Here is a 142,973-nt window from a genome sequence, read left to right as displayed (position 1 = left end):
GAAATTTGGCAGGTTCATTACTTACAGCTTCCTTACAAAAGTTGGGCAGGTTTTATATCGAAATTCTACGCGTAATGGTCATAACTGGAAGCTGTTTTTCTCCATTTACTGTAATGGAGATGAGCTTGAACGCCGTGGGGGCGGAGTTTCGTGTGACATCATCACGACTCCCACGTAATCACGCAGTACATAGAAAACCAGGAAGAGACCCAAAAAGCGCTGAAGAAAACATGCATTATATAATTGAGAAGGCAGCGAAACAATAAGAAGCGAGCGAGTGACATATACAACCATATTCATGAGTTCTGCTACTTGAAACAAAGCACGATGTAAACCTACACTTTAAATTAAGTTCATAGACAGGCTGCCGCTGGCGTTTGTAATTTAGTGCCTGCCCATATAAGGCCGTCCGTCAGTGCAATCCAATAGCAAACTCCCACTAAATAGTCACGGGTGAAGGACTGTGTTTATGGAGAGGAAGATGAGATGGTCAGGGTGGTGTTTGACACAAACTCAGCGAAACTGCGAGAGAAAGTTTTAAGTGCCAGGACTAAGGTAACATTAAATACAGCCATGGACATAGCACGAGATGGCACCAGCACAGCTGGGAACCTTCGATGCATGTACACCGAGCTGCTCACGTGAACTGGCGCAGTGCACAGATAAAAGCAACAGTTCCAAAGAGCTGAACAAAACCGAATTACACAATTGAAAAGGCAGCAAAAAATATGAAGCGTCTGATAAGCATATTCATAAATCCAGCTACTGCGGAAACAAAGCACACGGTGGAAAAAGTCAATGTCCCCTAAAGGAAGACAGTGTAAAAAAAACGTGCATGCAGTGTGTCAGGTCTCAGATAAAGAAGAAGACGAGCTGTTTATTGATGCAGTAAGAAACGAATCGATGAAAGAAACCTGTCATCTTTACAGCGATTGACAAACACGGAATGTAACTTGAACACAACACATCCTACAAATACGAGCCTGATTGAAAGAAATAATGATAATCAAATCCTTGATGACAGCAACACTCAGTAACACTCACAAAACAAATACTGTATATTGACAGTCATGTTACGTTATTTTTAAAATGTTCCCTTTTCTTTTCTAGCTTTTTAACACACTACTTCTCGCTGCGATACGCTGGTATATATATATATGTATATATATATATCCCGATCTACATACTCGAATAATGGATACTTTATTCGCCATCAATGATTGTTTTGGTAAAGCCATACTCAGTGTATTCATTAGATGAGCGGTAAAAAAGTAAGAGCGAGGGAGGATGCAGGCTGTAGTGCGCGTCAACTCTATCTGAATTGCGCGATCACATTTCAAAAAATATATCTTTTCAAGTTCTATTTAGTCCATATTTGTCAAACTCAAGGGTCACGGGCCACATCCGGCCCGGCGTGTAATTATATCCGGCCCGCGAGATCATTTTATATACTGTATTATTGTTATTAATGGCCGGGTATATGAAGCGCTGGTAACACAATAAACTACAGATCCCATAATGCAGCGCTTCAGCTGCCTTGCCGAACACTTACGCGTTAATCAAGTCTAGCTTATGATGCTGCAAGTTATTGCGAAGCTAGCTCACACGATGCTGAGAGAAAAGTTGATTCTGAAAATAGAGCCTTTAAAAACCGATGGGAGGCTGAGTATATGTTTACTGAACCCGTGTGTCTCATTTGTGGAGCTAATGTGGCTGTAATTACAGAATTTAATCTAAGACGGCACTATGAGACAAAACATCAGGGTAACCTGAATGCAATGCAGAAGATACAGAAAGCAGAATAATTAAATAAGAATCTGACACTTCAGCGGACGTTTTACCGTGCACAATCACAAAGTGATTTCAAGTGAAGCTGCTTTTATGGGAGACACAAATGCACCAGTGCAACTTGCCCCACTTTCCCTGTTGCCAAGTAATGTTAAACCAAGTCGTCACTACGGTGTTCCCAAATACGCACTTTGCTGATAAACTGAGCGCACTGAGTTTGCACGGCGCTTTGGTGACTTTGAAGAACAAAAAAAGTCCGTCTACATGCGGCTCGAACCTTGTGCATGTTTGGTAGCACATATCTGTGTGAGAAGCTCTTCTCAGTGATAAAGACTAACAAAACAGCACACAGGAGTCGCCTCACTGATGAGCACCTGCAATCCATCCTGAGAATCTCCACAACACAGAACCTCACACCAAACAGAAACGAACTTGTTGCCAAAAAAGATGCCAGGCGTCCAGCTCTAAAATGACATATGAGCAAAGACAACTGAATGATTTGATTTGTTATTGCTGAAAGGAACACATTTTATTTATATTTCCAGGTTTTGTTATGCAGCATGTTCATATTTGAATTTGTATAATTTTGACAGGATATATTTTTATGGAGAGCAAAATCTTTTGGGATATTTAAAATCTAAGTTTATTTTTATATAAAATTACATAAGAGTAAAGAAATTTGAATGTTTGTTCTTTTAATGTTTACTTTATTTCTAACTTGTATAATTTAGACAGGATATATTTTTATGGAGAGCAAAATATTATAAGTTGTTTAAGGTTTGAGTTGATTTATTCAGGAATAATATTCCTGTCTGTTTTACCATTCCTACCAAAGATATTTCTGTCGACTAAATAAAAATTCCTTCTATTTAAAATTTAAATAGAACTTGAACAAATACGATAGTTCATAATATCCACGCAGACTTGCACGTAAGAGCGGAGTTATCCATTTTAACAAGCAGCGTATTGCACTGATCTGAAATAGCTGTGTGTGTATATATGTAGATATGTATGTATATGTATATATATGTATGTATATATGTGTGTGTGTATATATGTGTATATGTATAGATATGTATATATATATGTTTATGTGTGTGTGTAAATATATATATATATATATATATATATATGACAACAACACTCATCACTCACAACAGTGACAAAACAATTACATTGACAATCATGTTACGTTATTTTCAAAATGTTTCCTTTTCTTTTTCATTGCTTCCTTAACACACTACTTCTCCGCTGCGAAGCGCGGGTATTTTGCTAGTTATTCATAAAGCTTCAATTGGTGATCTGTCTTTCTGCGTTAACCGCATATTTTTTCATACGTCTCAAACCAAGGGGATGCAAGGGTAAAATGAATCGGGAAGCGCTGACATATGTGTATGTGTGTGTATATATATGTACTAGCAAAATACCCGTTCGTACCCTGTGACCTGGAGGTTCGTCATAGGACGAGCGACGGACTTCTGGGTTGAAGAAAAGGACTATTTACCCTGACCCGGAAGGAATAAGGACTTGTGGACTGTAGGGCAGAAACACCTCCGGGTCAGGGAGTATAAAAGGACTATGGGAACTCCCAGACAATGAGCTGAGCTGGGAGGCAGGGTGGCTAAGCATCTGGGAGTTTGGAGGATTGGTTTATTGTTTATTGGTTTAATGAGTATTGTGGAGGAGAGTGTGTTTTGTACACTGTGGCATAAAAATAAAGTCAACTTGAGGACTTTTACCTGGTGTCTGGAGTCGTGGACAGGGGTTCAAGGGAGCGAGAGCGCCCCCTATCGTTCACAATATATATACACATATCAACATATATATACACATACATATACACACATACACACACACACATATACATATACACATACATACATACACATAAATATACAGTACATATATATATACACACACACATACACATATATATATATATATTGTGGTCCCCGGCCGGGGCTGGAGCCCAGCCGGGACGCCCAGGAGGAGGAGAGGAGGGCTTGTGCCTCCTCCAGACCGCGAGGGGGCGTCCGTCTTGGTTGTGTAGGGGACCACGGGTACAGGGCTTGGAAGCCCAGCCCTGTAGGGACCCGTGGACACCGCCGGGCGGCGCCCCGATGCCGGTTTACCCTGTGTGGTCTTTGGCCGGGGATGGAGCCCGGCCGGGGCGCCTTGGAAGACCGGAGGAGGGCGTGTACCTCCTCCAGACTGAGTGGGGGCGTCCGTCCTGGTTAGGCAGGGGGCCTCGGGTACAGGGCTTGGAAGCCCAGCCCTGTAGGGACCCGTGGCCACCGCCAGGCGGCGCCCCGGTGCCTAATTATCCCGGGAGCCCGGCACTTCCGCCACACCAGGAAGTGCCGGGGGAAGACTTTGGTGGCGCCGGAGAGCCGCCAGGAAAGCAGCCGACACTTCCGCCACGCTGGGGCGTGGCTAAAGAGAAGAGGCCGGAAACACCTGGGGCTCATCAGGGCATTATTTAAGGGGCCGCCTCCCTCCAGTCATTTGGTGGAAGTCGGGAGGAAGCAGACGGAGCTGGAGAGAGGACAGGAGGCGGCCAGAGGAAAGGCACAGTGACTCTGGGCCCTGGACTTTTGGGGGATTCAGTGCCAGCAGCACTGGGGTTGTGTGAGTGCACGTGACTTTTGTACATAATAATAATTGTAAATAAACAGTGTGTTGGGCAAAATATGTCGTCCGTCTGTCTGTGCTGGGGCCAGCGTTCACAGTGGCGTAGTCGGCAGGATACTCCGCCTGGTTCAAGGCGGGGACCTGCAGTAAAACAACAAATTTCTGTGAACGGCCCGGCGCAGCAGCGGACCCCACACACTGGCTGCGGGAGCGGCCCGTGCACAACCCAGCGGGAGCGTTTCGCCCCAGAAACCGCCACCGGACAGCGGAATGGCTTTCCCCGGGTGCGGAGGAGGACCCGACATCGCCGGAGAGCAGCGGGCTCCGAAAGTCGCGCTGTCGGGACGGACAGCCGGGCCGGCGTCGCTACGCAAAAGGCCACACCGAGGCGGGGGCCTCGGCATGACGGGATCCGGGAGGTGAGTGCCCTGCCCTGCGATAATCGGCCCTCCGGGGTCGGTTGTGCTTTATTTTCCACAGGCAGGGACGAACCGGGTCCGCGTCCGTGGCAGGAGCGCGCCGGGCCGCGGGCTGTCGGCAGCGCGGCGAAGAGGTACGTCTCCGCACTCGGAGCAGGGGAGGCAAGATGGCCGCGGGCCGGAGGTCCCGCCCACTGACAGGCACGGGATTGGCCGGTGTGTCTTGCGTGCCGCCGATGATTGGATAGAGGCGGGCCCAAGGAATGCCAGTCTCGTGTCAGAGAAGAACCCGATTGGGCCAGAGGGAGTGGCCCAGAGGAGGCAGGCGTCGCGTGGAGCCGATCAGCAGGTAAGCTCACCGACGTCTGTCTCTCTCTATCCACCAGCGGCTCGGCGTCTCTCGGAGGAGTCCCTTCGGCCCGTCGAGTCGTCGTTTGAGGAGTTGCTGCGTGTTCTCGTCGCTCAGTGTGAGCAGCTGATGGAGAAGGCGGTCGCGTCGGGAGTGACACCGCGTGAGACGGAGGAACGGCGCAGCGCTGGAACCGGAGGCAGGCAGAACACGGCGGGAGTGGTGAGTGTTGCCGTTCCCGTAAAGCAAGTGGGGGGTTGCGAACATGGCGTGACTGTTTACAGGACGACCGGCTCCGAGTAGGCAACTTCCCAACAGCGGATGCGGCGGTGCAGACAGCTAGCGAGGCTGGGAGATCGAACACGCAAGGGCTGGTAGGATCGGGGCTGCTGAGTGCCCTGGGTCCTAGCGCCCTGCGCTTCAAGCCTGCAGCTGTCTCCTGTCGCTCTGCCTGGACGCAGACGGGGCTGGATTTGAGCTTTTGCTGTGCTCAGACCCAGACCGTCAGCGCGTCCAAGAAGAAGAAGGAGGAATCGAAGGGTGAATGCGATTCCTCCGATAGGAGAGGACGCGGCGCTGGGTGCGCGCGTCCGGAGAAGGGCCGTCCTCTGGATGGACAGAGGAGATTCCCTGGGCGGCTGGGCGAGCTGCCTGCAAGAGCGGTGCCACGGCCGAAGAGCGGATGGGCATGGAACCGGGCGGCGGAGGCCTTCAGCAGGCAAGTTGGGGACTGTCGGAGGGGGCAGGAGCACGGTCGGTACGGAGACCGACGAGGCGCTCGGCGTGAGTGTCCTGGCTGTGCTTCTGGCCCTCTGTTTCCTTTTCCTACAGGCCCGAAGCCCCGACGAGCGCTGAGGCCGACGTCGACAGGGACCTGCCCTCCTGGAACGGGCCGCTCTGCGGGAGAGCTCCACGCCGGGAGGCCTATGGTGACCCAGCTGGGGGGGACAGCGGGGGCGAGAGCGGTGCAGACCACTGGGGCGCGTTTGCGCCGGCGGGGGTGCCGAAGACAGATGTCCCAGGGTGCCGTGTTGGACCCTGGGGACATAGTAGGACCCTCGCTGGGGACGTGCTGCCCTTTCGGGTTGTGCGTTGGACCCACGTGTCCTCGCTAGCGGTAGGGCACTGTGGTCCCCGGCCGGGACGCCCAGGAGGAGGAGAGGAGGGCTTGTGCCTCCTCCAGACCGCGAGGGGGCGTCCATCTTGGTTGTGTAGGGGACCACGGGTACAGGGCTTGGAAGCCCAGCCCTGTAGGGACCCGTGGACACCGCCGGGCGGCCCGATGCCGGTTTACCCTGTGTGGTCTTTGGCGGGGATGGAGCCCGGCGGGGCGCTGGAAGACCGGAGGAGGCGTGTGCCTCCTCCAGACTGAGTGGGGGCGTCCGTCCTGGTTAGGCAGGGGGCCTCGGGTACAGGGCTTGGAAGCCCAGCCCTGTAGGGACCCGTGGCCACCGCCAGGCGGCGCCCCGGTGCCTAATTATCCGGGAGCCCGCACTTCTGCCACACCAGGAAGTGCGGGGAAGACTTTGGTGGCGCCGGAGAGCCGCCAGGAAAGCAGCCGACACTTCCGCCACGCTGGGGCGTGGCTAAAGAGAAGAGGCGGAAACACCTGGGGCTCATCAGGGGCATTATTTAGGGCGCCTCCCGCCAGTCATTTGGTGGAAGTCGGGAGGAAGCAGACGGAGCTGGAGAGAGGACAGGAGGCGGCCAGAGGAAAGGCACAGTGACTCTGGGCCCTGGACTTTTGGGGTGTTCAGTGCCAGCGGCACTGGGGTTGTGTGAGTGCACGTGACTTTTGTACATAATAATAATTGTAAATAAACAGTGTGTTGGGCAAAATATGTCGTCCGTCTGTCTGTGCTGGGGCCAGCGTTCATATATATATATATATATATATATATATATATATATATATATATATATATATATATATATATATATATATATACATACAGACATACATACAGACACATATATATATTTATATATATATATATATTGTGAACTTGAACCCGGACACAGGCAGATGGACAACATAGTTCCACCACACACTCTTTATTTACAATACTGTTTACAAAACTGCTCACGTGCACCTCCAATGCCTCTCGCACTGTTCCCCCAACTGTCCAGGCCACACAAGTCTAATGCCTCTCTCTTGGCTGCCTCCCGTCCTCTCTCCAGCTCTGTCCTCTTCCACCCGACATTCACCCATGACTGGAGGGAGGCGGCCCCTTATATGGGAACCCGGATGATTGATATTTATATTTATATTTATATATATATATATATATATATATATATATATATATATATATATATATATATATATATATATCTATACTAATAAAAGGCAAAGCCCTCACTCACTCACTCACTCACTCACTCACTCACTCACTCACTCACTCACTGACTCATCACTAATTCTTCAACTTCCCGTGTGGGTGGAAGGCTGAAATTTGGCAGGTTCATTCCTTACAGCTTCCTTACAAAAGCTGGGCAGGTTTTATATCGAAATTCTACGCGTAATGGTCATAACTGGAAGCAGTTTTTTTCCATTTACTGTAATGGAGATGAGCTTCAACGCCGTGGGGGAGTTTCGTGTGACATCATCACGCCTCCCACGTAATCACGCAGTACATAGAAAACCAGGAAGACCTCAAAAAGCGCTGAAGAAAACATGCATTATATAATTGAGAAGGCAGCGAAACAATAAGAAGCGAGCGAGTGACATATACAACCATATTCATGAGTTCTGCTACTTCGGAAACAAAGCACGATGTAAACCTACACTTTAAATTAAGTTCATAGACAGGCTGCCGCTGGCGTTTGTAATTTAGTGCCTGCCCATATAAGGCCGTCCGTCAGCGGCAATCCAATAGCAAACTGCCACAGGTAAATATTCACGGGTGAAGGACTGTGCTTATGGAGAGGAAGATGAGATGGTCAGGGTGGTGTTTGGTACAAACTCAGCGAAACTGCGAGAGAAAGTTTTAAGTGCCAGGACTAAGGTAACATTAAATACAGCCATGGACATAGCACGAGATGGCACCAGCACAGCTGGGAACCTTCGATGCATGTATACCGAGTGGCTCACGTGAACTGAACGAGTGCACAGATAAAAGCAACAGTTCCAAAGAGCTGAACAAAACCGAATTACACAATTGAAAAGGCAGCAAAAATATGAAGCGTCTGATAAGCATATTCATAAATCCAGCTACTGTGGAAACAAAGCACACGGTGGAAAAAGTCAATGTCCCGCTAAAGGAAGACAGTGTAAAAAACCCGTGCATGCAGTGTGTCAGGTCTCAGATAAAGAAGAAGACGAGCTGTTTATTGATGCAGTAAGAAACGAATCGATGAATGAAACCTGTCATCTTTACAACGATTGACAAACACGGAATGTAACTTGAACACAACACATCCTACAAATACGAACCTGATTGAAAGAAATAATGATAATCAAATCCGTGATGACAGCAACACTCAGTAACACTCACAAAACAAATACTGTATATTGACAGTCATGTTACGTTATTTTTAAAATGTTCCCTTTTCTTTTTCTACCTTTTTAACACACTACTTCTCCGCTGCGACGCGGGTATATATATATATGTATATATATATATATATCCCGATATACATACTCGAATAATGGATACTTTATTCGCCATCAATGATTGTTTTGGTAAAGCCATACTCAGTGTATTCATTAGATGAACGGTAAAAAGTAAGAGCGAGGGGAGGATGACTCATTGAGGCATGCAGGCTGTAGTGCGTCAACTCTATCTGAATTGCGCGATCACATTTGAAAAAATATATCTTTTCAAGTTCTATTTCCATATGTGTCAAACTCAAGGGCCGCGGGCCACATCCGGCCCGGCGTGTAATTATATCCGGCCCACTAGATCATTTTATATACTGTATTATTGTTATTAATGGCCCGGTATATGAAGCGCTGGTAACACAATAAACTACAGATCCCATAATGCAGCGCTTCAGCTGCCTTGCCAACACTTACCGCGTTAATCAAGTCTACCTTATGATGCTGCAAGTTATTGCGAAGCTAGAGTTATTGCTCACTGAGTTTGCACGGCGCTTTGGTGACTTTGAAGAACAAAAAAAGTCCGTCTACATGCGGCTCGAACCTTGTGCATGTTTGGTAGCACATATCTGTGTGAGAAGCTCTTCTCAGTGATAAAGACTAACAAAACAGCACTCAGGAGTCACCTCACTGATGAGCACCTGCAATCCATCCTGAGAATCTCCACAACACAGAACCTCACAGCAAACAGAAACGAACCTGTGGCCAAAAAAAGATGCCAGGCGTCCAGCTCTAAAATGACATATGAGCAAAGACAACTGAATGATTTGATTTGTTATTGCACGTAAGAGCGGAGTCAACCGTTTTAACAAACAGCGTATTGCACTGATACTGAAATAGCTGTGTGTGTATATATGTAGATATGTATGTATATGTATATATATGTTTATATATGTGTGTGTGTATGTATGTATATATATATGTATTTGTGTGTATGTATGTATGTGTGTGTATATATGTAGATATATATATGTATGTATATATGTGTATATGTATAGATATGTATATATATATATGTTTATGTGTGTGTGTAAATATATATATATATATATATATATATATATATATATATATATATATGACAACAACACTCATCACTCACAACAGTGACAAAACAAGTACATTGACAATCAGGTTACGTTATTTTCAAAATGTTTCCTTTTCTTTTCATTGCTTCTTTAACACACTACTTCTCTCTGAAAGCCTTGTATATTTTGCTAGTATATATATATATACACACACACACATATAAACATATATATATATACATATATATACATATATATATACACATATATATACATATATATATATACATATATATATATACATATATATATATACATATATATATATACATATATATATATACATATATATATATACATATATATATATATATATATATATATATATATATATACACTGTGGTCCCCGGCCGGGCTCGCCCAGGAGGACCAGAGGAGGGCTTGTGCCTCCTCCAGACCGCGAGGGGGCGTCCATCCTGGTTATGTTGGGGGCCACGGGTAGAGACCTTGGAAGCCCAACCCTGTAGGGCCCAGGTGCCTGAGGAACGCTGGAGCCCAGCACTTCCACCACACCAGGAAGTGCTGGGGGGAAGACGACTGGGGACACCCGGACGGCTTCCGGGTGCGCAGCAGGCACTTCTGTCACACTGGGGTGTGGCTAGGACTGATTGCCGGGAAGCAGCTGGAGCCCATCCAGGTTCCTATAAAAGGGGCCGCCTCCCTCCAGTCATTGGCGGAAGTCGGGTGGAAGAGGACGGAGCTGGAGTGAGGACTGGAGGCGGCCAGGAGCAGGAGAGGCACAGGACTGTGTGGCCTGGACATTGGGGGAATCGGTGCTGGAGGCAGTGGGGATTGTGAGTGCACTAATTGTACATATTGTAAAAATAAACGTGTGTTGGGTGGAACTATGTTGTCCGTCTGTGTGTGTCCGGGTCAGAGTCCACAACACATACACATATACTGTATATAGATACATATACATATATATATATATATACATATATACATATATATATATATATACATATATATATATATACATATATATATATATATATATATACATATATATATATATATATATATACATATATATATATATATATATATATATATATATATATATATATATATATATATATATATATATACATAGCAAAATACCTGCGCTTCGCAGCAGCTAAGTACTGCCTTAAAATTTGTATTAAGAAGAAAATTAAACCTTTTTAAACTGAGGGAAAATATACCAATAATTATTTAAGGATCTCTTTGTATACCACATTGTGAGTTCGCCTCCGTTGTAATATGACAAAGCTGTGCGCCGAGCTTACTCTTGAGCATGTAACGTACAGTTGGCCATGTGAACAGTAATCTTGTTTCAAATCTCACAGCTTGGATTGCTGCTTTTATAATCGGTTTGAGTTTCATGGTTTGTTTCAATTACGACGGTATTTGTAGGACTTGTGTTGAAGTGACATTCAGCATCTGTCAAGCGTTGTAAGTATACAACCGGTTTCATCGATAACTTTACATCCAGCTTTTGAGAGTTTAAACATTCATAAACATCAAAGTGTCCACTACTGAAATCGTCACCTGTCAATCTAAGATGTTTAATAGGCATTGGCGGTTGTCAAAAGGTGTAAAATATTTGGCCATTTCGGTACACTTGAATGTGACAACCGAACAGTTCACTGGCAGCCATCAACTCACATGCAGATGCATAGGTGAAGGGCTTAAGCATTTCACTCTTCTACTGCTCCTGTGTAGAATAATTATCTCCTGTAACGTCATCAGCCCACACCTTGAACCTGTCCCAGTCATTCAATACATAAGACACAATGTTCCTCCAGATATCAAGAGTGAGCCTGATATGGCCGTGCAATATGTAACAAAGAGAATGGAAAAGGTAGGTGCCATCTCCGGGCATGGAAACCACTCGGTAAGTGATAGTTCTTTGATCGATGGTGAATACCTCGATAGACATGTTAATGGGGTAAGGGTGGAATGATAAAGGAAATGGGTACCTGAACAATGTAAAGTAAGTATAAAATACCTACACAATAACTATAATCGTAATAAACGAACAATAAAACAGCGGAGAAGCCGTGGATTAAATAAAAAGGCTGAAGTTATCAGCAGGGAGACGTGGATCCCGTGGCGAAGCAAGGAAGGGAATAAAGAGACCGGAGCGACGGATGGATTTATATAGGCAGGCATCCAACAACATGGGAGGCGTTGGGTTTGGGGACCCAACGCCACCTGACACAGTGACCGAGCTGCAGGCTATGGACGTATATATGTACGTAAGTAGGGTTCAGTTAGCATTGGGAACTTGCGTATCTAATTTCTTAAAGATGGGCCCATAAGTAACAAAGACCGTTGAAAAGTTCAATATGGCGGCCGACAGTGGCATCATACCACCGAAATAAGTACCAAATTTCAGCCTTCTACCTACACAGGAAGTTGGAGAATTAGTGATGTTGGAAAGTTCAATATGGTGGCTAAAAGTGGCATCATACCACCGAAATAAGTACATACATTGGTTTTGGTTAGCGCAGGGAAGCCGCCTACCAAATTTCGTGAAGATGGGGCCATAAATAAGAAAGTTCAACATGGAGGACGTTGTTGACCGTTATGACCGTTATGCATAGAATTTCGAAATGAAACCTGCTTAACTTTTGTAAGTAAGCTGTAAGGAATGAGCCTGCCAAATTTCAGCCTTCTACCTACACGGGAAGTTGGAGAATTAGTGATGAGTGAGTGAGTGAGTGAGTGAGTGAGTGAGAAAGTGAGTCAGTGAGGGCTTTGCCTTTTATTAGTATAGATTATTGTATATAACTTATCCCCACCTTCCCTCCTATATCTATAACCTCAGGCAATTAGATGTAGTAAAAAAATAAGCAAGAGTTAAGTTACACATAAAATAATGTATTATTGATAATATTCATAAATAATAACAAAATGCAAAGTACATTTGAATATTGGCAACCATACAACCTGATTAAACGGTGATATGTAGCTCAGGTGGCACACAGACGTGTAGTTACTTAAAATGTCTCTAGTTAAGGCATCACTGGTGCTCAGCTTTCGGCCAACTTGTCTGTTCAATATGGCTGCCGAGCTGTGCTCTCCATTGTATTGTCTTCTTCATCAGATGTTAGTAACAGAGATGCTTCTTCATGATATGTTGGTTAGCAAGCAAGAGAGACAGAGTGAGATAAAGCAAGCAAATTTATGGGTTTTCTGTCCAACCCCTACAGCCAATAGGACACCATGGTACTTAAAGGCCTCTGACACAAGCCAATTCCAAACAGCCATACCTCAGACCAATGGGGGAAATAGAGCATCTTAACACCTTCCCCCAAACCATATGTTAAAGTACACCTTAGCCTACTTGCAGGGGTAGAAAGACTTTAGCAAAGAAACACTCGCCAAACTGGTTTAAGACACATCCCCCAAATCCTGTCATAAAATTACAAAGAGACTTAGTCATAAAGGGTGGGGCAAACATGAATGCCTCTCACCAAAGTAACACTAAATTACATTGCTTTGCCTAAATTATAAATAAAGACATACAAAACATTTATCAAGTTATATGCAAAATCTTACATCACAACAATTCTATACTGATATTATTGATCTAGAATACTTATGAAGTTGCTTTTAACTTTCTACACTTTGTCTTTACGTCCAGAGTGATCGAAGTAATAAGGCAAATATTTCGAGCAGTGAGGAAGTGCCATATGATCAGAATTGAGAGGTTTGCTGGCTGAGGACGAAGAGCTCTGTCCAATAATGAATACTGTGTTAAACGAACACATTTGATATAGGTGGAGTGATGGCACTGAGGCTAGGGATCTGCACTGGCAATCAGAAGGTTGCCGATTTGAATCCTGTAAATGCCAATAGGGACTCTGCTCTGTTGGGCCCTTGAGCAAGGCCCTTAACGTGCAATCGCTGAGCGCTTTGAGTAGTGATAAAAGCACTATATAAATGCAAAGAATTATTATTATTAATCAGTGGTTGTTAAATAACCTATATCCAATGATGCTGAGCCTTTGCATGTTTGAATATATTCTTGTAATAATTAGGTCAAGTAATAATTAGGTCTGAGATATATATCTAAGACATTTTATGTTGTTCGAGCCTATGATAAGCAAGTCTCTTGGAGTACTTGGGAATGACACTCCTCCCCAAAGAAAATAAGAGAAGGGTAATTTGGCGGATATACCACAATAACTAACCTAGTTGTTAAAACATGAATGTATTTCATGTCTTGCATAGGTTACAGCATATAAAGTTGGGAAATTAATTTGGTCTAAACTCATGTGTGGTGATATTTTTCAGCTAGTGTCTTCTATACTGTATATCTTGCTGCATTATGATCTACATTCCGAGGACAACCAAAGATCCTGAGAGAAATCCTTCAAAGACAAAGAAAATTGTAGGCAATCATTAACTGAAAACAAGAAAAATGGAACATATATTATAAGTAAAAATGTAAGGTCACAGTTCAAGAGGCAAATTATGTAAAATTCTTTTGCCCAAGAGCAAATATGGGATGACCCATTTACCTATTTTAATTATGGCTTTCACCTGAAACAATACAGTAAAATATAACAGTGCAAATAAAACAATGTTATTATTTGTCTCATTTTTCTACCAACCAATAATTTTATACCAACAATTGATTTTTAATTAAAAATAAGTTGGATTGTCATTTTCTTGTATTATCTAGTAGGGTTATCCAATTTTGAAGAAAAAAGGTCCTGATGGCAGTAATTTCAGCTGTTATATGATTTTGAAGGGCCACATCCAGCTTATTTATAGCTAGGTGGCAATTGCATCAGTAAAGACAGTTCACAGTCCAGGTAGCCACTAGGGAATTGGTGCAGCTTCCCAGTCATTAGGAAAGAGTTCTCTTTGTGCCACTTTGCTTACGTAATGGGGTGGTTGCCACTGTGAAAAGTCAGAATGAACACGTACATGTGAAAAAAGGTAGGCCAAATAGCACATACCACACCACCATTTGGGTAACTAAGGGTATACATACTTGCAGAAATACAATATAAGTTCTATTTAAAGCCCATGGAGAAGGAGACAAGGTAATCATCACACCATTTACATACCATGCAAGTTTGTACATAGTCATATTTTTATTAACATTATTAAATACCTCATTCAGGTCACCGGTGTAATTTATGGGCAAGTTCAATGGAAAGAACAGCAGTGAATGGTGGTTGTTAAAGTTATGGTAAATACATAGAGTCCCAACGTCAGTTGTAGCAAGCAGGAAGGAAAGGGCACCTCTGGTGGACAATGGTTTAACAACTACAGAGATGTTTTTTTTTCTGTGACACCTGGGGAATATAGGCATAGTATTCTACAAAGTTAGTATAGATTAGGTTGTATTTCTCCTGGAAAAAGAAAACTGCAGACAATTTAGTTAATTTAGACTTAGGTGGTTGCACAGAAGATGGGTGGTCACATTCTGAATGCTTTGAATTACCATGCAATGGTCAACTGAATGTGGAAAAGATATACAAACCCAAAAAGATACATTAGTAGTAGCTGCTGCCCAATAATGTTAATCGGGCAGTCAATCAGGTCTTTATTATCCAATCAGAGCTGGTCATCAGTGTGAAAGTGTGCGTCCATGCTGTTTAAACGTCAAGTTTGAGCAAAGTGTTGGTCATCAGAAGCACATGGAATTGACCTTTCCAACAATAGCTACAGAGGATATAAGAATAGCTTTAAGAAGGTTAGCAACTAGGGATCCACACTTTGTGGGGGTTCCTGTAGAAGTAAGAAACTTACAAGCTTGCCATACCACATAAACGTCATGCACAATCCCAAATGCATATCTCAAATTAGTGTAAATGGTCAAAAACTGACTTTAAGCCAACATACAAGCACAAGTTATTGCCATCTGTTTGCTGCCTGGGTTCAAATGGATGAGGGCAAAGATCCCCTCTCAGTACATTCAAATTGAGAACAAACTGTATATCCTGAAGCTAAAAGTCTGTCCGGCAACCAATGAGTGGAGACATCAAATTAGAAAATAAAACCAGGGTTTTGTAGAGCAGTATATTTAAGATCTGGTTGAAGAGTTGAATATGATACCAAAAGATCATAATTATGAGGATCTTTCTCCTCAGCAGCAGGTAACAACATAGTTGGAATTAACAGAGTGCAACTTTCAATATGTACTGTATATTCGGTGTGTTGAGTAAAAGCAATTCACACTTAGTTAGCTGGGACATGATGAAATGTTGCAGACTACTTTTTCCAAAGCACTACAAAGAGTACTTAATTATTGCATTACACTGTATTACACAGTAAGTATAGTCATAGATAAAACAAAGACAGTGTGACATCCAGATTGTAATTCAGCTTCAAAATTTGTAGATATTTTGAGTAAAGTACAATCATTGAAAACAATTTAGATTGGCTAACATCAAATTATAATATGACTTTCAGAGAGGCTTTGGATACAGTTGCTTCCCTTCAAAATAAAAAGTGCATAGAAACTCACCCTGGTTAAATATGAGGACTCGAATACTTAAATTAGAGTGTTGAAAATATGAGTATAGGTGGACAGTCACCTAGCTGCAGGTCTTTTGAGTTGCATGGACAGTGTTAAAAATATAAAAAGTTCTCTTTAAAGCCCACTCAGACTTCTTCTTTTAGCTGCTCCCATTAGGGGTCGACACATCAGATTATCTTTTTCCTTATTTTCCTGTCAACTGTATCTTCCTCCGCTACACCCACCACATGCATGTCCTCCCACATCACATCCATAAATCTCCTCTTAGGCCTTCCTCTTTTCCTCTTATCTGGCAGCTCCGTTCTTAACATCCTTCTCGCAATATACCCAGTATCTCTCCTCTGCACATGCCCAAACCAATGCAATCTTGCCTCTCTGATATTGTCTCACAACTGTCCATCCTGAGCTGACCCTCTAATGTACTAATTTCCAATTCTGTCCATTCTTGTCACACTCAATTAAAACTTTAACATCTTTAACTCTGTCAGCTTCGGCTCTGTCTCCTGATTTTTGGTCAGTGACACAGTCTCTAACCCATATGGCATAGCTGGTTTCACTACTGTCTTGTAGACCTTCTCTTTCACTCTTGCAAGTACCCATCTGTCACAAATCACTCCTAACACTCTTCTCCACCCACTTCACCCTGCCTGTGTTCTCTTTTCCACCTCTCTTCCACACTCCCTGTTACTCTGTACTGTTGATCACAAGTATTTACTACTACTCCCGGCATCCTCACCATTCCTGTGACCTCCCTCTAATTCACACACATGTATTCTGTCTTGTTCCTACTGAACTTCATTCCTCTCCTCTCTAGAGCATATCTTCACCTCTCCAGAGTCCCCTTGACCTCCTCCCTACTCCTGCTACAGATTACAATGTCATCCGCAAACATCATAGCCGATGTGGACTCCTGTCAAATTTTATCTGTGAACCTGTCTATCAGCATTGCAAATATGAAAGGGCTCAGAGCTGATTCCTGATGTAGTCCCACCTCTACCTGGAATGCATCCATCACTCCTGCCACAGACCTCACCACTGTGAAACGCCCCCTGTATATATCCTGGACCACTCTTACATACTTCTCTGTCATTCCCGATTTCCTCATACAATACCATAACTCCTCTCTAGGTACTCTGTCATAAGCTACTCTTTCCCAAATCTTAATGCTGTGGCTCATCAGTTTTATCCCTCTGTAGTAACTACAGCTCTGCACACCCCCCTTATTCTTAAAAATCAGTTCAAGTACACTTCATCTCAACATCTTAGGCATCCTCTAACTATCTAAGATTGCACTAAACAATTGGATAAAGAAGTCCACTTCCATCTCTCCTAAACATCCCCATGCTTCCACAGGTATCTCATCTGGACCAATCACCTTCCCATTCTTCATCCTTTTCATAGCTGTCCTTACTTCCTCTTTGCTAATCCAATTCACTTCCTGATTCACTATCTCCACATCATCCAACCTTCTCTCTCTCTAATTCTTTTCATTCATACACCTCTCAAAGTACTCTTTCCATCTGCTCAACACACTTTCCTTGTTTGTGAGTACGTTTCCATCTTTACCTTTTACAACCCTAACCTGCTGCACTTCTTTCCCAGCTCTGTCCCTCTGTCTAGCCAATCGATGCAGGTCTTTTTCTCCCTCCTTAGTGTCCAGCCTGTTATAAAGCTCATCATACGCATTTTCTTTAGTCTTTGCCACCTTTCTCTTCACCTTGTGCCTTATCTCCTTGTACTCCTGTCTACTTTCTGAATCTCTCTGATTATCCCACTTCTTCTTTGCCAACCTCTTACACTATATACTCTGCTGTACTTCCCCATTCTACCACCAGGTTTCTTTGACCTACTTGCTTTGTCCAGATGTCACCCCCACCCAGCTATCTGGTAACTCTTAACTGCCACCCAGTGCTTGTCTTACCTCCTCCCTGAATTCAAACTTACAGTCTTCCTTTTTCAGCTTCCACCATTTGATAAAGCCCATTCAGACTTTGGGCAGCACGGTGGCACAGTGATAGCGCTGCTGCCTCGCTGTAAGGAGACCCGGGTTCGCTTCCCAGGTCCTCCCTGCGTAGAGTTTGCATGTTCTCCCCGTGTCTGCATGGGTTTCCTCCGGGTGCTCTGGTTTCCTCCCACAGTCCAAAGACATGCAGGTTAGGTGCATTGGTGAGCCTAAATTGTCCTTAGTGTGTGGGTGTGTGTGTCTTGTGGTGGGCTGGCACCCTGCCCGAGATTTATTCCTGCCCTGTGCTGGCTGGAACTGGCTCCAGCAGACCCCCATGACCCTTTAGTTAGGATATAGCGGGTTGAAAAATGACTGACTGGCTGACATTCAGACTTCTATTCTAAAATAATAGATACCAATAATAATAATCCTCATATACTGTTTAGAACAGTGGCTAATTTAACAAATGGGAATTCAGAACTACAGTGCAAAATGGTGGGAGGGCAGAGGTAGCGGGAAGAACATGAAAATGCCATCTTCAACATGTTAATCCTGATAAAACTGATTACTGCGCGACAACAAGCAATGGGAGTACATGTATTGCTATCACAAGAAGAGGAAGATGAAGAAGAACTCGCAAATAACGAAGCAATCATTACCTATTCAGACGATGAATAGATGGTAAGTACTGTACTTTATTGTATCTTATCCAGTCTCATGTCGTAATGTATACGTATATGCGTGAGTTTGGAGCTTATGTTCCACAGGGGACCTGTCGGGCTGATGAGCGCTTTCGTGCAAAATTTGGACTGGTGCAGGCCAGTGCTGGTGGCATCATTGGCAAGAAAGTTGACGTCTACCGTACCTGTTTTTCATGCTTACGGTAGTACCGTACTGTATACTGCTTTAATTAGACCGTACTGCTGTACTGATAATTTAATTAAATCCTGAAATGTTCATCCAGTGTTGTTGCCTACATTTTGTGACCGTAAATACGGTACCATACCGTATTTTACTGCCAAATGAACCCCGTTTACCCATCACCATTCCGTCTGCAAGGCGAATAATAGCTGGTCTCCAACAACCGCTGGTCTCTTTTAAACGCCGGGCCGTCCGAATAATTTTTTGAATAAACGCCGGGGCTACTATTGGAAGTATACGGTATTAACTTTAATTTCTAAAATGAAACTTTCTGCTTGTTTCCTGGATCAAATGCCAACAAAAGTGGTAAAAAGCACAGTGGAAGTTCTGGCAGCATTCATTGTTAGCATTATAAATAGCTCATTATTGAATAATGAGTTCCAAAATCACCAAGTTATCAAACCATTACTTAAAAAATCAGACCTAGAACCACTTGCACTGTACATAATAATTACAGACCCATTTCAAATGTATCCTATCACTCTAAAATACTTGAAAATGCAGTTGCCAATCAGCTTCACTTTCACCTTACACATCACAATTTTTTTGAGAAATTACAGTCTGGCTTCTGCACTGGTCACAGTAAAGAAACTGCACTAACACATTTTGTAAATGGCATTATAAGGCCCTCTGATGAAGAAAATTGCATTGTAATTATGTTGTTTGATTTAAATGCAAAGTTTGACATCACTGACCATTCTATTTTACTACACAGGCTGGAAAATGACATTGGGTTCAAGGACACTGTCTTTGGATGGTTTACTGTAGTTCTTATTTATCATACTGATTCCAGTACTTACCGAAATGTTCTGACAGTACTCCATCATTTAACACAGACTGAGAAATGGACTGAGAAAAGGGCTCAGTATGAGGACCTTTACATGCTTCCATTGGAACATATCATTAGAAAACATAATGTTAATTTTCACTTACTGGAACATATCATTAGAAAACATAATATTAATTTTCACTTGTATGCAGATGACACCAAGTTATAGATTTCTTTTGGATAGAATCTAAATTTATTTTTACTTACTATAACAATTTGAGCTTATATTAAGATCTCAAGATGCTGGCCTGCTTATGATTCTAAGGATTACTAAAATAACAGTGGGAGGTTGAGCTTTTAGTTACAGGACCCCAAAGCTATGGAATGATCTGCCTGCTTATATAAGAGGTGTCCCTTCCATTTCAGCTTTTAAATCCAGGCTGAAGACTCTCTACTTCAGTTTAGCATACTCTGAGTAGAGCTGCTCATTAGCTGTGCATACTGCATCTCTGTTGATAGTCATTAGTACTAGTATAAGAAATTCAATATTTATAAACTGTTAAAACCCTCCCCTATTCTGTTTCACTATCCTTATGTGGTACTTGGTGACACTGCTCTACTGCCAAGTTGTTTGCCTGCAAGTGAAAAGTCATCTAAGATTAAGGATTACTGGAATTATCGAATAGAAGGGTCCTTACATCAGATTGGCTAGCCCAGCACTGACTCAGCTATAACATTGCCAATAGGGGGGAGGTGGGTTATTGACTGAGGTTTCCGGGACTCAGATTGAGTCTGTCTTGTCTGCCTCCTTTTTTGCAATCTGACGGTGATTCTACAATTAACTGATGGACAGATATTGTTGTTTTTCATTTAGGTTAATTAGTTTCTACTTTGTTTTTGATGTATTTCAACAAATCTGCATCCTTATATGTGATAGTTCAGTATTTAGTGAGTGATATAATCTGTTCTTGCATTTTGCCTTGTGAATTGTCATGGTGAAAGCAAAGCAGTTGCTACTATTGTATTGTATTTCACCGATGGCAAGGATAGATTGGTCATCTAGCTCTGTGAAGAGGATTATTTGTGTTCTTCTTTTTGAATTGCATTTTAACCATTTTTTGAAACCCATTGCATGCCCAACGTACCTGGAAGAGATTTTCTCTCTGAATTGTCTCTCCCAAGATTTCTTCCCTGTTTATCCCTACAAGAGATTTTTTGTGCGTTTTTTTTCTTATCAAGGCTGGAGGACTTTTAAAGCCCACTGAGACATTCCTTGTGCAATTTAGGGCTATAAAAGAAATAAACTGCTGTTGTTGTTGTTTGCTTCAGAACAGTTTCGGTACCGGTACTGAAGTCTGAAATCTGGTATCACTACTAAAGTCAAAATTTTAGTATCAAACCAACAATAAAATGTACAGGTATAACCTATTTTATAGATATGTGAGATGATTCATTGTTTTCCTAAAGTAACTAAATTAAACTTCACTTCAGTTTTTTTCCATGTCTACTTTTTTTACTTTTCTTGAGTAGTTTCCATATAAAATACATTTACTTATGTAAATTTTGTTAACATAATAATACTTGTAATTCAGCATATTTTTTTTTTTACTACTTTTACTACCTATGCTAATACACAGACAGAATGTATTAATCAAGATCTGAAAAACATTACCATGCTTTACATTTTGTTTCAATTGGAAAACTGTTCTGCAAATTGTAGAATTTGGTCAAAATGTAATGAGCTTCATTATTAAACAGTGTGGACTAAGCCCCGGACACAGACAGGCAGACATGTTGTAAACCACCACCACACATTTATTTACACTAATATTTACAAAGTCAAAAATAGTGCACACAACCTACTTCCCCCAAAGTCCAGGCCTTTCTCACACTGCCTTTTCTCCTTCAGACCGCCTCCACTCTCTTCTCCACGCTCTAGTCCTCTCCTCACCCGACTCCAGCCTTAAATGAAGGGAGGCGGCCCCTTTTATAGTTACCCGGATGTGCTCCAGGTGTTGCCCGGCAATCTTCCACCGAGATGATCCAGTGTGGCGGAAGTGCTGGCTGCATACCCAGAAGCACTCCGGGTGTCCCTGCTCTTCTTCCCCCCAGCAGTTCCGGGTGTGGTGGAAGTGCTGAGGTCCAGGGTCTCCAAGGCACTGGGGCACCCCCTGGCGGTGACCACGGGCCCCCATAGGAACCAGGGTGGTCGCCCCCACGTGGTCTGAGGTGGGCGTACGCCCTCTTCTGGTCCTCCAAGGCATCCCGGCCAGGTCGCACCCCCAGGCATCTGCCACAATATATATATACACGTGAAAATGGCACCAATATATCTGATTAACTTCATCAATTTTAATTTCCATTTTAATAATAAAAAGCAATAAATAATGTGATATTCTCAACAACAAAGTTATTAAAAAGTTAAAATCAGATTAATTTAAAGTAATGTTTTTGCAGCAGTGAGCGTCTTTCTAAACTATAGAGAAAAATAAAAATCACATTTTAATTAATTTCTCAATCAGACTGAGAGGTAACTAACTATCTGATTAAATGAAAAGTTAAAATAACAGTAAGATTGATGTTAAATGACATAATTATTTATAACAACATCATACCACAGGATGGTATGATGACACAATGGTTAAAACTGCTGCTTAATGGATTCAATGTCTGGAGTTAAATTCCTGCTATTCATTGTTTGTGCTGGTCAATGTTCTTTCAATGTCTGTACGGATTTTCTCCAGTCATTCTGATTTTCTTTTAACTTATTTTCTTGAAACCTCAGTTATGGCAACCAAATTATTTATAACCCTATGATATGTTTTTACAATTTTTATTTTCAGAAACTCATCACAGTTTAGATTTTCAGGCTGTCAGAGGACCCATGAGGATTATTAGTGGGCCCCACATTCCCAGGACAACCTGTTTTTTTGCATCTTGGTTGTGTGCATAATTAGTAGGTGGGAAGGTCTAGTGATCTGCTCAGGGTTGTTTCCTGCTTTGGGCCCAGTGCTTCTAGAATAGGCTTTGCCTCTCTATGATCATGTAGTGGTTAAGTGGTTTTGAGAGTGTTATGTTACTTTCACAAATCATAATATTTTGCTTATGTATATGTGCTGTATATTATTATATAGGTAAAATATTTTATATATTTATAAAGTACTTCTGTTACTCTTCTAAGAGACCATAGCTAAATTCTGCGTATTTTGCCTTTAACTATAAAGTACTGTATTTTCAGGCATTAATACATAAAACTCTAAGGGCAGGAAAGAAAAAAAAGAAAATACTTGAAAGAACTCTTTATGAAAGAAAACACGATCAGATAAAAGATTTAAAGTGCTTTAATATGAAGGCTGTGTTTTTAATTTGCCAACATTTTGAAGATAAAAGCAGAAACAAAACAAGTGTTTACATTTTCTGAATAATCAAATACTTAACAGAGGTAGAGGAATTTTGTAAACCATCTTTATCGAAATGAAAGAAAGGTCATTTCCTCTAACAGGCACAATGGCTAAATAATTAGCTTATGATTAAAGCAGATTTTCATTAAATATACAAAACACAAAATGTTACATTCAGCCTCATATTTAAATTATGTATTTAGTGAGATAAACTGCCTTTTTCTATCACCAAAAAGGTCTGTGTCTTATTATTGATGTAGTCATTTAAAAGAGGAAAATGTAACATCATAAAAATAAGCAGCATGTGGATGTTTTTATTGTGTTCTTTTTTGTGTGTTTTTTTTGTTTTGTTTAAACACCTTGTTCCCAGATGTTCATTATGCCTACAAAAAAATAATATATTCCTTCTCAGCAGGATCACAAAGAATAGCATGTCTAAGGAAAAAAAGTCATAAATAGCATGGAAAAAGTGATGTAGTTATACTATTTTGTGTGGAAAAAAAAATCACAATAAAAATAAGTCAGGAAAAATGAAATGACATTATCAGAAAATACCAAAATAGACAAATACTGTTTAATATTTTTCTTTAATAGTATTAATTTCACAGTGTTTTGATGTATTACTTGATAGAAATTAAAGAACAGAACCATAAAAAATGTTATGTATGACACAAAAAATTTGTTTCCAAATAAATGTTTTATTTTTCTTATGCTACTTTATATGATGTTGCAATGTCTTGATTAAGAGATTCTGGCATTGCATTTAAAGGGTTTAATAAAACAGCCAGATGGCCAAGAATTTATTTTGGAATTAAGTAAAGAGCATTTTCATTCCCAGCTGCCTTATGATGGGATTAAATTATATGGCATGAAAACAATAAGCAAGAGATGCCTAATGAAGAAGACACCTTATAACCCTGAAACATTTCTTCCTGATAGCCTGCCTATAAATGTACTATGATGGAGCTTGCATATACAGATCTTTGCCTATAAGTGTGTGTATCTGCTTTGAAGAAATTACAACATTTTGGTCAAAGGAAGCCATACGTTTATCTGTTTTCTGAGCCTACTTTTTCTATTAATAAGTACTTCAACTAATTTGCACATTTTCACATGGTGCAATCAATGCTGGTGCTAGGTTATTTTGCACCCTAGGCCAAGCTTATTAGTGCGCCAACCTTCTGTTCAGTAGCTAACCGGCCCCCCTAAACCTCCCTTCATGACCTACACCCTAAGCGAATGCCTAATTCGCCTTAATGTTGGAGCAGACCCTATGTCTAATAAACATTCGGAGAATGTCTGAACTGTGAAGCTGCAGTGGTAAATGCTTTGCCAATTTTACACCACCAAATAAGCCAAATAAATAAAAGTCATATTTACACAAATTTTACCATTGTACCTATTATTACTGAAATAATTCATTAGCTGCAAGCAGAATTTACTTGTTTGCTTGCTGAATCACTTTAACTGTTATTGAAAAATTCTGCTTAAAGTTTTAAGTCAAATTTTTCAGACTTCGTTTTCTTACTTAGCAAGGAAGGTATCTTGACATCTGGCAGGCAAAGAAACAAACATAATAAAGTTCTGCTGCCATCTACTGGGTCCAGAATTAAGATGCACTCTATTTATTTTGTGGCCAGAAAAATGAAATTCAGCTATGTATTCAATATATATTACAGTACATCTAAAACTCCTATAACATCTACAGTAACAAGCAGTCAATAGAATATGGTAATGATACTATAACTAACTTTAAATTAATTAAATTTGGTATTATTATTCAGAAAGTGGAAAACCCTGAAGATGCCTTTAATGAATGTAATGAGTAATGTGATCATTTTCTAATATTTGTAACTTCATAAAATATACAATACAATTTATTTTTGTATGGCTGTGATATCCCGTGTAGTGGAAAAGTGGCCCCAGACTACACTCTGGGCATCTGATAGTTTATGAACCGACAAAAATTGAAGGGTGAATGGTGCAAGTTTATTTACAAGAAAAAATAAAACAAAAATTAAAAATATGGTGCATTTCCAAAAACAGTGCACTCCTACAAAAACTACACACACACTCCAACAATGAAGGTAGTCTTCCTTTATCTCTGGCTCAAGAACTCCTTCAACAGGAACAAAATGCACAAGAACAAAAAAACAAAAAAAGTGTGTGTATATACAAAAAGAAAAATCAATTGCACCAATCCCAAAATCAAAAACTATCCCAACACCAAATAAGTATATATACCTCCACCTAAAATTATGACTAGGAGATATATAACTACCAGTATATGTACAAAAGAATACATACAAAGATGTCAAAATCAGAACTGCTCCTCCAATTGCTCAGCAGTGCTTAATCCAGGGGTCTCCAACTCCAGTCCGAGAGAGCTACTGTGGCTGCAAGTTTCCATTCTAACTCTTTTCTCACTTAGTGACCAGTTTTTGCTGCTAATGAACTATTTCCCTTTATTTTAATTGACTTTTCTTGAGACTCTGACCGCTAAATTGATTCTTTTTTCCTTAAACAGCACCTAAACATAAATTTGAGCCAACAGATGACCAACTAAGTTGGGGCCTCAAACTCCAACCAACTTCACTTCATTAATTTTCTTAATTTGAAGCCAATTCTCGTTGCTAATTAAACCAGTTATTTAATTCCAAGGCACTCATTCTGCCAAGGCAGACATTTCCAAAACTGTTGATTTTCTTTTTTATGAGTGCTGTCAAAATGTTTTGTAAACCTGAGCAGATCAACATTACTGAGGCCTTCACCATTCTTTATTTTCAGTTATTGTGTGATGGACACAGGTTCTTGTCTATGTGTTAGTAAATATTGTGACTTAATTATTGTTTGGTTGCTAATTAAGGAAAAGAGAAATAATTAAAGGGGCCTGAGTCTTAAGCTGTACATCAATTAAAATGAAGGCAAATAGTTCATTAGCAGCAAAATCTAATTAAGAAAAGGGTTGGAATGAAAACCTGCAGCCACGGAAGGTCTCCTGGGGCCTCATGTAAAAACAGTGCGTATGCACAAAAATGTTGCATACTCCCGTTTCCAGGCTCAAATCTCGATGTATGAAACCTAAACTTGGCGTAAAGCCACGCACATTTTCACGGTAGCTCAAACCCTGATGTATGCAAGTTCTCTGCTCGGTTTTGCAAACTGGCCGAACCCAGCTTCAAAGCAGTTGTTTTGTTCCTGTGTGGTTTCCCTTTCTGTTTTAGATCCACATCCCTGACGCAGCTTTATCATATACACTGAAATGAACTGCATATTTTTAGCTTAAGGCATCTGATTGAAATTAACCTGCAACAATATAATAGTCCACGGAATGGTCAAACTATTCCAAATACCATAGGTGCATTAGCATTGTTACTCAAACTACACCTTCTTCTTCTTCTTCTTCTTCCAGCTGCTCCCATTAGGGGTTGCCACAGCGGATCATCTTTTTCAATATTACTCTCACTGCACCACTCGGGGTATTAATATCACTGCATCTGAGTGTGGAATCACAGCTCTACAGCAGTTGATCGGAAAGAGAATTATCGGTATACAGCATCAAGCACACGCTGCCTCAGCCATGCTGCCTATTTGAACTGCTCTCATACGGCAAACGCTTCAGAGCCTTTCCTGTACTTACCTCGCTGTTCAGAAACAGTTTCATCCCAAGAGCTCTAAATGCAGTCAATCAGTCCATGAAGTGCTCCTTATAGAACTGTTTGTACTTATAAGTACAATTACCTCACTGTAAACTTGCGATACAGTTATAATATTACACAACCTGAACCACTTTAGCACGTATTTACATATGATGATGATATCATTTTTAATATGGTTATTATTATATACAGATAAAACGTTAACTTCATTTAAATAATATATATTGTTAGTAATTAAACATGTGAGGGCATGGTGTTGCAGCGCTAGCAAGGAGCTGGCGCTCCATTCACAAATTGTTCCTGCCTCGCGCTGTATTCTTGTTGGGGCTGGCGCAATGGAAGGATAGATGGATAGAATACAATAGAGGACGGAGCTGGAGGGAGGACTAGAGGCGGCCAGGAGAAAGGCACAGAGACTGAGAGGCCTGGACATTGAGTGAATCGGTGCTGGAGGCACTGGGGTTTGAGAGTGCACTGAACTGTAAATATTTGCAAAAATAAACGTGTGTTGGGTGAACATAAGATGTCCGTCTGTGTGTGTCCGGGCCAGCGTCCACAGTACGAACATTTCCGCTTTTGTCCGTACGCCATGTTTTACTGTGAATACTACGCACGCCGTTAAGCATGAGGCCCCAGGACTGGAGTTGGAGACCACCTGGCTTAATCCAACCTCACCTTAGGTCCACTGACGACTGCTGTTGACCGGCAACTCCTTAAATATAACCAGCAAGATTGTCCAGCCAATCTGCCACCCCGTCTACCCCAAGCACCTATCTAGGTAGACGCTAGCACATTCACACAATGCCCCGAGCAACTTTGTATTTAAAATTGAACCCCTGCAGGTCGCGTGCATGTAAGCTCCCATGGACGGTCAATGGCTATCCTGAGCTCAAGCACACCAGTTGAAGACTCACCTGTAAGTAAATAAATTAATTTATTCACAATACGGCTTCCCCATCTCTGACTCAACCCTGTTTACATAAGCAAATTCCGACTTTTTTTTCAGGCGTTCTGCACCTTTAACCACCTGCGCTGGGCAGGCTGTAAGGACACCGGCATATAAAACTGAAAACGTTCGGAGGAACCTAAACTGGCCATTGTACTGGCTCCATGTGTGTTCAGACTAGCCACGCCTCACAGCGGTCACCCACTAGATGGCCCTGTGTTCCCATGGAGGCACCTTCAACACACAAACAGTAATCACACTTCCTTTACGCTGCCATACTTTTAACCCTATAAATAACGGTGCTCGGTTTAAGGCTTCTTTAACTTACATTTGGTAATATCGTGGGGTTGCGCATTACCACAGTGGTCCAAAATCACACAAGGAGTGTCTTTAACAGGCCATGTCTTTTGCAAGCTCCCCAGCCTTGACTCTCTAAGAAGACAAAAAGAAGTCTTGAAAATGCTTTGTGTGCTCAGTGAAGGATGCTATTTAACATAAAGACAAAGTGACACATTTGGTTGCACAGAATGTTTTTCAAGAAAACCAGCAGATATGATTATAATACAGTAATGACCTTCCCTTTTGGTGATTAAATTTCTATATTAATTGAAATTATTGCAGTCACTTTTAACCCCATTTACAATATGAAAAAATAGGTATAATATAGCAATAGGCTACATAAAAACTGAAATTTGTTTCTGCCAACTATACTAATATATATGACTCTAAAGATAGAACTCTTCACTAATGAATGAGACGGACAGGTAGATATTCCATTCAAACTCAATCCCATGCAAATTGCTTTTTATGTTTTTGCCTGGCACTGATTTTTCCAGAACCTCTTTTTTTAACAATATTTTAGTAAAATAGGGCATGTGTTTTGCATGTTATGAATATACTGTACTGCTAGATCACTGACACGTGGATTTACACAGCACCAGTAAGATGAGATTTTTTTTTTTTCTCAGGGACATTTTTGATATTGCTTGTTTTGGTACATTGTTAGCCACCATATAGAGCTGTTCTATCATAAATTTTTAATCTTCTTTTTCCTTGAAATCATAAGAGTAAATACGTTTGTCAGCCATCAGTACAAAACACATGGGGTTAATAACATATAAAAATTCACTTTTGGGTTGAGTATTCCTTTAAGAGTAGAGGTGGCCTGTGCTCCAGAAGTTTTTCGGGTCATTTATACATGTGGTTTTAGGGGTCTATTTGTAAACGGACAGGAATTATAATGAACAGAGGAAGGAAAGAAGAAACAAAGGGTGAAAGACAAGAAGGCTCTCTTGCTCAATTTGAAGGACTGTCACGAAGTTGTGTGTTTTTTGATCATAGGATTTTGCTTGTACTGATATGTCCAGGCAATGTTTTTCATGAGCTGCTAGAAAGGATTTTAGTGTTGCTGTGATAAAAGCCTGGACTGGAAACTGTTTTTTTTTTCTTTTCAAATCAGGTACATGAGACACATTTAGATTAAGAAAGGATTTGTCACATTGACTGATGTTTAAAAGTTGCCAATATTACAAATTGGTCTTTATTTATTTCTTTCTTTATTTATTTCTTTATTTTTGACTGGTAAGTCTTGAACAGACAGTATTCCACATTCAGTATCTGCTCAACTCATCAATTTATTGGCTGGCCTGGATTTATTTATCACATAGTTTGATAACTTTTCTCCATACTTTTCTTTGTATGCAATGTGTGGTATCTATTTTATAGTATATTTTGTGTGATTTTTGTGTAAATTTGTGGAGCTAAGTAACTTTTGAGTTTTCTTCATCTATACTGTATTGAGAGAAGTGTTTTAACTTAGTTCTTTTGGTTATCAACTTGTGTAAAGCATTGTGTGTTTTGCATTGTGCCAAGGTTTCTATTTCTAATGTATCTAGTTCATATTTCTGTTGCTACTATATCAATCAATCTCAGTCTTTGCCTGGTTTGCCGATCAGGTTCCATCTTATGTGCTTATTAAGTGCTGCCCCATCACTTTGTTTTGCCAATTGCTTCCATAATCACAGCTATGCTCTTTACTTAAGATTTTTTCAGCCCTGTCATGAAGTGTCAGTCCTCATGTGCAGCCGCCCTCATGTGAAGACTTACTTGTTTTAAGACCACGGGTCTGCTAACAGGAATCAACCAAGGACACTGATTAAGGCTGTGGATACTCTAATTCAACCAGGTTCACTGTTTCTTTACTTTGTTGCTTCTGAACATGTTTTTTAGTACATTCCTATGATTAAACACTAGACATCTCTTTTGTCCCATTAACAGGAGAGGGTGAAAAGTAGAAAATCTTTGACAAGTCACTTCTTCATAGACTCCCTTCTCCATTGACCTGTGGAACTGTCAGTCTGCAGTGAATAAAGCAGGAATCATTCCAGAATTTGTCACCTGTCACACGTGCACATGGGGGACAGTTTACAGGCTCAAATGGTGTTATTCGTCAGCCAGACTGGGTGTTGGCACTCTCACCTGATCCTCTCTCCTCTTGTTCCTCTGCAGTTCTGCCTAATGCCCAGCTTCTCAATGTCATCACCACCAGTCCATCCACAGTTGACATCTCTTTCAACAAACCCTCAAGACATCATTTTTGGTACCCATAATCCACCTTCCTGCAACAGCAGTTCCTGTTCCGGCCTCCCTGAACCTACTTCTTCCTTCTCTCCACCTTATTTTTAGAGCTGACTCAACCCTTTTAGTCAGTTCAGTTATGAACTCTGCTTATACAAAACATGTTTCTTTTTCTTTGCTGATTTTTCAGTATGTGGGGTGGCCATCCCCAACCCTTTTTTCTGTCTGCTCCCTAATTTTTTACCACAAATCAAAGCGGACTTCAGCATGTGGCACTGAGTGAGACATAGATCCATCCAGGAAATACAGCAACAACAACAGCTCTTTCCTCCAGTTTCCACTTATCTCATACATGTCATTCCTTTAGAATGAGGTGGAGGGACATATATACTAGTCTCCAGGAACTGGGAGATTTACACCACAGGGTACTTTATTCAACTATACTACTTTTGAATATGATGCAATCACTGTCTCCTAACCTATTAACATTAACATTGTTGATTTTTATCACCTTCTGAGTCAAATAACTTATTTGACAAGCTGGACATACTGCTCTTCTCCATTCCAGATGATGTCAGTCCAGTTCTAATCATGGCTCTGAACATCCACCTGGGCAGTGCTTGTTCTACAGGCTTCCTTTCTCTTCTTTCCTCTTTCAGTTTGACACAGCTCCAAATCCCACCACCTCTGTCATTTTGCCATGATACTGTCTGTCCTTTCTCTTCTAGGCCTGTGCACAGAAGACCCTCTTTCAAATGGCTTTCTTAAGTGCTACACAGTTTATGGTTAAAACGTACGACAGCTGAAAATAAAACTGGATGAAGGCTCTGGCTCACCTCAAGAGGTATTGATCTTTTCTGTCCTTCTTTTCTTCTATGACCAATGATAAAGTAAATTTCTTTCAAACAGGATTTGAAACCTTTCTCAAATATATCTTCTTTCACACCTATCCACAGCTCACCACTGCCTCCATTCTCATCCTATTTATTGTTGATGCCATTTGCCAGGAAAATTTGAGTGTCATCAGCAGTCAATCACTCCCTCTGGCCAGTGTGACCACCACAGACATTTCTCTAGTTTCCATATTACCTGTTCATTTAATCCCATCCCATCACTAGTCCTCCATGCAATTTCTCCATCATTCATTTCCACACACAAGCAAAATCACTTTTTTCCTACATTGCTGAAACAGGCCCTTATATCTCAGCAAGAAGGTAGGTAATTAGACTGGTCTCTCCTCTCCTTTCTATCCAAAACACTGGAATGTCTCATCTCTAACCAAATCTCTTACTTTCTTCTACAGAACAGACATTTTGATCCTAATCAGTCAGGCTTCAAGTAGGGTCATTCAATCATGATGGAAAATGGCTCTATTTACTGTTGTCAGCATGTTACAGCAGGCTAGAGCTACCAACATTTCATCTGTGCTCATCCTGCTAGATCTTTCCTCTGCATTCAACATGTTCAGCCCCCAGATACTTTTTGGCACCTTCTCCTACCACGTGTTCTGGCATGGAGAGATGGCAAGAGTGCACCAAGCAAGCAGTGGTTGCCACAAGGATCAGTGCTGAACCCTTTCTTCTTCCCTCTATACACCTCCTCATTAGGCCATATCAATTTTTGAAAGTACTAAAGTTCTACTGTCTAACACACTACTTGGTTGTGTATTGCATGTGTCTATGGTTCTCAATTTAAAGAAAAACTTTCTAAAGCTTATGTGAAATTTACTCCTAACAAATTTTCAGTTGTGTCCTGGGGTTCTTGACAAACTCATTTTAAAATAACACTCTCAATCCACGTACAAATTCCTTGTGTAACTTTAAACTCTTCAATAATGTTTTCTAATTGTTTTGCTTAAATGGGAAAGGCTCAGATATTTTACTCTCTCCTCAAAATTCATCCCCTGTAGCCTTGGAATCAGCATTTCTGTAGCCTGGAGACAAAAACTGTACACAGCACTCCAGTGGACTCATGTATAAACAGTGCGTACGCACAAAAATGTTGAGCACTCCTGTTTCCACGCTCAAATCACGATGTATAAAACATAAACTTGGCATAAAGCCATGCATATTTTTACACTAGCTTAAACCCTGGCGTATACAAGTTCTCCGCTCGGTTTTGCAAACTGGCAGCACCCAGCGTCAAAGCAGTGCTTTTGTTCCAGTGTGGTTGCCCTTTCTTTTTTAGGTCCACATCCCTGACGCAGCTTTATCATATACACTGAAATTAAGAGAAAGCCCATTTAAGAAGCACGTAGTAATTCACACACATAGAGCACATAGAAGAACACATACAAAACAAAGCATTTAACGTCCTATTTTAGTTATGATGGGATTTGAGAAACTAATAAAATAAACGATTTTAAGATGAAGTTTATGATGTTCTACTTTAATGGCAAAATAAACTATGTGATTAAAGTGGAAATTTCGAGGCTAAAGATGACATTTCGAGCTTTTTTCCCACTGTGTGCCTATTTTTTTTTTTCTTTTTTCTGTACCCTAATAAGCTTTCACATGACACTTAGATGGGGGGGTTATGACTCACCTTTTCATGGCGACTTTAATATCTGACAACTTTTTTATTTTGGGCACTGTGTGACTTTGTGAACTTGAGGTTTAGAGTTTCTCTGACACTATGTCACTCAATCAGCTTCCTTTTGTTTTTAATACCACTGTTTAAACCAACAAATAGTAAGTTTTTCCTTGCCTCCACTTGGTATTCTCTGAAATTCTTCTATTTTCCTCCGTGCTTTTGCCATTGTCTTTTCACAGAACGCTGAGCTTAAGGGCTATTTATATTGATTTCAATATTCAAAGAGGTGTAATTCTGGGAGGAATTGGGGCGTGGCAGCAGGCGTGTTATATAGTGTACCAATTTTACTCCAGACAGTTACAAAGGTTTGAGGCAGCAAACCTGTATATTAAGATCCTGGCCACAAAAAGATTTTGAAAAGTAAGTTGTTTACAAGACAGAGTTCAAAACAGAACTGATCAAGTGGAGGTAAGATGGCAGTTTTAAGGGCTAGAAGAGAAAATTATGTCATCCACACTGGAACCGGATGTGACATCATCAGTGCTGCCAGAACCAGAAGTGGTGTCATCCATGGCACCGGAACCTGGTGGGAGTTTTCCAGAAATGGTCTGCAAGAGACTGAGAGAGACAGTCAGCACACTCTGCCACTCCCTGGTCTGACATAGTTACTTAAGCCCTTTAGCTGCCTTCTAATCACATGTGTGTGACAAGGCACCCCCTCAGCCCAGACACGTCGGGTCGGGCGTCCTGCACCGAGAGGTTGTGAGAACGAGAAAGAGCATCGGCGTTGGAATGGAGGGAGCCCTTACGATGAATAAGCAAATACTTATACGGTTGAAGATCAAGAAACTACCTTATGACCCGAGGATTCGACTCATTGTGTAGGGCCCTCCACTGTAAGGGCGCATGATCCGTCACAAGAGTGAATTCCTCACCCAAGAGATAGGACCTCAACTGTGTAATCGGCCATTTAATTGCAAGTGCCTCTTGTTCCACCGCTGCATACCTGGTCTCCCGATCCAGCAGTTTCTGACTCAGGTACATAACGGAGTGTTCAACACCATCGATGTTTTGGCTTGGCACAGCACCCAGGCCTGTGTCTGAAGCGTCGGTCTAGAAAATGAAAGGAAGAGAAAAATTAGGAGCTTTCAATACTGATGCTGACGTAAGGGCCTGTTTTAAGTCACTAAATGCAGCCTCCATCATATCATTCCACACCACATTATTAGGGACCCTCTTCCTTGTTAAATTAGTCAAAGGCGCGGCTCTCTACGAAAACCGAGGTACAAACCAGCGGTAATACCCGGCTTGCACTTGTTGCTTGGTTCACGAACGGGGCCAATGTACTATGGCTTCTATCTTTGAACACTGTGGTTTTACAGTACCCTGACCCACCAGGTAGCCCAAATATTTAGCTTCTTTCAATCCAAAGAAACATTTCTTTGATTTAATCTGAAGCCCAGTTTTTCCTAGTGTTAGAAGCACTGCAGTGACCTGCTGTACGTGTTCCTTCCATGTGCTGGAGTAGATGATGATGTAATCCAAGTAGGGAGCACTGTACGCATTATGGGGCCGGAGCACTCTATCTACCAGATGCTGGAAAGTTGAAGGTGCCCCGTGTAGCCCGAATGGAAGGACACAATACTGCCAGTGTCTACTAGGGGTACTAAAGATGGCCTTGATCTTTGCGGAGTCTGTTAAAGGAATCTGCCAATACCCCTTCATCATGTCAAGTGTGGACAAGAATTTTCTTTGCTTTGGGAAGATTGATAAGGGTGTTCTCGAACGACAACCCCAGGTTTGGTCACAATATCATACATAATCAGAGAGGTCTGTCCAGGTTTCTCACTCACAACCTCTGGGACGGAGAGGATAGCTGTTTCCAGCTCCCGTCTCTGTCTGGAATTTAGCTCAGGTCCGAAATTAAGGGTGGCAGATTGAGCAAAGAATGAGCGTGACTAAGTGGAGATTGGATCCGGATCCCTTTCTTTCCAAGGCTTCAGCAAGTTCACATGATAAATCCGCTCGCTCGGTCAACGATTGGGCTGTTTCACCAAATAATCGAGTCCTTTTCTCTCCTTAATTTCGTAAGGTTCTTGCCAGTGGGCAAGTAATTTGGAATGAGAGGTTGGAACCAAGACCATGACCCGATCCACCAGTTGGAATTCTCAGAGGGTGGTGCCACGGTCATTATAGTGCGCTTCCTCCATGTGACTTTTTAAGATCGGTCAAATTTTTCCGAATCTATCGTGCAATTGTGCATTATATTCTAATATATTGGTAGAGGGAAGAGCCTCTCCTTCCCATCCTTCTTTTAAAATATCCAATATTCCCCTGGGTTGTCATCCATATAGTAATTCAAACGGTGAGAATCCCATAGTGGCTTGGGGGACTTCCCGATATGCAAAGAGAATGAGGGGGAGGAGCTGATCCCAGTTTCTCCTGTCCCTGCTGACCACCTTGCGAAACATTTGTCTGAGAGTCTGAACAAACCTCTTAACGAGACCGTCGATTTGAGGATGATACATCACATTCTTCAAGTGCTTTATTTAAAGTAATTTGGCAGTCTCCCTGGACATCTCCGAGGTGAAAGGTGTCCCCTGATCCATAAGAACTTCGTTAGTGATGCCGACACGTGCGAAGACCCCGACCAATTCCGTGCAATTGCCTTAGATGTGGTTGAGCACAAAAGAACATCATCAGGATACCGAGTAGCATAATCCACAAGGACTAATATGTACTTATGTCCTCGAGCTGAGGGCTCCAGGGGTTCTACAATATCGACCCCAATACGTTCAAAAGGACATCAACCAAGGGAAGGGGAACGAGAGGAGCACGGTCCCTCCTAGGAATTTGCCGTAATTGACACTCTGGACAAGAGACACAAAAACTGAGAACTTCCTCATTAATTCCCGGCCAGTAAAACCAGAGCTTAATTCGCTCTAGCGTTTTCTCAGTGCCCAAATGGCCTCCCAGGAGATGAGCGTGTGCTAACTCACAGACCTGTCGCCGGTAGGTTTGTGGGATTAGCAACAGTTTTCTCATCCCTCCCTCATGTTCCGCTATTCGATATAATAGATTGTTTTCAATCACAAAGTGAGGACCCTGTGGCATGGGGTTGATGAGTGCGTTGGCAATTGACAAGCACAACTGCATTTTTTGCAAATTTTAGGGAGTCATCATTCCACTGCTCCCGTTTGAAAGAAGCCGGCGTTTCTCCAAATTGAAACTGTATTTCAGAGAGAGGGTCTGGTCTGATTTCAAGGGGCGGAGAATCATCCCGGTTCGTTGAGGTGCGGGTTGATGATTTTTCCACCTGCGATGGCCCAGGAATCTCCCCTCCCCCTTCCTGGGTTTCCGTATCTCTCTCTGCCGGCTGATTACTATCTATAGATCTATAACTATAACTAGGCCTAAGCTTTGTTCAGTAGTAGTAAAAAGCATACCATCTTTATTTTCAGACCAGTCCTGACCCAAAATCACTGGAAAAGGTGGAGAAGGGAGGACCGCCACAGGGATTTTTCTCAGCGATCCTCCCTGACTGATGAAACATAGGGCGGTTTTATATTTTTGGACTTTGTATATACATTTATACATTTATCTGTGCATACATTTAATACTGGTCTTTACCTTTATCCACTGTCGCGGTAATACATATCAGCAATCAACAATGGAGATGCTGCTGCCTGAATCAAAAAGCGCCTTGACTTTAATTCCATTACTGACTACAATTCCCGTATGAGATAGCGTCAGGGGGTTGGTAAGTGCACATAAACCGTGCCTCCCCCTCCACCTGCATTCCACCTCATCCCCGGGCAGGTTGCGTGTCGGGCGGCCTGGAAACTTCAAAACAGGATTCGGAGCACATGAAAGGGACTGGTTTTGTGGGGCATAATCCCCACGGAGTCCACTAGGGGACCGTTCTGAGGCTGGCTTTGTTTATTCCAGGAGCCCGATGAGTTTGTGCATGTTGCGGAAGTCTCCCCAGACCAGTTGGGCGAGGTTAGTGGGGAGGTTCTTTAGTAGTAAGAAGAAGGCCACCTGCGGCATGATTTGAAACGTGCTGAGTTCAAACGGCCTTAGCCATTGTGCCACCTGCTCCCACAGAGCCTCCACCTGTTCTTGGGGTGTCTTTTTGGTGTTAAATTCCCAAGTTATTAGGTTTCTCACCTGCTGGTCTGGGGAAAGCCGATATTTCTCTGGGGTCTGAACCTCAATGGGCAGCTCAGCTCTCTCCTCCAAGAGAACATAATGAGCCCCCTTCATTTCCTCCCCAGGAACCACCCACATCTGTAAGTCTCCTCCATACTCTCCCTGTGATTATATATTTGCCAGGGTTTAATATAGGGAGTGAAGCCTAGTGTGAGTTACCCCTGACCTCCAATTTAACACCCCACCCAGAAACTCGGCCCTGGTACTTTCCCAGGTCCTGGGTAGTTTTCAGGTCCTGTCCTGTTTACTTCAGGGTACACATCATCCTGCCGGCTACGCCACTGTAACAAATTGGCTCCAAACAGTCACAAAGGTTTAGGGCAGCCACCCGTATAATATGATTCTGGCTGCAAAAAGGTTTTAAAAAGTAAGTTGTTTACAAGACAGAGTCCAAAACAGAACTGATCAAGTGGAGGTAGGATGGCGGTTTTAAGGGCTAGAACAGGAAATGATGTCATGCACGCTGGAACCAGAAGTGACATCATCAGTGCCGCCGGAACTGGAAGTTATGTCATCAGTGGCGCCGGAAACTGGTGGGATTTCCCAGGAATGGTGTGCAAGAGACTGAGAGAGACAGTCAGCACACTCCGCCACCCCCTGGTCTGATATATTATTACAGTTACTTAAGCCCTTTAGCTGCCTCCTAATCGCAAGTGTGTGACAATAGCTTGAGCATAAACTCCTTGGACTTGTAAACTACACATTGCTCTATATAATGTAATACTCTGTTAGTCTTCTTAATGGCTTCTGAGCACTGTCTGGCAGTTCATAGTGTGTACATTCAATTTTCAGACTGCACATTGTATATTCAAATCTAACATTTTTACTTCGTATTTGTAATACTTTACAATATTTTACACTATATGTCCTCTGCCACAAATCAGCCCAAACCTATATGTTGCCCAAGTCTCTATGTAATGATTCAGTGGACTCTAGAATATCTGCCAATCCACCTTGCTTTGTATCACCTGCAAACTTAACCAGCTTGTTACTTATATTCCTGTCCTTTATATACTGTATAATAAAAATAAATGTGGCCCTAGCACTGTGCCCTGTGGTACACCACTCCTAACATCAGCCAAATCTGATAGGGTCCTCACACCATAACCCTTTCAGCCTATTTCATCTAAGCAATACGTCTTCCTCTACAATTTCCAAATCACTCAGTACCTCCTTAGTAGTCCCTTTTACCACTGGCTCACATGTGAAGAACTCAGAAAAATGTTGTGCTGATGATATGCAGTTGTGTCTGTCGGTCCCTTCAGAGTACTAAACAGTATCAGCTGTAACCTCTGTGAGTCTCAGAACACCATCTCCAGCTCAATATTAGGTTATTATAATTAATGAAAACTAAAATCAAAACTGAAATTATTAATAAAAAAAAAATTTGGAAACTAAAATAAAATAATTAACAAAACCAAAATGAAAGACTAAAACTAAATGAAACTATTAAAGTAGCTGAAAAGACTAACTGAAATAAAGTAATAATTTGCTAAAAATATTTTTAGTTTTTGTAACAATCAGACTTACACAATGGCATAATCAGGCTGCAGGGGTCCTGAAACTTATCAAAATATAAGAATTTCAAATAAGGTTTTTGAATAAATATTCCTACTGTTTGTCTTTAATCCTTGTAACTTTTAACACTTAAAAAGAAAGTCATCTGCCATGAGCCCTCGCATACATTCATCCAGCGAACAGCAGCTGGTGATGGAGGGTGGGTGTTGACACAATATTTGCAGTGACAGAGCTGAATATGGGCGTATGAAGTTCTTCAGGAGCTGATAGTGACAGCATGATAGATTCTGATTCAAGTGTTACAGTAAAACATATCAAGGTGATGATTTTGCTTTGAATATGCTCACCCACTTTCAAAGCTGCCATTCATTCACTGGATCTCTGGGGCCTAATAGATAAGTATTAGATAAAGTTAATTCCTTACAGAATTTCAGTCTGTTCATAAATGACAAAATGTCAGCTGTAATTCTGACTGAGCCCAACATAAGTACATACACAGTAACTAATACAGCAGTTTTTGCTTTCAAATGGCATTTTACCAACGAAGCGATAAAAACCGTGTAAAATTTCTGAGTTGGCAATGTCTCTACTGAACTATAAAAAAGTAGGTGAAGAGAGACTGCCAATTGGTGAAAAACTAAACCACTAATGTGTTTTTAGTAATTATTCTGTATTTATTCATTTGTCTTTTTTTAGTTTTACATTCACAGCTAAAAATATCTAATATTGTGAAAATAATCAGGTGGCAGAATGATATCCCCCTCTTTTCAATCTTTCTCTCTCTTTCAAAATAGTTGAAATATCATACTGTTTTTGTTCTTAACATCAGCCATGTCACACAGATTGCATATATATACTATTGCTGTATTAGGCAGGCATCCTTTCCAGGGATTTGTCCTGCTTTGCATCTAAAGTTGCTTTCCTGCGATCCTGCTATGGATAAGCAGGTTTAGAAAGTATATATATTGCTCCTAATCTGAGACGCTGTTTCTGTCATTTTGAGTATGTCCATGCTACTATTACTTGCTTTTACTCTGCTCGTTAAGGGTTTACTGTTCTAATGCATGGGTTATTCAAGTCTAACTACCCCTAACCTTAACACTACATGCTTGTTTTTCTTTGTTTCCCTCAATGCAGCTACGTGGGGTCTGCACACTGATTCAAACCTAAGAGCCCTGTTCTTCCTATGCCCAAATGATTTTCATGATCACACCTGTCAGAACACCGTAGAATCTATTTTCTGATTTCTGATATATTTTCAGGACTTCAGGTGGCAAAATTTTGTGTATAAATTTTATGTGCCTGACATGGAATCAGAGATTTTATGGCTGGTGTACAAAATAACAAAGCCCAGTAATGGAGATTTTTAAATACAATACTGAAGGCATTAATTGTACGCACATTGCCTTGAAGCAGAATATGATGTGTGCTGTAGAAATTTAGAGTAAAAACCCTCAAACCTTAAAATTCACCTAAATTTCATCACAAATCAGCTCATTCTGGGCAAAAAAAGGAAAACATGAAAAGTGCCAACAGTCAGTGCATATTTGTTCAGCACAAATGTTAAAGAAAATATTTAAAAAATTATAAAACTGCATTAAATTTTTCTTATTCACTATCTGGTTTTGATTACAGTAATCCCTCCTCGATCGCGGGGGTTGCGTTCCAAAAACTCCCGCGATAGATGAAAATCCGCGAAGTAGAAACCATAAGTTTTTATGGTTATTTTTATATATTTTAAGCCCTTATAAACTCTCCCACACCGTTAACATTATTAGAGCCCTCTAGACATGAAATAACACCCTTTAGTCAAAAGTTTAAACTGTGCTCCATGACAAGACAGAGATGACAGTTCTTTCTCACAATTAAAAGAATGCAAATAGATCTTCTTCTCTTTAGGAGCAGAGAATTTCAGAGAGAGAGAGAGAGAGAGCGCAAACAATCAAAAAATCAATACGTGTGCTTTTAAGTTTGCCGCGGCATTTTTTAGAGGAGCGTCAGTATCTTCTAAGCAAACAGCCTCTGTGCAAACAGCACCTCTGCTCACATCTCCTCCGTCAGGGGCAGAGAATGTCAGAGAGAGAGAGAGAGAGAGAGAGAGTGAGAGACAGCGTGAGATTAAAGCAAACAATCAAAAAATCAATAAGTGTGTTTTTGGAAGCACCGCGATAAAGCGGCATTTCTTAGAGGTGCGTCCATATCCACTAGGCAAACAGCTTCTGTGCAAACAGCACCTCTGCTCACACCCCCTCCGTCAGGCGCAGAGAATGCCAGAGAGGGTGAGATAGAGGCAGAGACAAGCAAACAGTCGAACACCGCGCAGGAAGCATATCTTATAGCATTGAGGAGTTTTAGTTAATATGTAATACATGCTCTGATTGGGTAACTTCTAAGCCATCCGCCAATAGCGTCCCTTGTATGAAATCAACTGGGCAAACAAACTGAGGAAGCATGTAACATAAATTAAAAGACCCATTGTCCGCAGAAATCCGCGAACCAGCGAAAAATCCGTGATATATATTTAGATATGCTTACATTTAAAATCCATAATAGAGTGAAGCCCCGAAAGTCGAAGCGCGATATAGCGAGGGATTACTGTATATATATATATATTTACTTTGTATATGTATATATATATATATATATATATATATATATATATATTGTCACACGTGTGAATAGGAGGAAGCTGAAGGGCTTGGACATGAATGATAATAGATCTACCCAGTGGGTGGCGGGGTGCACTAACGCTCTTTCTAAGTTCACTGCAGATCTTTACTGGGAAATCCCACCAGGAGCCACTGCCTTGACTCAGGACACCCCACTTCCGGCCCAGAGGACAACATCACTTCCGGCCCCAAGGACGACATCACTTCCGGTCCTGGCCCTGAGGACAACATCACTTCCCCCAGTCTTCCTATAAAGCCTCACTCCTTTCCCTTGGACTCTGTCTTGTAAACTTGACTCAAACTCAAAAATATTTACTTTTTGCAGCCAGGATACAGAATTATATGGGTGGCTGCCACGAACCTTGCCATGTCTCTTGTCTCTTCGTATTACAGTGGTGTAGTCGGCAGGATAATGTCCCTGAAGAACCTGGGACAGGACCCTAAAACAACCCAGGTAGGAAAGTACCGGGGCCGAGTTTCTGGGCGGGGAGTGCGTCGGGGGGTCAGGAAGGACCCGGTGGAGGCTCCACTCCACAAAGGCAAACCCGGGCTGAAGCCCTATCTGGTGGAGAGTATAGAAGGGACCCACAGGCGTGGGCTGGTTTCTAGGGAGGACGCAAAAGGGGCTCATTATGCTCTCCGGGGTAGGAGAGCTGAGCCACCCATCGGGACTAAGGTCCCTGATAAGGATGGGCTTTCCCCAGGCCAGCAGGTGAAGGAACTGCAATCCTGGGAGTTTAATCCAAAGAGATCACTCCCAGAACAAGCTCTCTGGCAGCAGGTGGGTCTGTGGCTATGGCCATTTGAGAGGACCCCGGTACAAATTGTGCAGCAGGTTGCCTGCTTTTTGCTGCTGTAGCATTTACCCCAGGACTTTGCTCAGCCAGCCTGGGGTGACTTCCACTCCATGCAGGAGCTTATACAATTCCTAAAGATCCCAAGGCCGGCCTTGAAACCTGGGGGGGCAGAACAGCCCTTTAGTGGAATCCATGGGAACCACGTCCCACTTAGGACGTCCCTCCCTCTCAATCTGGAGCCTGTTCCAAAGTCGCCGGACCACCTGGCGTGCAACCAGTCGGGGAATGAGGTGGGCTGCAGGGTGACGCAGTGATGTTGTTTGTGTGCCCTTAGTGACCTTCTGGCGGATTCCCATACGGGGGAGCAACTCATTAATGGACATAAAGTGACGGCCTTGTTTGACTCCAGCAGTAACGTGTCTGTCGTTGCTTGCCGTTATGTTTTACAGCAACAGTGGAGTAAAAGAAAGACCAGTCTTAGGTGTATACACGGAGATGTCCATGTGTATAAATCCGCCTGGTGTTACGTTTGTCTGGGAGGAATTCTCAAAAGACTCACCGTGGCAGTTCTTCCTGATCCACCATTTCCAGTAATCCTAGTGCAGGACTGGTCTGAAAGTAAAAGCGGTAGACTAGTGAGTATTCCCGGACAAGCTTTGGGCCTAGTGACAGGCAAGAAAGACTTGCCTCAAGCTGCCTCCACGCCATGTAATCAGCTGGCAGAGAGTGGGGCAGAAGGCCAAGAGAGTGACGCAGAAACTCCTGGACCATCGAGGGCTGCTACGTCATCTACCAGCGCCCTGGCAGCTCTGGAGGAATCTCCGCCCCTTGAGGTCAGACTGGGCCCGCTCTCTGAGTTACACTTTCAGTTTAAAGCAACGCCGGCTTCTTTCAAGAGAGAAAAATGGAATGACGACTCTCTGAAACATGCAAAGAATGCAGTGGTCCTCGTCAATGGCCAGCGAACGCATCAGCCCATGCCACAGGGACCTCGCTTCATTATTGAAAATGACCTATTATATCGGGTCATGGAGCATGAGGGGAGGAATCGTAAGCTGCTGCTAATCCCGCGAAACTACCGGCGGCAGATCTGCGAGTTAGTGCACTCCCACCTTCTTGGGGGCCATCTCAGCTCCAACAAAACACTAGAGCGAATCGAGCAGTTTTTTTTGGCCGGGGATTAATGAGAAGGTTCGCCGTTTTTGCATTTGCTGTTCGGAGTGTCAACTGCAGCAAATTCCCAGGAGGGACCGCGGTCCTCTTGTCCCCCTTCGCCTGATTGATCTCCCTTTTGACCGGATTGGGGTCAACATAGTAGGACCTTTGGGACCCTCAGCCCGAGGACATAAATATATACTCGTCCTCGTGGATTATGCGACCCGATACCCAGAGGCCATTCCCTTGCGCTCAGCTACTTCCAAAACAATCACACAGGAACTAGTAGGAGTCTTTGCGTGAATTGCCATCCCTAGAGAAATCCTAACGGAACAAGGGACGCCTTTTACCTCAGAAACGTTCAAGGAGACTGCCAAGTTACTGAAGATAAAGCATTTAAAAACGCGGTGTATCATGCTCAAACTGATGAGTTAGTGGAGAGATTCACTCAGACTCTCAAGCAGATGCTACATAAGGTGGTCAGCGAGGACGGGAGGAATTGGGATCAACTCCTCCCCCTCGTCCTCTTTGTCTACCGGGAAGTCCCCCAAGCCTCAACGGGCTTCTCACCATTTGAGTTGTTATACGGATGACAGCCCCAGGGTATATTAGATATCTTAAAGGAGGGATGGGAAGGAGAGGCTCTTCCCTCGAAAAAAATATTCTGGACTATATCGCCCAGTTGCACGGTAGATTTGATACAATTAGATCCATTCTAAAGAGTCATATGGAAGAGGCGCAAGCAGCACAGGCCCGCTTTTTTGACCGTTGCACAACTCTCCGGGAGTTCCATCCAGGGGATCACATCATGGTATTGGTGCACACCTCTCACTCCAAATTGCTCGCCCATTGGCTGGGCCCATATGAAATTAAGGAGAGGAAGGGATTGGTGCACTCTTTGGTGAAACAACCCAATCGTCAACCAAGCAAGCGGGTGTACCATGTGAACTTGCTGAAACTGTGGAAGGAGAGGGACCCCAATCCCTCCTCAGGTCAGCCCCACTCACTCTTCGCTCAGACAAGTTCCCTTAATTTTGGCGAGCAATTATCTTTCAGCCAAGAGGCAGGAGCTGGAAGCAGCTATCCACTCTGTCCCAGAGGTGGTAAGTGAACAACCCAGCACGACCTCTCTGGTTGCGCATGAAATATTGACTGACCCGGGGGTGATCGTCCGAGAGCGGCCCTATAAACTCCCGGAGGAAAAGAAAGGTGAGGTGGAACTGGAAATCATGTGAATGCTGGAACTAGGAGTGATTGAGGAGAGTTTTAGTCCCTGGTCCAGTCCCATCATCTTAATTGCTAAGCCCGACGGCAGTTGGAGGTTTTGCAACGACTTCCATCGGCTTAATCAGGTTTCCAAGTTTGATGCTTATCCCATGCCTCGTGTGGATGACCTCCTTGAGAGGCTGGGACCAGCTAAGTTCCTGAGCATACTTGACATGACGAAGGGGTACTGGCAGGATCCTTTAATGGAGTCCACCAAGGAAAAAAACACGTTTAGCACTCTCAGCGGGCACTGGCAGTATCGTGTCCTTCCATTCGGGTTACACGGGGCGCCGGCAACTTTCCAGTGTCTGGTGGACAAAGTGCTCCGACCCCATAACTCGTATTGTGCTGCCTACCTGGATGACATTGTCATCTATTCCAGCATGTTGTAGACGCACATACAGCAGGTCACAGCGGTATTGTGGGCACTAGGAGAGGCCGGGCTTCGTATTAATCCCAAGAAATGTTTTTTCGGGCTGAGAGAAGCCAAGTACTTGGGCTACCTGGTGGGCCGGGGTAATGTGAGGCCACAGTGTTCCAAATTAAATGCCATACTGACATGGCCCCGACTGCAAACCAAGCGACAGGTCCGATCATTTCTTGGTTTGGCTGGGTACTACCGCTGGGTTGTGGCTCGCTTCTCTGAGAGAGCGGCGCCCTTGACCGAGTTGACGAAGAGAAGAGCTCCCAACCTAGTGGTATGGTCTGACAAGGCGGGGACTGCATTCAGTGACTTAAAAAACGCTCTGACTTCAGCACCTATATTAATCGCCCATAACTTTTTCTCTTCCATTTGTCCTCTAGACGGATGCTTTGGACACAGGCTTGGGAGCCGTTTTGAGCCAAAGCGTCAACGGTGTTGGAGACCCCGTAATGTACCTAAGCCGGAAACTGTTGGACCGGGAGACCAGGGGCCTCATGTATAACGCCGTGCGTAGAATTTCGCACTATAACATGGCGTAAGCACAAAAGCCGAAATGTGCTTACGCACAGAAAAATCCAGATGCAGGAATCTGTGCGTACTCCAACTTCCACGTTCTTCCACTACATAAATCCCGATCAGCGTGAAAAGTAACGCTCGTGCACACGCTTTATGTAACGTCCCAAACTTCTCCCTGAAATACACCTCTTTGAATATGCAAATCAATATAAATCGCCCTTAAGCGCAGCCTTCTGTGAAAAGACAATGGGAAAAGCACGGGGGAAAATAAGAATTTCAGCGAATAACAAGTGGAGGCAAAGGAAAAACATACTATTTGTTTAATTAAACCGTAGTATAATCAACAAAAGGAAGTTGATCGAGTGACATAGCGTGTTGGAGAAACTTGAAAGCTCACGTTTACAAAATCGCACAGTGTCAGAAATAAAAAAAGAAGTCACATATCAAAGTCGCCGTGAAAAGGCGAGTTGTAGCCCACTGTCTGAATGTCATATGAAAGCTTATTAGGGTACAGAGAAAAACAAGGCAAACAGTGGGGAAAAAGCACAAAAAGTCAACTTCAATCTCGAAATTTCCATTTTAATCACGTAGTTTATTTTGTCATTAAAGTAAAACATCATAAACTTCATCTTAAAATCGTTTAATTAACCAGTATCTCAAATCACATCGTAATTAAAGTATAGCACGTTAAATGCTTTGTTTTGTATGTGATCTTCTATGTGCTCTATGTGTGTGAATCACTACGTGCTTCTTAAACCGGCGCTCTTCTTCTGATAGGACACAGAATCCATTACATCTTCTATACTAATAAAAGGCAAAGCCCTCACTGACTCACTCATCACTAGTTCTCCAACTTCCCGTGTAGGTAGAAGGCTGAAATTTGGCAGGCTCATTCCTTACAGCTTACTTACAAAAGTTAAGCAGGTTTCATTTCGAAATTCAACGCGTAACGGTCATAACGGTCAACAACGTCCGCCATGTTGAACTCACTTATTCATGGCCCCACCTTAATGAAATTTGGTAGGCGGCTTCCCTGCGCTAACCGAAACCAATGTACATACTTATTTCGGTGGTATGATGCCACTGTCAGCCGCCATATTGAAATTTCCAACGTCACTAATTCTCCAACTTCCCATGTAGGTAGAAGGCTGAAATTTGGTACTTATTTCGGTCGTATGATGCCACTGCCGGCCGCCATATTGAACTTTTCAACGGTCTTTGTTACTTATGGGCCCATCTTCAAGAAATTTGGTACGCGGGTTCCCAACGCTAACTGAATCCTACTTCCGTACATATATACATCCACAGCCTGCAGTTCGGTCACAGCGTGAGGCGGCGTTGGGTCGCCCCTCCCACGTTGTTGGCTACCTGCCTATATAAGGCCGTCCGTCGCTCCAGTCTCTACATTCCCTTCCTTGCTTCGCCACGGGATTCACATCTCCCTGCTGATAACTACAGCCTTTTTATTTAATCCACGGCTTCTCCACTGTTTTATTGTTCATTTATTACGATTATAGTTATTGTGTAGGTATTTTAGACTTACTTTACATTGTTCAGGTACCCATTTCCTTTATCATTCCAACCGTACCCCCATTAACATGTCTATCGAGGTGATCACCATCGATCAAAGAACTGTCACTTACTGAGTGGTTTCCATGCCCGGAGATGGCACCTACCTTTTCCATTCTCTTTGTTACATATTGCACGGCCATATCAGGCTCACTCTTGAGGAACATTGTGTCTTATGTATTGAATGACTGGGACAGGTTCAAGGTGTGGACTGATGACGGTACAGGAGATAATTATTGTACACAGGAGCACTAGAAGAGTGAAATGTTTAAGCCCTTCACCTATGCATCTGCATGTCAGTTGATGGCTGCCAGTGAATTGTTTGGTTGTCGCTTTCAAGTGTACCGAAATGGCAAAATATTTTACACCTTTCGACAACCGCCAATGCCTCTTAAACATCTTAGATTGACAGGTGATGATGGCAGTAGTGGACACTTTGATGTTTATGAATGTTTAAACTCTCAAAAGCTGGATGTGAAGTTATCGATGAAACCAGTTGTATACTTACAACGCTTGACAGATGCTGAATGTCTCTTCAACACAAGTCCTACAAATACTGTCGTAATTAAAACAAACCATGAAATTCAAACCGATTATGACAGCAGCAATCCAAGCTGTGAGATTTGAAACAAGATTACTGTTCACATGGCCAACTGTACGTTGCATGCTCAAGAGTAAGCTCAGCGCACAGCTTGGTCATATTACAAATAATTATTGGTATATTTTCCCTCAGTTTAAAAAGGTTTAATTTTCTTCTTAATAAAAATTTTAAGGCAGTACTTACCGCTGCGAAGCGCGGGTATTTTGCTAAATCATGATATTACAGCTCTCTGAATAACTAAAATACTGAGATGTATACGTGATATTATTTTCATGATGATAGTTAAAGCATGTTATTAAACATGGGTTTCACGGCGCAGTGATCGTGTGCGACCTTCGATGAAATTATTTATTGCAGCAGTACTCATGGGCGGCTCTATGTCCAATACAGAAAGTCCAATGTCAATATGGTATCTTATGCACGTTGGATGGCCACATCCGTTGTGGACACTGCATAGCCGTCTCGTGCTCATGACACAAGCGTTTAACTTTTCTCGAAATTTGCTGCTGTGTTTTTAGCTGTATCGTTATTTTCTCTTTCTGTTTTATATTCAATATATATTGGCATGGCCGCCCCTGCAGTCCTTGCTTTTCTTTCTCCAATTGACCGATCGCCACACAATCAGCTCAGTAATAGACGTTAAGCCATCTGTAAGCTTAGAGCGCCGATTCTTCATAACGTTTAAGGAACATTGAAATATCTTCGTAGTACATGTTTAATTATTCTGTCCTTCACGTCAGTCCCAGTGAAGAATATAGCCTAGATTATTTAAATGAAGTTAAAGTTTTATCTGTATAATATAATAAACATATTTTGCTGCATTTCATCTTAAAAATGATATCGTCATCATATGTAAATACGCGCTTTATAAAGTGGCGCAGGTTGTGTAATATTATAACTGTAGTGCAAGTTTACAGTGAGGCAATTGTACTTATAAGTACTAACAGTTCTACAAGGAGCACTTGATTGAGTGCATTTAAAGTTCTTGGGATGAAACTGTTTCTGAACCGCGAGGTCCGTACAGGAAAGGCTTTGAAACTTTTGCCGTGGCTGAGACAGCGTGTTCTTGAAACTGTATACTGATAATTCTCTTTCCGATCAGCTGCTGAGCTGTGATTCCCCACTCAGATACAGTGATATAAATACTCTGAGTGCTGCAGTGAGAGTAATATGGAAAAAGATGATCAGCTGTGGCAACTCCTAACGGGATTAGCTGAAAGAAGAAGAAGGTGCAGTTAGAGTACTAGTAGGAATACTATGGCTTTTCCCTGGACCATTATATTGTTAAAAGTTAATTACAATCAGATGCGTTACACTAATAAACAATATGCGGTTAGTTACAGTGTATTTATAAATCGTGTCAGGAAAATAAAGAATAACCACACAGGAACAGTAGCACTGCTTTGACGCTGGGTGCCGCCAGTCTGCAAAACCGATCGGAGAACTTGCGTACGACAAGGTATAAGGTACCGTGGAAAAGTGCGTGGCTTTACGCCAAGTGTAGGTTTTATACAGTACATCGCGATTTGAATGTGGAAAAGTTCTTACGCAACATTTCTGTGCATATGCACCGTTTATACATGAAGCCCCAGGTACGCTGCAGTGGAGAAGGAAGCCCTGGTGATTAAGTGTCAGCCTTGGTTAGAAGCACTGAGCAGACATGCGCACTGGGTTGACACAGGCTTCGAAGCACAGCTCGAGCAGACATACGCACTGGGATTGCTTCATGACAAGAGCTTTGAAGCCTCGAGCAGACATGCGCACTGGGATTGCTTCATGACACGAGCTTCAAAGTCTCGAGCAGACATGCACACTGGGATTGCATCATGACCCGAGCTTCAAAGCACTGAGTAGACATGCACAATGGTTGCTGAATCTTTGTGAAGCCTCAACACACTCAAAGGCATTGACCTCTACTGTATATTTGTGAGAGTCTATTTGACACTTAACTCTCTAGTTTTATTATGTAATTCATATTGACATTACGCACTTCAGTTGATATAGGTAAGTGACGGCCTGAAACTACAATTCAGGTAGTTGCTGAGAATTCATTATTGTTATTGTGGATTGCTGTGATTTCCTTTGTCTGATACATAGTGTCAAAGATGTATTGTCATATATAAACTTTATATATATATATATATATATATATATATATATAAAGATTAGTTAAATTGTGCAACCTTTTTATGGAACGCTTAATTTTGTTAAAAACCGTACGTCATATAGTATACATCAATAAATATAATTTTTTCGTCTTCATTAGGAGAATACAACAATGATACTCTTGTGTCAATTAAACCAATTTAATGTGCATATGTCAAACAACATATGTCTACACCTGCTGCAGTAAGAACAGTGGTAGTAGCTCATTTGTATGGAGCTCGTTAATTATCCCGATTAGGTGGCTCAATGGCATTGCGCTTGTCTGTCAGTAAAAACACCAGGGGTTCACAACATTGATCCTCCTCTTGTGAAAGGTTATTTTTCAGTTCTTCCATTTAACAAAAATTTCGAACTTGGATGGATAGCGAGCAAACTGAGCTATTGAGGGAAGGTTGGGCCGCCGTAAACATCCAGGGGGCACATGCCCCTAAATATATTGTGTATGTAAAGAGTTTCACTGTAAAATGTAATAAGCTTCATATTTGTGTGTTTGGAGAACCTGGTGTTGTACTGAATTTGTATTGTAGAAAAACAAACTACTGTCCAGCATGCCTAAATATGTCTTTTCGTTTCTGATTGTTATACGGCACTTCCAACTTGGGACAATTCGCTATAAACAGTTTCAGCCAATCAGTGCCTTCTAAACATGCTGAATGACAGTGTGAACCTTTATTGTTGCGGGGCAGCATCTTCATTTCAGTCAGTCATTGTCCTGTTAGACTATTTACTGTTAAGTGCTGCTTGAGCTATCGTTTATAGTACAACAGGTGGCCTACCTAGTTCTGAAATTGATATTGAAATGCACACAAAAGCCTCCTAGATTATTTATTGAAATACCTATGTTTACAGTGTCCATTTTGGAAAGTCATAGTTTTTACTTGTTCCTGTTATTAAGAATTATAATTTCTCAGTGTCACATATTATTCGTTACTACTCGCGAGCCCGCATCATTGAGATTCTGTTTTATATTGTAGCAACCTCCGCACCAGGCTTGGAAAAAAAAGACGAAGTAAAAAAAAAAACAGACAGACGTAGTAAAGTCTCTCAAAAGTTTTACTTGAACAGTCAAGAAGAAAACGCCGACCTCCGAAAACCCCAAAAACACAAACTTCTAGCACCCTCTCCAACCCCTTCTCTCATCCCGGGTTCGAGTTCTGCCTCAAACCTCCCCACCCCCTCCCCTCCCTCCCCTTACCGCATCAATCAATACCCCGCTGTCAGTCTTCTGTGCTGTACTCCGCCCTCACTGAGTCGGAACTAACAGTCACACAAACAAAAAAAGAAAAGGCTTCAACCTGGCTGGGACGCTACAATATTCTGTATAAGTAAACTTTTTAAAAGGAGCGTTAATTGAACTGAGTATAGCAGACTTGTCATCTTCTTAAAATTACTTTATTGATTTGATATTGACAATTAATCATTAGTTCAAAAATCAAGGACGATATGAGTTTGCATGGACTGTGCTGTTTCTTTTTTTTCGTGACAACGCGTCAGTAGAGAGTGCGTCACGTTAACAATGCATTCTGTCCTAAATGACAGTGCACATGCTTTTTGATATTTCCTAAAGGCCAATGTGTCTCAGTTTACTCATTGATATATTTTGACAGTGTATTTTAATGAGAATGATTATAAACATATTACCCATGTTCATTTCCCATGTAGATATGTAACGTTTGGTGAGAATAAATAAAAAAGTAACAACACATATAATAGTTATGTTGCATTGTTTATAATTAACAAAATTAATCATTTATCTGAAATGTTCTACACTGAAAAAAGTATAATATTGATGTTGTTCATTCAACGGAAATTTTTTCTTTCAAGCAACTTAACATTAGTCATTTAGTGTTGTAGCTTGAAATATTTGGTTTCAGATGTCAATCAATGTAAAAAAAATGTGTTTGTACCAAAGTAAGTTATGTTGGAGGGAATAAACATAAAAATCCTATTTCAGTTAACCTAATATTTTAGTTTGTTTGTGTGGTGTGTGGGAGGGTCCGTTTGTATATTCTTCTGGACAAACTTTCCAGCGTGCTGGCTTTCCAACTGCTAAAAAAGAAGAACACTTTCCCGAGTCAAGTGGACGTGGCTATACAGGTCTGGTCATTTTCAGCAGCATACTTTTATAACAAAGGATTTCTGTAAGTAACCCTGTTTCTCAACTGTTAATTTTAAGTATAAGGACTCATAATAAAACATACTTTCAAGAAAGCTGTAGAAACGTTTAATAATTTTCTGTTGTATATTTAAGATTTACACTGCAAAATGCTTGTGTATTTGCACTAGATTTTTAAATAAATGTAAAAAGTACAGCATTGGAATATGTTATGTTCATAATATTTCTAATAGCATAAAAACAGTTTACGACCAATAAACCATTTTAAATTGTAACAATTAAAAAAAATAGATTTACTTGAGTATAAAACAAATGAATTGCACCCAATCACTCTAAATTATTTGCCTCAACCTAAACATTTTGGGTTCAATAAGATAAAAAGAAGTATATTGGTTCAGATTGAAAATATTAAGTGTGAATTATTACCTTAATTATTTTAAGTTGAATGGAGGTTATACTTTTTAAGTGTACTTATACAGTCGATTTATTCCACTTCTGAAGGTGTACATTGTCGGTATTCTCCATTGCATTTGCCCCCAGTGTAACGTGTGCCAGTGCAACTGTGGGGTGGCAGACAAGCTCATATAATGGGTGATATGGCACATCCTCACCCTGATGCCCAGGCTCTTGTCATGAATATCCCATCTTGTGTTTTTTCTTGTTGTGATTAGTTATGCAGCACACGCTTTCACTCACATTGCTTTTTGGAAATCAGTAATACAAATCAGCCACAGATCTGGGAATCACTGAATAGTAAAAACGTTTAACGAGGAGTGCTGCGCATATACTGGTGTAAAGACCACGTCGACTTTAGTGAAGCGTTTCTTAGCCTCTCCGATATGATCGACATGGGGTAGAATAGATTCTGGATTGTTATAATACGTGCTACCTTACGCAAAATATGCTCATCAATTTGTTACAGATTCTAGGTGGACACGATTCCACATCAAGGAAAAAAGTGCCCCATGTATATCGTTCAAAATGTCTCCAAAATATATTTGTTAACTTACAGACAAGTACTACATAACTGTCTTATACAAAGTCCTTATTTTAACATACTCGATCCCCAATTAAGATTTGAATTCGCGTCAGCACACCTTGCCGCTGTAGCAAGGACGACTGCTTTTACGCTTTGAGCCAAAGCAGTTCGATGGACAAGTGAGTGACCAAATCGACAACTGACTGAGCAGATATCAATGACGTCATTGCGCTAGCGTGCCTCAAAATCACGCGATGAGCGCATTTGAAACAAGCCTCAAAGCGGCGCTTCGAGCTCCAGTGCTTGGAAAGCTCGACACAGTCAGTTTCGAAATCTCAGTATCGAATGGTCTATCACTACTTGCAAGTCATTTTTGTGTTGCCGTTTATCTCCGTCTGTAAGTGGACTTCTTACTGGAAAAGATGGCAACTTTTGAATTTTATAACGTCTTGGGAGAAGATGTGTCGTCTGAAAAATTTAATTCCAGTCGAATAAAGAGGGAGGGAAATGAAATGCGACGTGTGTCTGTAAACTTTATAATGGATATGTACAGTTTTTTGTAAGTACATCATATTGATGGAAAAGGCAATAAGGATTTTCATTTTTAGTTGCAATACTTCGTAATCTTGTGGTTTAAACGTAAAAATCACAGCATTTTCCGTGTTTGGGTTAATGGATTAATGGATGTATGTCATTTATTTTGTAACACCCTATTAGCATTTGCTGGTGTGTTTCTTTTAACATTTGTCCACATTTTTAATCTTAAAGAGTGAACGGCATGCTAATAATTAAGCAAAACAATGTAATCGAGGTGTCGAATTAGGAATAGAATTAGGAGTGCACGACTGACACTCGAAGTGTAAAGTGTGCCCTCCAAAGCCATCTGTCTTTTAATGTTGATATCAGCTTACATCAGTGCAATAGTTTTTCCATAATAAAGTTAACAAAATATAATGATGAAGGCTAAATTACATACAAGAGTAGCAACAACTAAGTCATTACAAGAAAGCAGGATGCACATAATAGCATTACAAATTGTTAATGGATTTCTTTAACCTTATTTAGTAGAAAAAAATTCCATGGCTGAAAACAGGTAATTTTAAAATTTATATCCAAAGCCATCAGAGAAGTGTGATGTGGCACAGTAACAGGCTGGGCATCTGCTATTGTCACGTGTTATAAGCTTATGGAAGTACACATACATACATTTAACTGAATATAATGGAAAAGGCTTGCTCCTTAGAAATAACATGTCTTATTGCTGCAGTTAGAAAAACAATGCCCCTTTATTGTATTTTTTTTCTTCACCCTACAGGATGACCGGTGGTAACCAGCTGTCCATGTGGCTGAACAGATGCCAGTGTACCCAAATTCTGAGACACAACTGGATGTTGTTTTCTTCTGCTTTTAAGATTCCCAATTTGAGATGAGGTGCAGTTCATATTAGATTTGCTATTTCTACAGGTAAGACTACTGAGGCTTTCAGTTTCAGTAGTAATTTGTGCACAATTCCTGCAAAGCCTCCCCATATTTATTATTTGATCTGTAATATTTTGCTGTCTTGAATAATGTACTGTATGTTTGCTCACTCTGTCCAGTAACTAAAACAGGCTTTTTAATTGTAAACAGGAAAGCCTCAGAGTGTGAATCCTCACCAACACAAGAGACTGAGGAGCATCAGTCCCAGCAGTCACTAAACATGGATATTGTTCTTTTTTGCAAAATAACATTTATTTTCTTAAGTTACTGTGCTTTTGTTGTTGGATTTTGAGAGAGCTGAGACTTAATTTTAACTTAAAACAAAACTAAGGCAGGAGAGAAAAACGAAGATGTTTTCATGTAAGTACCGACACCTGAGCACATCACATTAGATGTTCAGATATACAGAGATTGTAACACATTGTCTACTGTATGTGTAATGTAAAAGGAAAAAAATGATGCTACATATAATGACAGTTAAGTTGGGGTTCTTTCAACATTCAACAAAAAACCACAGTAATTTAAAAAAATATTATTAGTTAGACTTTACTCTAAGCAGACCTTTATCTATTGTGATGATTTACTTTGGTAATAATTGATCTACAGGTGAACCAAGAAAGGAGGTAGAACAAGAAGTAAGAGTACACTTTATTAATGTTTTAACTCTGTGAGTGAACATTGTGTATCTACTATGTTTTTGTTTTTAACAGTTACAGTGAAATAGAAGAGTCTTGTCGTGTTATGGGGCAGCACTTAATGAAGAAGGACGGAGAGATGTGTGCCATGTTGAAGTAGCGGCTCACCCTCCTGCCTGGCACTTCTAGAATCCTCCATCTCAATCCCTGCTCTGATCTGCTGTGCCTTTGCCAAGTGATCATGACGTATTGGCCTTTTTGGTTTTTTTTTTTCTTCTGAAAACTGTCTTGGTCTTATTACACTGGCTGCATGTCTCACATAGAATTGATTTCAAGTTTCTATTAAATATATAGAAGGCTTCGAGTATTTGAGTGTTTGCTCACAACATTTCTTTTCTCAAACGTTGCTTTGCTTCTTATTCCAAGTTTAACCATAAAAACTGGCAGCTTTCTGTACTCTGGAGTGCTTTGCCATTAGAGAAATACCAGGCTACAAATGTCAAGCATTTCAAAAAACTTCAACAAGCCCACTTTTCTAATTTGGCTTTTTCATAATTACTTGCATTGGCTGTAATAGATTAGAAATGATACTGTGTACACTTTGTAAGCTCTGCACTGGGCACTAACCTCTGCTGTTTTTCTCGGTTGTCTTTTTCCAGTTTATTGCAGTGGTGCCCCCCTGCGTCTCCACTGTCTGTTACATCAACTCCAACTGCCTGTGATAGAAGAAAAGTTCACAAAACGTCCTGAAATGGAATTCTGATTGGAGTGAGACGGCCATAATTATGTATGCTGGGATGTCCAGGGGTTTATTATCTCCAGTAACCTTGAAGGCTGCAAGTTTGTCTTTGTCCCAGGCCATTTGACCAGGCAGTGTATTTATTACAAAGGACAAGGACGCCTCTTTTTGCTTCTCATTTACCTTTATAATGCCTTGAATTTTCTTTGTGACTGTATATTTTTGTAGAGCAATTTGAGCTACACTTGTAAGCAAAGGTGATATAGAAATATTATTAGTGAACAAATGTTTAGGGACAGATTAGGAAAAATATCAGTTTAAATAGAACACATTTTTTATGGAATATTGCTGGATAACAACTCTTTGACTCTGAGTAGCACCTTGTTCATAAAGCTAAAATAGCATTTTTCCTTTTTTGACAAATTTAATGATTCACTTTTACTGTGTTCAAAACCTTGGTCAACATTTTTTTTTAAATACTAAGGTAAAAATCTGTAAATATATTTGTGTTCTCCTTCCCTAATAGTTTTTAACACCTCCCCTTTTTGGCCATTTTCATTGTAGTATTGTTCTAGTTAAATGCATTTACCATTTATACATCTTTATATGATTACTGAATTTTCTACTCGTATATACAGTATATATATACTGCTCAAAAGAATTAAAGGAACACTTTTTAATCAGAGTATAGCATAAAGTCAATGAAACTTATGGGATATTATATCTGGTCAGTTAAGTAGCAGAGGGGGTTGTTAATCAGTTTCAGCTGCTGTGGTGTTAATGAAATTAACAACAGATGCACTAGAGGGGCAACAATGAGATGACCCCCAAAACAAGAATGGTTTAACAGGTGAAAGCCACTGACATTTTCCCCTCCTCATCTTTTCTGACTGTTTCTTCACTAGTTTTGCATTTGGCTACAGTCAGTGTCACTACTGGTAGCATGAGGCGATACCTGAACCCTACAGAGGTTGCACAGGTAGTCCAACTTCTCCAGGATGGCACATCAATACGTGTCATTGCCAGAAGGTTTGCTGTGTCTCCCTGCATAGTCTCAAGGGCATGGAGGAGATTCTAGGAGACAAGCAGTTACTCTAGGAGAGCTGGAGAGGGCCATAGAAGGTCCATAACCCATCAGCAGGACCAGTATCTGCTCCTTTGGGCAAGGACTGCCAGAGCCCTACAAAATGACCTCCAGCAGGCCACTGGTGTGAATGTCTCTGACCAAACAACCAGAAAGACTTCATGAGGGTGACCCAAGGGCCCCATGTCCTCTAATGGGCCCTGAGCTCACTGCCCAGCAGCATGCAGCTTGATTGGCATTCACCATAGAATACCAGAATTGGCAGATGCACCACTGGTGCCCTGTGCTTTTTACAGATGAGAGCAGGTTCACCCTGAGCACGTGACCGAAGTGAAAGGGTCTGGAGAATCCATGGAGAACATTATGCTGCCTGTAACATCATTCAGCATGAGCAGTTTGGTGGTGGGTTAATGATTGTCTGGGGAGGCATATCCATGGAGGGTCACACAGACCGCTACAGGCTTGACAAAGGCACCTTGGCTGCCATTAGGTATCAGGATGAAATCCTTGGACCCATTGTCAGACCCTATGCTGGTACAGTGGCTCCTGGTGCACGACAATTCCTGGCCTCATGTGGTGAGAGTATGCAGGCAGTTCCTGGAGGATTAAGGAATTGATACCATTGACTGGCCACCACACTTTCCTGACCAAAATCCAATAGAACACCTCTGGGACATTATGTTTTGGTCCATCCAATGCCACCAGTCTGCACCTCAGACTGTCCAGGAGCTCAGTGATGCCCTGGACCAGATCTGGGAGGAGATCCCCCACAACACCATCTGTCATCTCATTAGAAGCATGCACTGATGTCAGGCATGTATACAAGAACACAGGGGCCATACAAAGTGCTGCGTACAATTTTGAGTTGCTGCAATTAAATTTTGGCAAAATGGACTAGCCTGCCACATAATTTTTTCACTCTGATTTTTGGGGAGTCTTTGAATTCAGGGCTCTGTAGGTTGATCATTTTCATTTCCATCAAACGATGTGGCATCCTTTCGTTCCTAACACATTATGCAGTCTATATCAGTATAGATATCCAGGAGGATTTCTTTTTCCCATTGAGATCTGATGTGTTTTCAAAGTGTTCCTTTAATTTTTTTGAGCAGTTTACATATAAATATGGGTGTGTGTATAATTTTTTTGAGAAACATTGTTCACAGATCTTTTACTTTTATTTTTAAACATATCATTTATTTCTTCAATAAAAATGTATGAATAATTGTATTGTATTTCCTTTTTTTTAAAGTTATAAAAATGAACTAGCTCTGTATCAATATGGGTGAATAAAACCATTGACATGAGATGAGTCTGCACACAAACAGCAGTGTGTTATGTTGATTAAACTTGTAAGGAAGAATATCACTGCCCTCTGTCCACATGGTGTTCATCACAAGGTTATTATAGTTTTGCCTTTTTATATTAGTTTTTATTTCTATATTTTTTCTGACCTTACTTGGAAATTCAGTTTAGTTTTAGTTTTCCTTCATCGTGTATTTTTTGTTTTAGTTTAGTTTTTATTTCACAAAGACATTACTATTTTTATATATATTAGTTTCAGTTTTAGTAATTATGGCATGGAGCGCCTAGTTTTGTGTCACAATCAGACAGAACTGTACACTTAACAGATTTGGATATAAGTTTAATGTTAGTGGAAGCTTACTATACTGCCTGATTTACTATCTGGTTTTGTTTTTGTCTGATAAAAACAAGCATAATCAAAACTAGACACTGAATATGAACGATTTTACACAATTTTATAATTTTTTAAATATTTTTTCTTGAAAATCACAGGGGCTTAGGAAGAACAGGGCTCTGGGACTTGAATCAGTGTGCAGACCCCACTTAGCTGTATTAAGGGAAACAAAGAACAACAAGCATGCAGTGTCAATGTTAGGGGTGGTGAGTCTTGAATAGCCCACCATAAGAACAGTTAACCCATAATGAGCATGGCAAGAGCAGGTAATAAGAGTATGGACGGGCACAAAACAACAGAGACAGTGTGTCTGAGATTAAGAACAACATATACATTATCTAAACCTGTTTATCCAGAGTAGGATTGCAGAAAACCTGGAGCCTACTGCAGCAGGTTAGGATGCAAGGCAGGAAAAATCCCTGGTATGCAATATGTATGATATAGCTGATGTTAAAAACAAAAAGAATATGATATTTCAACTATCTATTTTGAGAGAGAGAGAGAGAAAAAAACATTGAAAAAAGGGAGACAAATATTTTAAAATATTCTGTTAATTAATTAATTTCACAATATGTATTTTGAGTTGTGAATATGAATTAAAAATGATAAATTAATAATTATGGAATAAATGCAAAAACCCATTAGTAGATTTTCATCACTTGTTAGTCTCTATCTTTGCTTGCATTGCTTCATTGTTAAATGATGTTTTTAAAGCAAAAGTGATTGGTCAGTAACAATATCTTGTGACCTAGTCAGTATCTTGATTATTGGCATTTTGTTTTCAAAAACCGGGAGTGGTCTCCCTCAACTTTCTTGTATACTCAGATATGGGGATGGATATTTGAAGAGTAAACCACAAGACAATGATTATGTTTTTATAATATGTACATTAAGGAACCATCAACAACAAATCAAATTAATAATATATTGAACAATTATTATAAAAGTAAACTTGAATAAATCGGACTCTGCAGCATAAATAAAAAACATTGAGTATGTGTTCAGGTAAAGTACCACTTCTGGGTGATGGATTTGGCCCAAAAGTTAATACAGATCTGCAATTATGGTGTAACAACCAAATGCCGAACTTCATCCATCAATCTAGTTGCGTTTTTGAGTTATCGTGTATACACACAGACACACGCACACACAATTCCAAAAAACAGTATTGTTGGACACTGGTTAGTCTATAGCGTTAAGATTCATCAAAATATCGAGGTCAAATTTTTTTATGATTACTATACCTTCTCCATACTTCGTATATGAGAAAGTAAAAACGATTTATCCTGTGCGAAGTGGCAGGTGAATTGCTGTCAACAAAAAGCAGACACCTGAGAAATAAACTGAAACGTTACTCACTCGTGATTTTTCTATGCAAATGGTAAACATTTTGTTGACCAGCACATTCTGATTTCAGCCATTTGAATTACATCTTGATATACAACAAGAACAAAGAAAGGCGGCACACAAATCGATTTCTATTTCTCACGCTTTACGCACCCGCACGCAGCTCGCTCTGTCACCGCAAATACTGTATGAACAGCCACCGTTCACTGGATGAATATGTGAGGGCGGCTCGTGGTGGATGACACTATTTTAGAATTAAAACTTACAAGGTTTAAAGACTAACGGTAAGAATATTCATTCAAAAACTAACAATATTTTAGTAAATTATTTTATTTCAGTTAGTCTTTCCAGCGACTTTAATAGTTTTGTTTAGTTTTAGTTTTTAATTTCAGTTTTGTTAATTATTTTATTTCAGTTTACGAAAAGTTTTTTTAATAGTAGTTTCAGTTTTGATTTTAGTTTTCGTTAACTATAATAACCTTGGTTCATCATAAACTGAACTATTTCATGCTGTTTAAATTTAATTCTCTGGTAAACCTGGCACACTCGATCGCATATCTCAACTAATGAACTGTGTGATTTAACGTGCATCTAAAGAGTTAAATCCAAATCAGCCCACTGTAACTCCTGCCGTTTTCAGACAAGAAATGTACCCTTGTTAAAAAGCCAAACTTGAATATCCTAGTGAAATCCACTGGTAAACCTGGCACACTGGGTCACCCGTTGCATTGTGCAAAAACGAACTGCGATCTTTAAAAGTACAGCAGAGATCTAAATCGTGTTGCGGCGGATTTTTATTTTCACGTATTTGACAAGCTAAATCCCTAAGTTAAATGGCAGGTAATACTTCCTTAGCCCAAACGTAAGGGAATTCATTGACTAACTTGCCCTGTTATCGGTGATGCGAAGAAGACACTTTCTTTCAGTTGACTGTGATATATAATATGCGCTCTAAAGAGTGAAAACAATTTGGAACTCTTTAATTTATATATATATATATATATATATATATATATATATATATATATATATATATATATATATATATATATATATATATATATATATATATATATATATATATATATAAGTAAAGAAAAGTAATGAGACTGGCAACACTGCAAGCGATCTGGCAACGCTGCGCTGTTCTCCTTGATAGAGCACGTGTATCAGTACCTTCCCATAGCTCAGTGCGAGTTTCAACTCCTTCCGTTAACTACGTGATTTTTGTGACTGCTATTAGCAAAGTTGGGTTTTTGGTTGTGCGTCACGCAAAATGGAACAGCGGAATTTGGAGCAACGTTGTGCCATTAAACGGCAAGTGTGACGTTTGAAAAGTTAAAACAGGCCAATGGGGAACATCCTTTATCCCGAGCTCAAGTTTTTCGCTGGCACAAATCATTTTTGGAAGGCAGAAAACACGTTTAAGATGAACACCGCTCAGGGAGGACTTCAACTTCGAAAACCAATGAAAACATCGAACGTGTGAACACTTGTGAGATCAGACCGTCGTTTAACTTTAAGAATGTTAAGTGAACAATTAAATTTGAAGAGATTTACCGTTCATCAAATTTTGACTGAACATTTGCACATGCAAAAGGTCTGTGCCAAAATGGTGCCGAAAAACTGCCCTCTCCATAACAGAATTTTTGACCTCAGAAGGCATTCCTGTGGTTCCCCAGCCCCCTTATTCACCTGACCTCAGTCCGTGTGACTTTTTCCTTTTTCCTAAACTGAAAAATGTCCTCAAAGAACGTCATTTCGGGACTTTAGAAAACATCCAAAAGAGTGTAACGGACATGCTGAAGACCATACCGGTTGAAGACTTTCAGCGCTGCTACCAACAGTGGGAACAACGTCTCCATCGGTGTGTAGCTGCCCAAGGGAACTACTTTGAAGGGGATAACATTGATGTTTGAAAAAATAAAAACTTTGGTAAATAAAAAATCAGTCTCATTACTTTTCTGCCACATATATATATATATATATATACATATACATATATATATATATATATATATATATACACATATACATATATATATATATATATATATATATATATATATATATATATATATATATATATATATATATATATATATATATATATATATATATATATATATATATATATATATATATATATATATATATATATATATATATATATATATATATATATATATATTATGTATATATATAATATTTAGATATATTTTTGTTAAATGCAGTTGAATTTTGCCCAGACCAACCCGAGTATAGTCAAACTGACTAGTAAATTTAGCATACATCTGTCTTCATATAAACGGCACAAGACTGATTGTAATATTGAAGTCACACTCTAAATTGTTAAATCAGTTTGGCTCACCTTCATTTTACAGTTCTGTAACAAGAGAGACTGCAGTTAGATTTTGACACCCAAATGCGGATACAAGTCCTTTTTTTCTAGCAAAGTTTACACATTCCCATATTAGCAACAAGTCGGACTCCGCTGTTTAAGGGGCAATCAGGTTAAATAACCCTCCGTGCCTCTGATATGTAATAAAACTGAAAGAAGATGTCTTTATTTTTTCCCATTACCGTAAACACAATGACATCATAAGTTAGACAATTAATATACCAAGTGTACCTACATTTAGGCTAAGCAAGTATTACCTGCAATTTAACTTAGTGATCCATCCTGTCAAAAACGTGACAATAAAAACGGCAGCAACACGATTTAGATCTCTGCTGTACTTTTAAAGATCGCAGTTCATTTTGCACAATGCAACGGATGACCCAGTGTGCCAGGTTGGCCAGTTGAACCCGCATTGGACTGGATAAACTTCATACGCAGTAAATACGTGAAATATGAATTCCTTTTGTAACTTGTGCGAATAACAAGCTGCGGGCTAGAAAGTAAATGGCTAACTAATGTAATTTCCTTTTACTATAAATTAGTGCATTGGTTAGCGGTGCTGCTTCGCGGATTTAACGATCTGGGCTTGAATGCATAGCCTGATTTTATAAACTTGCCAATATTAATTTCTGTGGACTGTAACTGTATGAGGAAAACATCAGACTGTTCAATGATATGTCCTGTTTCCAGAAAATGATGTACAGTAGCACGCGATGGCATTTGGTGCTCATCTGAAAGAATGCGGTGCACACGCAGTATTGGCAGATGCGACCTTAAAAGTGCCTGGTGCGCAGGCTATAGTAAGTTGTACGCACGAAATTGTTTCCCAGGAAGAAAAAAACACCAGATCTCTTCAGTTGCTCCGTACGAGTGTGCAGACGAATACCTGTAAACATAAAAAGCACGTAACTAAACCGTTACCCTCCCACAAGCCTAATCTTAACCACAGTGTAACGGGGTATACGATGGGCATTTCGTGACTGACTTTCTGGGCATTACCTGACGTAGGTACTGCAAGCTGATGTTAAACCCAACTCTAACCACCCCACACTCCTTTAATAAATAAAAGCCCACCCATCTGCTTTTTTATTTTACCTCGCTAAAAGTGCTGGAAGTGACGTCAAACAGAAGCGCCATGGCCTTGGTAAGGTCGTAATTAGGAAGTACCGAAGCACACTTTTGTAATATTTTAATCTAGTTTATCTCGTACATACGTGAAAACATCTCGTACGTACGAGATACTTTCACGTACGTAGGAGATAAGGGTTATCCCATGATTTTTTTCACTGTGCGGTTCAGAGCTTCCGTAAAATTCTGCTCAGTTAGTGGAGAATATTTTATTTTACAGCTGTTAAATTCAAATCAGTTTTATTATATTAATAGGTAAGTTGGTTTCTCAGCGGGTTTTACAGAGATGCCTTGAAATAACATTAAAAACACATCACTAAGAACAAATGTATTACAAATATGAACTATAGCAGCAGGCACTTACTGTAAAAAATAGATCAAATAGATTGATTCAAGTGATAACAGCTCACGTCCTTAATTTAAGTCTGTGGATATAAAGCTAAACGTCTTAGTAAGATTAATAGCATTTGGAATAAATGAAGATTTGAACCAGTGGCTTTATGCTCTTCATTTCGTCAGCATCTGACCTGATTGCACAACTGAGAACGAATTAAAGAATTTTAACAAGTTGACAATAACAGCACTAAGAACAGGCAGCACAATGCCATGCAACACAGTGTTAATTCTTTTCTTTTTTTGAAAAAGGACCATATATTTCTATAAAACTGGTTGGATACATTAGGCTTTGAAAACTTGATGCCTAAAGACAAATGGCAATTTTATTAATAATAATTGATGTCTAAAGATATTTTTAAACAAACAAAATTTGTTCATAAGAGGGAAGTTGCAACAATAGATTAAATCGGAAAGGAAACTTTATATGATTTATTACGTGAGTGGGAAAATAAAAACACTACATACTTTATATAACATATAAAAAAAAAAATATATATATATATATATATATATATATATATATATATATATATATATATATATATATATATATATATATATAACCTGCCAAATAATACAAACAGTACACCACATGTGTTTCGTCCTAATTGGGGTTCATCAGGTGTGCACACCTAAGCTTCCTCTTACGGCGATTGAACCTTGGACGTCAACGTTACGCCACAACGGCTGCTTCGTTTATTTTGCAGGATGAATATTTTCATTATGGTCAGCTAATGTGGAACTAAAATGAATAAACCGTAATGTCACGTTGTACTGCACGCACAATTCCGATCGGGCCGTGCCGTAAAGTGGATTTTTTTTTGTTTTTACTGTTTTTTTTTTTTTTAATTAAGCGCATGCGGTGTGTGTCACCATATGTGTCACTACCTGGGCCCAGTCAACACACCGATCCACGCGCGCGTGCGTAGCCGGATACAATTGGGCACACTTCACGGCGCTGCCCAATCTGTTTAACGCAGGCGTTAACACTTTATGGCATGATAGACTTTCAATACGCATGTGGGCGCGAATCGGGCAGGTACGCAGATCGGGCGTCAGCTGTCAATACACATGTGCGAGAAGATCGAGCAGGCTGCGCAGATCATTGACATACTGTATACAGATAGACGCCTCGTTCACTGTGTTGCCCAGTCGACACGATCCGTCAGCGCATCCGCCATATTGCGAGTGGCAAAAGTGCCATTTAAACTAATATAGGTAGACGTGGAAAACGGGTTTTCTGATGAAAAAACAATAACGTTTACAACAGTATCGTTTACATACAACAGATTTTAACGAATCGTTTAAATGCAATTATTTATATCAATCTATACACTAATAATGGCAATTATTAAATAATAATAATTATTATTTTATTATTACATAATTCCTCCCAAATAAGTAACATTTCTCGGACTGCCTTCTTCCATCTCCGAAACATTTCTAGACTTCATCCTGTTCTTACGCAACACATTACTGAAGTATTGGTTAATGCCTGAGTCACGTCACTTATAGATTATTGTAATGCTATTCTATCTGCCATGCCACAAAAACGTATCCATTGCTTACAACTTCTTCAAAATTCTGCTGCCAGGATAATAACCTGCTGTTCTAAATCCACTGAACATATTACACCTATTCTCTCTCAGCTTCACTGGCTCCCTGTTCACTACTGAATACAATACAAAATACTGCTCTTAACATTTAAAGCTCTCCACAGTCTTGCTCCCCCAACCTCACTGATGTCCTACAGACTTACGCTCCCTCTCGCTCACTCAGATCCTGTAATTTGAGAGTATTCAATCTGGGAATATGGTGCAGCCGTAGTTTGTGGAAGACAGACACAACTAAAGACATGAGCATAAAATGATGGTTGTCACTTTCAAACTGTGTTTCCTCAATGTGCTCCTTGAGAAAAAGCACATCATCTGAACAAGTCTCAGCCCGAACAAACTGATTGATCAACGATACAGCTTGCCCTAATGTCGACTGTCGGATAACATGCTCATCTACTTTGACCACTTTGACTGTACCCTCAGAAGGAATCATCAAACCTCCTTTGTTTTTTAATGTGAGCGAGTGGTAGCTTTGATCATATGATGCCAGAACAGCATCTGTTACCAAACTAGCACGACACACATCACAGGACAGCTCTCTCAAAATCCCGTCTAAGGGCTACCTCCCACTGCTTCCTGAGGTGGATTTATTTGGGAAACAACAATCTATATAGCTATTGACTAAATCCGTTTAGCCAAAACGTTGTTTGGAGGCTCACTTGAGCACATAAATGCATAGCCTTGCTGGCGTAGCTAAAGTTGAGATTATAAAACTGGATTTCCTAATTGCCATATATAACCAAAACAATTGTTCAGCCTTACCTATGAAATGTAATCCCCCGGGATCTGGTTTGGAGCGTACAGCAGTTTGTAAAATCCCAAGCAGCACATGCGTGCGGCATCTTTATCCATTACTTCAGTCTACAGCAGTGACACTCGAAATATGGCGGCGACGTTGACGTTACGATGCTGCTGGTCATGCGGCATCTAGTAATTCTACGTCTATGGCACAGAACGGGTAGTTGGGCGTGAAATTCAACGACACTGACGTAAACATCGCCATATCAGTTTACGATAACAACAGACTGCAGGCTCAACAACAATAACAGCAGTGTTGATGCTGCTAGCAAACTGAATTTCGCAGGCAGTAAAGTTTTAAACAGGTAATATCCAAAGAGAATATGTTTAATAGGAAATGATAACATTTCAGTTTTTTTGTGTGCATTTTCTAAACCCAAAGTCTACTTTGCATTCGGCAAGTTCATATTGTTTCGAGATCTTTTTTAGCTTGTAATCATGAAGCGTTCACACTAATTATCTAATTTTTTTTGTTTGTTTCTTGAATTGCTTGTTCTAGATATTTTCTTTGTTTTTGTGCTTGGCTTCTTTCGTACTGTTGGAACCGTAGACTGTAAAAAATTATTCTAATAATGGTTCAAATCTGATTTTCTTGGTGGTATGCATGTTAATATAAAGTTAATGGCAAACTTGGTGAATTTAGTTTTGTTGTGTTATAATCAAAATAGCAATATTATGATTATTAAAATATATATAAATATTTACAGACTTAAAATGTTTTGAATCTGTTGATGTAAATCTGTCATATTAAATGCTTAAGTATTTGTAACCGTGTTTTGTCCTTCATAAATAAAGAACGTAATTCTTTTATAAAAAGAGCGGACAGAAAAGAGTATTTGAGTCCGTGCAGTTAGCATATCTAGGCGGATTCATTGTTAGTTGTCACACCCCTTTTCTTTCTTGTGGTGGGTTTCAAACAGGGCAATTAGTGTGGTAATTTTTAGACAATAGGTCTATATTAGTAAATAACTGTACCCAACTCCTAGGTTTGGGTGTATGTAGCATTAAAGCTGATCCAATTTGTTGACATGCAGCCTTTTTTGTTGTGTGTTTAATGTATTGTAAAAACCTACCAAAATTATGCTTCCATGTAGCATTGTTTCAGAGTGAATCAGTTTAAGGTAGCAGTTATGTATTGTTAGTATTTGAATCTTATGTTTTCATGTGCAGAATGGATAATCCATTATATTTCACACTTTGATCAATAATGCAAACGTCAGCCCTGATAGTTTCTTTCAATATTGTAGCAGTAAGGAAACATTTGATTAGGAGGAGGAGGAGACTTATGTAATGAGTTGTCAATCTCATCCATCAAAGTCATTTGTTTGTGTAGTGAGTGGAATCATTCATTAAATATCCAAGAGTATTGTCTTTTGCTGTTTACAAAGAGGCCAGAGATCAAGCGTGTGGTTCAGCATAGGAGTGACAAATATGCTGGCTGTACAGAACACACCCATACCAGCTTGTTTTCCATATGTGTTTGATATTTGTGTTTATGCTGGCTTTTGTCATGGTCATGTACTTCCAACAGACTAAGGGAGCTGCAGCCAAACTTAGTGCATTCAGCCTTCTTAATAGAAAGAAAACAAGAAAAATAAAGCTAACTGAATAAATAAAGGCTGTTATTTAATGTGTGATGAGTAGCTAAACGTAGTCTCTGAAGTATGAATTGACTTTAAGCCACAGATCACTAAAATTAAAAAGAACACACACAATTTGTACTAAATGTATCACAATTTTTTATCACTCTTTTTTGTGATATTCCGTGATGATCATAAAAGTGTTTTGACACAAAAGCTACAGAGATTACATAATTTAATAAAATAACTGAGTACTTATGCCAATAAGATAACATTTAATATAGAAGTAGAGTTACATTTTCCTAATCTCTTCCCAACACTAATATAATATATGTAACGTATAGTATATACATGCAGGCATTCTACCACCCCTGAACTTTGCATATGTCACCAGGCCTCTTCATGATCTTATCATTAGTGTAAAGTTTGCTTGCACCACCTTTAAGTCTCTGCTGGTTGCTCAATAAAGAGACCACTTCATACAAAACTGACGTTTTTAAGTTTAAATAGGAAACTGAGTAGAAGTTCATCATTTAGGGTAAAACATTTTGAGAAGAGGTCTGATTGCAAAAATCTTTATATAGTACTAGCAATTTAATTAAACATCTAAAAACCTGTCACCCGCATGAATGCACAACCTTAAACATAACTACTAAAACTAAACAGAGTAAAGCCATTCTTGCTAGACAGCAGATTTTAAAGTAGTGCCTATGTCGACAAGAAAAAACTGCCAATACAAAATTTATCTATCTAGATTTACATTTAAAGATATAGAATTTATTGTTTATCAATCTGCAGCTGTTAGCTGTAGAAAATGTGGCTGTCTTTCACATTATGGCTGTATCTGTGTTCGTCCAAAGTATCAAAAATTCTGCTGCTTCAACCTACTTCACAGAACAAGGCAATAGTGTGATGTGTATGCAAATAATTCCACACTCCAAGTATGTTAATTTTAAAAGTTTTATAAAATTAAAAGGAAAACAGTTCACAGAAAGAAAACAGTAAAAGGAAAAATCGATATTAGAAGAAAAAGTCCTTACATAAGGAATGTTCTCTTTAAGGCTTAAATATCTTAATGCTACATTTCTTTAAGTTCCTCTATATATTCACAGTGCATCACTTTTTCCACATTTTGTTATGTTACAGCCTTATTCCAAAATGGATTAAATTCATTTTTTTCCCTCAGAATTCTATACACAACACCCCATAATGACAATGTGAAAAAAAGTTTACTTGAGGTTTTTGCAAATTTGTTAAAAATAAAAAAAAAAATTGAGAAAGCACATGCACATAAGTATTCACAGCCTTTGCCATGAAGCTCAAAATTGCGCTCAGGTGCATCCTGTTTCCCCTGATCATCCTTGAGATGTTTCTGCAGCTTAATTGGAGTCCACCTGTGGTAAATTCATTTGATTGGACATGATTTGGAAAGGCACACACCTGTCTATATGAGGTCCCACAGTTGACCGTTCATGTCAGAGCACAAACCAAGCATGAAGTCAAAGGAATTGTCTGTAGATCTCTGAGACAGGATTGTCTCGAGGCACAAATCTGGGGAAGGTTACAGAAAAATTTCTGCTGCTTTGAAGGTCTCAATGAGCACAGTGGCCTCCATCATCCGTAACTGGAAGAAGTTCGAAACCACCAGGACTCTTCCTAGAGCTGGCTGGCGATCTAAACTGAACGATCGGGGGAGGAGGGCCTTAGTCAGGGAGATGACCAAGAACCCGATGGTCACTCTGTCAGAGCTCCAGAGGTCCTCTGTGGAGAGAGGAGAACCTTCCAGAAGGAGAGCCATCTCTGTAGCAATCCACCAATCAGGCCTGTAGGTAGAGTGGCCAGATGGAAGCCACTCCTTAGTAAAAGGCACATGGCAGCCTGCCTGGAGTTTGCCAAAAGGCACCTAAAGGACTGTCAGACCATGAGAAACAAAATTCTCTGGTTTGATGAGACAAAGATTGAACTCTTTGGTTTGAATGCCAGGCGTCATGTTTGGAGGAAGCCAAGCACCGCTCATCACCAGGCCAATACTATCCCTACAGTGAAGCATGGTGGTGGCAGCATCACGCTGTGGGGATGTTTTTCAGCAGCAGGAACTGGGAGTCTAGTCAGGATAAAGGGAAAGATGACTGCAGCAATGTACAGACACATCCTGGATGAAAACCTGCTCCAGAGCGCTCTTGACCTCAGATTGGGGCGACGGTTCATCTTTCAGCAGGACAACGACCCTAAGCACACAGCCAAGATATCAAAGGAGTGGCTTCAGGAAAACTCTGTGAATGTCCTTGAGTAGCCCAGCCAGAGCCCAGACTTGAATCCGATTGAACATCTCTGGAGAGATCTTAAAATGGCTGTTCACCGATGCTTCCCATCCAACCTGATGAAGCTTGAGAGGTGCTGCAAAGAGGAATGGGGGAAACTGGCCAAGGATTGAGGCTGTAATTGCTGCCAAAGATGCATCGACAAAGTATTGAGCAAAGGCTGTGAATACTTATGTACATGTGATTTCTCAGTTTTTTTTTTATTTTTAATAAATTTGCAAAAACCTCAAGTAAACTTTTTTTTCACGTTGTCATTATGGGGTGTTGTGTGTAGAATTCTGAGGAGAAAAATGAATTTAATCCATTTTGGAATAAGGCTGTAACATAATAAAATGTGGAAAAAGTGATGCGCCATGAATGCTTTCCGGATGCACTGTGTATGTGTGTGTGTATATATGTATGCATGTATGTATGTATGTATGTGTGTATATATATATATATATATAAAGTGCATACTGCATGTTCATACTGTTAGAAAACTGTATACCATTTTTCCGTTTGTAAGCTTCTAGCAAAGAGACAATGTTACTAACAGGCCAATTACCATTCTGTTACTATAGAAATGGCACAGAAAGTTCTATTACATGTTAACTTACAGGGTGTAATTATACCATTGTATAAGTAACTGTGTGAGACATACATTCGTTTTAAATTTAGCAAACTCTTATGTGGATTTTAAGATTAACTTTCTAAGATTGGTGTTTACACTTCCGGCCTCTAAGTATTTATGTAGGGAGCAGAGACAATTAATAACTACACTGTGTGCACAATTATTAGGCAAGTGAGTATTTTGACCATATCATCATTTTTAATGCGTATATTCCAACTCCAAGCTGTATTAACTTGAATGCTTATTGGATTTAAGCACGTCAGGTGATGTGTATTTGTGTAATGAGGGAGGGTGTGGCCTAAGGAGATCAACACCCTGTATCAAGGTGTGCAGAATTATTAGGCAGCTAGTTTTCCTCAGGCAAAATGGGCCAAAAAAGAGATTTAACTGACTCTGAAAAGTCAAAAATTGTAAAAAGTCTTTCAGAGGGATGCAGCACTTTTGGAATTGCTAAGATATTGGTGTGTGATCACAGAACCATCAAACATTTTGTTGCAAATAGTCAACAGGGTCGCAAGAAACGTGTTGAGAACAAAAGAGCATAAATTAGCTGCCAAAGATTTGACAAGAATCAAACGTGAAGCTACCAGGAACCCATTATCCTCCAGTACTTTCATATTCCAGAGCTGCAACCTACCTGGAGTGCCCAGAAGTACAAGGTGTTCAGTGCTCAAAGACATGGCCAAGGTAAGGAGGGCTGAAACCCAACCACCACTGAACAAGAAACATAAGTTGAAAGCGTCAAAACTGGGCCAAGAAATATCTGAAGACAGATTTTTTTCAAAGGTTTTATGGACCGATGAGATGAGAGTGACTCTTGATGGACCAGATGGATGGACCTGTGGATCAGTAATGGGCACAGAGCTCCACTCCAACGTGGAGGTGGGGTACTGGTATGAGCTGGTATTTTTAAAGATGAGCTAGTTGGACCTTTTGCATTGAAGATGAACTCAAAATCAACTCCCAAACCTACTGCCAGTTTTTGAAGACACTTTCTTCAAACAGTGATACAGGAAAAAGACCATGATTTTTATGCAGGCCAATGCTCCATCACTTGCATCGAAGTTCTCCACTGCGTGGCCAGCCAGTAAAGGCCTTAAAGATGAAGGAATAATGACATGGCCCCCCTTCCTCATCTGACCTAAACCCTATCGAGAACTTGTGGGCACTTCTTAAACGCTAGATTTACGGGGGAGAAAAACAATACACCTCTCTGAAGAGTGTCTGGGAGGCTGTAGTCACTGCTCCACAAAAAGCTGATCGTCAACAGATCAAGAAACTGACAGACTCCATGAATGGAAAGGCTTATGACTGTTATTGGAAAGAAGGGTGGCTATATTGGTCATTGATTGATTGATTTATTTTTTTTGAAATGTCAGAGATGTTTATTTGTAAATTTTGAGGTGTTTGTTTATTATTCTCACTATAACAGATGAAAATAAACAAGTCAGATGGGAAAATTTTCATTTTTCCTTTAGTTGCATAATAAATCTGCACACTAATAGTTGCCTAATAATTGTGCGCACATATGTATTCCCCTGATGATGTTCACACTCACATTTCCGTTGTGAAACATTCAGGTTTCAGGTTTATTAACATTTTGGATTGACTGATAGCACTGTGTTTGTTCCATATTAAAATTAATCCTCAAAAATACAACTTGCCTAATAATTCTGCACTCCCTGTATTTCACTTTAATTAGAGCCACACATTATTGTTAAACACTAAATATTGTTTCCAAGTGCAATTTAACTACAAACACAATTTTTTATTTCTGTTTGTGATGATTCTTGTAGCAAACAAGAAGTCTTACGCTTTATAACACACTGGTGATGCCACACCTGGAGTACTGTGTGGAGTTTTGTTTCACAGACTACAAAGAAGACATAGAAGCACTAGACAAAATACAGTGAAGAATGTCTAGGCTATGGAGGGATTAAAACAGTTATACCTTTTCAGTTTAACAAGAAAGGGGGAGTAGGGACCTTCAAAACTAAACCTGATGTTATTTTTGAGGAGTTAAGTGGATAGGACTGGTGAGCTTTGTTGGATTGAATGGCCTGTTCTCATCTAAGTTTTTCTAAAGTTCAATGTGTACAGCTCTTATTAAGTCAAAATTGCTCAGTACATCTTGACTAGACTTTATCTTTTAACTTTGGGAATCAACTCCATCATTGGTAAAAGGTGTTTTGGTCAGTAATATTTTTTTTGGTAAATCTGCCATTTGTTGCTCATCTACTGTTAGAATGGTGTCTTCTATGTATTGTGCACGTTGTGTGTTCTTGGTAATTGAGTTAAGTTGAGGTATAACTTTGCAAGCATATAATTGCACCCACAATGTCCCGATTTCATTGTGGATGTGCAGCAATATAAGAGAAGCAATATGTGAATGTTTGTGAAGAACTGCAGGATGTTTACTGTACTTCCCGTGGTATAGCAGCTTTGTTGAGTCTGTCTCTGAATCTCAGTATTCATTCTTGTATGATTGTGTCCAATTTAAAGATATGACTGTTCCTTTTTTTTTAAAAATAAACAAGGTCATTTTTCTGTAAAACCATTATTTTATTCTGGATACTTTTGTAGTTGACTGAGGTGGATAAGCTCCATTTGTTTTAGCGAAGTCTTCTGAAGAAATTGGTTTTATTATTAGTTTATACTTTTTTGTTTTGTGATAACTGTTTTTTGTTTTTCTGGGTTACATTCAGATTGAATGTCTTCAAGTTGAATTTTTTTTTCTTTTATCGTTTTTCAAGTACAGTAGTGATTCTTTAAACTTGAGAAACCATGCCATCACTTTCTTCAAGTGTGACCATTCCGATTAGTAGGATTCTATGTTTATTTATAGGTTCAGTGATCTCTTCTGAAGTTGTTAATTGTATAGTTTGTATTCTCTTTGGTCATCTTCAGTGAGAGAATAATTAATTTTATCTTGCCGTTTTGGCCACTCATGTTCTGGCTTCAATAACAAATTTGGGTCTTGTGTCCATGTTTTACATTTGATGAAGCTTTCTGTGCTCAAGTCCTCTTGATGCTTGATCTGCAGGATCCAGCAGATGTGAGATACTTCCATTGTGAACGCTGTGAGTGATCTCTTATTCCTGTAACTCTCGTCAACAAATGTCTTGAAATGAGTGTTTTCATTTGAAATTTATTTTAGCAGTGTTAAGTCCAAGGTGCGGATTCTTTTAGGAGTATTTAAAGTTCACTTTTTAGCATCTTATCAATTTTGGCTGTCACCACAGCTGCTGTTAGCTCTAGTCTTGAAATTATGATATACTTAATGATGCCGCTATTTATTTCCCTATTAAGAGTGAACAATGTTTTTTGTCTGTCTTGTTAGTCCAAAGAAGATATGTTACTGTGCCATATCCATTTTCACTGTCATCTGCAAAATGGTATATATGTGAGTACTTTGTGTCCAAACCATGCAGGTTTTATGTATAGTATCTTCTTACTTTATAGTTTACTAGTAACATTAAGTACTGTAATTCATATATTTTGTACACTTCTGAACATGCTTCATTTCCACTTCTTCATCCCATCCACATTTCACATTGCACAATTCTCTTAAGATAAACATCTGAAGGCAGTAAAAATCCAAGGTAGTCATATGCTGAACTGACAGTTAGAATGCCATACATTGTAGTTTGTTATCTTATACTTTTATATGAAATTTGAAACTGTCAGTTTTGGTCCACCACTGGTCACCCAGGACATGTTCTGTTGGGAACAGATTATGGCCCAAGTCTAAATCATTTTGTTCAAGAACTCTGTCTTCTTCAGGAACAGATGTAAAGGCTGCTGTGCTATTACTCACCTAATTGGTTTGGTGGAAACCCTCTCAGAAATATCAGGCTTGATGATCTCTTGCCAGTTTTATTGCTTGTTCTTCAGTTGCAACTGACTTCAAACATCTATTTAGAAATTATGAAGTACAATGTTAACTGCTTTCTTGGGAACTGTTTCTCTCGGCTATCCTACACAAAGCATAAGAAGCACAGCTGGGTGAACAAGTAGCACCAAAAAGATGAGCTGTCATTTTAAATTCTGCCAAGTCTTCATTTAGCTTACCTTCAGACTATCACAAAAAGTGGAAAATATCATTATCTTTAACTGCGACTTTTACTTGGTATAACATTGATTTAATATCCGCCATTAGTGCCTCTGGCTCTTCTGTAAATCTTATAAGGAGGTGTGTTAGTTAGGTTTGGGTCTTGTAGTAATTATTCATTAGATTAATATTTGTATTATCATAAAACACTAAAATCCTATTTTAGTATGATATAAATCATGATGTGGAGTATACCACACCTTGTCATTGAAGGAATTCAGACTTTTTTGGGTGCTTTGACAGCATAACCCTTCTTTATTATGTCTATCAGGAAAGCTTTGTAATCTTAGTTGAAACCTGAAATTTTATTCAGTTTTATTTTGCGCCCAGCATCATTTTGTTTTGCAATACAGTGATTATTTAGCATTTTAATTGCCCCATATTTTAAAGGCCAATTTATGCAGTAATGGCCACCTACCAGACTTGCAGACTCTGACACTATGCACATTAGCTTGATGTTTTCCTGCAACATTTCTTGTTTCTTTTCATAGCTGCACACAGAAAAATCTATATTGTATTGTAGGTGCAACATGTGTTTTATTTGTTATTAACTGTATGATTTGGCAGTTTACCACTGTGTGCTGTGAGGTTCTTTAACTATGAAGCTTGAGGGATGCTGACTTCTGAGCGATCTTGATCATTTAGTTGTAACTCACTAAGTTCATTCCCTTAACTGTTTATTAACAGAACATGGGATCATAACTGGGATCCTCAGATTTTTGCTTGTTGCTTAAAGCTAAGACATTGTTGTTATGCCAAATTTATTTAAAACTTTTTGTTTGATTTTGTTTTTTCTTTACACTATCTTTATTCAGTAAAGGTAATAATATACCTTTATTCCGCACTTCAGATTTTTGTTACTTCTCATTGAAGTCCATTTCAAACAGTTTTGTTATCATGGAGAAATTCACAGGATCATTTTCAAAGATTTCAATTACAAGTCCAGAAATATAATTGTAGCATTTCTTTGTATGATCCTTAATTCTGTTCCCTCAATCAACATTTGACTCTATAATATAGTGGCTTTTATTGGACTTTGTGCCTGTCATCTTAAAATGGCAAAAGTAACTGACAGTGTTTTCAAGCAACAGCTTTTTAACAGCAGCAACTGTAATGTTCATAATGCAAAGGGAAGTCAGATTTCTTTATCCTGGCTAATGCAGAAATGATGCTTTAATATTTTGTCACAACATCTCTAATTTAAGACACATCACCTTTGCTTTCAGTTCTGATTATGCATTAAGAAAACATTTTATAGCTCAGTTATTTATTTGTTTTTTTAAGATAGTTTTCGGATAAATGTCCTCTCATGGTAATGTTCTGACTAAATCTGTAGCTGTGTTTGTCCAAAGTTTTCGAAATTCTGTAGGTTTTGCTTCATAGAATGATACAGACAATAGTGTGACGTTTATGCAGATAATTCCATTATTAAGTATCTTTGTTGTAAAGGTTTTAATAAAATTCAAAGCAAGGAAGTTTCACAAAAAATAAAAGATGAAATTGATATTTATTAAAAAAAGGAAAAGTTCTTGTATAAAGAAATACCTTGAGACTCTCCAGTTATCTCCTCTGAAGTGTCAAGCAGGTCTGTTTTAGGTCTCTGAGGCACTTGGCACTCTGCTATCAACCAATGTAATGTTGGCTCCAAGTGCTGCAATGAATGAATTCTTTGCTGTTTACTGGCTTTTCCAATTAAAGCGGCAAAAGGTGAGCAGTCCTTTTAAGAATCCCCATTACATCTTGCCTGAAGAAGGGTCCTGAGTTGCCTTGAAAGCTTGCATATTGTAATCTTTTTAGATAGCCAATAAAAGATGTCATTTTGCTTGACTTCTCACTACATTAATAATCGCTAACACGGTACAATACCCTAATACTACAGACAGAATTGGAAGTTGTGAGCCTGGCATCAATATCTGTCATGAAGAGAAAATGCAACTTTACCTGACATAAAGCCAGAAAGTGCATTTTATAAACTAGTCTATTGTATTTAGCTAGCCTATGTACTGAAACATTATTTTACTTCAGTAATAATGGTCCATTGTAGGAAACAGAAAACTCTGTTTCTCTGTATACCCAGGACATGAGAAATATGAAGAGATCTGTAGGCAGAGTATGCAGGCAGTTCATGGAGGATGAAGGAATTGATACCATTGACTGGCCCTCACGCTCACCTGACCTAAATCCAATAGAACACCTCTGGGACATTGTTTCGGTCCATCCGACGCTGCCAGGTTACACCTCAGATTGTTCAGGAGATCAGTGATGCCCTGGTCCAGATCTGGGAGGAGATCCCCCAGGACACCATCCATTGTCTCATTAGGAGCATGCCCCGACGTTGTCATGCTAGCATACATGCACGTGGGGGCCATACAATCTACTGAGTATGATTTTGAGTTGCTGCAATGAAATTTCAGCAAAATGGACTAGCCTGCTGCATCATTTTTTTAACTTTGGTTTTCGGGGTGTCATTGAATTCAGCCATTTGTAGGTTGATAATATTCATTTCCATCAAATGATATGGCATCCTTTCATTCCTAGCACATTACCCAGTCCATATCAGTATAGCTATCTAGCATGATTTTTTCCTATTGAGATCTAATGTGTTTTGAAAGTATTCCTTTAAAATTTTTTGAGCAGTTTAATTATAATTAGATTTATGCATACTTTGAGAGGACATGATGTTACCGATTAGATGTGAGTTATAAATATTTAAGTTGTAGATAATGAAATTAATCACTTTTTAATGCCATGTCCAGCATGGCCCTTAACTTCTGAAACAATTTATTATAGAGTTAGTTATTAGTATAATTTTAAAATTTTATTTCCACAATATATTTTGGTAAGAGTTTGGCCTTGTTTTTCCATGTTTTCATCTAGGTAACCTCTCTGGCAAACTGCACTACCCATGGGAATTCTTAAGTTTATAAGTATGGTTTTCTTTCCCCTATTGGATATTCTTATGCTAGTTTTTATTCCCATTTGCTTACAAAATCTGAAACTGTGGTGACAAATGGGAAATCAAAAAAACTCTTTAGACACTAAAAAATTAATTTCAAACTCTTAATTTTTTTCCTCAGGTACCCTGGAATTAACAGAGACTCACTCAGATATGTCTTACATGTTCATCAATGATTTGTCTCAGACAAATGTACCACTCTTACAAGCTTGTGTTGATGGGGATCTGAACTATGCAAAACGTCTTTTAGAAAGTGGCTTTGATCCCAACATTCGTGATAACCGTGGCCGTACTGGTCTGCATCTGGCTGCAGCTCGTGGAAACGTGGAAATCTGCAGGCTTTTACATAAATTTGGAGCTGACCTTTTAGCAACTGACTACCAAGGCAATACAGCTCTACATGTCTGTGGCCATGTGGATACCATACAGTTCCTGGTTTCAAATGGTCTTAAAATTGATATCTGGTAAGTGAATTTAAGTTGTTTTACCATTTTCTATGATATTTTATTGATAACTTTTTAGAGACCTCCATAATTTAAAAAAAAAAAAAGAAATGGTATATGTGATTCTCAGTACAGACATTGGGATAATTTCTGTGGTCTGCGATGAATGAGCAATTTCTTAATGTGGAGGTTCATAATAAAATCTAGTCTGTCAAAGGAACAGAAAAATACATGTTTTTCCAATATGCATCCTTATTTAATACAGATTTTTTTTTAAAAATAATTTAAAGCATCTATACATAGTAAGTCCACACAGAATTGATTGTAGTGTTTACCTTATTAACTGTTTTAGTATCTTTTTAATAATGTGTAGGTTTACTGGCACTTCATAAAGGTCTAGAGGCAGGGGTGGTTTTATTGTTTATTTGCTAAACATTACTTAGTACTTTGGTCCTCCTGTGCCTTTGGGCACATTGGGAAGCAAGTTGACTCCGTCCTTTCTGATCAGTTGCTACTCCTTCAGCATCTTGCCAGGTGATGTTGATTTGTTTCAGGTCATCATAGAATGTTGTGCACAATATGAGCTTTGGCCTTCTTTATTTCCACAACCCTTTCAGTGGAATCCGTTTCATGGCCATCTTTGAATGACGGTATTGGGGTAGTCGCAGGATGTGGCCAGCCAGCCTCAATCACTGTTACTCAACAATTTCATACAGTGGATGTGCCTTCGCCCTTCTCCAGACCTCTTTGTTGGTAATCTGGCGTGACCACATTATCTTCAAGATATGGCTCAGACATCTCTTGTGGAACACATTCAGCTAATTTTCAGTTCTGACTGTACTCTTCCATGTTTCACTGTCATAAGTGACTTTTGGTAGAACAGTGGTGTTTAAGAACTGGAGTTTCCTGTCAGTGGTTATTGGTGGCAGACCAGATGGAGCACATTCTTTCAAAAACTGCTGCCTCTTTGCTGATCCTACAGTTAATATCAGCTTCAGTATCACCATTATTGCTCACTGTGTTGCTTAGATAGGTGAAGTGGTCCAATATTTCGAAATCTATCTGGTTAACCAGGATGGTCATTGTGGTTGGATTGTTGCTGCCATCCTTCTTCATTGTTTTTATTTTCTCTGTACTGATTCTAAGGTCAATTTTCTTAGCATTCTGTTCTATTTCCGATGTGACCCTTTGTAGGTCTTCAAAATTTATGGCCAGTAGGACAATATCATTGGCAAAGTCAAGGTATTTCAGCCTAGTTAGATTTTTCCATGGTGTACCTCAGATGGGCCCATTTGTTTTTTCCTTTAAAACAAAATCAACCGCTGATAAGAAGAGAAGAGGGGACAGGATACACCCTTGTCGCACACCAGTGATGATGTTGAAAAAGTCTATTCTTCCTGTTTCTGTCTTAATGCAGCGGTGGGAATTTGCATACAGGCTTCTGAAGATGTTGACGTAGCTCTGGGAAACACCATAAGACTGGGTGAAGTTCCAGAGGGGCTATTTGTGAACACTATCCAATGCCATCTTTGAGTTGATATAATTCAGGCGTAGTAGTCTTTGACGTTCAGCGCACTAGTTGATGATATTGCTGAGAAGATCTGTTCTGTGCAAGAGCTATTGCTCTGGAAACAAGCTTGTTCTTCCCGGCGTACACAGCAGCGTGCAGCCTATTCAGGAGCACGGTTCAGACTTCCTTGCCAAGAATAGACAGCAGAGTGATGCCTCGCTAATTGTTACAATTGGACAAGTCTCCTTTTTTCGGTAACATCATTATTGTGCTCTATTGTCAGTTCAGTGGCACCTTTTGTTATTTGATTGTTTCCACCATATTTAAGCATCTATGTAATTTCAACTAGTCCTGCTGCTTTGTTATTCCTCTTCGCCTTGATCGCGGCTGTTGTCTCCTGCTCTGTAACCGGTATACTAACTTCCTTTCATTTTTCATTAGTGTCTGTCATTGAAGAATCTTCTCCATTGCCTTTTCCCTTGCGCAAACCTTCTTGTTGAAATTTACTTCCTGTTTCTGTAGCGGTTATAGGGTTTTACAGGACCGAGTTGTTATACCTGCAGCCAACTTCCTCCTTTTGCTTCCGGACATAGGACCGGCATCTGCGGAGTTATTTGCTAACCACTTCAGTTTAATTTGAGATGAAATGCAAATATACTAAAAAAAGACAAATAGGGAAAATACAACTTTTAGGTAGTGTTGGTTTTTTTTAAAAAGTTAAAAGTCAGTTTTGGTAAATTGGCTAAGGGACTATTATATTATATCTATTGACCCATTTGCTGTTAACTTTCTTTGATTCACTTTATAGAGCACTTTCATAGGATTTACCAGCTACACTTATTTTTAACTCTGGACCTTCGACTAAATTACCTGGTTGCATTGTCAATGACTAACTGTGTAACTTTGACCAAGTCACCTAACCTTCCTCTGCTCCAGTTGTGAAAAAATGATTACAAAGCATTGTGTTACAGTCATTTGACGACAGACTCCATTTTGAATTGGCCATATATCAAATTGACTTTATGTTGGTCACAAAGTGTACACGTCATTACAGTTGAGGCTCTGCGGGTCTGGTGTGGGTTGTTGGTATGCCAACTTTAAGCACTGGTACAGAGTAGCACATGCCTAATTGCCTGTGTAAGGCAGTATTTCACAACTGCTGAATCGCATTGCTGGTGGGTCATGGGTTGCCATTGTTGGTTTGTTAGTGGGTCACTTAAGCTAGCGTTTCTCAACCACTGGGTTACCACCCACGTTGCCACCGATGGGTTACATTTTGCTGTTGTTGGTTTGGAAGTGGGTCACAGTGGTTTGCCAAAGTGATCAGCAGTGCTACACAATGTTTCTTGGTTTCTAAATGAGCACGTTTCACCAAGTTTCACCAGGTTTTCAGTTGCAGCTGGTGGGTTGTCACTGACTATAAAAAGGCAAAACTGGTGTGTGGGACCATAACGGCTGAGAACCACTGGTGTAAGGAAGGCATTGTAGGCTGAATATATAAGAATTAGCCACGTGGAACAGCACTGCCACAGATCAAACAAACCTTAAAGAGCCGTCCAACATACAAGATGATAAACCATCTCCCATGTTAAAGTGTTGTCCTTGTTATTTTTCAGATTAAAATAAACTATATACCTGAAATGTTATTTATTTTTTATTATTTATTTATTAATAATGTTAACTATTGTTAGCTTATTGTTCAGGGTCTAACAAATAAAGCCTTCTACTAAAATTTTAAATTTTCTTTAAAAGCTTTTTTCACTGGTAAAACATGTACACAAAACATGTATATATAATACATATACATCTGATGTATAAATATGGCATTAGCAGAAACAGCTAAAATAAAATAAAAAGCTTGTCTCAATTACAGCGCTATAATTCTAATAAAATGTTCATAAGATGTTTACCAAGAATTTAGAAGACTAACAGGATTGTCCAATTTAGAGATTCCCAAATGAGTAGGTATTTTTGAAAAGCAGGGTCCTCTCTGAGAATGGCATAGTGGTTATCACTGTTCCCTCATGAATCTAGCATCCTGGGTTTAAAATCTGTGACCATTTGTTGTCTGTGTGGAGTTTGCACAGTCTCCCTTTGTCAATGTTAATTTTACTTGTGGTACTCGTCTTTCCTTGCAATATCCCCCAAAACTTTGTAAAGTATGTTAGGTTTGCTTATAATTGAAATTTGGCACCTTTTTGTGTGTATGAGTAGGTGAGGATGTTTTCATGTTCATATCTGTATGTGGACTTTGACAACATTATACATTGACCAGTTGTGAACCTTATGCCAAAGACAGGACAAAATCTTGTTTCCCAATTGGCAAACCCTTGAAATCAAACCTGATGAATAAGATTTTTGAAAATTTTGTGCCAAAATAATTTTAATGTTTAGAAATGTAAAATTTGTTCCTTTCTATCAGACAGTAATGTGGAAGACCAAAAAATGTATATAAAAAATATCTAGGATGCTCAAGACTTTTGCACAACATCCAATATACAAAATTAAGACTTGGTATTTTTTTATATTTCTTTTTGATAAACCGCTTTGTAATGCTACATAATAGACTTGCTATGTACAAATATCATAGGTACAGTTGGACACCTTGTACACACTTCTTTTTTAATAGTGTGTTAAAACGTTAGTTTGTTTATACAGTAATCCCTCGCTATATCACGCTTCGACTTTTGCGGCTTCACACTTTCGCGGATTTAAATGTAAGCACATCTAAATATACAGTATATCACGGATTTTTCGCTGGTTCGTGGCTTTCTGCGGACAATGGGTCTTTTAATTTATGGTACATGCTTCCTCAGTTTGTTTGCCCAGTTGATTTCATACAAGGGACGCTATTGGCGGATGGCTTAGAAGCTACCCAATCAGAGCATGTATTACATATTAACTAAAACTCCTCAATGATATAAAGATATGCTTCCCGCACGGTGCTTCATTGTTTGCTTCTCTCTATCTCTCTCACTCTCTCTGCCTGACGGAGGGGGTGTGAGCAAAGGGGCTGTTTACACAGAGGCTGTTTGCCTAGAGGATACAGACGCTCCTCTACAAAATGCCGCTTTATCGCGGTGCTTCGGCATACTTAAAAGCACGTATTGATTTTTTGATTGTTTGCTTTTCTTAGCGAGCGCTCTCTCTGACATTCTCTGCTCCTGACGGCACTCCTTTGAAGAGAAGATATGTTTGCATTATTTTAATTGTGAGAAAGAACTGCCATCTCAGTCTTGTCATGGAGCACAGTGTAAACTTTTGACTAAAGGTTGTTATTTCATGTCTAGAGGGCTCTAATAATTTTAACAGTGTGGGAGAGTTTATAAGGGCTTAAAATATATAAAAATAACCATACAAACATATGGTTTCTACTTCGCGGATTTTCACCTATCGCGGGGGGTTCTGGAACGCAACCCCTGCGATCGAGGAGGGATTACTGTATACTTGTTAATTTTTTTTAAATATAACTACAGGTAAAATTCCGTTACAACTAACTACCAGAGACCTAAAAAATATTTTGTTGTAATGAAAATTTCGAAGTAATGAGATTCTGTATTTGTTACTATAGTGCTTTCTTTAACTTGCATCCAGGAGTTTGCAATTGTTTCAATAGCTTCTTTCATGTTAATCTCCTCCTGTCTACAAGTTATGCTAAGGTGAATGTTTCTCAGCATTTCCTTGTGATAATACACTTTCAGGATGAGAATGATGCCCAGATACAATGGCTGAAGCACTGCTGTGCAATTGGGTAGGAGGAATTCAACGCAAACATTATCTAAATGCGGAAGCATGTTGTGGGTAGCACAGTTATCAATCAGAAGCCAAATCATCCTTTTCTTCTTCTTCATATTGTGAGGTTTCTGAACTCTTTTGGGATCCCCCCACCCAAACGGGGTGACATGCCAAAGTGTGTCCCAAAGCGTGATTGCTGCGTCTGTGGAAGATTGTTTGTCCGTTGCCAGGGCAGGGCAACAGCAGGCTTATGGCGCTGCAGTGAAGCACCACAGAAGCAAATCCTAAACGATAGGGGTCCCTGTCATGCTCCCCAAAACACAAGGCTGAGTCTCAGTACTTTAGTAAAACCAACTTTATTCAGCTTGAAAAAGGAACAGGACAGTTGTTTATTGTAGCGGGATCTGACACTCTCCTATACACAGACACAGCAGTCAAGCATGGTTGTGGCCAAGTAATCCTGTTCCCTGTATTTACAATGTTCCTTGCATCACCCATCAAGATCTTTTTTTTGTTTGCTTTGATGAAGAGCCACAACAGAGCTGTGAGCCTGCTATTGCCCCAGCAATGGCTAAGCAGTCTTCCACAGACACGGTGATTGCGCTTTGGGATGTTACGTTTGTGTATAAATGGTGTATAAATGGGGTGGAAAACGTTTAGCCTCAGTCTTTATGTTGAGAATTTTTTAAGATCCTGTAGTATTTGTATTTGATAGATGGGGGCTTTTGGTACAGCACAGCTTTTCACTAGAAGTACTTTTTTAGAATAAAAAACACTGTCCCACATCAAATGATTATTAATTTTATAGTGCTCTGTAAAACATGTTTTTTATAATGAGAAATGAGTGTTTAGGGGTATCTAAAAATAAAAATAAATATTATTTTTGCAATCTCCTGCAAAAATAACATCACAAATCATTATTTCATTTAATACCTAATTAAGTGCTATAAACATTTTATATACCAAAAGCAGGGGTATCTTTTGTGGTTTAAGTTGTTTTACTTTTAAAATTTTATTAAAACGTTCACATTTATTAGCTGAAAAGAAGCCATTTGTGATGACTGTATGGGCTGTAAACAAACTACTGTACATTAACCGTGTAATTCACTAAATTATATGATGGGTCAAAACTGACCCAAAAGGCATCGTTGTATTGAAAATACAGAGTAGTTTGGTGGTTTGCATTTGGAATCCTTTTTGCTTTTAAAACCCTCACATTTCTCAGCCTAAAAAGTTATTTTTAGGATGTTTTATGCATTTTGGACAAACAAAGCACCCTAAATGCTGCAAAAATCCATTAAAATCAATAGTAGGTCACAACTGACCTGAAGAACTGAGCAGTGTTCAAAATGTGTAGTAGTTGTACAAAAAAGTGACAATTGGAAAGAGATTTGCTTTTTGTAAAGTTAGGTCACTTAGCAAAAAAAGCCTTCTCATTCTTGAGCTGAAAATATAACTTTTAGGATGGCTTCTTGCTGGTGAAAACCAAATTACGCTGAATGTAATTAAATCCATTAAAGTCAATGGTGGGTCAAAACTGAGTTGAAAAATAAATAAATAATTACAGACTGTACAAATAATATGTTTAACATTTTTAAACTTTTTTGTTAATTTGGAGTTAATATTGGAAAAGTTTCAAAGTTTCATCCTGAGCATATTAAATTTGAGGTGCTTTTACTGATTTCAAACACAAAAACTGGTCAAATTTAACCTGAAGACATTCAAGTCCAGTCAAGTTGGGGAGCATGCACTGGTATAGTGAGTTGCTGTACCCACTACATGGCGAAACAACTCAGGATCCCGGTTGGCAACCCCCCAGGCAGACATGCGGTCCAGTCCTACCCTCCGGAAATGACCCTCCATCTGCCGTACCAGGTGTTAACATGGGCGACCCCTTGGCCTGGTCCAGCCACTTGGGTCCCCAACAATGAGCCGGATCACCCTCAGGGAAACGCGCCACATGGCCATAGTGCCGTAACTGACGCTCCCTCACAATGCAGGTAATGTGCCTCATTTGGGACTCCATGAGCAACCGCTCATTCGACCCAAAGTTAAACCAATGGTACCCAAGGATTTTTTGGAGAGACACACTACCAAAGGAGTCCAGTCTTCGTATCAGGTCACTGGATAGTGTCCATATCTCACAACCATATAGCAAGACAGGAAGCACCAGGACTCTAAAGACTTGGACCTTCGTCCTTTTGCATAGATATCGGGAGCGCCACACACCCCTTTCCAGCGACCTCATGACCTCCCATGCTCTCCCAATCTGTCTACTGACTTCACAAGAAGAGTCACCAGAGACATGAATGTCACTGCCAAGGTAAGTAAACTCCTCAACAAGGTCAACACTCTCTCCGCACACAGACACACTGCTGATGGCTGTGCCCAAAAGGTCATTAAAGGCCTGGATCTTTGTTTTTATCCAGGGTACTCGCATGCCCAGACACTCTGACTCCTCACTCAGTCTCTCTAGCGCCCCGATCAGAGCCACCATTAATTCCACGAAGATCACAGCATTGTCAGCAGTCAAGATCCGTGAATCTTTCTTCACCAACAGATGCCCCACAGCCGCTGGACCCCACGACCTTGCCCAACACCCAGTCCATACAAGCATTGAACAGAGTAGGAACAAGAACACACCCCTGACAAACCCCAGAATCAACTGGGGAAAAACGCAGAGGTCCTGCCTCCACTCTGCACAGCACTCGTAGTACCAGTGTACAGGCCAGCCATGATATCCAGCAACCTCGAGGGGATCCCGCGAACCCTCAGGATGTCCCACAGGGCAGCTCGATCAACTGAGTTGAACGCTTTGCGAAAATCAACAAAGGCTACAAAGAAACTCTGCTGATATTTGCGTTTGCGCTCTATGAGAACCCTCAGTGCCAGGATGCGGTTGATGATAGACTTCTTAGGCGTAAAACCAGACTGTTCCGGTTGCTGGTAGGTGAGCAAGTGATCACGGATCCTATTGAGGATGACCCTAGCAAGGACCTTATCCGGCACCGAGAGCAGTGTTATTCCCCTGTAGTTGCTGCAATCCAGGCGATCACCCTTCTCTTTCCAAATACGGACAAGAAGTCCTGTTTTCTAGTCAGTTGGGATGATGCCAGTCTCCCAAATGGAAGCAAAGATTGCTTGCAATGCCAGGAGGACTGCCTTACCACCAGCCTGGAGATGTTCACCTTGGATACCACATATCCCTGCAAACCCAGTTGGTTCACCACCTGTGCAATCTCCGTGAGATTGGGTGGTTCACAGCTAATTGGAGGATCAGCCTCAAGAACCATGGACCCAGAGATATCCAACGTCCTAGCTGGAGGATCAGCTTTAAATAACTCCTCAAAGTAGCCAGCCCCGCTGGTCACAACTACAGTGTCATCTGTAAGGACCGTTCCATTAGCTGCCCTGACTGCGACTCTCCGAGGAACAGATTCAGATGTGTGTAATGCATTGATTCCTCTGTAAGCAGGACGTGGGTCGCCAGACAACAGATGGTGTGTCACTTGTTCACAGATTCCTCTAACAAACGCCTCTTTATCTGCCCTCGGAGCCCTCATAGCCGTCCTTCTCAGTTCCCGGTACAGACCAGAGTTGCCATTGAGCCATGCGCTGCGACTCCTCTCGATGATATCCAGGGTGCCCTGTGAGATGAAACACCTCCTTCTGGGAACACACGTAACACCAACACAGCCCTCAGCAACCTTCAGGGTCTTGTCGCGGAAGGTCTCCCACATCACATTAGGATCGGCAGTCATACCCAAATCTGAAAGTTCCTTACACAAACTGCGTGCAAACTCATTAGAAACAGCCTGGTCTTGGAGTCTGGCCAAGTCCAGGCTCATTTTCCTAGTAAGCTGGATCCTAAGAATAGCAACAACAAGTCTGTGGTCAGAATTCACAAACTGGGCACATCTGAAGACCCTGCAGTTTTGCAAGAGCCTCAAGCGTCTGCCCACGAGGATGTGATCGATCTCCTTAACCGCACCACCAGTATTGGAGTACCAAATCCAACGATGCGGTTCAGGGCACTGGAATCCGGATTCAGTGATTCGCAGCCCCTGACCTTTTGCAAAGTCAAGGAACATGGAGCCACTTTCACCATGGTCACCAGACCCATGGGGACTGAGACAATTCTCATAGCCAGCCCTGTCAGTGCCAGTGGCTGCATTGAAGTCGCCCATGACCAGAGGAGTGGGCACCCATCAACCACCGAATGAAGCTGCGAATAAAATGTCTCTCTTGCCGAGACATTACTCACCACGGTGGGAGCATATGAGACAACAGACAAGGCACCTAGGGAGTGCCGTAATCCGAGTCCCATAACACACTCTTTGAAAGGAGTGACATCGGACACCATCGGAAGAAGCCAATCCGCTAAAACAACAAGAAGACATTGTGGAGAATGAAGTGAATAAAGTTAGTAAGGGTAGTATACACCATCAAAGATTTATATGCAAGTTGCGTTTTAGTCATTAGATGACAAATTTTGGATTATATGGTTTTCACAGGCACAGTGCTTTCTGATTTTGATGCAAAAAGAAGGTACATTTTTGTGTAGATCTTAAGAGAGCTTTAGTAAAAGCTTTAACCTTTTTTGTACAATATTTTTTATTGTTCAACCTTGTAAAGCAAAATGCACATATTTGGGTTACCTGTACATCCCCCTCTCATCTGATTAGCTATTGATTTAATTTGATTAGCCAAAAGTTATAACATTGGCTTTAAATATGGAAAAGAGTAATCCATAAAAATTATATTAGTGACTTAGTACTAGGTTGTTGTACCATGTTAGCCATTATGAATGTAGAGAAAAGCCAAGCAAAATGACACCTTTTATTGGCTAACTAAAAAGATTACAATATGCAAGCTTTGAGGCATCAGGCCCCTTCTTCAGGCAAGATGTAATCATTACATCTTGCCTGAAGAAGGGGCCTGAGTTGCCTCGAAAGCTTGCATATTGTAATCTTTTTAGTTAGCCAATAAAAGGTGTCATTTTGCTTGGCTTTTCTCTATATTAGTGACTTAAAAATAGTATATTTCAGAATTCTTAATTTAAACCATTTTAATTTATTCTTTGAAAGAATTGAAAAAATCAGATTTGTTTTTTTAGCTTAATTATACTGTACAGTAATGCAAAAATATCTGTGGAAAATTAACAAAAAAATCATATTTTGCAGATTTTTATGTTAAAATATTAGTCATATGTTCATTGTACATAAGTGTACGCAGAACATAAAAGTAAACATCTTGCAGTATAAGAGATGTAAATCACTTCTAGGACAACTCTTAACATTATAGCACACTATATACATATATCTTTAACACATTGCATATTTTGATGTAAGAAAATGAGCAATCTTAATGTGAACCACAGCTCATTTTTTAACTTGACATGTTTAGAACAATTTAAATCTTAAATTTAAAGATTGCATTTGTGCAACTTTATCACTTCATCCATGTACAGCAGCTAAATTTATCAGTGTGAAGAATATGTTAAACTCTTGTGCAAAATATACTGTCAAAACAGTGTTTATCTATGACTCTGTGTTCTATGAATTAATTTAAAAGTAACAACTGGAATTTACCTTACTTATGTGCAGGTGTAAAGAGCTTTTTAAAAAGATTGTTCTTCCCTTTAGAAATTTTCGCATTTTATTGTTACACAACATTTCAACACAGTGGATTTATTAATACAGCTTTTTTAAAAGTGATCAGCTGAAAAAGACACTTTACTGTACCATTATAGTCAAAGCTAAGTTAATTACAAATATAAATCACAAAATAGTTAAGTGCATATGTATTAAACCCCATTTAATATGAAACAATTAAATCATCCCTGGTGCAGCTGGTCAGTCAGTATTTGGCAGTTGTACCTTTGGCAGCCATGACAGAATTGAGTGAGAGTGTGCAGATTTCTCTCCTTCTATCCACTCTGCCATTTTTCCTCATTCATCTTTCTGGTTGCATTGGAAATGTGAGTAAGCCACCTTTTATAAATCTAGCTGTACATTTTCAATTGGATTAGATCTAGTTTGTGATTCAACCACATCAGGACATTAATGTTGTGTTTAAACCATCCTTATGGTACCTTTGGTTTTATATTTTGGGGTTGTTGTATTGCAAGAAAACCGTACTAAGATTTCCCTAAATTTTGCTGCATTAGTTTTACCCTTTAGGTGGAATGACTGCACAGTGGTAGTGCTGCTGCCACCTCACAGTAAAGAGACGAGGGATCCTGTCCTAGTGTCTGGGGGGTTTCCTGAGGTAAACCAGTTTCCTCCCACTGTCCAAAGACATGCAGGTTAGGTTTATTGGATATGCTAACTTGACACCAGTTTGTTTATGTGTATGCGTTCACTCAATAATGGACTGGCATCCTGTCCTGGGTTTGTTCTTGATTTGTGCCCTATGCTAGCTGCCTGGATAGGCTACAGCAACCCCCACCCCCTACCACCATGGCTGTAGTCTGGATTAAGCAAGTTAGGAAAATTACATGACAAGACGAAAAACCTCACAACGCATCCAATGTCTTTGGCAGAGAAGCAACTCTACACCATGATGCTGCCACCACTGTGCTTCACAGTGGGAATGGTGTGTTTTGGATAATTTGCAGTGTAATATGTTTTTTTGGAAAACATGCTATAGAAATAAATATTGTTGCTGTTGATTTAACAGGAATGCAATGCCTATTCAGTAACTGAGGAATTTTCTTGTCTTCAGCCCCTAACTTGTGTTTTTCATGGAGTTGCCTGGAGTGTTCTTTTATTTTCGTTGTGTAGGTCTGGTGCACATATCGACTCACCACAAGTTGGACCTTCCAGATACAAGTCTATTTATACTACAGTCAATTGAAACCCAAGGCAGTGATTGATGTGACTACTAAAACCAAATGGCTGTACCAGTGTGGATTTTGGTGTGTCATATTAAAGTGGTAAATACTTATGCTATCAATTATGTTGTGTTTTATATTTGAGATCTGTTTTCACTTTAACATTAGTCTTTTTCTGTTGATCAGTGTTAAAAAAGCCAAATCAAATCCACTGGGATTCAATGTTCTATAACAAGAAATGTGACAGCTTCCAAGGAAGAGAAGACTTCTTATATGAGCTGCAACTAATTCTGTCAAATCTCCTCTTGCTCTAAGTCTTCTTAGACTGAGTTTTCTTTTGACTTCAATTTATTGCTTGACTAGTCACTCATATCCTATAATTCTGGACCAATCTTTGTTGCACTCTTTTCGGCCTTCTTCAGTGATGTGATGTCTTTTTTTAGTATCACAACTGGAAAATTAATTATGATTTTATCAAACTCTGTCTTCACTTTAACATTACCAGAATATTGCCTTTTAATTGACATGGTGTACTGACTCATAGTGGAGAGTTAGGAGTGCATTAGAACTGTACAGTATCTACTAATCTAGTTTTTTTGTCTAAATCATTTATAAAAATTTTAAAAAATTAAGGTCCTTGAACTTGATACCGAGTATTTTACCACCTATTGGTTGCCATTAGCTAAACTGAACAGCTGCTACTTTGGCAGTTGTGGAAGTCAATCCTAACACAGACAGACACAGTGATAGAAGTCCAAGAGCACACACTTTATTTCTTTTCCTTTTCAGTCCCTTCTTTCTTTCTCTTTTCCCCTCACTTTCTTTATTTCTCTCTCTTCTTCTGCCGCCTACACTCCCCATCAAAAGCTTTGTCTTCCTCCTACCGACTCCAGGTCCGCAACTGTCTAGGCGCCACCTGGCGGTGGCCACAGACCCCAGCAGGGTTGAGCTTCCAATCCCGTGGCCCCAATACAATCCAGGGGGGTTGCCCTCTAGTGTTCAGGGGAGGTACTGCCCCGAATATGTCCTTTCCCCGGCTCTTCCATCACAAGGACGTCCAGCTTTCTGCCACACAGTATTATTAAATAATGATGATCAAAAGTAAGATAGCTTTTGGGCATTTTATAGGCAATTGCAATTCACAGTAATTTCTTGAAAAAGTAATAAATGTGAGAAATAATACCAGACACTGCTCATTTGTTTTGCGCTCATAAATATCTAGTAACCTTTTGCAGTGTGTTTTTAGTTTTACTTAGGGGGAATTCAATTTTTATAATGATCAGAAGAAAAAAATCACAATAGATTTAAGTTCCTTTTTTATGTACTTTTCCTTAAAATATTTCATTGGAGTTGAATAAAATTAGTCACTGTAAGACAGGCCATAAATATATTAAAGTGTTTGGTAGTCATTAAGGTAACATTTAGATAAAGCAGTTTTATATTTATTTAAGCTTTAAGTTTAAACTAAGCTTAAGTTTATTTTGATATTCTATTTATAAAATAGTTTGCTTTCTTGTATTCCAGTGTTCTGCAATTCTTATAAGGCTACAAATATAAGTACAGGTCTATTGATTTTAATTTATAGTATAACATAGAGAAAAGCCAAGCAAAATGACACCTTTTATTGGCTAACTAAAAAGAAGCCAATCAAAGGTGTCATTTTGCTTGGTTTTTCTCTTCATTCATAATGGCTAACAAGGTACAGCACCCTAGTACTATAGTATAACATGCAATATTAATATCTTCTAAAGTTAAACATTTAGAGCACATGGGACCCCCAATTCTTTTTCTTTCCCTCCCTCACCCTGTAATGGACATACTGAAGGTTACATTTACTGACAAGAGTGGTTTGCTGAGGACTTTTGGGGATGGGTTGTTTATGTGTGATCCTAAATCTAGATTTTTTTCTTCAATTCACTGCTGCTGATTATATTTGAGATGTTTCTCAAGCAAGAATTAGGGATTTTAAATGCTTTATTAGCCTATGAACAGAGGTCAATTATGGTAACATGGTTGTTAGCTTTTAAGATAAAATATGTGTTACTTACAAAACATGAATATATTTACAGACGTATCAAGTTAATCATTCTGAATTAAACTATTACGATTAAAATAATAGGTACACATTAAATCGGTATAAACAAACAAACCTACATTTAACAAAATCCAATATCCACTTTGCTCAGTGTTTTATACCAGTAATAAAAACAACACATTGTTTTGTTTGATCAGAAATATTTTCACTTTTCACAAAAATGTATTACCAACAATCTGGCAAAAGAAGCTTTATTTCTTTTTAACCATCTGTTGATCTCATGTGTTTCAAGACCCTATACCGAAAATTTGATAAATGCTTGTTAAATATTCACATAGTAATTCAAATGCACACAAAGTAATTCAGTCTTAATATTTGATACTAGGGATGCACCGAAATGAAATTCTTGGCCGAACCCGAATAATAATAAAATGCTTGGCCAAATACCGAACGCGGTGTTTTGCATTTTTTTCCATTTATTTTGCCAATTGTTTCACCATTACAATAATTAAATAGTAAAAATTTGCTTTTTACTATTTTGTGTTGCTTTTCAGAGAAATAAATCAAATAACAAAATACAATTTCAAAATATTTATTTAACACTGAACATTTTTTTTAACATTCCAGCAGATATTATTCAAACAAAGCACAATATAACTTAAAATAAATAAATTAGTAAAATAAAAAAATATTTTTATTTGGCCATCTTTGAAGCCCCCCTTCTTGAGTAGCCTATGTTAGGCCTATAACTGACTGCTGAAAGAATGTAACTCTGTATGTCTACAACAACAAATGTGCATTGAATAGTGCAAAAAATGTGGATGAACCCACAACAAATGAATAACTGTCCTAGACATAAGCCTACTTAGCCTACTTCTTCAGGAAAAGTGGCAGGTTCTTCTTTATGAAAAGTAGCTTCTCTGCTTTCTCACATGAAAGTCGGTTCCTCTTCTCATCGATGACATGAGATGCAGCACTAAACAGTCTCTCGCTGTCGGTGCTTGTGCATGGAGCAGACAAGTACCTGCAGAATAGTTGAAATTTTTATTGCAGTTTTCTGACAGTTGCTCATTTCAAAACGAACAATGTCTTCAAGATAATGAAATGGTTGAAACCCAGTGTAGGCCTACTATTTTACTACACTGAAAATAGTTAAATTTTCACAAAATACATAATATAAAATATAGGTAGTAACACTTTACAATGTTTCCTTTTGTTAACATTATTGCATTAACTAACAATGAGCAATACATTTGTTATGGTATTTATTAATCTTCGTTAATGTAAGATAATAAAAAATATTTAGTTCATGTTAGTATAAGTGCATTAACAATTTTAACAAATAGGCCTACCACTTTTGATACTTTTTAATTCGAAAATTAAAAATGTGATACTTAGTTTTAATACTGTATTAGTAAATGTTAACATTAAGATTAATAAATGCTTTTAATAAGGGTTTTTCATTGTTAGTTAATGTTAAAAATAGAAACTACTTATAAAGTGTTACCATAATCCAAAATATAAATAAAATCTTAAATTAATTTCCCATAGAAGTAGCCTACCTGCGTGCCATCTGCCAGGTCGGAAAGCGGCCTTGATTGGTCCTCCAAAATTCGAGAGGGTTATTGCTCCTGGGGATGGGGACTTCTGAGAGATAACCATCTAACTGTTGAGCGGTTGAGCTTGTCCTCTGTCTTGCAAATGGGTTATTCTCTTGGAGGATCTCATCAAACATGTCAGACAGCGAGACTGTGCGCGGCTCATCTATAGTACAAGCCCGTTTACTCTCTGCGCTGTTCTCTCTGCGGTTATCACCTGACCGTCTCCATCACCTAGCGGCTTTCCCAAATCCAACTCGGCCTGGATCATTTCTCATGTGCGCAGCTTTTTCCCCACATCCAAGTAATGATCTTTATATCGTGGATCAAGCACAGTCGCGATGCAGTACAGGGGTTCTGAGTCCGCCTGACTAAATCGTGTGCTGACAGCTTCCAAGAGCGCACTTTTAGTTGTTTTAACTCCGTGGTCTGTTTCAGCCTCTTTGTTTAAAAGACGCTTTAGTGCTGCAAGTAAAGGTATGACGTCTGCCACAGATGCATCAGATGAGCTTATCTCTTTGTTATCTGCTCAAAGGGGAGAAGAGAGAGAACGTTCTCGATTAACACCCACTGGTATGTGGTGAATGTCGCGGGCAGGTCATGATCTGCTATGTATGTAGCCAAGACTCGCTTTTGCACAAAAAGGCTTTCCAGCATATAATATGTACTGTTCCACCTTGTGCTCACATCTTGTTGGAAACGTTTTTGTGGCGTTCCGAACTGTTCTTGGATAGATTGTAGGCGCATAGGCAAGCGGTGAATATTTAAAATGGCCAACAATTTTCCTGCCTATCACTATCACATCTGCTATACTGCGCTGACTCAACAATCCCTCGTTGACCGCCAGTTGAATTGTGTGTGCCATACACCATATGCCTTTCAGATCACTATCTTCCATGGCTTTAGCCATATTTCTTCGTTGTCACTGACTACGCATGCACTTTAGATCGGTCGATACGCCAAGTGTCAAACATGTTGGCAACGCCGGATATGGCTACAGCTGTATGGGACCCTCTAAACTCTTGTGAGTGAAGCACAATCTTTTGTAGCTTGAAATCTGTGTCGATCCACTGCGCAGTTAAACTCAGCATACTGGTGGGGCTCACATCCGAGCTCCAAATATCAGTTGTGAAGCTGAGGGCTGCAATATCTGTAGCCAAGAGCTCATGGACGTGAGTTGAAACGACGTTATACATCTCAGGTAAGCACACGTCTGAGAAATGTCGTCTACTAGGCATGGTGTAACGGGGCTCAATATGGTCTATAAGCCTGCGAAATCCAACATCCTCTACAACAGAGAATGGTTGATCATCCAATGCGATGAATTCCATTATCCTTTTAGTAATACCTTTAGCTTTGGCACTGTCATTGGCAAACTTTTTTGCCTTTTCTAAAAAGTCAGCCACAGATGGAGTTGGTGTCTTAGGACTGGGAGTAGCTACTTTTCTTTTCGTTGCTGCTGTTGCCTTAGCCGCCGCCGTGTCTTTCTCGTACTCTGCATGATGTTCGGGGTGTCTTGATTTTAAATGATAAATTAAACTTGAAGTGCTGTACGTTTTTGCAGATGCACCCCCTCTGGACAATTCAGCAGAACAGTGTCTGCAAACAGCCGTTTTTGCCTCTTTCTCTGACGCTTTAAAGTGCTTCCACACTGCTGACATTTTTGCTGCATAAAGCACGCTCCTCTCACTCTACGCGGGTTACTATTTGATCGCGTCATTAAAAACGTCATTGTTCGGCAAAATTTATTCGGCCTTTTACTTATTCGGCCGAACACCGAAAGTGCTTTTTTTGGCTATTTTCGTCCGAATAATTTCGGTTGCCGAACATTCGGTGCATCCCTATTTGATACTCTTTCCAAAATGTAGTTTTTTATTTGGCATTAAATTTAATAAATATATGTGCATTTGTGCAATTCATTAAACATGCATAGTGCAAGAAAGTAGGCAAATCACTGTATAGCCTCTTGGCCATTTACTTTTTTTTTTTAATTAATTACAACCAGTAGTGCATACAATAGGTCTTAATTTTTATAAAAATGAAAGTTGTTGTATTGTGAGTCTTTCCTTCACAATAACCTATAAGATTATGCTGGTCTGAACTGTTAGAGACATTGTCTGTTTAAATCACAGTGCCTCAATGTATACAGTGGGATGCAAAAGTTTGGGCAACCTTGTTAGTAGTCATTATTTTCCTGTATAAATCGTTGGTTGTTACGATAAAAAATGTCAGTTAAATATATCATATAGGAGACACACACAGTGATATTTGAGAAGTGAAATGAAGTTTATTGGATTTACAGAAAGTGTGCAATAATTGTTCAAACAAAATCAGGCAGGTGCATAAATGTGGGCACCACAAAAAAGAAATGAAATCAATATTTAGTTGATCCGCCTTTTGCAGAAATTACAGCCTCTAAACGCTTCCTGTAGGTTCCAATGAGAGTCTGGATTGTGGTTGAAGGTATTTTGGACCATTCCTCTTTACAAAACATCTCTAGTTCATTCAGGTTTGATGGCTTCCGAGCATGGACAGCTCTCTTTAACTCACACCACAGATTTTCAATTATATTCAGGTCTGGGGACTGAGATGGCCATTCCAGAACGTTGTACTTGTTCCTCTGCATGAATGCCTTAGTGGATTTTGAGCAGTGTTTCGGGTCGTTGTCTTGTGGAAAGATCCAGCCCTGGCGCAGCTTCAGCTTTGTCACTGATTCCTGGACATTGGTCTCCAGAATCTGCTGATACTGAGTGGAATCCATGCGTCCCTCAACTTTGACAAGATTCCCAGTCCCTGCACTGGCCACACAGCCCCACAGCATGATGGAACCACCACCATATTTTACTGTAGGTAGCAGGTGTTTTCTTGGAATGCTGTGTTCTTTTTCCTCCATGCATAACGCCCCTTGTTATGCCCAAATAACTCAATTTTAGTTTCATCAGTCCACAGCACCTTATTCCAAAATGAAGCTGGCTTGTCCAAATGTGCTTGAGCATACCTCAAGCGGCGAAAAGGCTTCCTCTGCATCACTCTCACATACAGCATCTCCTTGTGTAAAGTGCGCCGAATGGTTGAATGATGCACAGTGACTCCATCTGCTGCAAGATGATGTTGTAGGTCTTGGTGCTGGTCTGTAAGTTGACTCTGACTGTTCTCACCATTCGTCGCTTCTGTCTATCCAAAATTTTTCTTGGTCTGCCGCTTCGAGCCTTAACTTGAACTGAGCCTGTGGTCTTCCATTTCCTCAATATGTTCCTAACTGTGGAAACAGACAGCTTAAATCACTGGGACAGCTTTCTGTATCCTTCCCTAAACCATGATGATGAACAATCTTTGTCTTCAGGTAATTTGAGAGTTGTTTTGTGACCCCCATGTTGCTACTCTTCAGAGAAAATTAAAGGAGGAGGGAAACTTACAATTGACCCCCTTAAATACTCTTTCTCATAATAGGATTCACCTGTGTATGTAGGTCAGGGGTCACTGAGCTTACCAAGCCAATTTGAGTTCCAATAATTAGTTCTAAAAGTTTTGGAATCAATAAAATGACAACGGTGCCCAAATTTATGCACCTGCCTGATTTTGTTTGAACAATTATTGCACACTTTCTGTAAATCCAATAAACTTCATTTCACTTCTCAAATATCACTGTGTGTGTCTCCTATATGATATATTTAACTGACATTTTTTATCGTAACAACCAACGATTTATACAGGAAAATAATGACTATTAACAAGGTTGCCCAAACTTTTGCATCCCACTGTATAAAATAAAATCAGGAAATTACAATTTGTCTTCTGACCTCTAGGAGGAGCATAGCTCAAAAAGAAAGAAAAAACTCCTCTTAACATATTGAACAATCATGGTTGATTTCTCCTGAGTTTCTGCTTAAGCATGCTACTTTGTACATATAGAGAATTACATTTTTGTGAAGGGTTTTGTTTTTAAGAGTCATATTTGTTTTGTTGAGTTTTCATATGCTTTTTTAAAGTAATGGTGCTCTAGCTATAAGCCAAGTATGCATTACAAATGTACTGTGAGAAGAAAAAAAATATATATATAATATGAAAAACCATCTCAAGTACATCCATAATACACATTGGCATTTATTTTAGGCATAAGTTTGTATGATGTAAATAAATACTTTCATCTTTTTCAGTCATATAGCAGCTTTCATTTTGCTAATACAATGTGAAAGTCTTACTTAAATGTGTGTATATCTTACAGGTATGTAAAACTGGTGGAAATAACATGACTCTTTATGGTGGATGGACACATTAAGGTAGCATTTTGGGGCTCCTCGGTTGTACTTGTCTCCTCCTCAAACCAAACATAATTATCAGAAAGGCTCCACCTTTATTTGGAATTCTTGAGATCTTAAGTGTCTCCCACATGACAAAGAAGGTTTCTCTCTTTCAAGATAATTTCAAATGAACGCAATAACAAATCAGCTATGGTTTGTTTCCATGAGACACTTCTAAGAGGAGCTTAAAGTAGTTCACTACAGCTTGGAGAATATCCAAAAAAATAAGCAACAAAGTTGATTGGTGCAATGATGAATATGGTGGGTGTCCATGAGAAACAGATTGAACCGAAACTATTTTGCTTAACTTTTAAAGTAAGTAATATTCTAGACAGCAAACAAAGAAATGGGATTCACTATGTACAAATAAAAGAAAATGTTAACTCTTTTAAGTCTTAGAAAAAGCTATGACTGGTTATACTATATGCTGTCTGTCCTTTAAGCAACAACACTTAATATATTTCCCCAGTTTTAATGTTAATCAGTGGGTCTGAGGAAGGTAGAAACATGTGTAATGAAAAAGCCAATGAATCGGGGCATCAGCAGTTTCTTTTGTATCAGCCAAATTTTAGGCTGACTCATGCAGTGGAAAAGGTGGTGGAGGATGACCCAGACTAATCTATTAATGCTATTGAAAGTTTCTGGGCTGTGATCTTTTCTTTATCTTTATAAATGCTTTTTCTGTTTTTTTTTTTATTTTTTTATTATATATAAACAACCCAGCACTTAAGCCTCTCTGTTTCTTCTGTTTTTCAATGTTTAAGAGGAATTGTATTTTCAGACAGTTTGTCAAAGTATGCCGCCATAGTGATGATCCAAATTCTGTGACTGTTAACATCCAGCTTCTTTAACATAATAAAATGTTTTATCATTCCAATGAAAGTAATTCATTTCTGCCAATTTTGGTCCTTTTGAATATCCCACTGTTTTGGCTGGCAATTAAGGGTACAATGGAGTAGTAATTTTACCTCAGATCATTTTAAGGGGTTAATTTATTTTTCACTCTATACTGTGAAAGTTTATTCCTGCCTCTCAGTTTCTTTTTACTTTGTACTATTTTGCAAGTGTATTACTTACTTGCAAGTGGCAGCATTACTTGCGTGTGCTCTTTTCTTTTTGGGAAAAAACATAAAAATCAACAATAAGCAAAAGTCTATGGTCACCTTTTTTTCTGTTGATAGGTGTCAAAAAATCCAAATTAAGTAGTATAATAGTAAAATGTGAACATTTCAAGAGAATGGATGCTTTTTGATGACACTGTATTTTTAAATAGTTGATCTTAAATGCATAGATGCTTTTTCATAGACATTAGGAATACTGGTGCAATGTTATTTTTTTGTGAGTATAAGAGGACTAGCTTGGCTGCATATAAATGCAGCCATAAAAAATGCATGGTACAACCACTGCTCGAAGTATTTAACTTGTAAGTAATTGTGTTGTGTACTTGGCTAGCAAAAGTTATTAAAAGGTAGTGCTCGTTGTGTGCTATTTGTTAGTGATACATTCACTTAATTTAATCTTTTACTGTACAGTCGTACAGAATAGTACGAATACCAAATCCTCCTAGATCAACTTCTCCCAACCATCCAGGAACAGTTTGGTGACGAACAATGCCTTTTCCTGCATACTGGAAACCATGCCATAAGGTTGAGGCGTAAGTGGCTCGGGGAACAAAACGTCAAAATTTTGGGTCCATGGCCAGGAAACTCTCTAGACCTTAATCCCATTTAGAACTTGTGGTCAATCCCCAAGAGGTGAGTGGACACACAAAAACCCACATATTCTGACAAACTCCAAGCATTGATTATGCAAAAATGGGCTGCCATCTGTCAGGATTTAGCCCAGAAGTTGAATGACTACATGCCAAGGCGATTTGCAGAGGTCCTGAAAGAGAAGGGCCAACACTGCAGATATTGACTCTTTATAAAAATTGAATGTAATTGTCAAAAAAAGCCTTTGAAACTTATGAAATGTGTGTAAGTATACCATAGAAACAGCTGACAAAAAGATCTATAAACACTGAAGCAGCAAACTTTGTGAAAATCAATACTTGTGTCATTCTCAAAACTTTTGGCCATGACTATACACGTTTAAATCCATTTAAACAGAGAGTTTTGCATTTTCTTATATTTTCTTACTATATTGAGTTTATATACTGGTAGTTTGTTATAAAAAGTTTCACACTTTTTCTGTACATAACCAGAACAGTTTGTTTGTTATCACAGTGGTGATTTCTTGCTTTTTAGAAACCATTTAAATGGAAATTTAATACGGAATTGTAAATTTAAAGACATTAATACCTATAATAATGTAAATGCTGTATATGTGTATACAGTGTTGCTATTAAAAGTTTTATTATAATCTAGTTTCTTTATTAACTTTGCCATACATTTCACTTGTTCAGATGCCACTTTTCAACTATATGTTTAGTGCTACAGCAGTTAAATGGCATAGTTGTTTAAATAATTATCTTTTGTTCTTGCGTTTCTTGTTCAAAGCTGATCCTCCGGCTAGTACTCTGGATATGTCTGGGTCCACGGTCCTTGAGGCTGATCCTCCAATTATCTGTGAACCACCCAGTCTCACTGAGATTGCACAGGTGGTGAACCAACTGAGGGGAGAAAGGCTGCAGGGATCTGTGGTATCCAGGGTGAAGTTCTCCAGGCTGGCAGTAAGGCTGTCCTCCTGGCATTGCAAGCAATCTTTGCTTCTATTTGGGAGACTGGCTTCATCCCAACTGACTGGAAAACAGGACTTGTCCGTATCTGGAAAGGGAAGGGTGATCGCCTAGATTGCAACAACTACAGGAGGATAACACTACTCTCGGTGCCGGGTAAGGTCCTTGCTAGGGTCATCCTCAATAGGATCCGTGATCACTTGCTCATCTACCAGTGACCAGAACAGTCTGGTATTACACTTAAGAAGTCTACCATCATCCGCATCCTGGCACTAAGGGTTCTCATAGAGCGCAAACGCAAATATTAGCAGAGTTTCTTTGCAGCCTTTTTCTATTTAAGGAAAGCGTTCGACTCAGTTGATCGAACTGCCCTGTGGGACATCCTGAGGGTTCATGGGATCCCCTCGAGATTGCTGGATTTCATAGCCGGCCTGCACACTGGTACTGTGAGTGCGGTGCAGAGTGGAAGCAGAACCTCTGTGTTTTTCCCAGTTGATTTTGGGGTTTGTCAGGGGTGGGTTCTTGCTCCTACTCTGTTCAATGCTTGTATGGACTGGGTGTTGGGCAAGGTCGTGGGGTCCAGCGGCTGTGGGGCATTTGTTGGTGAAGAAAGATTCACAGATCTTGACTTTGCTGACAATGCTTTGATCTTTGCGGAGTCAATGGAGGCTCTGATCGGGGCACTCGAGAGACTGTGTGAGGAGTCTGAGTGTCTAGGCTTGTGAGTGTCCTGGATAAAAACCAAGATCCAGGCCTTTAACGACCTCTTGGGCACAGCCATTAGCAGTGTGTCTGTTTGCGGAGAGGGTGTCGACCTTGTCGAGAGGTTTACTTACCTTGGCAGTGACATTTATTTATCTGTTGACTGTTCCTATGAAGTCAGTAGACGGAATGGAAGAGTATGGGGAGTCATGAGGTCACTGGAAAGGGGTGTGTGGCGCTCCCGATATCTATGCAAAAGGACGAAGGTCCAAGTCTTTAGAGTCCTGGTGCTTCCTGTCTTGCTATATGGTTGCAAGACATGAACGCTATCCTGTGACCGGAGATGAAGACTGGACTCCTTTGGTACTGTACCTCTCTGGAAAATCCTTGGGTACCATTGGTTCGACTTTGTTTCGAATGAGTGGTTGCTCATGGAGTCCCGAATGAGGCACATTACCTGCATTGTGAGGGAGCATCAGTTACGGCACTACAGCCATGTGGCGCGTTTCCCCGAGGGTGATCTGGCTCGTAAGATCCTCATTGTTGGGGACCCGAGTGGCTGGACAAGGCCAAGGGGTCGCCCATGTAACACCTGACTGCGGCAGATAGAGGGTAATTTCCGGAGTTTGGGACTGGACCGCGTGTCTGCCTGGGAGGTTGCCAACTGGGATCCCAAGTTGTTTCATCGTGTAGTGGGTGTGGCAATGCACTGTACCATTGCATGCTTCCGATTGATTTGACTTGTTCTTGAAGTCAGGAATTGAGTTCTAGCACAAGTTAACACACATATATATGAAATATATATATATATATATATATATATATATATATATATATATATATATATATATATATATATATATATATATAAATATAATAAAATATATCTATAACAAATAAGTTTTTTTATTTTTATTCCTGAGCTTTCAGCTCCTACCAGGGACCATCATCAGAGGATAATGATTAGACATACAAGAATCAAAGGCAATATATAGCAAAATAAGGTGGGGGTGTTGGTGCAGGGAATTAGGTGGGGTTGGGAAGGGTATTGGTCATAAAGCTTTATTTATTATGAGGATGTTCTTCTTAAGTTTACATATGCTGGGTTTAAATAAAACTTTACGACCAATACCCCTCCCAACCTCACCTCATTATCTGACCTTCAACTGACCCAATTTATATATATATATATAAAATATAATTTTTTTTTTTAATCGTTGACTAACATGATTTTTGGCCTTAAAGTGTAATTGTACATACTAAAATCAAATTTTTTTAATAACAAAGTCAATGAAATTTAAAGAGTAATGAAAACTGAATTATGAAAATATTTCTGATATTAAGTAGCACAACATAATTATTGATAACGAATAATAATTTCAAACTGATTGCGATGTTTTTAAACAGTTGTGCAAACTTCTTTTTCCTTGGTGTACTGACTTTTGTCAGTTTTAGGCTTTGAATGCATTGCTAATGGCTAATTTAATTCAAAGTGTAAGTGTTTGCATTGCAAGTTCAAAGCTAAAAGCAAATGATTACATAAATGATCACACTAAGATGACATTTGCCAGTATATACAGGTATTTATATTTTTAGATATTTATTTTAGAAATACCTAAAAACATTAGATTTCTTGCTTCCACCACATAACTCATTGAAAAGCTGTGATTGAATTGTGATACACTTTTAGTTTTTACTGGTTTTTTTTTCCTGCTTCTATCTGGGTTACACACTGCTCTTTTTGTTTTCATGCTTCCCAATTTGTTTGCGCAGTAGTTGTTTTGTTTGAGGGCTGCTCTTTTGGCATTTGTTGTTTCTGATTTGTTTTTGTTTTTATCAAATTTGTTTTTATGTTTTCTGATATTTTTTTGCATTCCATTTTTTGTGTTTTCTGGGTTGTTTTTGTGTATTCAATTTGTTTTTGCGTTTTCTGATTAGCTTTTACATTTTTGTTTTTGGTTTTGAATGATTTAGTTTGTTTTTTGTGCATTGTAGTTATTTAGTGCAACATTAAGCTAGCATAAGACTTGGTTGTCTTGCTTGACCACAGGTCTGTGGTTGTAGTATAGTATTTTAGCCTCACTATGGCAGATTCAACTTCACCTTTACATTTTCTGTACAGTTCAGGGATGACAGTTTATAAGAAGTAATTGCATAAAGTCAACTTATGTCTCCTGTGGACTTTGTTGGTTAGATACTAAACCTGATTTTGCATATAAAGGTAGTATGCCTTTTTTTAAGTAGTATGTAACAGCATCTATCATTTTACTTCTCCACAACATTTTCTCATATGGCATACCACTCGCAAACGCACAACTATTGATTTTTGCTTTTGCTCAGCAGGGCTTTTTGCTATTTTACTTACATTTACCCTTTTTACAATGGATTCATTATAGTTATACGTGTTGTCTGTGATAATGACCTAAATTAGTTGTGTTTACATGCAATGTAGCAACTTCAGCTTTGCATGTTTTGTGAAATAACCTCTGTCTGATCGATAATCAATGTCTCTCCTTAAATCCAGAGTACTGCCAAATGAAAGAAGTGGATAATGTTTTTCTCAGCACCAAGTTACCAGTGCCCCCCTCCTTTGTTGCATCCATACTGGCAGAATAAATGACGGATTAGCTTATTCTTTCATCTCCAAAAGCACCCCACTAGGCTACTAGTCTGAAACAAATGTGAATTGGTCTGATTAAGGAGGCTTATGAAATGGTCAGTCTTCTCACGAATTCCACACATGCATAGTTCATACTCAGTAGACTGGAAGCAGAACCCTCTACAAATGTGCATAGTGGCTAAAGAAGAATAATTCTGGCTGAAAATCACAGACTTTTGCAGTTTATTAATCTCATGGGTTTAAATCACGATTTAGATTTTAATTCAATCAGTTGTGCAGTGCTAATGTGTAGTTGTGATAATAGGTCCATGGCGCAGTGCAGTTATTAAATAAATAATCACGTCCCTGGAGTGTGCAAGCTCCTAATGGGTACAGGTGTGTATCTCTGCACTTCACTCCAGGGATGATTGGGTTGCTTTGCTGATTGTGTATTCATGTGCAAAGGCAAGCAGATTAATCAGTTGATATACCACGGAAGTAGCAGTGTATCACATCTGCACCCAATCACTCAATATAAGAGTAGCCTTCATGGCAGAGGGGAAGTAAAAGAGAAGCGATAACAAAAAAAAAACAAAGGTAAGACAGAGGTTAGAGGAAGGGAAAGAAGGGTAGGAACGGAATAGATCTGATGCATCATAGAGGGGAAGGAAGCAGACAGGAAAGTGAGCCCCGAGGGAGGAATGTGTGATCGACGCTTAAGAGGGGGCCTGAGGGTTGCTCCTGCTGAACATCCTTGGAACAGAAGAGACCAAACTATTCCAGGATGACTCTCATGCAATGTTGGGGAATGGCAGCAAGGGTCAGAGGGAGTAATGCTTGGTGCACCACCCTGTGTACTGGCAACTGGGGCCCAAGAGGGATCAAAGGCCTATCAGGGATATGTCTGATTTTAGAAAGCAGCTCAGAGGCTTGTTGGTTTTGAACAAAATGTTTGCCCTTGTGTTTTACCTTGTTTTATGTAAATGTTTAGATTTTTACCCTCCACATTCGCTTTGGTTTTATCAGATTTTTTATTTATGGAAGACTGGTTTGAATTATTGCAATAGTTTTTTGTTTTCACTGACACTTTTTGCACCAAAAACTTTATAGGTGTGTGTGTCCTCATTTTGCCTAACTCATTGCAGTACCTAACTATCGACAGTTATGGGTTGAAGAGGCACCTGGATGCAACAAGGGAGTGTGGAGCTATCCTAAACCATCACAGTGGTCTAAAACAAATAACAGACCAGTTGAACTGCATCAAATGATGAGTTCAATACAATATCCTTACCATGCTTTTGACTAGTGGTGCAACGGATCACTGTTGATCCATGATCCGAACCGATTCCTGTCCACGGTTCAGTATGCACGTGATCCTAAGATCCGAGAAAAATCAAGTTCCACTGTATTGTGTGCGTGTCTCTTGCGCACTCTCTCAACCTCTCTCGTGCACTAACTCTGTCTCTCTCACGCGCTAACTCGGTAGCCCTCGCGCACTGAACTGCAATTAAGCTTCTCTCGCGCACTAACTCGGTAGCTCTTGCACACTAACTTTCTCTCTCGTGCACTAATTCAACCTCTCGCACACTAACTCAACTTCTGTTGCGCATTTTCACTCGACTTTTGTCCGGTTTGCCGCTTCATACACATGGTCATGTCCAGCAGTAGCAGTTCAAGCAGAGGAGCGTGACAAACCTCCAGCATCATTTAAGTCTCGTGTGGGAGCATTTTGGCTTCCTTGTTAAATATGTTGACGGGAAAAGGGTGTTGGTTAAAACCACCACAGTTTGTTGACTGTGTGGCACGAGGAATCCCTATGAGACTGGTAACACGTCGGGCATGGCCACTCATTTAAAACGACACCACCCTGATGTGACAGGACCCAAGACGATGGCTGGCATTTAAGCAGCCCTTTGCTGCCCAATCAGACCGGGCTAAAGCTATTACACAGCTATTGGGGTGTTTATTGCTGCAGACATGAGGCCATATTCCGTTGTGCAGAACAAGGGGTTTAAACATATGATACACGTGCTTGAGCCATGCTATGATATTCCGTCGCGCACTCACTTCAGTGATAATATCGTCCCAAGTATGTATGAGCAGGAAAAGTCAAAAGTTATGGCTGAACTGTCCCAGGCATCTTCTGTGGAGGATAGAGAGGCCCAATACTAATATCCCAGTCACAACAGATAATGCCAAAAACCAAATCAATGCAGTGAATGAAGCAGGACTGGGCCCACAGATAGGGTGCTTTGCACATGCAATTAATCTAGTATTCCAAAAGGGAATGAAAGTGTGTAAGATGGACTGCCTCCTTGGGAGGATCAGGAAGGTAGTTTCCTACTTCCACCGAAGCTCAACAGCTGCTCATGTGCTTAAGACCAAGCAAGAAATGCTACAGCTGCCTACTCATAAGCTCATACATGATGTCACAACAAGGTGGAACTCCACTTATGATATGTTGGAGCGTTATCTTGAGCAGCAGGCAGCTATATATTCTGCACTAACAGACAAAACCCTGAAGAAAAATGCTAGAGATATCGTCACCTTGTCTGATGATGATGTTAAAGTGGCAGAGGAGGTCCTCCAGCTGCTTAAACCACTCAAAATGGTTACAACTCTGTTGAGCACTGAAACTGCACCATCTTTGTCCATGATCCTGACTCTGAAAGCAAGGATCCTACAATCCATGGCCCCAAGTGAGGAAGACAGCACCATCACAAGAGATGTCAAGACAGCCATTAGAGAGGCTCTGAAGCCCAGATACACTTCACCACCAACCCTACAGGACTACCTTCACAGATCTACTGCACTTGATCCAAGGTTCAAGTCACTGTTTCACCTAGACCTTGCCCTATGCCTGAGGACATACAGTAATCTCACTACTGAGATTGTGATCAGTCTTTGCACTGAAGACTGTGAAGAGGTAAAGAAAATAAATATTTTGAAATTATATATTTTTTGTTTTTTATGATAATGTTTTTAGTTAAGTTTATTAAGTTATTTATTAAGTTATTGCCATATTTTAATGTCTATGGGGAAAAAAAAGTTTTAATCAATAATGTAACTTTCCCTGCAGCGTCAATATGCAGCACCAATAGGAGCAGACACATCTCCGCCTCCAAGAAGTCTGCAATGGTGGAGCTTTTTGGTGAACCCTTTGCACAGAAGGACATGGTCAGCAAGGCTTTTGCCGACACCATCAAAGAGGAGGTGGTATCCTATGAGGCAGCAAGTGGCATTCCAGTCGATGGTGATCCACTGACTTGGCAGAAAAGCAACGAATGTAAATACCCTCACCTTGCTACAATGGCAAAAAGCCATCTTGCTGTGCCTGGCACTTCAGTGCCCAGCGAGAGGGTGTTCTCAACAGCAGGGGACATAGTTACAGCAAAGAGATCTACACTTTCCCCAGAAAATGTAGACATCCTCATGTTTTTGAAAAAAAATTTGAAATTATAAGCTCAGGTCTGCTTTGCTTTCTTTCTTTTTTTTTGATGATGTGGACATAAGCTAGTTTTTATTTCTCTCTCCATGTTCAAAATAAGAAGCAACGATGCCTTAAATTGCATTTAAAGTTGTTTTTTATTGTGTCCACATTAAAGGAAATAGTTATCATGCCCTATATTGCACCTTAATATGTATTTATATAATTTAGTGGAATGAGTATTGAGTTGAATGTTTTTTTAATGGCCAAAAAATACTTAACTAAATAAATGGAGAGTTAAATTTGTCTTGTCGTTTTTTGGTTTTTTTTTTTTGTTTTTTTTTTGCTGATCCAAAAATTGATCTGATCCGTGACTTAAAACCGTGATCCGATCCGAACCGTGAGTTTTTTGATCTGTTGCACCACTACTTTTGACAGCTCAGATTGAAACAGTTTTGAAAACATTATCAGTCAGTTCTTGAGTCTGAATTGCAAAACAAATCTAATTACCAGAACCTCCCATCCCGGCTTTCAGATGACCACCAAACCTGCAACAACTAATTGTCCAAAGCTCTCTGATAGAACCAACAGATAATGGTACATCTCCCTACCTACAAATAAGATGTAAAATGTTTGGTCACATTTATAATACTCATCATGTAGTTATACTACATTGCAGACAAGAACACCACATAAAGGGATCATTTTCCTGCCGATCATCTAGTGTGGTGTAGCTAATTCTTTGTATGAAATGTCCCAACACTGCACGGTATGTGGGAGAAACTGGACAAACACTCTGCCAAAGAGTGAATCTACACAGGTTCCACATTAAGCATGGCAATAGGGATGTTCCTGTAGGAGCTCATTTCAGCAGCCATGGACACTGTGACAAGGACTTTAAAGTCACAGTGCTTAAGGGCAACTTTAAAATACAAGAGAGAAAGGCATGAGTAGTTAAACTTCTAATAAAATTTAACACATTACAAATAAATAGAGACAAAAGAGTTGTATGCCCAGATATGAGGATTGTTTACACCTCTCTGACTGACCCAATAACTTTACTACAGATCTACATTGTATAGGAAAACTCATCCAAATAGTCAAGAGTTTGTTGGACAGTTATTTTATGAAAAGATCTTGGCTATACATTTTTCATCTTTCTTGCTAAATGAATTTTATATGAATTATATGAATGAATTAATAGAAAGGCCTAATAATTTTGTACATTTAAGTTGACCAACTTAAAGGTTTTTCCAGTGCTGTGTCTGTCTTGGTTCCTATATAAACACAGGGAATTCCAGTTTCTGTATTACATCTTGCTTGAAGAAGGGGCCTGAGCTGCCTTGAAAACTTGCATATTGTAATCGTTTTAGTTAGCCAATAAAATGTGTCATTTTGCTTGAATTGTCATTGCATCCATGATGGCTAACACAATGCAACACCCTACTACTGCCTGCAAATTCAAAATGTATTGTAATTCAGGATTATGATTTTTTTTTTTTTTAATTGAAAAGGTAATTTAACTCCAACTTGACATTTTCAAGTTATTATGAGTAATAAAATTATATATATATATATATATATATATATATATATATATATATATATATATATATATATATATATTAAATTAAAGCATTTTTATTGGGTCAACAAGTAAACTTCATAACTGTATCCATAACAATAGAAATTTATGGAATTAGGAAATATCAGACTGGCAGTGCTATATCATGTGCACGGTTTCACCAGGCTGGCACACTGGTAATAAGCCTGTGCTCTAGAAAATCCAGTAAATTCTACTTTGCTGCAAAGCTTGAAGGCCTTTGACCCTTGTGTGAAAAAACCCAGTAATGTGTTATTCTTTCTGGTAGTCATGGGACAGACATTTTGTTGAGTGTGTGCTGAGTCGGCAAGTTTAATGTGTGCACATAGGATTTTTCTTGAGGAAAGTAGACCATGTTAGCTTCAACAAGCATTTTCACCGGGTTATCAGTGACTGTTTTTCTTCAATTCCCCATTCCTTAGTGACATTACAAAGTAGCTTGACCTTATTAAACACAGTATGGCTTCCATGCCTAACTATAGTTTGTATGTTGTAGAACATAAGAGGATAAGCACCATTCTTCAGTTATATGATGTGATTGTGGCTCTCGAAGTCCATATATTACAATGCCAGTATAACTCTTTCCACTTTACAGAGTAAGTGTTTTAATTTCATTTTAGCCTTGTTGTATATTTCAAGAACCGTTCTGAGAAAAAGCATTCTGATGGAATAAGAACTTCAGCTCTAGAGTATGAATCATGTTGCGGAATCTTGCATTCTTAACTAAAGTATATACAGTGGAACCTCAGTTCACGAACATCTCGGAACATGTACAAATTGATTTACGACCAAAAAGTTTGCCAAACTTTTGCATCTGTTCACGACCACACACTCAGTATACGAACAAGCCAGTTTCCCTTTTGGTTTGTGCGCGCCGATGATTTCTGCACGTGTTCAGTCTCTCCCTGTGCATTCCCTGTGCAGCCAGCGAGAGAGAGAGTGACACACACACAGGCGTACATGAGAGAGAGAGAGACATATATACACACATACACACACACACACGAGAGAGAGAGAAGGCTGGATGCGTAAGGCCAAGAAGGTAGTTAAAGAATGCACCAGGCTGGCTTTTAAAGAGACAGATTCGAGCATTGTTTTAACCTCGTTGTATTTAATGAAGACTTTTTTCTATTGGATTTTAACCTCCACTTCACTTCTGTTTACAGCAATCGGTTCATAGCATGCATTGTTGCAATGTTACTTTTCTTGGTGGTTTATTAAATTATGGATTTTTCAAATGTTCATTTTTTCCCTGTGCTTAAAACTCATTAAAAAAGTGTTTTTAGCGAGCGGTTCGTAGCGCTATAACACAAACTCTTGCAGTGTTAATTTTCTCTCTGGTTCAAGGTTTTCTCGGTATTATTCAATGTTTTTAGGTTTAGTTTACTATTTTGCTGTGCATTCTATGGTATTATTAACTATATTTGTGCTTAAAAATCTTTAAAAAAATATTTACATACAGTTTGTACGGTCTGGAACGGATTAATTGTATTTACATACAATCCTATGGGGGGAAATTACTTCGGTTCACGACCAAATCGGGTTACAACCAAAGTTTTGGAACAAATTCTAGTCGTGAACCGAGGTGCCACTGTATACAGATGTCCTTACAAATAAAATATGCAATAGACTTTATATGTTTTGCCTTTTCACAGTTGCTGGGGATTTTATTTAAAGATGTGTCCAGAGTTTGGGGTTTACTTGGAATAATTCTGGGCTTGGCACCATCAGAGATTATCACCGGGTGGTGTTAAACGAGATGCACAAAAGCAGTGTAAAACTGCAATTTATCCTCATCTTTTGTGGCATTATTTATATTCTTAGTGAAATCATTTTTGGGATTGTTTTTTTTTCTACCAATTAGAAATTTAGGTGAATATTTAATTTATATCATGGTTTAATTTTATTTTTTGTTTCCTAATTTTAGCAATCATAATGGGGCAACCCCCCTTGTACTGGCAAAGCGTCGAGGTGTAAACAAGGATGCAATCCGCTTACTAGAAGGACTAGAAGAGCAAGAAGTGAAAGGGTTTAATCGTGGAACTCACTCGAAATTGGAGACCATGCAAACAGCTGAAAGTGAAAGGTTTGTACACTTTTCTTTCTTTAAGTTGCTGTGCCATTTTACAGTCAGTCAGTCAGTCATTATCCAACCTGCTATATCCTAACACAGGGTCACGAGGTTCTTCTGGAGCTTCTGGCGCATGGCAGAAACAAATCCCCGGGTAGGGCACAAGCCCGTCACAGGGCACACATACCAATACACAAAGCACACAGTCCCCATAATAAACCTATTATTTTTTTCCACATTTGTTTACTATTTCTTGGTGAATATTTGTAACACCACATTGCATAACATCATTTACCCATTAGAGTTAAAAGTTAATGATAAGTTTTTGTAAATATTGACTTGGGCCTGTGGAACATGGCAGCTCTGCACTCACCAACTGTTCTTTTCAATTGATTATAGTGAAAATGTTTTGAAACTGTAAATCAGCTATGGGATTGCATCAATCTGACTTCAAACCCAGCCTGGGTGCTGCAGTATTAAGCACAGCTGATATTTGCAGTTTCAGTATACTTTTATGTTAGTTTTGCACTGTATGAAAAATGTCTGTTCCTTTTATATTCTTTTTTAGGATTGTTTCATTATTCTTTATCTTGCTTCAGCTAAAGTCTGAGTATTCTTTTCTTTAAACGGCTTGCATTTAACATTGTTAGTAACAAAAATAAAATTATGAAGAGAACATTTTTTATTAAGTTTCAAAATATCCTGTACTCTCCATAAGATTTCAGACAAACACAAATTTTTCTTTGATTTGCCCCACTTATCCACAGTTTAAAACTACAATTTAAACAATTCAGACATGATTAAAGTGCACATTGCAGACATTATCTTAAGGGTATTTGTATACATTTCAGTCACACCATGTAGAAATGACAACACCTTCTGTACAAGGTCTGCCCATTTCAGGGCACCTTAATATTTAGGATATAGCAATGTCAGGTCTTTTGAAGCAGTACACTAGCATCCAAAAGATTGGAATTAGGGGTTAGTACATTTGAAAGAGACAGTGCTGCAGCAATAAATTATTTTATTGAAGGCCGCATATAGCGCAGCAAGCATCTTGCAGGAGGCAGGAACAATCTCTGAATGGGGCACCAGCTCGTTGCTACCATTGCGCCATTGTGGCCCCATGTTTAATACATGTGTCAATTCATTTCATCATAAAAATGATATCAAGTATACATCTTAGTATTTCATTTGTCCAGACAGCTGTCATTAATGTAATGTATTCGGTGACCTGTCGGTATAAGAGAAAGTCTGTTTAAGAAGCACGTAGTGAATCACACACACAGAGCACACAGAAGAACAAACAGAATACAAAGCATTTGACGTGCTACTTTAGTTACGATGGGATTTGAGAAACTAGTAAACTAAAAGAAGTTTATGACGTTCTACTTTAATGACATAATAAACTACGTGATTTAAAGTTGAAATTTTGAGAGAAAAGTTGACATTTTGAGTCCCCCTCCCCACTGAATCCCTGTTTTTTTTTTTTTTAATCTTTTCTCAGTACCCTAATAAGCTTCCATATGACACTCAGACAGAAGGCTACGACTTGCCTTTTCACGGTGACTTTGATATCTGACGACTTTTTTTATTCCAAGCACGGTGTGACTTTCTGAACGATCAACTTCCTTTTGTTGTTTATACAACTGCTTAAACCAACAAACAGTATGTTTTTCCTTACCTTCACTTGGCATTCGCTGATATTCTTCTTTTTCCCATGCTTTTGCCATTGTCTTTCGAAAGAACGCTGAACTTAAGGGAATATTTATATTGATCTGCATATTCAAAGAGGCGTAATTTTGGGAGGGGCGGCTGGTGTGTACACAAGTGTTACATTTCACGCAGCCCAGGATTTATGTAGTGGAAGTGCATGGAAGTTGGATGCATACACACATTTTGACTTTTGTCTATATACTATGTTTTAGTATGAAATCTACACATGGCATTATGTATGGCCTCCCAGGTGCTGAGGGGGTAAATCGAGGAAAAATATGTCTTTGTCCAAAACATTATGTTTGATGCTGGGGTCTTATAAGGATATTCAAAACTCCACCCGCGATGACAGCTGTAATCAGACAAACGAACAGGAAAGGAATTCTTAGTACTAATGTTTAAAGCTTTATATGTAAGTAAGGGAATTTTGAAATCAGCCCAAAACTTGCATGGAAGCAAGTGTAATGACTTAATAACAGGAGTTATGATTGTACTTTTTAGTTCTTGTAATGATTTTTGCAGCAGCATTTTGAACTAACTGAAAGCTGCTTTAAGAACAATTTGAACATCATGTGAGTAATACATTGCACAAGTCAGTTCCAGAAATTTTGGGGAAACAATTCCTTAATTATTTTTACTTGGAAAAAAAATTTATAAAGCACAGTTCAACTAAAAATATAGTCAGTGCAACATTTCAAACCAAGATTTGAAAGATATTTAATCATTAAACTGCAACCTAATTTCTAAAAAGAGAAGCCCAGCAGATCATTTTCTTAATCGGATTAATTCTTGCTATTAAAAAAAAAAAAAAAAACAGTTCCTCACACTTTTTTAAGGTTAAAAATAATATAAGATATTGCTTTACAACTGAGTTATGGAAAATGCATTAGAATTAGTTTACATGTTAATTTATCACTACTAGGGAATCCATTCCCGGACAGGTTTATCCATTCCTGTGAATTGAGGAATCCCACATGTCATTCCCGGGAAACCGGGATGACACAGTGCACGGACATGTCACATGTGAACGGTTTTAGAATGACCGACAATTATTTTTAATAAAACCACTGCTATATGTTGACACCAATAAAAGACTAACCTTATCTACAAGCAGTTCAGGCTGTCATATAAGTACATCTATCTAGTTCAGGGGTGCCCACACTTTTTTGGCTTGCGAGCTGCTTTTAAAATGACCAGGCCAAAATGATCTACCTACATTAAAATATATATATATATATATATATATATATATATATATATATATATATATATATATATATATATATTGTTACGACCTACTTTAGACTTTTGCTTTCATATTCTAATTTGGGGTTTACCTTAATTGGGTCCTGCCCTAATTATCCACTTAAGTTTCTTAATTAACTCACCTGGTTTATGGGTGGGGTGTAGATTTATAAATTAAGCTTCTTTGGGGTTTGAGAGAGAGAGAGAGAGAGAGAGAGAGAGAGAGAGAGATATGAAGGATAGAGCAAGGTATGGAGAGTTAAGGTTGGATGATCTGGTTTTTTGGTTGTTTATTAAAGAAATATCTGTAAGTTAGCCAGTTAAGTAATAAATGCATATAGTTTGTATCTTGCTGTGAACTTTGAAGTTAGACAGCTATGTTAATGTGGTTCTCCTGCCTTGCTTGTTCTGTATAGTTTCTCCATATTTTGTGTATTGTTTTATTAAGACAATAAATGGAGCTTGTTTTAGTTTTCTTTTGGTGCTTTGTCTCTCTCTCTCTCTCTCTCTCATTTGTGTATGGCCTATTTATGTATCCCTAGACTTTTGGTAGGCCGCGTACTCTTTGCATTATTTGACTGTAAAACTATGCAATTATGTATATATAATTGCATAGTTTTACAGTCAAATAATGCAAAGAGTACGCGACATGTTTCACCCTTTACGTTGCGCCACGGCGTATGGTTAGTTTATTTGACAGCCTGTAGATCAGGGTAGTTACATTCATGGTATTCGTAGTCTGAATCACAGTCTGATTGTTTGGGTGGTTACGTACCAAGTAACGCTTGTGTCGGCAAACATCCGCCACGGTGCCCTCTTCAGTTGTGAGAAGCTGATCATAGAATGTTGCAAAGTTTTACTGTCAAATAATGCAAAGAGTATGCGACATGTGTTTCTCCCTAATTCTGGGCTGATCAGGCGTACACACTCACTGCACGTCGGAGGCGAAGCCGCAGCGTGCGGTTTGTTTATTTGACAGCATGTAGATCGGTGTAATTACATTCATGGCATTCTTAGTCTGAATCACAATCTGATTGTATGGGTGCATGTGGGATGACCAGTGTGTTCGAAGGAAAGAGATCTCAGACTGGCCGCCCTGTATGTCAGTCAAATGGCAAATGCCATAGGGAGGATATATGATAGACTAACGTTTAAAAAAGGTTTTTTTTTTTGAGTGCACCGTGATCTACCTGATCAGATACTGATACACTTGATCTAAACAACACTTGTCGTTGCTCTGAAACACCGCCATTTCAGCTTTTACTGATGCATCCAGTTTCTTGTCATCATTCTGTGATGGCAAGTTTCTTGGCACAGATAATGCAGATGCAACAGACTGACGCATTGGAATTTCAATTTGCTGTTCAAAGCTGTTGTCTGACAGATATCAATGAAGTCTGCCTTGTCCCGGCATCCGTGAGGTGCCAAGTGCAGACTCCTTCCAGTCCGCTATACTCAGTCTTAGTCGCAGCCGGGAGACTGATGACTGCTTCTGGTTGACTGAATCAATCTGCAAAACACTACACCGTGGGCCAAAAAACCATGCCACTTAATTATTTTTAACTATAACTCTGTTATTTCTTGATTGATTTTTACACTTTTACACGCTATATATGCGAGCTCTGCCATTCCTGGTTTCCCGGGAATTACAGCAGTTTCATTCCCGGAAATGTCCGGTAATCGGGAGCCTGGGAATGTATTCCCTAATCACTACATACAGGTACCGGTCATAAAATTAGAATATCATGACAAAGTTTATTTATTTCAGTAATTCCATTCAAAAAGTGAAACTTGTATATTAGATTCATTCATTACACACAGACTGATGTATTTCAAATGTTTATTTCTTTTAATTTTGATGATTATAACTGACAACTAATGAAAGTACCAAATTCAGTATCTCGGAAAATTAGCATATCAATTAAGACCAATGCAAAAAAAGGATTTTTAGAAATGTTGGCCAGCTGAAAGGTATGAACATGAAAAGTATGAGCATGTACAGCACTCAATATTTAGTTGGGGCTCCTTTACCATCAGAGGTTTTGGAATCATTATAAATCTGAAGGATACACACAATTTGGTCGAAACGTCTTGGTACTGTCCTAAATTAACCAAATGCTATGACCTAGTAAGACTGGTTCTAGATGGCATAGTTCACAATTTGGGTCTTTTCCCTTGGTACAGTATATTTTGGATACTTTTAAACGTGTGATGTGCAGTTTTAATATATATTAAAGCTTGTTTTCCACAGATTGATGGAGCATTGTTTATTATGAACAATTGAACTTTATTTCTTGATTGAGATATTAATAGAGAATCCCTTTCCTAGTATTGCCTAAGTCTGAGCAGAGGTCTGCCTCATAATAATTGATATGGTCTGCATTATTTCTGATATTGTACTCCTTGTTAGCTAAAATATGTTCAAGCTTGAATGCTGATGAAGGATTATGGAATTTAGGCAGGTTACTTGTAATAAGTTTCTGACGTAAGTAGAAAAAAAGCTGTTAAAGGTATGAAAACACAATGTACAGATCACTAAAGGTCAGAGTATCAATTGACTTCTATTAATTAAATACTGTAATCAAGCTAGAGAAAACAATATTTCTGCTTTAAATTTTTTCTTAAATTGTTTCTGTATTTTAAGCTCGATATTCAGTACCAGATTGTTTCTAAATAAGTGTAAACTAAATTAACCAACAGGCATATTTGCATTACCTTCTTCCTTTTACTGTCTTAAACTACAAATATTTGTAAATCCGCAGTAAAGCTGGAAATCAGATAACACTATGTCACCTTCTTTCATCCTTTCAATAAGTGCTTTTTTTAACTTTAAATATAAACAAGCTTAAAAATGAGACAAGCTTTTTGAAGATTTTTTTTATGTATTACAGAAATATTTTGTAAAAGAATTAAATAATTTTGAACAATATTTGCTTTAAATTATCTATTAACATCATCACCTCAGAGAAGCGCCAAGTATTAAACTGTTTTCCTTAAGAAAAGATACATTTAAAACGAAAATCCATTCTGATAATGAAATAGAGTGGGTGAAACCTAGAGGAAGAATCTGGTTGTGCTATTCTAAAGTAAGTCATTATTAGTTATGAACATGTAGAAATCAGAATTATTATTATTATCCTAAATTGGGAAAATAATTGTATGATATAAACTTTAAGCGAAACACAAAATTAATGGAATAAAAGTAAATAAATATGCTTACTACACATTTTATTGTGTTTTAGATATAATTTTAAATGGATAATGCTCCACCCTGCGACTAAAATGGCTTTGGCAATTATCATTTCTGCTTAGTTCACTAGTGTGTAATGAAATCATTGGAACTTTAAACTAAGTATATTGTAACAGATGCAAAAAGACTCTTTTTTAATATAGTTGTTCAGATGTGCTATTAACATGTGTTGGTACATGTGGGGTTCCTCCTTCGAGATTCATGAACTGCATTCCACTGGCTGGTTTACATTGACATGTCCACATTGGCAGCAAAGGCCCCATGGCAAAAATGATGTAAGACTTGGACACACGCAAGCGCAAAGATTTTCTTTAACTACAGAGTTCTGCTGGCTCAGGTGCTGTATATTGTGAATGGTGAATTTCAAGGATATGTTGGTTACACTTGTACTAGAATATTGGATAAAGGGCTGAATATGACACAACAGGTCATCAAAACACAAGGAATGCATGCCAAACATTTGAAATGCATTTATCCATCATATAGGTCACCTGTAATAATGATATCGGTGACCTGTGGAATTTATTCTCCCTTCTGATTTGGTGCGGGCACACTAAGGTGTGATTATCGTGGATCTCCTCATATTCGCACATTTTCAAAAAGACTTTCCTCCAAGCACCTTTTCCACATCTTTGTGTGCATTTTCTCTCACTGTTTCCTTATACACTGTGATGTCAAAAAGTCTGCATTTTAAGGTTACAGGTGTATTTATTTTGTTATTTTCATTTTACCGGATGTATCTGTGTTTAAAGGCAGACAGTAAACTTTGTTGGGGGAAAAAAAAAAGTGGTATCAAAAAATTCTACTTTTAGTTGTTTGTTCAGTCATTTTTGGCATGCGCACTGTATTTTACGTTACCAATAAGTTCAATGGGAGCTCATCAAAAATGAAACATGGAAAGTAAGATTTCATAAAATATTTGTTATATTTATTACTATTGATAGTTTATTATATGATACCCAAGAACTCGGTGCAAAGACATTTTAAACAACAAATCATTAGAATAAATGAACTCTTCCACTTTCACACCATATGTGGTGACTTACTGGTAAACATTTACTCAGGTAGTATAGTTCTGGGAAAAGAGAGGTGGGGAAAAAACATTTCCGCAGTAAAGGCTTTGTTGTGGAACTCAAATTTCACTTAATATATAACTGAGTAAAACTGTGTTAAAGAAATAGTGAAATAGATCAACCCTTTAAATTGGATGAAGATCTTACTTTCATAGCAGTTATTATTATCTTGTAAAACTCGTTTTCCTGTATATTATATGCACAGTTGATCATGGCAGATTAAAACTTAATCAGATTTTTTTAAAAACAGTATTCAATGCTAATCTTTAACTACTGTGCCCCTTTGCAAACTAACCGGTTTTGGTGCACTGTGTCTTTTAACATTCCTATCAGACAGTATATATCAGTTTCATATTTAATGTCCCTCTGCATCCCATCCACATTCATTTCCACACTTGAGCCTTTGTTGTTAAATTGCTCTTCTACTTACAAAATGAACACTGGACTGCTAAAATTGAGCTGAACCTATTTAAATATACTCTAGGAAATCTTTTGTCACTTTTTTCCTCCATTGTGCCCTTTTGTCCTATCCATTGGAGGGGTCACTTTATTTCCCCAGATGGAGCAAAGCTCCGTGTCTGCTGCTTACAAAATGAACACTGGGCAGCTAAAATTCTTCAAAATACTCGTTAAAAGGTTGTAGAACGTTTTTTCAATCACTTTCAAGTCTACTTAGGTGTTCTGCCCCATCCATTGGGATTACTCATTTCCATGGCTGGAGCAGAGCTGTTGAAATACGTGCCCCAGATTGCTGCTTCCATGATGAACACTGGCATTATAAAATTGTTCAAAAATTATTTAAAAAGATGGAAGGAAGTCTTCTATATCACTTTTATGTCTACTGTGCCATCCATTCCAGGAGACAATTATTTTCTCAGCTAGGCATTTCTCATAGAAATGTGTGGCCCCTGATGTGTGCTTTCAGAATGAACACTGGACAGCTAATGATTTAAAAAGTCTATGACTTAATATGGCTAATATGGAAAACATTCCACTTGCGCCCCAAAAGCAAGCTGAGAGTGATTGGTGTGAAAGTAGGCTATTCTGTATGCATACCTTTTGCAGTGAAGAACCAGTGTTGATTGCCCCAGCTTTACTGCCACTTTCTGTTTTTCTGCACTCAGATCACACAGGACACTGTGAGAAAAGTCTGTGGTTAGTCTCACTAACAAAAGAGCCTTATTGCACAAATTTGCACAATCTTCTACATCTTCTGAAGGTCATTCTTGTTCGGCCTATTTCAGGAGCTCAGTTTGAATGTGGCTTTTCAGCACAGAACAGAATAAAAACAAAAGTGTGAAACTCGCTTAGTGTCTTAGCCTTAGGGGATTTACAGTTGTGCTCATAAGTTTACATACACTGGCAGAAATTGTGAAATATTGGTCATTGTTTGGAAAATATAATCATAAAGAAAGTTTTCTTTTGATTAGGGAGTGTGCTGAGGCGAAGCAATTAATTATCACATAATTGTGTGCACCCTTTTTAAATCATAATAACTGAAATCACCCAAATGGGCCTGATCAAAAGTTTACATACCCTTGAATGTTGGTGCTGATAATATACACACACAGGTTTAAATTAGGAGTGATTAAAGAGGAGTGTCCATACCAGTAACTTCTTTGATTGTAATCGGCACCTGTGTATAAGTAGTCAATTTAAATTAACGCAGAGCTGCACTGACTTTGCTGGATACTGTGCCATGGGAAAAGCAAAAGAACTATCAAAGGGCCTACAAGAAAATGTTGTTGAATTGTATAAATCTGGAAAAGGATATAAAAAAGATATTCAGAGAACTGAAACGGCCTTGTCAGTAGTGTTCAAAATCTGATAAAAAAAAAGTGGAAAGTTAGGTATTCTGTTCTTACCAAGCCATGGTCAGGTAGACCAACCAAGATTTCAGCCACAACTGCCAGAACCATTTGTTGAGATACCAAGAAAAAACCCACAACCCACTTCAGCTGAAACACAGGCTTTCTCTGCAAAAAAGTGGTGTTACTGTTTCAAGACGCACAGTAAGGTGGCAATTGAACAAAAATGTCCTGCACGTTTGAGTTGCAAGAAAAAAGCCTGTACTGTGCCAACACCACAGAACAGCCCACTTATAATTTGTGAAACGGCATCTAGACAAGCTTCAAAAATTCTGGGACAAAGTCCTTTGGAGTGAAAAGTGGAGTGTGTGATGTACAGTGGTGCAGGTAGCTCAAAATGGATGGCAAGATGAATGCAGCCTGATACCTGAAAATATTGGAGGACAATATTTGATGTGCACCTGGATCTTCCAACATGACAATGATCCAAACAACAAGGCCAAGTTGACCCTTCAGTGGCTACAGCAGAAAAAAGTGAAGGTGCTGGAGTGGCCATCACATTCTCCTGACCTCAATATCGGTGATCCACTTTAGGGAGAACTTTAATGTACAGTTCATGCAAGAAAATCCAACAATTTATGGTACCGGGATTCTCTTTGCTAAGAAGAATGTGCAGCTCTACCAGCTCTATTTTCTGTACCTGAGAAAATCAAGGACTTCATCCATGACTATCACAAAAGACTGCATGCCTTCATTGATGCTAAAGGTGGCAATACACCGTATTAAAAACTAAAGGTATGCAAACTTTTTAACTGGGACCATCCTATTATTTTCATTATTACTATGTTTTGTTTAATTGTTATTCTGTAATGCCTTATAGTTTAATTTGGATTCCATTAAAAGTAAATGAAATATATTTTGTCTGATCAGTCATCTTTTCTTTAAAGTATGGTGCACATCGTACAAATTCTGCTAGGTTAAGTAAATGTATGGGCACATCTGTAGTCAGGATCAGAAGGCCCATTGCTTCAGCAGTTTGATCCTGAGCCCTTTGTCAAACACTGGCTCACTTCAAACAGAAGGAAAAGAAGTTACACTGGATGGCCATTTGACAATGACATTCTATTGGTTAGTGACACAGATTTAGAGCCTGAGTAAAATATACTGCTCTTAAAGACTGTGCATACAGTAGTTTGAAAGTTATAATGACATTCAGTTACTGAAATCATCAAGACAGACGCAAAAGCTCAGGAGAGGGATGCACTGCACATGAGAGGGAATCTAATTAGGCAGAAATCTGTGGAGGTTAGAAAGGTAAGAGAGTGATAGATTAATATTTTGCACATTTATTATTTCGCAACTAAATCAAAGCAGTTGGCTCCTGTTTTTTTTTTCTTTCTTTAAGGAGCCTCTGGCTCATTGAGGTGAATTTTTGTCTGGAGCCCTAATATATTTGCCATTTTTATCTTTAATATACTATTAGTAACCTCTAATGACAAAGCGAAACATTTTCAGAAAGGCTAATAAATTTATTTGAAACTGAAAGCTGAAATCTTTCATTTATATAAGTATTCAAACCCTTTGCTGAAGCACTCCAAATTGTGGTCATGTGCATCCTGTTCATTTAGTTGTCCTCATCATAGCATTATATGCATTGAACTTCCAAATGAGCATTTATTGTTTGTTGGCTCTCACACGCAAAGGCCCACCCCCACGACTAAAGAAAAATCAAATTATTTGATTTTGGTGGAGCGAATCATGAACTAATTGGTCTAAGTCTTGGGGCATGTCACATTACATGACTGCCATTATGGGAGCACATTGCTGACTGCCTCTGACTCTCTAAGGTTAAGTAATTGAAGGCTATGAGTAAAGATCACTGGATGAGTTGCATAATGTCACAGTGCTTTTAAACTTATCACAAGTGAAAAGCTCCGAACAAATTTACAAGCTAGTTACAGTTCCTATTGTTCCACCAGTTCAGAGATACTTATTGAAAGAGTCTGGATTGAGGTTTGATGGAACACAGATGTAGCATCACCAGACACCGTTCATCAGCAAACCTGAGTGGTCGAGAAGGAGCGTATGATTTCAAAAGTCTCTCCATGTGCACTGACACATTGACTATTGTGTAAGCAAACATCAAGAATTTGGTCTTGGTCGCTTCAGGAAGCCAGTGTAACTATTTGAGAAGAGCAGTGACATGTGCCCACCCCAGCTAGATTAACACAAGTATGAATCGTCTGTGTTAGCTTGTTCATAAATGCCAGTTCTCCTGCCAGCAGGGAGTTGCAGTAGTTCAGACAAGACCAAAGCCTTGATTATTAATTGTGTTGCATACTCTGTCAGATATGGTCTCATCTTGTGGATGTTGTGTAGAGTGAGTCTGCATGAGTAAGACCGTCGCAGCATGGTCAGTGAAGGACACCTGGTCATTAATGACAATCCCAAGACTGCAAACAGATTTGGTGGGAGCTTCTAATAATAAGCTAAGCTGAACAGAGATGAAATAGAGACAGATGAGCTTGAATAACAAGATGGTCCATCTTTGCCCGGCTGTGCTTAAGGTAATGTTCCTTCATCCAGTTTGCAATATCAGTCAGATATGCAGGGATTCTAGCAGATACTGAGTAGTTCTCTGAAGCGAACAGCAAGTACAGCTGCGTATCATTGACATAGTACTGATAAGAGAAGCCATGGCACCAGGTGATAGGGCCTAGCGAAGAGAGTCCTATAAGGCCTAGAGAAAAGAGGAGAGGGCCCAGCACCGATACTTGGGGCATCCCTGTGCTTTCCAGGACACACAGCATGATCTGCCCAAGAGATAGGACTCAGACAGCCTGAGGGAAGTTTTAGTAATACCAGGGTCAGAGAGGGAGACAAGAAAGATCCAGTGGTTTACCATGTCACAGACAGAGAAGAAATATAACAGGATGAGGACAAATGACATTTTGGTAGCTCAAGCCAGCCGCTAAAGTGTTACAGGAGGTTAAACATTAAATTTTGTATTAAAGTTTTGTTTACTGTTGAAAGTAATTATTCTTCTTTTTATTAATCTTGAGTGTGTTTATTTAATAACATTGGATGTCAAATGTTGTGTCTTTGATATCTATTAGATATCTGTAACAATGTCTTATGTTTTTGTACTTTCCTGCTGCCAACAAATTTCCCTTTGGGATAATAAAGCCCACTTAACCTAACCTTCAGAGATCATTAGAACCATCTTGGTGGAATGACCCTTATTCAGGCCTGACTGATTAGGATGAAGCAGTCTGTTCTGCAAGGCGAAAGAAGAGACTGTGTTAGAGAGAGCACTTTCCATTGTTCCTGATAGAAAGGAGAGGAGAGAGTTTAGTCTGTAATAACCTACTTGAGATGGGTTGAGTGAGGGCTTCTTGAGAAGGGCATGTTTCAACAACATAGGAAAAGTGCCTGTGACATGTGTATAACTTCAGAAAAAAGGAAGGGAGAGAATGCCTAGAAGAAATGAGAGAGGATTGGGTCAAGTGGACAGATGATGGTCTGACTAAAGAGTAGGTTGGAAACATTTGTGATGGAGAGATGGAAGAAAGACAAGAATGTTGTGGTGTGTTTAACAAGGAGCAGACTAGCCGGTAGGGATGATGAGAACCGGAGATGTGATGTTGCTTTGATGGTGTTGTTGGAGAAGTATAGGGAATGCCAGAAGGAGTTGCATTCCATCTTTGTGGACCTGGTTGTGGTATTGTATGAGGAAGTTGGGAATGGCAGAGAAGTATGTAAGAGTTGTACAGGATATGTATGAGGGAAGTGTGACAATGGCAAGGTCTGCTGTTGGCATGACGGGTGCATTCAAGGTGGAGCTGGGGTTACTTCAAAGACAGTTCAGTGCCATTTCTTATTTGCAGTGGTGATGGACAGGTTGACAGATGACATTAGACAGGAGTTTCTGTGTAATATGATGTTTGCTGATGGCATTGTGATCTGTAATGAGAGTAGGTAGCAGGTTGAGGAAACCCTGGAGAGGTAGATATATGCTCTAGAGAGGAGAGGAATGAAGGTCAGTAAGAACAAGACAGAACATGTGTGTAAATGAGAGGGAGGTCAGAGGAGTGTTAAGGATACAGGGAGTAGAGTTGGCAAAGATGGATGAGTTTAAGTACATAGGATTAACAGTACAGAGTAACAGGGTGGTGGACGACAGGTGAAGAAGAGAGTTCAGGCAGGGTAGAGTGGGTGGAAAAGAGTGTCAGGAGTGATTTGTGACAGACTGGTATCAGCAAGAGTAAAGGGAAGGTCTGCAAGACAGTAGTGAGGCCAGCTATGTTTTAATGGTTGGAGACAGTGGCACTGACAAAAAACAGGAGACGGAGGTAGAGGTGGCAGAGTTAAAGATTTTCAGGTTTGCATTCGGTGTTACAAGGATGGACAGACGTGCAGGTGGTGGGTGTAACAGAGCAAGATACAGAAGATAGGAGGATATGGAAAAAGAATGATATATTGTGGCAAGCCCTTCTCGGGAGCAGCCGAAAGAAGTATGTGCCTGCTCACCTAGTCCAGAAAGCTCTGCGATGGTGGGTAAATTTGGCAAAGATTTTTACAGACACACATATACTGTGTACTCTGGATATGCATCACAAATGCTACCACAGAAATGCAAAATGGCTGAAACACTATTAATTGGCTATATTTTCAAATCAATTTAACAGTTCATTGATAAAAAAAGGAATTAATTTCTATCAAAAACAAACATCCTGGGTATGTGTCCACACTTTTGACTGTTTGTGTGTGTGTGTGTGTGAGTGTATGTGTAGTATGGTGTAATGTATATGTGTAAAATTGAGATGCTCCCATCTGTTTCTTACAGATGAGATTACTAGGGCTAATTATTAGCACTGATACTCTAATTCAATTCAATTTTTATTCACAATATCCTTGCTCAGTTCGATATTGATTTAATCTTGATTTAATTAATGTTCACTGATATACTTGAAGTGCTGGCTTTTTAAGAGATTACTTAACCTCGATAGAGAGCATTAATATAATGTAACAAATTCCAGTATTACTTTATTTGAAGATTGTCTACATAGTGACTTCATAACACATGCTTAAACATAGAAGCAATACTGATTATTAATGAACAGTTAACATCAGTATTTTCAAGATGCACAATAAAATATGTTTCTTTAAAAAAACAAAAAACAAAAAAAAGCTTCTTTATAGCATTACCATAATGTATCACCATGTCAGATTCCAAACATATGGGGGCCAGGGGGTTGGGTTGTGCTCCATGCTTTGATACAGTGCAATGGCATCTACTTTATAAAACACTTACATCATCTTGCGAATATTATAAAATAATCAAATGTTGCTTTTTAAATAATAAATGTTATTCAGTAACCTATCCATGCATTATTAATGTACTTGTAGATACCCTTCAACTAAACTGTTAGCCAAATTTATTCCCCAATTGGATTTTTAAACTAATCCTGAATTAGTCAAAGTTAAAGATAAGAGGGAAGACTCGTGTCTTTGTATAATTCTACAAGTTACACTTATCTTTAGTTGCTCACATGTAGCAGTTGCATTAATCAGTCTTGAAAATGTGCCCTCACGGTCCTCCTCAGACAAAAAAGGAAGCTTTAAAGAAAGGATTTAGAGCTTATGCTTGTTGACAGCGGTGTTAGGTAAATGAAACGTAAAAGACAAAGAACCTACCGTTGTGACTGACAGTTCCACTAATATTATCCATGCAGTACAGTGTATGGAGCTACTTCACATCAGCTACTTTGTGCACGTGGTCAATTTCATATTGCAGGCTGCTCTGAAAATTCCAGCAATTTCCGGTTTGCTTGTCTGGGTAAGGTGCATTGTAAACTTATTCCATCATAGCAGTATAGCTAACCATATGCATAAGGAGAAGCAACTTTTATTTGACTTTCCAGCACACAGACTTGTGACTGATATGGTCACGCAATGGAACAGCACATTGGAAATGCTTAAAAGGTTTTTGGAATAACAGCCAGCCGTCTCAGTAGTTTTGCATATATGCACTGAGCTTGCACCCAGTGTAACTGGCATGCAGCACTCTGTCTGAAACGCATCTTTCACAGGTGCCCAGTCGTTTTTAATTTATTGACATGTGTTTGTCACATAGTAGTCTGCTGCCCTAGATGTCCAGCAGTCACAAGTTAGGGCTACTCTCTAAACTGACCTGAGAGATGCGTTGATGATTTGCTTTAAATGTTCATAAAGCCTGGGTACAATGACTTCACTCATTTGCTTTATAGTATACAGTTAGGTCCATAAAAATTTGGACAGACCCAACTTTTTTCTAATTTTGGTTCTGTACATTACCACAATGAATTTTAAATGAAACAACTCCAATGCAGTTGAAGTGCAGACTTTCAGCTTTAATTCAGTGGGGTGAACAAAACCATTGCATAAAAATTTGAGGCAACTAAAGCATTTTTTTAACACAATCCCTTCATTTCAGGGACTCAAAAGTAGTTGGACAATTGACTCAAAGACTATTTCATGGGCAGGTGTGGGCAAGTCCGTCGTTATGTCATTATCAATTAAGCAGATAAAAGGCCTGGAGTTGATTTGAGGTGTGGTGCTTGCATGTGGAAGATTTTGCTGTTAACAGACAACATGCAGTCAAAGGAGCTCTCCATGCAGGTGAAAGAAGTCAACCTTAAGCTGCAAAAACAGAAAAAAACATCTGAGAAATTGCTACAATATTACAAGTGGCAAAATGTACAGTTTGGTATATCCTGAGAAAGAAAGCAAGCACTGGTGAATTCAGCAATGCAAAAAGACCTGGGGCCTCATGTATAAATGGTGCATATGCACAGAAATGTTGCATAAGAATGTTTCCAAGGTTCAAATCGCGATGTATAAAAGCCATGCACATTTCCACGGTACCTCATACCCTGTTGTACACAAGTTCTCCTCTTGGTTTTGCAGACTGGCGGCACCCAGCATCAAAGCAGTGCTACTGTTCCTGTGTGGTTATCCTTTCTGTTCCTGACGCGGCTTTATAAATACACTGAAATTAATCGCATATTGTTTATTCATGTAATGTATCTGATTGTAACTAACCAATAACAATATAATGGTCCAGGGAATAGCCATAGTATTACAAATACCATAGCTGCTTTAGTGTTGTTATTCTCACTGCACCTTCTTCTTTTTCTTCTTTCAGCTGCTCCCTTTAAGGGTTGCCACAGCAGATCATCTTTTTCCATATTACTGTCACTGCACCACTCGGAGTATTTATATCACTGTATCTGAGTGGTGAATCACAGCAGCAGCTGATTGCAAAGAGAATTATCGGTATACAGCATCAAGCACATGCTGCCTCAGCCACGGCAAAACGTTTCAAAGCCTTTCCTAACCTCGCGGTTCAGAAAGAGTTTCATCCCAAGAACTATAATCGCACTCAATCAATTGCTCCTTGTAGAGCAATTGTACTTATAAGTACAATTACCCCACTGTAAACTTGCACTACAGTTATAATATTGCACAACTTGTGCCACTTTATAAAGAGCGTATTTACATATGATGACGATATCATTTTTAAGATGAAATGCAGCAAAATATGTTGATTATATTATACAGATAAAACTTTAACTTAATTTAAATAATCTGTATTGTTAATAATTAAACATGTGAGGACACGGTGCCGCAGCGCTAGCAAGTTCACGTATTGTGCCTGCCTTGCGCTGTATATTTACTGAGGCTGGCGCGACACTGGAAGGATAGAATGATTAAACACGTACTATGAAGATATTTCAGTGTTCCTTAAAAGTTTTGAAGAATCGTCGTTGCAAGCTTACAGATGGCTTAACGTCTATTACAGAGCTGATTTTGTGCCGATTGGGTATTTGGGGAAAGAAAAGTAAGGACAGAAATTGGAGATTAGTATGTTTGAAAGAGAAAATACTGCTACAATACATTGTTTCATCGAAGGTCGCGCATGCCGCAGCAGCATCTTGTGTGAGACATGAACAATCACTGTGCCATCGTGTTCCCATGTTTAATAACATGCTTTCATTCCAATCATCATGAAAATGATATCACGCATCCATCTCAGTATTTTAATTATTCAGAGAGCTGTAATATCACGAATGTAATAGATTCTGTGTTCTGTCGGAGAAAGAGAAAGAACGGAAGCACATAGTGATTCACACACACAGAGCACATAGAAGATCAAATACAAAACAAAGCATTTTTTGTCTGCACCCTAATAAGCTTTCATATGACACTCAGACAGTGGGCAACAACTCGCCTTTTCACAGCGACTTTGATATGTGACTTCTTTTTTATTTTGGCACTGTGCGACTTTGTGAACTTGAGCTTTTGAAGGCGCATGCACGAGTGTTACTTTTCACGCTGACCGGGATTTATGTAGCGGAAGAACGTGGAAGTTGGAGTACGCAACAAATGCCTGCATCTGGATTTTTCTGTGCGTAAGCACATTTCGGCTTTTGTGCTTACGTCATGTTATAGTGCGGATTCTACGCACACCGTTATGCATGAGGCCCCTGGACGTCCACAGAAGACAACAGTGCTGGATGATCGCAGAATTATTTCTATGGTGTAGAGAAACCCCTTTCAACAGCCAACAAAGTGAACAACACTCTCCAGGGGGTAGGCGTATCAATATCCAAGTCTACCATAAAGAGAAGACTGCATAAAAGTAAATATAGAGGGTGCACTGCAAGGTGCAAGCCATTCATAAGCTTCAAGAATAGAAAGGCTAGATTGGACTTTACTAAAGAACATTTAAAAAAACAAGCACAGTTCTGGAAAAAAATTCTTTGGACAGATGAAACCAAGATCAACTTCTACCAGAATGATGGCAAGAAAAAAGTATGGAGAAGGCATGGAACAGCTCATTATCCAAAGCATACCACATCATCTGTAAAACACAGTGGAGGCAGTGTGATGGCTTGGGCGTGCATGGCTGCCAGTGGCACTGGGACACTAGTGTTTATTAATGTGACACAGGACAGAAGCAGCCGAATGAATTCTGAGGTCTTCAGAAACATACTGTCTGCTCAAATTCAGCTAAATGCAGTCAAATTGATTGCGTGGCGTTTCATGATACAGATGGACAATGACCCAAAACATACAGCCAAAGCAACCCAGGAGCTTATTAAAGCAAAGAAGTGGAAAATTCTTGAACGGCCAAGTCCGTCACCTGATCTTAACCCAATTGAGCATGCATTTCACTTGTTGAAGACTAAACTTCGGACAGAAAGACCCACAAACAAACAGCAACTGAAAGCCATTGCAGTAAAGGCCTGGCAAAGCATTAAAAAGAAGGAAACCCAGCATCTAGTGATGTTCATAGCACTAAAAAGGAGGAAACCCAGCATCTGGTGATGTCCATGAGTTCAAGACTTCAGGCTGTCATTGCCAGCAAAGGGTTTTCAACCAAGTATTAGAAATGAACATTTTATTTCCAGTTATTTAATTTGTCAGATTACTTTTGAGCCCCTGAAATAAAGGGATTGTGTTAAAAAATACTTTAGTTCCCTCACATTTTTATGCAATCTTTTTGTTTACCCACTGAATTAAAGCTGAAAGTCTGCACTTCAACTGCATCTGAGTTGTTTCATTTAAAATTCATTGTGGTAATGTACAGAACCAAAATTAGAAAAAAGTTGTCTCTGTCAAACTATGTATGGACCTAACTGTATCACTGTTCCAAAACTGGTATTATTTGTCAAAAGCCCTCCTTCTAAACAAGGAGGTGTCCATGACTCGCAACCTTATAGCAAAACAGGAATCATCAGGACTTTAAAGACTTGGCCCTTCATCCTCTTACAAGATATTGAGAGCGGCCCACACCCCTTTCCAGCAACCTCATGACACTCCATGCTATCCTAATCTGTCTACTGAGTTCATAGGAAGAGTCACCAGAAACATGAATGTCATTGCTGAAGTAAGTAAACTTTTCGACGGGGTCAACGTTTTCTCCACAGATAGACACACTGCTGATGGCTGTGCCCAAGAGGTCATTAAAAGCCTGAATATTGTTTTTTTTCCTGGCCACACTCTAGCCCAGACACTATGATTCTTTCCTCAGTCTCTCAAGAGCCATGATCAGAGGCTCCATTTACTCCGCAAAGATAACAGCAACGTTGACAAAGCCAAGATCAATGAATTTTCACCAACAGATTCCCTGCAGCTACTAGACCCCACCACCCTGCCCAACACTCAGTCCGTGCAAGCATTGAACAGAGTAGCAGGAAGAAAACATCTCCGACTGGTGAAAATGCATAAGAGCTACCTCCTCTCTGCCCAGCACTCATAGTATCATTGTACAGGGCAGCCATGACATCAAGCAACTTCGGGGGTATGCCGTAAATTCTCACAATGTCGCAGAGGGCAACTTAATCAACTGAGTCAAATGCTTTATGAAAATCGAGAAAGGCTGCGAGGAAACTCTTGTAGATATGCACTCGTTGAGAACGTTCAGTGCCAGGATATGGTTGATGGTAGACGTCTTAGGAGTAAAACCAGACTGCTCTGGTTGATGGTAGGTGAGCAAGTGGTCACGGACCCTTTTGAGAATGAACCTAATGAGGACCTTACCCAGCACTGAGAGCATTGTTATTCCCCTATAGTTGCCACAATCCAGGTGATCACCCTTCCCTTTCCAGATAGGGCCGACAAGTCCCATTTTCATGTCCTTGGGTATGACGCTTGTCTCCAAAATGGAAGTAAAGATTGCTTGCAATGGCAGCAGGACAGTCATTCCACAGCATAGAGAAGTTCATCCTGGATACTAGAGATCCCTGCAGCCTTCCCTACCTTCAGCTGATTCACCACCTGTGCAATCTCAGTGAGATTGGGTAGTTCCCAGCTAACTGGAGGATCAGCTTCAAGAACTGTGGACCCAGTGATGTCCAACATCCTAGCCAGAGGATCAGCTTTAAACAACTGCTCAAAGTAGCCAGCCTAGCTGGTCACAACTGCAGCATCATCCATAAGGACCGTCACCCACCCTGACTGTGACTCTCTGAGGAAAAGGTATGAATGTGCGTAATCCTTTGATTCCTTTGTAAGCAGAATGCAGGTCACTAGACTATAGATGTTGTGTCATGCTCACAGATTCCTCTAATAAACGTCTCCTTATCTACCCTCTGAGCCCTTGCAGCCATCCTTCTCAGTTCCTGGTGCAGAATGGAGTTGCCATCAAGCCGTGCTCTACAGATCCTTTCAATAATACCCAATGTGTCCTGTGAGATGAATTGTCTCCTTCTGGGAACAACAGCAACACAACACAACCCTCAGCGATTTTCAAGGTCTTGTCATGGAAGGTCGCATTAGAATCGGCAGTCGCATGCAACTCTGCAAGTTCCTCACACAATCTGTGTGCAAACTCATTAGAAACTGCTTAATCCTAGAGTCTGGCCAGGTCCAGCTTCATTGTCCTATTAGCTGATAGCTTACTGGACCTACCTAAGCTGGATCTTCAGAACAACCACCTTTATTTATATAGCACATTTTCATACAAATAATGTAGCTCAATGTGCTTTACATAATGAAGAAAGAGAAAAAAAAGACAAAGCAAGAATTAAAATAAGAGATCACCAATTAATATAGAATAAAAGTAAGGTCTGATGACCAGGGAGGACAGAAAAAACAAAAAAAACTCCAAATGGCTGGAGAAAAAATAAAATCTGCAGGGGTTCCAGGTCATAAACCGCCCAGCGCTCTCTAGGCATTCTACCTAACATAAATGATCAGTCCTCATTGTATTCAGGTTCTCATGGAAGGACTTGATGATGACGGTCATGTGGACTTCTCGCCTTTAATCCATCAATGTAGGGACATCATGGTGCTTTGATTAGGTGGTGGTGGTGCAGATCGCCACCACAGAAAACTGGAAAAAGAACAGAAGAGAGAGTAGGGATTAGTATGGATTTTGGAGACACCATAAATAGTAATGATAATTAATTGAATATAGAGAGCATCAGTATTGTTCTTCAAAAAAGTCCACAATAAATAATCCATAAACACAGGGTGAATAATAGTGGAGGTTAAAATAATCCAAATAAATAAATCCAGGTAAAATGAGGTTAAAAACAGGCTAGAAACAGTCTCTTTTAAAGTCCCCGGTGCCTTCACCTTTCATCTGACAGATCCTCTGCTTATTCCTCTCAGGCCTGGCAACAAAGGATCTCCTCTTTCAGCAGGTGCAGTTGCCTTAAAAACTGGTCCGGTAGCCTTCTGTCACCTGGCTATGTACCGCCGGACCGAGACTCAGGTTCCCCAATGACCAGGGAATATTATGCCAGTATGTTGGCAACAGTTGGTGTACTAACATTAAGATCATACTTAGTCACTGTTTCCTAGAGTATGGAGTTTGTGACTGTTAAATGCAGACCCATATATCTTCCCTGGGAGTTTGCTGTAGCCTTGGTAATTGCTGTGTATATATTCCACCGAACGCTAATGCTAACTCAGCTCTTGGTTATTTATATAGTACCATTAGCAGTCAACATAATTTGCATCCTTAGGCCGTTCACATCACAGCAGAGGACTTTAACCATGTTGATTTAAAAACAGTGCTCCCCAGATTCTATCAGCACATTAAATGTACTACTATTGGAGCAAATACACTGGACAAGGTACATTCCAAAAACAAACTGGGCTTCAGGGATAAATTACTACCACACCTAGGCAAATCCAAACATCATGTCCCTGCTCTTAATTCTGGCATATACCCCACTTTGGAAGAGTGATCCTATCACATTTGAGACTGTTAAAAAGTGGCCTGAAGGAACTTTTCAACAGCTACAGGATTGCTATGAGAAAACAAACTGCGATATTTTTGACCTAGAAGAGTATACTACAACTGTTTTGGGCTATATCAAGTTCCGCACAAATACTGTCACCATGGACAAGTGTATCTGCATCTATCCCAACCAGAAGCCCTGGATGATGAAAGAAGTACAGGACCTGTTCAGTGACAGAAACGCCACTTTCATGTCTGGTAATAAGGCACAATACAGTGCTGCTTTGAGCCAAATTAAAAAAAAAATAAAAGGCATAATAAAGGCCAAGTCTTCTTACAAGAGAAGTACTGAGGACTACTTCCATAGTAATAACAGAAGGCAGGTGTGGCAGGGGTTCAGCACTTTGCTAGCTACAAATTGAGCAGCCCCCCAGCTGCTGATGGTAATGCTTTGCTGGTTGAAGAGCTGAAACACTTCTTTGCTCACTTCAAGGTGAAGTCACCAGAGACAGCTACATCATATCCACCAGCCCACAACAGCCACAATCTCACAGTGGAGGAGCATGAGGTGAGGTGTACATTGAAGGCAGTGAACACAAGGACTCAGCTGTGGGCCTAGATGGCCTCTGTGGATGAGTGCTGTAGGACTTTGCGTATTAACTGGCTGGGGTCTTTACCAAGATCTTCAACAACTTCTTACTCCAGTCTACTATTCCATGCTGCCTGATGTCCCCTATTATTGTTCCACCGCCAAAAAACACTACCATCAGCAGCTTGAATGACTATCATGCAGTGGCACTTACCCCTGTGATCATGAAGTCCTTTGAGAAACTGGTCCAGACTTGTATCATTTCAAGCCTCCCACCCATGTTAGACATACACCAGTATGTTTACAGGTCAAACAGATCTACTGAGGATGCCATAGCCGCAAATCTCCATGTTGTCCTAACCAACTCAGAACAGCAGGGGAGTTATGCTAGGCTGCTCTTTCTGCTCTTTGTGGACTTTAGCTCTGCATTTAATACCATCCTCCCTCATAGGCTGTTAATCAAACTGACAGACTAGGGACTATCCCACTCTATCTGTCTCTGGATTATGGATTTTCTGCACAGATCACTCCTAGAGAGTAAGAATAGGCCCCTACATCTCCTCTGCCCTCACTCAGCCTTAGCACTGATTCTTTGCTGCATGGCTGCATGCTGACTCCTCTCCTTTTCACGCTCTACACCTGTGACTGCACCCCAGCACACTTCAGCAATGGCATCATCAAATTTGCTGATGACACCACCATAGTGGAGCTCATTTCTAGGGTGAATGAGTCTGCTTATCGGGACGAGGTGCAGCCGCTGTTTGTGTGGTGCAAAGACAACCATCTGGTTCTTAACACCACCAAAACCTGAGCTAATTATTGACTTTAGGAGGAAAAAAACAGATATTCAGTCCCTTTTCATTGGCAGGGACAGTTGCACAGTGTCAGAGAGGAAAGCACTTCTGGAGGTCATCAGCAACATCCAGAAGATTATAGAATGCCCTCTCCCATCCCTGAAAGATCTTTACAGTTCATGTTGCCTTAAAAAGGACGAAGCATACATAAAGATCCATTCCATCCTGGCCACTGTCTGTCTGAACTGCTGCCCTCAGGCACACATTTCAGGACAATAAAAACAAGAATAAACAGACTAAAAAACAGCTTTTATTCATTGGCCATAACTGTGCCAAATGCTGCCTATATTGTGAAACCTTAAATTATGCAATGAATTCATATCAGCAGAACGTGAAAAATGTCTTGTATGTGTGGCATTTTGTATATATTTCTACAGTTTTTATAATCCTTTTTTGCTTTGCACTGATAGGTTGAAATCTGATTTCATTGTATATAAGCAATTTTATTGTATATGTGCAGTGATAATAAAGAATTCTGAACTTATGAATTTAATCAGTTGAACTTTTCATTTGAGTCTGCAGAGGATACATACATTGCAAGCATCCCACCCTCCTGGAACCACATCCTGCCTTGAATAATGCTATGATAATTGTCTTTTTTTTTAAATTAGAGGAACAATTGGTACAAAAGAAAATGATAAATAAATAAAACCTTAGCTACTTGTTAAGCTTTAATCAGATTAATATCCATCGAGCCCTATTGCATGACATTTTTAGAACCTTTCTTTAAATTCTCTGTGGCAGTCCAAAGGGGGCCCTAAATAGATAGATAGATACTTTTTTAATCCCAAGGGGAAATTCACATAATTCAGCAGCAGTATACTGATACAAAGAAACAATATTAAATTAAATAGTAATAAAAATGAAAAAAATAAAAATAAAATTAATGTTAGCATTTACTCCCCCGGGTGGAATTGAAGAGTTGCATAGTGTGGGGGAGGAACGATCTCCTCAGTCTATCAGTGGAGCAAGACAGTGACAAAAGTCTGTCACTGAAGCTACTCCTCTGCCTGGAGATGACACTGTTCAGTGGATGCAGTGGAATATTCTCTATAGTTCTCTGTTGCCCTGTAAAAACTAGATCATCTCAGCATCTTCCCATCTGCATATCCATTTAAAGTGAAAACATGTTACAACCACTCTTACAGCTTGTGGATTATGTGCTACACTGTAATGACTGTGAAGGATAATATTGGCCTCAGGCCAGGCACAACTACTACTTGCTTTTAAAACGGATAACTTGGCTCCAGTTCCCTCAACTAGGGCCAATGTATTGCCATCTATTACCATGTGGTATCATGGACTTGAACTAACGCTCCATGACACCTCTCTAACTTTAGCCCCTGGAAACATTTTAGTAATGGGGCAAACTGTAGGTGAAAAAGATGTTATTGTAAATGTAAATTGGCTTTTAACCTTGAATTCAAAGCTTATTGTTATGGGGGTATCCTGGGAATTAAGATTTTTGTCCTGTTGTCTACTACATGTCTGCTTAGGTCTGAATTCTGTTCTTTTCCATCTTTACTGATATTATTGTCTAAACAGTATTTTTTTACTTAAGCTTAATTTACTGTCACCTGCAAAACTGAACATCTTCTTAATTATATTTTAATCTACATCATTTATATAAATTATAAAATGTGTTGACCCAAGGATTGGTCTTTGAGCTATCCTGATGATCACCCACCTTTTTAAATTAATTCCAAACAACATTTAGAACAACATTAAGCTTGTCTGAGAAAAATGGTCCTGTCCAAAGTGCTGCCGATTTTCAAGTGGGTGTAACTGTGTATTAATCATACTTTTCAGTAAGGTATAATGTATGTATGCTAGCTTTTAAGCAGCAATGGGTGAAAGGTTAGGAGTTATAGTGAACAGGAAAACAGTCTATTGTTAGGAGCCAACAGTGCTGAAAATAATAAGAGACCCAGGAGAAAAAGCACAGAAAGGGAAAAATTCAAATGTGAAGATTAAGGCACAATAACCTAAAATTGAGTCATATGATACACTCTACATCTCTTGTGGCTCTTTTGTAATAATTACAGAAAAAATCACTTGTGAAGGAAATGCACTGTATTTATTGGATTCTTAATTGCTGTATGGTTTTGATTTTTAAAAAGTAATTGAAATTAGCATTTCAACATTATCAACATTATACTGTTAATTACATTTAAACCTTCTTTCTCTTTTAGTGCCATGGAAAGTCACTCTTTGCTTAATCCAAACCTGCAGCACAGTGAAGGAATGCTGTCAAGCTTTCGAACAACGTGGCAAGAGTTTGTTGAAGATCTGGGATTTTGGAGAGTTCTGCTACTTATTGTGGTCATTGCTTTACTTTCTCTTGGGATTGCTTATTATGTGAGTGGGGTTCTGCCATTTGTTGAGAATCAGCCTGAATTAGTCCATTAAGCAAAGTTAAAATGCTTTCTTGCTTTGTTTTTTTTGCTTGCTTGCCTTTCTTTGATAAATGTGTGGTAACCTCCATTGTGATGAAACTTAATGCTTCAACCTTCTTGTTTATAAAAGTGAATAACAGTGTAATGTGCTTAACAGTATTTATAATCTTATTTTTTATTCACGTTAACATTTCTTGTCAACATTGTTTAAAATTAAATGCCATCAATTGTCTTACCTTCTATATTTTTTGACATTTGTTACTATACTTTCTAAGCCATAAAAGCCATACTTATAAGACTACAGAGTTTGGTGGTATTGGTTAAAAACAAAAATTATTTTGTACATTAAACTCCTTTTTTAATTACTAATCAGATGGTGCCACTTTTACCATATATTCGTAGTTTATGGTTTGTGCTAGTACTTTTGGTTTGCATTCCTAACCCCAATGCATAATGGGTTGGTTTTTATACGTCTAATTCCACTGATGGGCATCGTTCATTTATCTTGTTTTATGGATCAAAAATAACAATGTTATTGTAAAGAGTTTTGAGAAACATTCTGCTGATTGTTTTATTTCTTGTGGTTCATTAAAATTTGTGTATAGTATGTAGCTGTTTGTATTGTGTTTTCATTGCTCTATACAAAATATACAGGACATAATTGAATTTCTGCACACTTTACTAACAGAACAAGTAAATATCGGTTATAAGCTTGTGTACTTCAAATTACTCAGAACTTAAATAAGAAAAGTTTATTAAGGTAAATGGATTGTTTCCAATATTAGCAAGTATGTCATCCCAAATTTTGAGACCTACGGCTAAAGGCTTTCCCTTTTGTTTTAATCATCCTAGAGATTTTAAACAGGTGTATATCCATGCTCATCCTGTACACTTCAGAGTATAGGTATCAACAGATTCTTTAAGGTAAGGTGAAATTAAGCCATTTTATTGGTATATACTTTGTTTAAAAACGATGATTAAGAACTGATGTTTAGTTATAATCTTTGCTTCTGTATTTTGGATTAACTGTATTAGCTGTAGTAGTAAGTAAATAATTTGAGCAGCCTTAAAGGAAAAAAAAAAATCTACTTGATATGGAGTTTAAATTAACTAGCCTTTCAAATTTTTGCATATAGAAAACACCTTTGCAATGTTTAGGAAAAAGAACAAAATCTGTTTGTTTTCCAAGTTTCAGACTAAATGTTCACATAAATGTTGTTTTTTAAGGTATTGTAAAACTGTGCTGTAATTCCTGTGAGCATTCTGACCTAAATGTGTCTTTGATAGGTTCGCTGACTGACTGTGAAAACATTTTTGGCTATTTGCAGACAACCTAAGAAAAAACAGTTTTCACAATAGATTAATTTCATTGCCCTGAGGCCCAAAAATTACACCTTAGCTGAAAAAATGCATTTAATTGTTAATTGTTAATTGCAAGATGTGGATTAACATAGAAGATAGCATGTCTGACTATACAGTACGTGTGTGTGTGTGTTGAAATTTAACTAAATGTAAATTTAATATGTCCAAATTTTTCTTGATAAAACAGAAGGGAAGAATATAACGGAAAATGCAAATATGGGAATATTATTATTTTTTTGTAAATGTTAGTGTTCTAAGAGGATCAGTTTAATTCCATGAAGTGATTGGCTGTTTTACATGTATTAAACAAATAAACTACATTTTATGAAAATGTAATCTTTATTACATTTGTATGTTAATTCTGAGCTTCATTATGGTGCTGTGGTAATGTTGCTGCATCGGAGTAAGGAGACAGAGGTTTGCGACCCAGATCCTCCTGTGGTATAGTGAGTCCGCGGTTCAGAAAGAATGGCCATTTTAATGAATAATCAAATTGGCCAGTTCATTCTCCATGGGTGTGCATGCTCACACAGCTGCGGGGAGTTGGTGGAGTAATTGGAGTGAGACACACATGCACGATGAAGGTGCAGTATTTCCCAATTGCTTCATTGGCTTCCTGCAGTGTATGATTGAGACAATGTGTCCATGGGGCCTTATAAGAACAAGCCAGCATGCGAGAAAGGGAGAAAAAAAATTGAAGAAAAGGGAGCAGAGATTAAAGGAAGGGAGAGGCATCAGTTTTAAAGGAAGGCACTGCATTGTTTTATCCTTGTTTTATTGGATTTGTTTATTGGATTTTAACTTCCACCGGACACATTCATTTTATGGATGATTTATTTATTGATATTTTGGAGCACTGCACTTTTTGGACACCTTATTTTGTGAATTGCTTTTAATAAAAGCACTTGCACTTTTCACCTCCCCCTTGCTTGGTGTATTTGTCCTCATCTGCTAAGCTCATTCCGGTCATGATGGGGTCCCGAAAATGAAGAGAGAGCAAGGAGCCCACACAGTCACACCTCCCTGTTGAAATTAAGAGCACTGCTCAGAAAGCTAGCATAAAGAAAATGGACAACAGTCAGCTTCCCAGTATGGTAAATGAACCCATGACATTCCAAATCAAACGTAGCTTTAAGTCTTTAATCAAACGTCATTCTCAACAAAGTCGAAACTTTGCTCAGAATATGACTCAAGCTTTGATCCTAACAATGCATAACAGTTGCATAAAGATGAGCTGATACATAGTCATTTTATTTATTACAGTTTATATACAGGTGTGACATGTGATACAAATGACTAATCACAGACATTTATGCATCAGTAGAATGCTCTGAACCTCAGCTATCCAATGGTAATGTGCCTTTTACTGTTAGAGGATTGACATCAGAGGGATGTTTGAGAAAAATAGACTAACTCACACTGCTCACCTCAGATATACTGTGCAAATCGCATTATTTAATAATGAAAAAGTGCAGACAACATGGAAACTTATGATTTTTTGAGAGAAGACACCTTTGAGGGTGAAAAAAAATTGCTTTGGATTGACTTGAAGGTTTATTCCATTGTGCATGAAGAACTTTGATCCTATTGCCTCTGCATAAGCAGTTAAAGATGAAAATTTGTTTCATAACATATCCAAAATAACCTATTACTTTCTTATTAATTAAATGTGCATTTATTTTAAATAGTTATTATTTAGAACCACAATAACTTTTTTTATATTTTCCACTGCTGTCTTCTGTATTGTAAAATTAAACTTAATAAATTAAAAATGCCCCTCAAGAAATCAGAACCATCTCTGTCTGTACCTATCCTGCATTGTTCTTTGTTAGTTCTTGCTAAATTAGCTGACTTGCTTCTGCGGCGTTGTTTATCTGGGAGTTTAAAATTATCACACAAGTTCATAAGTACATCATTAGTATTCTGTAAATATCTCTGTTGCAGCAGTACATGTCAAGAGAATTATAGTTAATGAAAACTAAAATCAAAACTGAAACTATTAATAAAAAAAAAAAACTTTTTTGTAAACTTAAATAATTAACAAAACCAAAATGAAAAATCTTGATGAACTGAAGGCTTGTGTTTGGGAATGTGGACGATTACAGAGGCCGCCTCATATAAACAAAAGAGAGCCATGAAGGCCACTAAGCGACTATATTGGGAGAAAGTGAAAGAGCAATATGAACCGTCTGTTTCTAAGGGCATATGACAAGGTCTGCAAACAACAATGGACTGTAAAGCAACTACTTCTAGCAGTGTGGGTGCTGACACCTCTCTGACAGACACTAACTTAATAATTTAATAGAATAACAGAAAACAGCCCTCACTTTGTCAGAACACGATGGAAGGGGAGATATCAAGAAAGTGAACACCAGGAAAGTAGTAGGTCTGAGTAGCATTTTAGGACTTGATTTTAAAGATCTTTGTTGATCAGCTTGCTCCAGTGTTCACAGTAATATTTATTCTCTACTTAACCCAGTCTGTCATACCAACATACTTTAGAAGATCCTACATTGTCCCTGTACTTAAGAAATCATATCCTACCTGTCAGAATGACCATCACCCTGTTGCAGTAACGCCTATACCAATGTAGTATTTTGAGAGGCTACTCAAAAATCATATATGCGCTTCTCTGCCACAAGAACTGAACCCATTACAGTATACATATCACTCCAGTACAATTTATTTATCATATTTCCCAAAATTACACAAGGGATGCCTGAATCAGCTTTAACGGGCCCTGTTTTTTGACAGCCACCCCAGCTTTTACTTCCTTAAGAAGACAAGAAAAAAACTTTAAAAAAAAACCCTGTATGGCAGAAAAATATAGTAGAAACGAATTAATAAAACTAGTAAACAACAGTATCTGTCTATCAGCTAATTCTAGAAACACTGCCAGATTGTAAAAAAGAGTCAGACAAGCTGGATACATTCAAAGTCCTGGAGACCTCAGCCAACCAGCCGCCTCTCCTTTACTGGCCATTCAAGAGTCAGTGCTAGGCTGGCCAGTCTGATGAAAGAACCCTTCTACCAAATGAATCCAATGCAGGCAAACATCTTGGCAGTAAAACACTATAATTCAGTTCAGTTTATCTGCTTACATAATACACTACCGTTGCTTTTCATTTGTCTGTCCAGGATTTTAAATCACCTGTAGATCGCAAACCGTTTGTCCTGTTGACCTGAAATTTGGTACACATATACTATGTGACATCTACCATCCGCTTTCGGCATGATGATTGACCTCCAAGGTCATTCCTCTTTTTATTTTTATTTTATTTTATTGTAGAATCAATTGGCAGCTGTGCGGTGCATGTGTACGAGCGCCATTCTCATCTCTACCACCTTCGCGGTCACTTCCCCTACTTCTTCATATCTTAAATCATTCTTGAGGCAGATTGAAGACTTAAGTGCCAGCTTAAGTGAAAAATGAAAGAAAACATAGTAGGTAATTGCAACACAAACACTAACTTAATCAGTTTTAACGTGAAAAGATGTCAACAAAAGAAGAGAAGAAGTGGGCTGCTAGGGTGGAGAAAAAAAGAGCTGCTCAGGAAGTAGCAAGCATATCATCCTCTGAGCAAACGAATGCTAAACGTACAGAGAAAAAGTACTTGCTCAAGTCAAGTGTATTCACTGCATGTTATCGTGCAGTGCACCGTTACTGGTATTTGTATAATGCTTTTCATTTAATGCAGGCACAGAGCACTATGACAAGGTAACCTACACGTATAAATTTTACAAATTGCTAAATACAGAATTAGTACTCATAAAGGTACTATTTTATTTAAACACACAGTAAAACAAAATAGTTTGAAACTAATTATCACAAATGGAAACCAGCTATACCTGTCCCTTAGCTACTTGCTGATCTATGGCCAGTTAACAACTTCATTCTGCATCATCATCGGAGAAAATAAAGCTGTAGAGGGTTTTTGGTCAATTGTAAGAGAAAAAAAAATTAAAATCAATATCAGACACCGTTACAGTCCTGAAGACTTTGGCCAACTAGCCGCCCAGCCTGTCCTAGGCATTCTTAAGTGGAGTCTGTGCTGGGCAGTCCAAGCTGATGAAAAAATCATTTGTATTCAATGATCCAAGGCTCCCAGTACCTCAAATGACTTTTCAATGGGCAGGAGAACAGCTTGGAAATGTAACAGCAGCACCAACTGGGTTATTTGTTTACTTAAATAAGAAAAAACCGTGGGTTCTTTAAGTGAAACATTGCAACTATATGCTATACAGGTACTGGCAGCAGCTACCTTGTTGCTAAGGCTTCTTTTATAACTTACCAGCAAAATACCCACGCTTCGCAGCGGAGAAGTAGTGTGTTAAAGAAGTAATGAAAAAGAAAAGGAAACATTTTGAAAATAACGTAACATGATGGTCAATGTAATTGTTTTGTCACTG

The 142,973-nt window shown here is 39.4% G+C and overlaps 1 protein-coding gene and 1 long non-coding RNA gene across 2 annotated transcripts; both read left to right on the top strand.

The window, feature by feature from the left end:
* Nucleotides 1-53,382: 53,382 nt before the first annotated feature.
* LOC120536225 lies at nt 53,383-55,330 on the top strand. Its single transcript, XR_005635069.1, has 3 exons — nt 53,383-53,660; nt 54,417-54,565; nt 55,291-55,330. It is a non-coding gene; the product is annotated as an uncharacterized LOC120536225 (long non-coding RNA).
* An 11,285-nt stretch (nt 55,331-66,615) lies between these two features.
* Nucleotides 66,616-137,812, top strand: ankrd46b (ankyrin repeat domain 46b). The gene is made up of 4 exons (XM_039765763.1): nt 66,616-66,725; nt 78,120-78,462; nt 111,391-111,549; nt 136,998-137,812. Exons 2-4 carry the CDS (start codon nt 78,152-78,154, stop codon nt 137,212-137,214), a joined length of 687 nt encoding a protein of 228 aa, XP_039621697.1. The 5' UTR covers nt 66,616-66,725; nt 78,120-78,151; the 3' UTR covers nt 137,215-137,812.
* The last annotated feature ends 5,161 nt before the right edge of the window (nt 137,813-142,973 follow it).

This window comes from Polypterus senegalus, chromosome 10 (genome assembly GCF_016835505.1).
Source record: "Polypterus senegalus isolate Bchr_013 chromosome 10, ASM1683550v1, whole genome shotgun sequence".
In the NCBI taxonomy this organism is placed as follows: Eukaryota; Metazoa; Chordata; class Cladistia; order Polypteriformes; family Polypteridae; genus Polypterus; species Polypterus senegalus.
This window is presented reverse-complemented; position numbering and strand designations above follow the sequence as displayed.

Excerpts from the sequence above, each read along its gene's own strand:
- ankrd46b (XM_039765763.1), top strand. The coding sequence starts at position 78,152 with ATGTCTTACATGTTCATCAATGATTTGTCTCAGACAAATGTACCACTC. Across the intron at positions 78,463-111,390 it reads GGTCTTAAAATTGATATCTG|CAATCATAATGGGGCAACCC; the intron begins GTAAGTGAATTT and ends TCCTAATTTTAG. Across the intron at positions 111,550-136,997 it reads CAAACAGCTGAAAGTGAAAG|TGCCATGGAAAGTCACTCTT; the intron begins GTTTGTACACTT and ends TTTCTCTTTTAG.